The sequence below is a fragment of the Nuphar pumila genome, chromosome 6 (genome assembly GCF_984573655.1).
Source record: "Nuphar pumila chromosome 6, dmNupPumi1.hap1.1, whole genome shotgun sequence".
Classification (NCBI taxonomy): domain Eukaryota; kingdom Viridiplantae; phylum Streptophyta; class Magnoliopsida; order Nymphaeales; family Nymphaeaceae; genus Nuphar; species Nuphar pumila.
This window is the reverse complement of record NC_143254.1, coordinates 18,594,812-18,738,990: the sequence shown is the minus strand read 5'-3', so window position 1 is coordinate 18,738,990 and position 144,179 is coordinate 18,594,812. Positions and strand designations below refer to the sequence as shown.

Below are 144,179 nucleotides of genomic sequence, written 5' to 3'. Positions count from 1 at the left end.
CGTCATTAAACAATAAATCTGTTTTTCCACGCCCACAGGCATCACGAACATTGACATGAAGAATTCAGGGATTGAAGAAAGAACATGTCTGATTAAAGTCAGACGGCCAACAATAGAGAGATAAGACGTCTGTCACGAAAAAAGCTTATTTTTCACTTTTTGAATAGTTGGAGCCCAAGCAGCGGAAGAGAGGCGCTTCACTTGTAACGACAAGCTCAAATACGTCATCGACAACTCAAAGATTGCACAATTAAAAATCCGTTGACTTGCATAATTAAAAATCTGTTGACCCGCTGCAAGCATAGGAGACTGAACATTGAACATAGTAAGAGAGCATTTGCTATTATTTAGGGAAAGCCCAGAAAGAGAAAGAAAGAACATGAGAATAAGCTTGAATCTAAGCATCTGCTGCATGTTTGCTCGCCCAAAAATAATCATATCATCAGCATAAATAAGATTATGGTCCAAAAAATCCGGAATATCTAGAGGATCTATCAGGCGCTTCTCCGTAGCACGCTTGAGCAACACCACGAGACCCTCAGCAATGACATTGAACAACAAAGGCGAGAGAGGGCAGCTTTGCCTTAATCCATGCTCCAATTTGATCTGGCCACCTCAAGTGCCGTTAATCTTAATCATGGCCTGAGCATTAAAAACCAATTCTCTCACCCACCCAAAAAAATGACGATCAATGCCAAAATTGGATAACATTTAAAATAAGAAGGGTCAATGCACATAATCAATGGCTTTATGAAAATCTAATTTAAGAGAAAAATAGGACTGACCACTAAGATGTAAAGAGTGAATGACTTCAGAGGCCAAGATGAATGAATGGTAAATCCTTTTATTGTGGATAAAGGCGAACTAAGAGTTCGAAAAAATTTGGTGAGCCACAACCTTCAACTTATCCGATAAAAGGCACTCATAACAGAAATTGGGCGAAACCTAGAGATATCAGTTGCAGCAGCATTTTTCGAAATTAAAGAAATAATTGTCAAGTGGGTTTGAACAGACAATCTTGTGTTATGATAGAACTCATCAAACATGTTAATAACATCAGGCTTTACACAATACCAAAAAATTCTGAAGAAATCCATATGAAACCCATTAGAACCTGGAGCTTTCCACCCCGACAAACCTTTGATGGCCCTAAAAATCTCATCTTCAGAAAACTTCATTTGCATAATTCTAGCTTGATCTTGCCGAATCAGACCAACAGAAATAGGACCAATGATACCCTTCGATGTAAGTGAAACAGAATATAGATCATTGAAATACTGAGTGACAGCTGAAATAACGTGTTGATTAAGGTACAAAACACTCTCAATGGTGATTGATAGGACGTCATTTCTCCTATGACAATGAGAATCATATGAGTAAAAAAATTTAGTATTACCGTTTCCGACCGCAAGCCATTTCACCCTTACTCGTTGCTTCCATTTAATTTCCTCTTTGACCCCTCCCGTTCTTTAAAAGCGTTAATAACTCAATAGATTTGACCAGCAAACTCTGCAAGTGTGAATCAGATAGAGACTTCTAAGAAATACAATGCCTAAATATCTTGCTCCAAGTAGCTATTTTTTGAAATTTAATCACGTCTAGATTATGGAGCCAAGAGCCAAGATTTGATATCATTAGCTAGAGAAAACACCTTCTCGGATAGCTGCGTTCCAAGAGTCTGGAAAATCCGGCTCTTCCAATCTCGGGAACGAAGATGATGTCAACCAACGTGGATGATTCTATCTCTCTGACGGCCAGCAGTAAGCGTGAGCCCGATCCCTTCAGGTACGCTTCCCTTCCGATCCCCGATCTGCCTCCTCATTTTTTAGGGTTGTTAGGTTCCTCTGTGTTAATCCCTGATGCCCGAAACTGGAATGGGTTTTTCGCCACCAGACGGCGATCGAAAATCTTCGGTTTTAGGGTTTTATGTGAGCAAATGGTGGTTGTCCATTCAGGATTGTAATCGAACAATATTTCACCTTTTTCTCCGTCTTTTTCTGTTTCAAATTGGCGTTGAAATAGTCTGTTGTTTTCATTACTGCGATCGTTTAACGCCGTTGGTTGTCGGAGATGTGGAACGAAAACCAGAATTGGTTGGGTCAGTGGGATCTTTGATCCCATTGTTGGCTTGCACTCTTTGAATGAATTGCGGTGCGGATGTATTGAATTTTCGGGCCAAATGTACTGCCTTAATTGCTAAGAAGAAAGAGAAATCAGTGTATCAGTTTAGCTCCGGCGGTGTCGATAATGGGATTAGGAATTGCCCTCTACTCCACCTTTGAGAGCTTATGCAGTGGTCAGGGATTGTGGCTGAGCTTGGTAAATGGAGATTGATGCAGTTTGGCACCTGAAGTGAAGTTCTCTGTTATAAAGAAAATAAAGTAACTTTTTACTTTCTTTCACCATTAATGCTTTGGATGCTTCGATTTCTAACATGATTTTAAATCATATTGAGGAGGTTTTCTTCAAATTCTACATTGTCATACAACTCTTCCCTCCCCCCGGTGTATCACCTCAAGTATGCTAAAACTTATTAAACCTCTTTCTATTTGATGAAACTAATTTTAAAGCAATACTCAGGGGATTTTTACTTTTTAGTTTCATAGTGTATAACTTGAACTTTTACAAGTTGTTTAGCCACTGATTTATGGCATAATGTTGATTTGACTATTTCTCTATGCACCACTAAGGTTTAGTTACTAATCTCATGATGGAATATGTTCACCCGTTTGTTTTAGGCAAACACCTTTGCAGATTATTCACCTCATTGGGAACTTCTTGAGAATATGGTCAGTTTTCTCCATGTACCAGTATGTATCAGAGAAAGGAGCTTTGGTTATAGTTTTCATCTTCAGTTGTTTGGTTCCATCATCTATAATTTTCCTAGCCATGCAAAAACCTTGGAGGGGGCGTTCTCTTTCTAATTCTCAGGTTAGATATGATTCTACTTTTTGAATCTTGTGCAAAACGACTCCTTGGTTAGGTTTATTTGATATGGCTGGCTATTTCATCTTACTTTTGAAAGGGAAATAGTGTTTCAGGTAGTACCGTCCATAGTAAATGGAGGTATTATGGCATTGTACTTCATCTTGTGGGGGAAGGGCCTAAAGACTTGTGGACCCATCAGGTTTGTCGCATGTCTTGATCTTTCCTAAATATCGATTATTGTTCTCTTGTTACCAATCATGTCCCCTTGGAATGATATATCACCTTTTCATTGCCAGAATAACTTTGAATTCATAGACTGGCCTTGCCAAGATGCTAATTGTAATTATATGGTTCATAATATGTCAAGTTTAATTTACTTTGCCAGCTCTTGGACTTGGTTAAGCCTGTGTATATTACACAAGCGCATCTACTTGCCAAAACATTCCATGTCATGTGGACACAACATGGTAAACTTGAAGGCCACTTTACCACATGGGTGGATGTGGTCGAAGTTGTATTGGATATAGTCAATATTTTGTTAAACTAAATTCAATTCTACCAACATATGTTTGTATATGTGTGGTATGCCTGCATCCTAGTTTTATAAAGTTCCCTTGTAACATAAACATGTGTATGTCCTATCCATCCTATGTCTTTGTGTATCAGGTTTGATTCTGAGATGTGCTGACCAGGGGGATTTAGGTATTTACATTATCCTATGCTGGATGACTAATGGATACTTAAATTCTCAAAGAACCTATAGCAGCTGGTGACAAGCCTAACTTATTTAGAAATAATCAAATATATTTTTTGTGTTAACCTTATTTGGAATACTGGAATAATGCAGGCTTCTATTAAAATATTTTTAGCATGTTGTATATTTATCTTTTTTTTTGGCATGTTATGACAAGAAAAGAGTGTTAAATCTTTGTTGAAATTTCAGTGTTGTAATGGCTGAGTATGATGGTGCCGTGCTTGGAGTATTATCTGCATTTTTTCATGGGAGAAGGGGTCAGCTATGGAAAAAGGTTGGTTACCTCAATCACACAATGTTTTGTTTCTTGCATACATTTTCTGAGGAGAATGACTTTGATTACTTTGAGTACATGAATTGCAATTCATTCCCTAATTTTTTGTACATAAATTGTTGATATTGTTCTTGTTTATGAATTTTCTAATCAAATTAGGATTTAGGGATCATATGAATACCACTCTGGAGAGGCTACTGAAATTTTTGCACAGAAATTAAAGTATTTCCCTAATCAAATGGTTGAACTGTCATATCATTGTTTTCAGGTGGGCGGACTGATTGCAATGGCTGAATGTTTTTACTTTTTGTCAGAGGGATGGGCTACAGCAACATATACTCCTTTCTATACCCTCAAATAATAAATCTTTTTAATTCTGAATGCTGGTTATGGACTCTTCTTATAGGAACAGCTCTATTGTTTGTATTCAACAGTGAGAGGAAGTCCTAGAAGATGCATGTTAAATATGAGTGCTACTTTTTCTATTCTTAAATAATATTTTCTCTCATTCCCTGTAATTTAAATGTTTGTTATAGGTTTTCATACAAAAATAGTTCTACTGCTTGCAACCAACAATGAAAAGAAAGCAAATTTATATGTGAATGCAGTACATACTACATATTTGTAACCATAGTCATAGATATTGGCGATATTTTGAAAATATTGTGATATTAATGTGTTATATTCATCAAATGATATTATAGGTAAAATATCGTGATATTTTGAAAATATCGTGATATTTTGAAAATATCGCCAAATTGATAATATCATGATATTATCACGAGCTATGTCACAGGGATTCGGCTAGTAGGGTGCCACACCCATGTCGACGCGACGCGAGTGCGGTCAACTCACCCAGGGTCATTTTGGTCCAATTTTTCGGACTTAAAATTTTTTTTTTGCCAAGAAATAATTTTTTTTAATATATGTCACAGGGATTCTCCAACTAGGTGCCGCACCCGCACCCGATGCGGTCAACCTGACCCTGGGTGCAGTCAAAGCACCCAGGATCATTTATGTCCAACTTTTGGACTTTTTATATATATATATATATATATATATATATATATATATATATATATATATATATATATATATATATATATATATATATATATATATATATATATATATATATATATATTTGCCGCAACCGCGCACCTGGGTTTTTTGGAAGTGCTGCATCCCCGCACCCGCACCCACACCCACACCCGCACCCGCACCCATGTGACATAGATCACGAGAATATCGTGATATTAGCAATATTTGTTACTGTTTTTACTTATTTTCTACATCTGAAAGGTGTTTTTCTTCTTTATTTTGTATTTTTTACTTATTTCTTTTAGTATATATGAATTTTATTAACTAAACATGATATTTTCTTATTTTTGTTATTATATATATATATATATATATATATATATATATATATATATATATATATATTATGCCCCGAGATTTTCCCAAGATTTTTCCAAGATTTATCACCATACCTATAATATCACGAGAATTAGCCTTGATACCGATATTTGTGACTATGATTGTAACCATACAAGGTTTTCTGTTAATTGAAATAACTTAACCGAAGATAACCTTTCATGGATAGATCTGATTCCAGATTAACAACCAACAAGGAGAAACCTTTGGAGATGAAAGAAATGGCAATCCCCATCACTGCTGGGGTTCTAGCAGGTTTGAGGAGGGTGATTGTACGCCGTGTATCACTCAAGGTTGCTGTTAAAATTTTCCTTGTACTTTGTTTATTTCCAAAACCTTTGATTCTTTTATCTATTCTTTGTGAAGGGTATAAGAGTGATGCTGATGATTAGTTGTTATCATGCCATCAGAATCAGCTCAAAAGAAGGCTTCATTCAATAACAGTCACATCTTCTGCTTGCTTTATCTTTCCATTTGCAATGTGGGAGATGGTATTGGTAAGTTTCAACTTTATAATATGATATTATCTCCCTAAGGGTACATCTGGATGTCCCTAGGTTAAAATATATGAATATTTCAAAATATAATTTTGTAGTTTCTGCTATGAAGATGGTGCAATTTTATTTATAATAATATGGTAGCAACTAATATGCTATATGTATGATAAAGAAAAATAGAGAAAGGGGTAATGAGGAGAAAAAGGGGCCAACTCCTCATTTTCAAGGAAAAAATATCGAGTAAAAGGGGGAGGGGATAATTTCTCACTTCTAAGACTTTCTATACATTCTAGCCTTATATTTTGAATTTTTAAATATTTATAGATAATACAAAGCTTGTCCTTTTAGCATGTTATAACATATTGAAACAAACAACAAGCATGCCAAAACAGAAAAAATAAGGATTACTACGTCAATCACCCAATATTGCAATATAGTGTGTCCAAGCATGCCATAATTATTTGATGATTATTCTTGGTTTGATGACCAACGATATAAGAATTTTTTGGTTCTCTTTGTCCTTTTGGATTTCAATATTGTTGCCTCATTGACGTGGGGCTTTCTGCAGGGCTCAACCTCTGAGAGAAACTGGAAGCCATGGTTTTCATCTTGGGCTTATGTCAGCACAATTCTTTTTGGAATCATCTTAATATTCTATGTTGACAGTATTGCTGAAGATAGGTGTGCAACTGATGCAGAAAATTCAATCAAATACTTTCTTTACTTCCATGTTTAAGACTTTGTTTTTTCGTTATTTGTTGGTCCCAACTGATCCCATGAATTGTTTACTTCGCCGTGAATAATGTTGAGGGCGTATTTAATCTAAATATCATGTAATTGCAACTTAAATATAATGTAACGTTCTATTCAACACACACACACACAAAAAAAAAAAACCAGTTTCACTGCACTTCATATATTTAGCCCATTGATCATGTTTAAAGTTTTCTTTTTTGTTTTTGATAATCAAGCTAGGGACTGGGGTTGGGCAAGAACCCTACTGGTTTGGTTAAACTAAAAACAATAAGCACAGTTATAATTCATGAATATCAAGTAACCAATCAGGAGGCTTGCCTTTCCACAACCAATTGGAACCGACACTCACACATATGGCTAACTGACATGCAATCATCCTACATTTAGGAACACACACAACATGAAATCTAGCAAAACCATGAAGTCTACCTAGAACCAAGAGATCTACCAGGCCCAATCTCCCTTGGCCTTCCATCTGACCTGCATCTAAAGTTTTCTCCCTTACCACATGGATACATCTCTTCACAATATCTCCTGAAATCTGCATGCTTTCGAAGATAATCTGATTCCTGAGATACCACAGCAGCCACATAGTGATTTGAAAGGCCGGCCCCCAGTACCTCATAAATTTTATCCTGCTTATGTTAAATTATGTAATCAAACTTGTAATTTCGTATATATATTTTATATATATAAGGTAATACATATACATATATATAATATATGTATATGTATTTACCAATTATATATATAAAATATATATAGTCATAGTAAGGGTAGTTTAGGAATTTTACACATATTCTTTTTCAAGAATATGTTTTTTTTGTATTTTCTTTTTTCTTTTTCTTTTTGTATTTTTGTTTTTTGCATTTAATGCATTGTACATGCATTGGGAGGGGCCCAACCCACTAGTCGTTGGACCCCTCCAACGGTCACAAATGTGACCGTTGGAGGGGCTCCAACGACTATGTGGAGCCCCTCCCAAGGCCTCCTCCAAGCCCTATTTATATGGGCAGCTCCTCTTGTAAGGGATTTGGGATTATAGCCCAACCTCTTTAGTGTTTATGAAACTTATGAGTGCAAGTGCACATTTGTGATTCGGTGTGTTGTGTTTGTTGTGCACAAGTGTTCTTGGGCGTGTATGTTCACACATTTATTCTTAAGGTTGTTGTGTTATCGACTAAAGTATCTTGTTGAAGATACTTTCACATGGTATCAGAGCCTCGTTGAAGAAGAAGAATTGCGACTCGCCTTCTTTTGCATTCCTCGGGAAGCGTGCCTTCAAGTTTTTTGAAATCAAAGAGGATCATCTTCTTCGAGCAATATTTTAGGAGCTCCTTTTGTCAAGAAAGACGCAAAAAGTAATTAAGGTACATACTATCTCTTGCATTCTTTCCTCTCTAATGGGCGAAAAAGACTCCCATTTCTCTCTTGGGTTTAAGCTTAATGGCTCAAACTATCATGTTTGGGCCGGTAATATGGAAGCCCATATTAAAGGAAAGGGGCTTTGGGGTTACGTTTATGGATCCATACCGGAACCGGAACCCAAAATTACCATTGTTGAAGGAGGTGATATTAAGATTCTTGAAGGGGATGAAAGACAAAAGGCCCTTGAAGAGTATTCTAAGAAACATGATGATTGGGAAATGAAGAACTTCAAGATATTATCTTGGATTTTCTCATCCGTTGAGACCAAGATAAATGCCAACATCATCAAATTTAAAAGGGCTTCCGAAGCTTGGGTATATCTTGAGAAAATGTACACCTCAAGAGATCTATCCCACAAGTACTTTCTTCAAAAGAGGGCTTTGACTCTCCAACAAAATGACATGACCATTCGGGAGTACTTTGCCGAATTATCCTCTATTTGGGACGAGCTCGCAATTCTTGAACCTAAATGGAGTGGTGAGGCTATCGAATTAAGGCACAAACAAGTTGAAGAAGACCGGTTCTTCAATTTTTTAAATGGCCTTAGACCCGAATTTGAACAAGTTCGGTCCTCTCTTCTCTCCGCCTTCACATCCCCCTCACTCGAAGATGTTATCACCAAGCTAAGTGGTGAAGAAACCCGTATGGGGATTGGCAAAAATAACCCTAGCATTCTTGTTACTTCTTCTACTCAAGAAGATGGTGAAATGGCTAATGCCGTGTCAAGACCGAGAAATAACATGAGGACCTATAGACCTCCTCATTTCAAGAATCAAGGTCAAGGAGGAAACGATCGGTATGGCAAAAGAGACTATAGCAAAGTAACTTGCTATCATTGTAAAGAACCCGGACATATCAAACCCTTGTGTCCTAAATGGAAGAAATTGATTGCAACGGCTATGGCATCTCAAGTTGAAGAACGACCCCCTTTATCAAGTGAGTCTCTTTCTCTTCAACAAATCGTGGAAGCCCTACAACCTCTTCTCAAGGGAGGTACTTCCGGAGCCGCTATGTCATCCTCTTCCCCCGGTAAGACATCTTGGCTTTTAGATTCCGGGGCATCCTTTCACATGACCCCTAGTTATTGCACTCTTTCAAATTTTTCTAAAAGTGCTTTTCCATCCTTTGTATCAATCGCGGACGGTACATCTCTTGAGATTAAAGGAATAGGTAATTTTGAAAAACAAGACTTCTTTGTTCCAAAAATTCGTTTTATCCCAAACCTTAACCTAAATCTTCTTTCCGTTTCCCAACTCTCGGACCATGGTTGCGATATAAAATTTTCTTCTAATAAATGTTGGATACAGGATCGCCAGTCCGGGAGATTGATTGGGGAAGGCTCTAGAAGAGGAGACCTCTACTACGTAGATTTTCTTCAAGTTCCCAAGAGTCAATTTTGCAACGTCGTCCAAAACAAAGACATTCATGTATGGCATAAGAGATTGGGTCATCCCAATATTGTTAAAATCTCGTACTTGCCTTTTGTTAAACATCTTTGTAAAAGTGACTTTTTGTGTAATGAATGCATTCTTGGGAAAATGAAATGTTTGCCCTTTCCTCAAAGATCCATGTTTACGACAAAACCATTTGAAATTATCCATTCCGATGTATGGGGACCGGCTCCGGTAATGTCTAAAGGAGGTTTTTCATATTATGTAATCTTTGTGGATGACTATACTAGGTTTTGTTGGATCTATTTCCTTAAACATAAACATGAAGTTTTTTCAACCTTTAAAAATTTTCACATGATGATTTCAAATCAATTCAATGGATCTTTAAAAATTTTTAGGTCTGACTCTGGAGGAGAATACCTCTCAAATGAATTTAAGGGTTATCTTGAAAATTTTGGAATTCTTCACCAAAAATCATGTCCAAAAACCCCTCAACAAAATGGGTTAGCCGAACGAAAACACAGGCACATCATTGAAACAACTAGGACTTTGCTCATTTCTCAAAACATTCCAAAAAATCTTTGGGCTGAGGCAGCTCTTACCTCTGTCTATCTCATAAACCGACTTCCATCGAAAAATTTAAACAAAATTTCTCCCTTTGAAAAACTGTATGATAAGGAACCTGATTATAGCAGGTTAAGGGTCTTTGGGTGTAAGTGTTTTGTTCTTACTGATAAGAATGACAAACTTTCTCCAAAGGCCATTCCTTGTGCCTTTCTTGGCTATTCTGAAACCCAAAAGGGGTTTCGTTGTTATGATATCAAAAGTGATAAGTTGTATGTTTTCAGGAACGTGAGTTTTTTGGAAAATGTTAGTGGATTTGAAAGTTGTGACCCCCATAATGAAAATATGGATTACTCTTTTTTATTTGATTTACTGAATAAGGACGATGATACTAGTGATAATGAGTCAGATCAAGGTAACCCAAATGAACTTGAAACCGAGGAAAACATCTCCTTGTCTCCTTCGTCACATCAACCTATTGAATTACCTAGAGACCCTATCACCTACTCTCATAGAGATCAAAACAACTTTAGGAGTGCTCTTGACAGATATAATGATGCCAGTTCCAGTGCCTCTCATAATGAAGTGATCCCTCGTAGAACTGAGAGAAGTAGAAGGCCTCCTTCTAGGTTCATTTCCTATGACTCTTTCTCACCAAGATATAGAGCCTGCCTTAGTGCCATCCACTCTTATATAGAACCTAGAAATTTTGAAGAAGCACGTAAATGCCCTGAATGGATTAATGCCATGGACAATGAACTTGAGGCTCTGAGAAGAGCCAAAACCTGGGAATTCCAAAATCTTCCTAAAGGCAAGAAAACAATATGGTGCAGATGGGTTTTCAAAGTAAAAACTAAAAGTGATGGATCCCTTGAAAGGTATAAAGCTCGCTTGGTTGCAAAAGGATATAGTCAAGAATATGGTATTGACTATGAAGAAACTTTTGCTCCTGTAGCTCGTATGGTCACTGTTCGATGTCTTATAACCGTTGCCTCTATCAACAAATGGAACATCTATCAAATGGATGTGAAAAATGCCTTTTTAAATGGCGATTTAAGCGAAGAAGTCTACATGGATGCTCCTCCTGGAATGGAGACTCCTAAGGGAAAGGTGCTTCGTCTTCAGAAAGCACTCTATGGCCTAAAACAAGCTCCCAAGGCTTGGTATGATAGATTTAACTCTGTTATGATTGAGAATGGTTTTTCCTCTTGTTTTACTGACACTGCTCTATTTGTTAGAAAATCCAATGCAGGGATTGTTATTTTACTTCTGTATGTTGATGACATGCTCATCACTGGGAGTGATTCTAACGGGGTTAAAAGTATAAAATCTATCTTAAAAGATAAATTTGAAATGTCTGACTTGGGTTTTTTAACTTATTTTTTGGGAATTGAAGTGGCATACTCTCTTCGAGGATATTTCTTATCTCAAACTAAGCTTGCTTCTAAGATCATTGACAGGTCAGGTATTACAGATGAGAAGCTGTGTGAAACTCCTGCGGTAGTAGGAGCAAAGATGAAAATTGATGATGGAGTTCCCCTATTGGATCCTACACCTTACAGACAGCTTGTAGGGTCCCTGATGTATCTGAGTATTACCAGACCAGATATATCCCATGCAGTCCATACTGCAAGTCAATTTCAGCATGCGCCTACATCCGTTCACATGAGTGCCATCTTACGGGTCGTAAGATACATAAAGGGTACTCTAAATAAGGGAGTTTTTCTGTCCTCTTCCTCTGATTTAAAATTGATTGCTTATACTGACTCAGATTGGGGAGGTGACCCAAATAACCGTCACTCCACCACTGGTTTTTGTGTGTTCTTAGGAGACTCACTAATTTCGTGGAGATGCAAGAAGCAACAAAAGGTGTCGCTCTCCTCAACCGAAGCTGAATATCGTGCCATGGCCACTACTACCATGGAGATTGTTTGGATTCACCAACTGCTAGAAGACATGGGGATCAAAATTGAAGGACCCACCAAGCTATGCTGCGACAACAAAAGTGCAATCTACATTGCAAAGAACCACACCTTTCATGAGCGGACAAAACACATCGAAATGGACTGTCACTATGTTCGTGAAGCATATCTCCGAGGAGTTATCGACCTTCCTTATGTCACGTCCGAATATCAGTTGGCCGATTTCTTTACTAAAGCCCTGTGCGCTCCGCGGTTCAACTTCTTTCTTGGCAAACTATCGGTCATCTTGCCCTAAGTTTGAGGGGGGGTGTTAAATTATGTAATCAAACTTGTAATTTTGTATATATATTTTATATATATATAAGGTAATACATATACATATATATAATATATGTATATGTATTTACCAATTATATATATAAAATATATATAGTCATAGTAAGGGTAGTTTAGGAATTTTACACATATTCTTTTTCAAGAATATGTTTTTTTTGTATTTTCTTTTTTCTTTTTCTTTTTGTATTTTTGTTTTTTGCATTTAATGCATTGTACATGCATTGGGAGGGGCCCAACCCACTAGTCGTTGGACCCCTCCAACGGTCACAAATGTGACCGTTGGAGGGGCTCCAACGACTATGTGGAGCCCCTCCCAAGGCCTCCTCCAAGCCCTATTTATATGGGCAGCTCCTCTTGTATTTTCTCAAGGGATTTGGGATTATAGCCCAACCTCTTTAGTGTTTATGAAACTTATGAGTGCAAGTGCATATTTGTGATTCAGTGTGTTGTGTTTGTTGTGCACAAGTGTTCTTGGGTGTGTATGTTCACACATTTATTCTTAAGGTTGTTGTGTTATCGACTAAAGTATCTTGTTGAAGATACTTTTACAGCTTATACCTATAATTGTCCCATTTAAGGAGTTATTTGTCAATACTATGAGATGGGGTATGCGAGTAGCCAAACAAACACATAATACGTTGCCAAATCTTCAAACTAATGTAGCAATTGAAATCATCAGAAGGTTAATGTGAAGAAATCAGAATATTCTTTTTGTAAGGCGAACTTGGATTTTGAATAGAATGCCAGAAATGTATAATCCTCAGCTATTATGAGATTCTGAGTTAGGGTTCACATTTTGAGACTAAAGGAATACATATAAAGTATAAACAATGTTCAATAATAAAAAAAAGAAATGTTAGTGTTATATATATATATATATATATATATATATATATATATATATATATATATATGGGGATTCTGATGTGCTTGTTATCTTCCTGTGATAACTGCTAGTTATTTTAGTTTCATCGATGGATATTCAATCGATGCCTTTTTGTATTTCGGTGCATGCGGTACGTATTATGTGCAAGATTGATGTGGCTTTCATCTGTTTCCAGGTTACACATGGTTGTATCTTCTCCAAGGCATTTAATGGTCTCTGCTGTCTGTATTATCATCATGGCAATTATATACAAAGTGGACTTTTCTCCAGTTGGGTTTCTGGTTTGCTCCATGATTTTGTGTTTTGGTATGTTATCTAATCCTTCTGTGCACTGTCTACCCTTCATTATCTGCTTCTTTTTGGTTTTTATCATTGATGGGCATTGAAGGACTGATCAGAGGATTTCTTCATCAGGTTACTCTTTATAATGACTGGCTGCTCTTTTTCCTTGGGATTTATTTATTTTCTGTTTATTTACTTTGTAATGCTTGTAGGCATTTTTGCCGTCAAATGTTTTCTGCAATAATTTTTGCTTCTATTTTTGTCAATTTTAAATACTACTAGAATCTTAGTTGTTGCAAATAGATTTTGTGAAATGTCTGCATGATTTCATTTTCATTTTACGGTGTCATTGATACTTCAATTGCATCTGGAGAAATTCTCCAGGGATCCAATGATTTTTTTATAGGAATTTTTTCTCCTGATACTTATTTGAGTGTTTGATTACGACTTCGGGGAAATGTAAATGTGGTTCTGCTTTTTTTCTTATGTTAGATTGCCAGTTTTGGTTATGCCATTTCCTTCACCACAAAACTAATATACAATAAGCCCATTCAAATGGGTCAAATTCAGGCTTCCAATCAGAAGGTTTATTTGTTAAATTGCCAGTTGACAAAAGTGACAATGTGAAAAGGTTATGCGGACAATGTTGTAATGAGATATTGCGGAAATATAAAGAGTGCATACAAGCACTTACAACAATGAATAAAAGAGACAATATCACAAGTCCACAAAGGGACAATACAAGCACAAGCCTTTAAGAAGGCAACAATATAAAAAGCCTCTTATTGAGAAGAGAGAAAGCTCTCAAGAATGAAAAATATACAAGGGGATCACCCCTATTTATACACAAGGGAGAGGAGAGAAAGAGAGGCAAAAAGCCTCAAAAGGAGAGCCTAAAAGGGGGCTCCCATGGAGTCGTTGGGAGCCCCCAACGGTCACATTTGTGACCGTTGGGGGCTCCAACGACTCTATGGTTGGAGCCCCTTTTGGCCTTTAAAAAATACAAAAATGAAATTAAAAAAATAAGAAAAGAAAAATACATTTAAACAAAAAAACTGAAAATAGTTGTTTTCTAAAACAACTATGTGAAATTACAAAAATACCCCTATCGGGTATTGATGTAATATACAGTATATATATATATATATATATATATATATTAGATACATTTTAACAAATGTGGATATTGATCTTCATATCTATAAAACATGACCTAGATCTAGAATTAAAATTTTTGTGTGCATGTTGAGAGGACATTAGACTTAGACACGGCTGCCTAGCGAAAATCCAAGGGCATTGTCTGTTGAAAATCTCCAAGCTAAGGAAATTGTATGCGGCCAATACATCTTTCTTGTAACCAAACCAAAATGACTCTACTTGATGATATTTGGTTGAAATCCATTAGAAATGATATGGACCTGGGAGCAACAACCTAGATTTGTAATAAATGATATGGATCCTGATTGAAGCGGGGGTAGTGTTTGATTTTAATGGATCTTAACATAATTGAGTTGTTTGATCACCAGAGAACCAGGTCAGATCCATGGGATCAGCTTTCAATTTCTGAACTAAATGGGCCATTGACTGGTCACTGAATAACCAACTTGCCTTAAAATGTCTCAGTTTAAATTTCCAACATTGGCCATTTCACATTTGCCAATTATTGACTGTGTATCTTTTGTCAAACACTATATTGTATGAGCAGTACCCCATTGCATACCAGCTGAACTTCCAAGATGTCAAGTTAGCCTGATTAATGGCCAGTATTATAGCTCATTCAGTTTGTGGCCACATAAGATGGTGATTTGTGTATTGAAATCAAGCGGAAAGCAAACCATAATGTTCATAAGCACAAGAACAAGTCCTACATAGGACAATACAAATGTCAAAGGCAATACAAAAGCATCTAAGTGCATACAATGACTACAAAGATCCTAAATGTGCACAAACACAAGTTCACAAAGGGACAATACACAAGCCAATCAATATCAAATACATGAGATCATAAGAGGCACCAAAGAGCATACACAAAAGAACACAAAAATATAAAAAATAATAATCTTTATCGAGATAGAATGCTTAAGAAAGCATTACATCTAATGGGACAAGAGGTCCCCATTTATATACAAACAAGAGGGCCAAGAGGACCCATATGGCTGTTGAGAAAGGCTCCAACAACTTGAAATATAGTTGTTGGAGATTTCCAACAACTATATTCACTAAAAGACAAAACTGAATATAGTTGTTGGAGATTCCCAACCCAACAACTATATTGACTAAAAGACAAAACTGCCTTTTACAAAAGTGTAAAGGACAGAATAAAAAAGGTCAGTTCTGCCCCTAAAGGGTAGAGCCTATTACATGTACAAAATTACCATTCTGCCTCTAATGGGCAGAGCCTATTACATGTACAAAATTACCACAATACCCTTAAAGGGTATTACCTATTATAAAGGAAAAAATAATTTAAAATTATATAATATATACATATACACTCATATACGAATAAATACACTTGTATATGAATCAATACATTTTAACAATTTGAGTACATGCAATTGGTGGCATATGTTGAGTTTGGACAAAAATGTAATGTTACTCGGTATATGAAGGTGCTTGTGAAAGGGAGTTCACGGCACGAGTTGGTTTTGGAGTAAAGATGCACTAGGGAAGGTTACGGTTGCTTGCTGTGGGAAGCAAGCAAGGCTGCATGTTGAGATGCAAAGAGAGGGTGAAACATATTCTCGAGGGGCTAAAGCAAAGTTACCAGAAGCTTCTTAGGTATGTGGGAAGCGCGCTTCCTAGAAACTCGCTTCGGAAGAGCGATACTCCTCGCTTCTGAGACTTTATGAGAACCTCGATTCTCCAATGCTTTTTATATGCTTCCCACATGCATGGTCTATGCTAGAGTTACCAGTCGAGGAAGCGGGAGCGGGAAGCGAGGCACTTTCAAAAATTTAGGAAGCGGGGAAGCGTGGGACCACTTAGAAGAAAATTCCGAACCGTCTCGAAAGCGACCTAGGAAGCGAACCGGAAGCAACCTAGGAAGCGAACCGAAAGCGAGGGGGAAGCGTGGGGGGGGGGAGCGTGTTTCCCATAAAAGGGAAGCGCGCTTCCCAAAAAAGGGGGACGCTTCCCCTCATGCTTCGGAAGCGTGACGTTTCGCGCTTCTGAAGCGCGCTTCTCCCTTTACTTAGGCGCTTCCGGTAACTCTGGTCTATGCTTTACATGTATTTTCTCTTACATTTCCACTCATTTTCTATGTACTTTCTCTAAATTGGTAACCATCATTGTTAGATTTTAACAAAAATTTAACTCTTTTACTGAAAAATCATGAAATATAAGAATGATCAATTTTATTTTAGTTTTTATTTGTTTCTTGTTTGATTCCTATTCAATTAACATGTTGCTTCATTTTTTATTCATATTTCGCTTTCAAATTGACACTTCGCTTCCCGCTTCCTATAAATTTTAAAATGCCTCGCTTCTACGTTCCGTATCGTTTCCCGCTTCCGCTTTCTAGTTTGGCAACCTTGGGCTAAAGCAATCGATTGGGACTGGAAAGAAAACCATTTTAATAGTATTGGTTGAAAATTGCAACGAAGTGCTTGTGCTATGAGAGAGTATTGGAGCATGATGGGCTTAAAGACGGCCAAGGGGTAAGGAGGGACATTGTGCTAGAAGAGTGGGCTTTGAGAGCTCCTGGGCACTTCTTTCCGTGAGTTCCCTTTATTTCTTTATCATCTTTTTTCAATGTTTTCCAGGCTTTTCATTGATTTGCCATCTTATGCCATTCAGTAGGTATCTAGAGTTGCATTGTTTCTTGCTTGTATTGACCAAATAGTGCCTTATTGGAGACACACCTCAATGTATATCTTCCTTGCTGCATCCGTGTTGGACAACCAAACCAATTTGGTGTTTTTGAACACTTGATAACATACCCTCAGTTCAGGTCTTTTGAGACCTTTGAGAAATTTTCTCAAATATAATTGCTTTAGAAAAAAGGATTGTCTGTCTAGATTTGATGTCCTTAAGCATAATTCAGTATTTTAAAAGATCTCTAGCTTCAATTGCAGGGTGTTTAGTCATAAACTCTGCAAAGAATGGAAACGTTTCTTTTAGTTTTGGGTGTGAAATGAGGCTGAAGCCACCTGTTTGATCTTAAAGTGTAGCAAAAAATGACAAAAAAGAACAGAACTCATTAAATGATAATCGGTAGGATAGTAATTGGCTCATACAGTGTATGTTGTGTGTTTTATGATACTAATTTTTTTTGTTATAGGTGGATACATTGTGTTGGGCCCTATGATTTACCATGTTGTGCCTATTATATGTTGTGTCCAATTTATAACATTGCAAGATTTCAAAAAGAAAAAGTGATGACTCGATCACTTCTCTTCCAACCTAAGTTTGGAATGAAGCAAACTGATAAAACACAAACTTTATTGAGCACAGAGTTTATCTTTGTGATCTATGTAACATGGACACTTCTAACAGGGCAACACACCCGTGCCGCACCCGCATCGATGCAGGTGCCACACTTGGACACAACTTTTTTGTGTCAGGTGCAGTCAACCACATTGAGGTCCATTTCTGTCCAAAAGGAGATTCGGTTAACCCTAACCAAGTCCAGTTTTATCTATATTATATACATAAATTGTAATGAAACAAACTGAAATACCAAAGGGATCCTAATAAGGACCAACACAAATACAAATGAAGTGCACAATGCACTAATTCATATAAAGATGATACAAAGTGAGAACAATCTCAAGATCATAACACAAACACAACTAACCACTAAGGGCCTACACAATAGCCACTAAAGGCACACACAAGACAATGTAAAAATATAGGATTCACTTAAAAAATACTTAGAAAAGCATTGTATTTACAAGGGGTTTCAACCCCTATTTATAATACAAGAGAGAGTAAAGGGGGCAGCCCAACAGCCATAAAGTACACAACAATAATAAAAATAAAAAAAAATAAAAAAAGATACACAAGCCTCTAATAGGTTGACGCCTATACATGGTGAAATGATTGAAATACCCTTGATGGGTATTTTAGTTTACATAAAATAGAAAATAGTATATATATTAACACTTCTCCTCAAACTTACGGTGTGATCACCCAAAGTTTGCTATGAAGGTTCAGAAAATGAGGTGAAGGCAAAGCCTTAGTGAAGAAGCCAGTCAACTGACATTTCGAAGTTACATAAGGTAATTCAATAGTTCCTCACAAAAATTTTTCTCGGACATAGTGGCAATCCATCTCTATAGGCTTGACACATTCATGAAAGGTGTGATTGCTTGCAATATAGATATACCTCTTATTGTCTCAGTATATCTTCAAAGAACATATCTTTGAGAAAACCCCTCAAATAAATGATTTTCATTATTGTGGTTGTCATGACTAATTCAGTTTTAATGGATGATAGAGAGACCTTCTGATGCTTCTTGCACCTCCAAGATATATGAGATTCACCTAAAAAAATATAAAGACCCGTAGTTGAGATTCTATCATTGGGATTATCTCCCTAATCAACATCAGTATAAGCAATTAACTCTAAAGAAGAGGAAGATAATATAAATAACCCTTTAGTGATAGCATCCTTGATATATCTGACAATTATGAGAACAACACTTATATGCATTGTATTTGGTGCATGCTGAAACTGACTAGCTGAGTAAACCGCATGAGAGATGTTTGGTTTGGTGATGTATAAATTAGTCAAGGATCCAACCAATTGTCGTTATGGAGTTGGATCGTCAAGTAGAGTTCTATCCTCTAATCTTAATTTTGCTTTTACAACTAATACCTAGAAAATACCTTATAAAACCGAGGTTATACATATCAAAATATTTTTTAAGAATATTTTTAATTTCATCAATTCTCTTTTTGTCACTTCCTGTGATTATCATATCATCCACATATAATAAGAGTATGACAATATCAGGTACACTTTTGACAAAAAGAGCACGGTCAGTATAACAAGATTTATAACCCAAGTTTAGCATAACATTGCTAAACCTATCATGGATGGATCTTCCTTTGCAATCACGAACTTTTGGAGCACTTTGACACCACTAATTCATCTAAAGATGATACAAAGTGAAAACAATCTCAAGAACATAACACACAAACACAACTAGCCACTAAGGGTATACACAATAGCCACTAAAGACACACACAACACAATGCAAAAATATAAGATTCACTTAAGAAACACTTAGAAAAGCAAAACATTTACAAGGGGTTTTAACCCCTATTTATAATACAAGAGAGAGTAAAGGGGGCTAGCCCCATTGGGAGCAGCCCAACGTCTAGTTGGGCTGGCCCAACAGCCATAAAGTACACAACAATAATAAAAATAAAAGAAAATAAAAAATTAGAAAAATATACACAAGCCTCTAATAGACTGATGCCTATACATTGATGAAATGACTGAAATACCCTTGATGGGTATTTCAGTTTACATAAAACAGAAAACAATAAAATGGAATATATATATATATATATACATAGATATTTTAACATAAATACATAAATGCACATACACGTGTGTGTATATCCACACACCCCTGTACCCAAGATTTTTGGAATTTCCGTGTTGCACCCTCCACACCCACACATATGTGACAGTTTGTGATTGATGCCATTGATGCATTCCATTTAGATTCTCAACCAATTTAGCAAATTAGTGTTCAGTCTCTATATGCAAGCTAGAAATAATATAAAATTTTGTTGTATTGAAAGGAGTGATGTCTTTGAATTTATGACTTTTATTGGGATTTTAACATTTTGCAAATTTATTGTGATAAAATCATAACAGATTTCTACATATTGCTGATACTTGTGACATGGTTAGTGGTTGTGTGCAAATGTATGTTCCCCTGCTATCTATGTACCAGCATGGTGTTTTTTAACTTTGACTTCAAATAAAATCTCTTTATTTCCAAAAGGAAAATAATAGGGTATAGAATTTTACGCAATTTAAGTTGTCCACTTGATAGAGTTTAAGCTTTTTAAAATCATCTTTTCAACAAGTAGACAAAGTGCCATTAAATTTTGATTTCTACGTGCTCTTTTCTACCCTGTTAACTTTAGTATGGCATTTTAGTGATTTGGCGATCACTCTTTTTTCATTTCCAGGAATTTATGAAGCAACTTCCATAGAACGGATGAGAAAAACTTCCAGTAATTCTCATAGCATAGTTGATGATACATTTGTAAGCCAGTCATCATTGTCGCTTCCTTCATAGCAAGAAGTACATATGCTGCAGTAATAAATTTCTTTTGTGTATTTGTTAAGTATTCTTTTTCCTTTTTTGTTTCAGCTTTGTGCCCAAGTATGTTTAAACAATTGATTTTTGGTAGAATTGAATAGGTTAGCAGGAAAAGAAAAGGGCAAAATTTGTATTATATTGTCGGACATTGAGGTAGATGGCCCTCGATTTTATTGGAAATACCATTATTAACCGCAAGTTAGAAAATATATTATCGTTTTTACATTTTTTTTGGTAATATGATCATTTTTACATAAATGGGCATAATCTAACTAACAAAATCTCATATAAGGAAGGTACTGCGAGGGGATCATGTGATAAACGTAGCCTTCCATACCTATTGGGTTTCATTCAGCAAAAATTGGCATGTAATTAACATCTAAATTAATTGAACGAATTTTTGCTTTGTTTAACTGGAAAAAATTGCCTTACAGATAAATAACATCTAAATATAACTACATCTATCGCGGCTTTCAGTATATTCTTATTTTAGTTTTTGTTTTTAAAAATACCTAACACCTGGCAGTTGGTGTGGGGCCAAGATAAGATGCTGAAGGGGTGCAAACAGCTCGGATTCAGATCGGAACATAACACATCCAAATATGAAATGTAAACAGTAGATTAGAATCCAGATCTTGACTTAATCAGATCTGAGGAGCTAGGTTGAATCTGAAATACACATGGTAATACTGGATCCAGAAAAAATGGATAAAAAACAAGCTATTTGCATGTATAAAATGCAATGGGGTCTGATTTTGATTCAGATCAACTCCATATCCAACTTAAAATGCTGATACTAATCCAACCTGAATCCTATTGAATAGATCTGAATCCGATCTGTATGCACATTTGGATTTTACTTAAAGAATCTATATATAGAAATAACGTCAGACTCATATCGGATATCCGATCACATCCGACCTGTTTGAAGCTGAAGGGTCCGTTAAAAATGAGACAGAAATGGATCAGGTCATGCTTGACCCAACATTGGAATTTGGAAGTGACTTGGAAGAATGGATCCAGTTTCAGGTCTGAACTCAACTCCGATCCCATAGTGAAAGGTCGGCTCTGATTGAAATGCGAGGCCCTGTGGTTCTGGGTTCACTTATTACATGTAAAAACTTCTGATTTTCAAGTGGAAAACAGGAAAAGGTAAAAACTGGATGGATTGACCAGGTTCTAATCCAGATCCAACCATATTAGTTTTTACAATTCCAACTCGTTCCTAACGAATATGCCCGGCATATTTATTCTAAATCCTTGTACCATCCAGAACTTACAATCTTGGTTAGATCCTGTTGGATCTGGGTCAAAACTCTGACCCGTTCGCAACCTTTGCACTCTCCTTGATGTTGAGGTGACCCTACGCATATTTCCATCTCGGTACTTTCCAACTATAAAGATAAAAACGTGATCAATGAAGGCAAAATGTAGTTTCTTTAAAACTTGACATCTTCTAGCTTATTTGAAAAATGGTTATGAACACCAAGTGGATGAAATGAATTTTCTGACAAGTTGGAAGGTCTGGTGTGAAATTGTGATATTTTAAGTGCTTTTCAATGAGAACTAATATATATAATAATTTTAAAAAGTCGTTTAACTTATGGCTATTTAAAACATCTGCCTGACATTTTGATTATTACATTTATCCGTACACCTTTATAATTTATATTTCAAAAACTACACTTGGTCCAAAGTTCATTCGAACCCTCGTTTAGTCAACCAAAACGGCTAAAGGAGACAAGATAAGTCGTTTTCTAAGAAAAAGAAAACAAATCTCATTGTGTCTCAGGCGGCTAATTGAAATGACATTCAGCACTTCAGCTAAAAGTGGGCGGTTGAAATGTAATAGTGCAAATTTGGGGTAACTTTTGTAAATTAACCCAATTAATCGTCACTGGGCTCTTTCTCTCTCTGACGCGAAAAAGAAGCGGAGGGCTCCATCAGTTGTTGTGTGAGAGGACTGTTCTTAACTTCGGCCATGCTATAATTAGACGCAAAAAGAAGTTGAGGACTATTTAGAGAGTTTGGTTATTTGGTGGTTCATATGGATGGTCATAAATGATGCTACTTTTCGGGATCTCTCCATCAACCTTAACCCTTTGACTCATAAGGTCTTGGCTGATGTGTACGATATCTTACGCATATATTTCAAAGACCTGTCTTTACTTTCAACTGTTTGTGGTTCTCGATGAGTTTTCTGTTTTGTGTTCGGGTTTTTCTGTTTTTATGTAAATGGTGTTTTCATGTTTTGGTGTTGTGTTTGTGGAACTCAATGCTTTGTTGAGTTTCACTTTTAAGTAATGTTGATGGCTTTTCAGCTCTTTCTCTCTTCAAAAAGGATACATGATCCCCTATATCATCCCAAATCTTAGTATCCTTTTAAGATTTTATTGATGCAAGTTGTTTTGATCAAATGAGACTCCATATAATGTGATCTGTACCGTTCATTTAGTAAATATCGTCATTTAAATGGCAGAAATCCTACTTGTGTTCAAGACTTTTTTGATGATTCAAAAATTAAGGATTGAAAAACACAATTTTTTATGATTTTAAACTCTTTTTTATTAAAAATATAATTTAAAAGTAAATTATTATTAAATCAATCATTTTAAATCCATTTGATCAAAACAACTTACACCCTAAGATTTAAGTGTATGAAAGCGGGAGATGAAATAGGAGATGAATGGAACTCACATTCCTGTGCTGTTAAAATTTTACAATAACAATAGCATATAAAAAGGACACGAGACAGATGTGAAGTTGGAGTATCCTCTCTCTCTCTCTGATGTCGACGGCGATGTCTCAGGCGGTGCTGCGTCTGCCCTTCCCACCACCACCACCAAATCGGAGTCCCCATCTTCTTATCAACCCCAAGATTGATGTCCACTCACCCCGCTCTCTTCTTCTTCACTCCAACCGCAACGCCTTTTCTTCTTCTGCTCCACCACCACGCTTCCCCTCTCTCCTTCCTCCCCGGAGCATGCTTCCATCATCGGCTTTTCCCGCTGTCAAAGGGTGGTCTCCCCCTCCCCCCCCCCCCCACACACACACACACCCCGCCCTCTCTCTCTCTAACCAATTCTGGTAAGGTTTTTGTTCATATGGGCTGATGTTGGTATCTTCAATTCCTTGGTTCAGGATGAGCAGTTTCTGCGAGGTTGAGCTTAAAGTTCGTGACTATGAGTTGGATCAGTTTGGAGTCATCAACAGTGCGGTTTATGCTAGCTATTGCCAACATGGTTGTTCAGACCCTCTCCTCTCTCTCTCTCTCTCGTGATTTGTTTTTTCTTTTTTAATGTCGGTGTTACCATTTGCAATATTTTGAAATTTTGTTCATCTCAAGGTTATCTCATAGGAAAATAAGTATCTTTGCCTCCATTTCTTTTATATATAACTCTTTTCTCTTCCTGAATTGTTGTACATCTGTATTGAATCCAGGATGATCCTTGCTATTCTCTAGTTGATTAGCTTCTGCCACTGTTCTTTGTGTTATCTGATATGATATGATAGGAGCTGATGTTATCAAGTTGTTATAACTGCTCTTAATTCTTTGCTTTATCATTATCCTAATGTAGCTGGAGACTCTCAAATGGAAGATGGGTTGTTGTGTCCATTGAGGGATATATAAAAGGATGTTCAAGGGGGCATATAAGATATAAGAAAATACGAGGGAAACCTCATCGTGGATGTAGGCTTGATTGCCGAACCACGTATATTCAAGAGTGTTCGGTATGATTTATATTTTTTTTTATTATTTGACATGGTATTAGAGCGGGCAACTTGAGGCCTTGTGTTCTTGCATATGAAATCATGGCAGAAGGAGCATCATCTGGAGACGATAATTCTAGAACTGTTAACAACATGCCACAAGGAGTTACTGCCATGGGATAGGAACTAAATCCAACGTTAAGAATCACTATCGTTCTTCTCAACGGATCAAATTATCTGACCTGGTCTAAAGCAGCGATGTTATTCCTTAGCGGCAAGTCGAAATTGGGCTACATAGACGGTAAATGCTCTCAACCTCCTGTCAGTGATCTTAAGTATGACGAGTGGGTGTCATCAAACCATCTTGTTATGTCTTGGATTTTAAATTCCATTGAACCATCATTGGTTGAAGGTTTTATGTTCCTTGATACTACAAAGAAAATTTGGGATTCATTAAAGAAAATATATGTTGAAAAAATGATATTGCCTGAATTTACCAGTTGCATCAAGACATTTCAAAACTTGAGAAAGGTGATAAACGATTTAGTTTATATCTCAGCACGTTACGTAGGATGTGGGACGAATTGTCCATGCATCGCCCCATAGTAACGGATCCTGAGATCATAAAGAAAATGATAGAAGAAGATAAAATTTTTAAAATCCTTGCGGGGCTTGGATTGGACTATGAAGGATTGCGTAGACAGATTCTCATAGCGCGAACCTTACCTAGTCTTAATTCAGTCTGCTCCATTATTCATCGAGAGGAAACCCGAAGACATGTGATGAGTTGTGAGCTGAAGGTTTCAAGCGAATTAAATGAAAAGATGGCATATGCAGCTACTGGTTCTACAGTAGAAACTATGAAGAAAACCTTTCAAATGACCACCAAAGACGCAGGAAAGCAACATGAAGGTGCTGGTTGCGGGCGTGTTCGGTGTAGCCACTGCAAGAAATTGAGTCACATTAAAGAAAAATATTAGGAAATAGTAGGGCGACCGGTGAGGAATTCACAGGGCGATGCAGCTAAGGGAAACCGGAACATCACCATAGATGACCTGGAATGTCTTTTTCAGAAATTTGGGAAGACCAACGTTGCAATGACTAAACTGGATGAACATGGTGTCGACGGTAAACAAGGTAAGGTTTCTGCCTTTTCCTCGTTTGAAGGTTCTCATAGATGGATAGTGTACAGCGGGGCGTCTGACCACATGACGGGTTGTAAGTCTTGGTTATCTAATTTAAAACCTGCCAACTATGTCACAGGGACTCTTCAACTAGGTGCTGCACCCGCGTCGCACCCGCACCCGATGCGGTCAACCTGACCCTGGGTGCAGTCAACTCCCTCAGGGTCATTTATGTCCAACATTTGGACTTTATATATATAATTTTTTATATTTTTGCCACACCCTCGCAACCAAGTTTTTTGAAAGTGCCACACCCCCGCCCCCGCCCCCACACCCACACCCGCACCCGCACCCGCACCCATGTGACATAGCCCGCCAATAAAGGACCCGTCCGAGTCACCAATGGAGGATTGGTTATTGTTGAATCAATAGGTGAAGTTGTTTTTTTCAAAAACAGAACCTCTCAAGTTTTGTATATCCCTGATTTGCCTGCAAGCCTCTTATTTGTTACAAGGATAACTCAAGAACTTGATTGTGTGGCTGTTTTTCATTCTAATTACATGGTGTTTCAGGAAAAGAGTTCAAAGACTGTGATTGGTAGAGCTACACAATGGAACGGTCTGTATTGGCTGGACGTTGAAGACATATCTTACATATCGTGTAAAGGCATTGATGCTAACCGGCTGTGGCATCAAAGATTGGGGCACCCTGTTGAATTTTTTTTTAAATCTTTATTTCCTGAATTACCAGTTTGTGTTGACTCTTGTGATGCATGTCAATATGGAAAATAGTCTAGATTGCCGTTTTAAATAAGTGATGAACGATCTAGCAATGTTTTTTATTTAGTTCATACTAATGTGTGGGGACCTGTCCCAACTACTTCATATTTGGGATATAAATATTTTTTGTTTTTCATAGATGATTACTCTCGAACTTCATGGATTTACTTTCTCAAACAAAAGAGTGATGTGGTCAAAATGTTTAAGGAGTTCTATTGTATGGTCCAAACTCAGTTCAATGCAAAAATTAAAACTCTTAGATCTGATAATGGAGGAGAGTTTGATAATTTAGAAATAAAAGAATTTATGAGTAAAAATGGGATTTTGCCACATACCACTTGTTTGGGAACTCCTCAGCAAAATGGTGTATCTGAGAGAAAGAATCACCATCTGTTGAATGTAGCTAAAGCTTTGATGTTTCATATGAATGTTCCTCATGTTTTTTGGATAGATGCCACTGCCACCGCATGCTATATTATAAACCGGATACCAAGTTCTTCTTTGAACAATAAAATACCTCTTGAAGTTCTTAAGAATCGAAAACACTCTCTTAATCATCTTCGTGTTTTTGGTTGCAAGTGCTTTATTCATGTTCAAGGGCATATGAGAAACAAGTTTCAGAAAAGAGCCTTAAAATGTGTTTTTTTGGGCTATTCCAATGTTAAAAAATGATATAAATGCTATGATCTAGTTGGTCAACGGATTTATTTCTCACGTGTTGAAAAGGAGCCATATTATTTGAATCATGTTTCTCATATATTTGATGTTGGTCGTCAGGGGGAGTCTGATAGTTTGAAGCCTGTTCTGCCGGCCCTAGATGCTAATGAAGATAATCAAGCTTATAGACAGGCTGAGATACACATGGATACTAATCAAGAAGAGGGTAACACCACGAATGAGGTAACTACTCTCAGACGATCTCAAAGGGAAAGTAGACATTTTGCTCATCTCAAGGATTTCTACCCTTATTGTGCTTCACAATCCACTCAATATCCTATTGAACAAAATGTGATTTTTGAAAATCTGTGTCCTCAATATTTAAACTACCTTATATCTGTCTATGCTTACAAAGAACCAAACACTTTTGAAGAAGCCAATTCTAGCCAAGTTTGGAAAGAGGCTATGAAAGAAGAGTTGAATGCTCTTGAAAAAAATCAGACATGGGAATTTGTTGAACTTTCCTCTGAAAAGAAATTTGTTGGATGTCGTTGGATATATAAAATAAAGTATCATAGTAATGAGAAGATTGACATGTACAAAGACTGTCTTGTTGCCAAAGGATATACCCAAGAAGAAGGGGTAGATGTTACTAAAACTTTTGCTCCAGTTGCAATGATGATTTCTATTCAAATTTTACTTGCCATAGCCAGTAGCAAAAGTTGGCCTACATTTCAATTGGATGTTAAAAATGTTTTCCTGCATGGGGAATTAGAAGAGGAAGTTTTCATGGATCTTCCTCCTGGATATGAAGTTAAGGGAAAACAAAACATTGTGTACAAACTAAAAAAGTCCCTGTCTAGTCTCCACGAGCCTGGTTTGCAAAATTGAGTGAAACCTTGATAGAAATTGGTTTCAAGAGAAGTAGTTCCGATCACTCCTTGTTTGTCATGCACAATAATGAAAAAATTGTGGTTCTAATTGTGTATGTGGACGACATCATAATAACAGGAAATAATGTCAGTCTAATTGAAAAAGTCAAGTCAAAGTTACATGCAAAATTTGAAATTAAAGATCTTGGACGTTTGAGATACTTCTTAACCATAGAAGTGACTCATTCAGATAAAGGTATGTTTTTGTGTCAACAAAAATATGTTTTGGATCTTCTTAAAGATACAGGAATGCTTGGTGCAAAGCCTATGGACACTCTAGTTGAAGTTAACAAAAATGAAGGGAATCTAGAAGGTCAAGTAGAAGACGTCAAGAGCTTTCAGAGACTCATTGGTCGACTCATATATCTTACTGTCACAAGGCTAGATATTACGTTTGGAGTTAATTGCTTGAGTCAACATATGCACAAACCGCGAACTATTCATCTTGAGATGGCTCATCGTATTTTGAGATATTTGAAAAGCGCACCCGGGAAAAGTATTCTTTTGAAAAAAAATAGTTCTCTTGATATAAGTGGATATTCAGATGCAGATTGGGCAGGAGATCCAGTTAATAGAAGATCAACCTCTGGATATTGTACTTTCCTTGGAGAAAATCTAGTTACTTGGTGAAGTAAGAAGCAAAGTGTGGTGGCATGCTCAAGTGCAAAAACATAATACCGAGCAATGGCAACGACAACGACAACTTGTGATCTTATTTGGGTAATAAATATCCTCAAAGACATCGGATTTTGTCATGACAAGCCAATGCAACTCAAATGTGATAATCAAGTTGCAATTCATATTAGTGCCTATCCTGTTTTTCACGAAAGGATTAAACACATAGAGGTCGACTGTCGTTTTATTCACGAAAAAGTTCAGGCAAGTATTATTTCAACACCATTTGTAAGAAGTGAGGAACAACTAGTAGATGTCTTCACTAAAGCTCTTGCTCGTGATCGGTTCCGAAATATTATCACCAAGCTGGGAATAATAGACTTGACCTTCCCAACTTTAGGGGGAGTGTTATCTGATATGATCCGATAGGAGCTAATGTTATCAAGTTGTTGTAACTGCTCTTAATTCTTTGCTTTATCATTATCCTAATGTAGTTGGAGACTCTCAAATGGAAGATGCGTTGTTGTGTCCATTGAGAGATATATAAGGATGTTCTAGAGAGCATATAAGATATAAGAAAATACGAGGGAAACCTCATCGTGGATGTAGGCTTGATTGCCGAACCACGTACATTTGTTCTGTGTGATTTATATATATTTTTTATTATTTGACACTTTGGATGTTCTGATAATCTATGTTGTAGTGTTATATCCCATCTTTTCAAGTAATCATCTGATACCAGAAGCGAGGAAATTTATGGGGCATGCAAAGTGCATGTTGCTATCAGAACCATAATTTATTATCAATTGATGGAAGGAATGAGACGACTTAGGAAATTGTTATTGACGAGAACTAAAATGTACATTTTGATGGAGGTGGCTAAATTTTTTAGCTATTTGTGCAGCTTCTTTCGCGAATGAAGGGATCCATCCATTTCTTTAATTGTCAGGCAATATACATAGCAATATACATATTGACTGCCCTTGCTCTATTTCACATGATATAAAACAGATGCGTGTTTAAAGCGTGTTCTGGCAGATGGTTTGCTGTGCATGTCTAGATGAATCTCACAATAAGATTTTGTTGAAGCACAATTTTTTTCATAGTCGTATGAGCTTGTAGGTAGCCACATTTGTAGGATGAATTTGATGAAGACATTGGAGAGTAATTCCAGTTGGTAGGCTGTGCACTTTATTTCCTTAGCCATTCTACTCTAAGATGAAAAAGCTCTCTCGCGTCCCAATGATATCTGTGAAATGCTATGTCACAAGGACTCGGCTAGCAGGGTGCCACACCCGCGTCGACTTGACTCGATGCGGGTGCGGCACTGGGTGCGGTCAACCCGACCCTGGGTGCGTTGACCACACCCAGGGTCATTTTGGTCCATTTTTTTGTTTTTTTAAATTTTGCCCAATGAAATGGGCTGCGGATGGTTCATTTTTTTTTTTAAATTTGCCCTATGAAATGGGCTGCGGAATTTAAAAAAAAAATTGGGGGGGGGGGGGGGGGCGGGGGGGCGCTGCCCCCCTATAACCCCCCGCCAGGGGCGCCCCCCCGGGACCCGTGCTGGGGGGAACCCCCGGACCCCCCTTATATATATATATTTACATTTTTTCCCCTGCCGCACCCCCGCACCCGGTTTTTTTGGAAGTGCCGAATCCCTGCACCCACACCCCGTACCCATGTGACATAGGTGAAATGTAAATTAACTGTTTGTTATTGATCAAACATGTTCTACTCTATCAATAAACAAGAAATAGCATATGTATGAACATTTTATGGATGACAAGAAAAGGGAAAAGAAAGAGATGAGGCTGGGTTTTGGATTACTCTTTTGAAAGAGTGGAGTCTTATATGAAATTTTTAAATTCTGCCATTGTTCTTGCAAAAAGAGTTTGAAAGGGAACAAACTAAGTGAAGAAGGAAAAAGAAGAATAGGAGAAGAAGGGTGTCGTTGAGAAAAAGAGAGAGTAGGGTATTCCATTGGGCCCCTCCTTTATCCTATACTTTATTTCTTGACCGTTTGGCTCAGCAAAAAGTGGACAAGTATGACTGTGATAAGATGGCGGTCATGTATAAGAGTAACTAAAACCTAGTCAATTGCATATGGATATCAAAATGAACCCCTCTCAACAGTCTCCCTCGAGTCTATGTTGCTATTACCAATCAATCAATCATCCTCAACATGCATTTTAGTTCAAAATATCTTGTTCTATTTACTGCTTTATTAAGTATGTCAGCCAGTTGCTCTTGAGTTCTAACATGAAGATTCAAAAGATTCTTTCTATATTTTCCCTTATAAAGTGACACTCCACACCAATATGTTTTGTTGTAATATGGATGGTTGACGTGTTATCACAGTGTATTTACCTTACATAGGAAAGAGTACCTCCAGACCTATGTCACACAGACTCTTCTAACAGGGCACCACACCTCACTTGGACACAGCTTCCTTTGTGTTAGGTGTCCCCCTCAAGTCGATGTTGCTATTACCAATCAATCAATCATCCTCAACATGCATTTTAGTTCAAAATATCTTGTTCTATTTACTGCTTTATAAAGTATGTCAGCCAGTTGCTCTTGAGTTCTAACATGAAGATTCAAAAGATTCTTTCTATATTTTCCCTTATAAAGTGACACTCCACACCAATATGTTTTGTTGTAATATGGATGGTTATATATATATATATATATATATATATATATATATATATATATATATATATATATATATATATACACCCTCCCTGCACCCCCCACACCCAAGTTTTTTTAAAGTGTCGCATCGCCGCACCCGTACCCGCACCTATGTGACATAGCTCCAGACCCATGTCTATGAGAATAGATCTAGTCCATATTACTTCACATGCTCCAAAAGCTATGACATGATATTCCTGGGTGTCATCTTGTTTCTTGATCCTCGAAGATACAAGATTTCCTTCTATGAATGCACAATAACCTCTGGTAGATTTCATGTCTTCAACTAAACCTGCCTAATCCACGTGTAAAATTTTTCACTTTACTATGACCATTATTGGTACACAAAATATCTTTCCCAAGATTGTTCTTCAAACACCTCAAAACTCTGAACACGATTTGCCTATAGGACTGAGTAGAAGCATTCATGTAACGATTTAACACACGGTATATAATATCTAGTCTAGTACGGGTGAGGTAGATTAATCTTCCTACCAGTGTTGTGAAAAGCATTGAGGCGTAGCGAGGCGCTCCAGCAAAAATTGAGGTGAGGCGTAAAGCATAAGCCGCAATTTTTTTTAAAAACTTTAAAAAAATTATAAAAAATATCTAAATATACAAATAAATAAATAAATGCTTTATTGATGAAGTAACAACCAATAATAAATACAAAATCTCAAATAAGTACTAAAAAATATGAGATTAACATATAAAAGTAACTAAGAAATTGATTACATAACTGGAAAACTAATTATATAATTCAAAAATCTAATGTCCTATAAAGCAACAACCAATAAACAATAGAAAATCTCAAATAAATACAATATGAGATTCACCTATAAAAGTTAAAAAATATGAAATTAACATATAAAAAGTAACTAAGAAACTTAGAAAATCTCAAATAAGTACTAAAAAAATATGAGATTAACCTATAAAAATTAAAAAATATGAGATTAACATATAAAAAGTAACTAAGAAACTAATTAAATATATCTTCTTCTTTCTTTTTTCTTTTTTCTTTCTACTTTCTTCTTCTTCTTCACGCCTCACGATGGCGCCTTGAGGCGTAGAGGGTCTCGCCTCAAGGCGAGGCGAGCCTTTTGTGCCTCAAGGCGCATTTTTAATTACACTGCTTCCTACTATCTCTAATATCTACCTTTGTCTTTATATAATTCTCCATCATGATGGCATAGTTTGGGATTTTCCTCTAGAGGTGTATCAATCGGTTTTCACCTTATGATTATATCTGTTAAATACTTTGAGGAATCACTAACCCCCTTTTAGACCTCAACACCTTAATCTCAAGAAGTATGTCAAGGGTTCCAAGCCTTTATACGAAAACTATGTTCAATTACTTCTTTAATTGAGTATTTTTCTCTATATTATCTCCAATCACTACATTATCTATATAGACTGTACCGCCCCCAAAATCTTAGATTTGTAACTTTTTACGAAAAGTTTGAAAGCTCTGTAATTGATCAATTTTCAGAGTTTAAAATAACAGTTCAGCGGAAAATGGTGTTTTAAATAGCAAGTCAACAGACTTTCGGTGTATTACAGCGCAAACTTTCCTTTGCACAACGGATTTGTACCTCCGTACAAACATTGAAACCATATAAATTCAAAAATGCAGTTTTAATAATTTAGATTTTATGCAAAAGAGCAATTTTCAAGGAAACTCTTATGCAAAATTACAAAAATATCCTCAGGAGCGAAACATTAGGGAAAGAGTCTCATTTTGTCATCGTTTGTCGTACAAACCTAATCATCACCTGTACCCATAAGATGTGTTTGTTTCATGAAAAACTGGTAGGTGCACAAGTATAACAATTTAGAACAAAACTAACACATGCTCTATTTCATACATGATATACAATTCAACATAAGTAAAGTGAACAAGATAACTTTATTTCAATATTAACTGTCCTGAGGGTACGCACATGACAAACGTAGAAACAACTGAGACTGTCTGTAGGTTTGTTATTCCATGTATTTTAGTACCTCGGACAACTAGCTGAGTCTGTTCTTAAGGAGACGACCAATGACTGAGAGAGAATTCCTCAGAGGGCACTTGTTCAAAAGTATGCATTCATACTTCTGCAAATGTCCGTGGGGTCTACTACCTAAGATAATTTTTGGTAGCCCAGTTAACTCTGATGACCGGGGACACTAAGTCATTTGCTCGAGGGGTGGTTGTTAACAACATGTCCATCAAAGTTTTTGTACCATCTCATCCTCTCTCTTGACAGAACCAAAGAAACAAATGGTACGTCAGGTTCTATTTTAACTGACGGCCCATTATACATGCTCTGGTCTTTCAAACCAGCTCGAGCATCTTGCCTGCGAAGGCGAACATCACCGTTTATGTGATTTCAACAATGTGCATTTTGCATGCTTCGAGGATACCATAAACCTCGCATCCAATCTTCGTAATACTAACATGTTATGCATGTGTGATAGTATCACTACGATGAAAGGGGTATCAGTTTCTCAAAAAGAAACCCCAACTTTAATGTATTGAAAGAAACAATGTAATCATTTTAGTTTAAATTTGACATGCTCTGGTCCTTTAAACCAACATGAGTATTATGTAAGTGATTTATAACATTGTGCACTTGCACACTACGAGGCTACTGTAAACCTCTCATTCAATCATCGTAGTACTAACATGCCGCGCATGTCTGATAGTACCGCCACGATGAAAGGGGTATTGGTTTCTCAGAAAGAAACCCCATCTCTATTGTATTGTAAAAGAAATGATGCAACTGTCTTAGTTTAATTTGACATGCTCTGATCTTTTAAACCAACACGAGCATCTTGCCTGTGAAGGCGAAACATCACTATATAAGTGATTTACAACATTGTGCACTTGCACGCTACGAGGTTATCGTAAACCTCCAATTATCGTAGTACTAACATATCCCGCATGTTTGATAGTACCGCTACGATGAGAGGGGTATCGGTTTCTCAAAAAGAAACCACAACTCTATTTATAAAATCTCAATATCCCATACCCTTGGCCGGTGATATTTGAGTCATTTTCGGATATCAAAACAAACGACTGTAAGTAACTCTTAGGGTTATGCAGGGTTGAGGGAAAGACTTGGTTGCGAATGTGCAACCATTACAAGTTTGTTTTTTGCTTTTCGAAACAACAGATATTTCAAATATTTAAATCTTGCATGAAATTCCTTTTTTAAGAGACTAGGCAAGCATGCGCAAATCTGCATCTTTAAGAGTAAGCGTAAGCCCGTGTACATTTTAGCGCGGTGGCAAAGTAATTGACATATGCGAGACTCGATGTGTGAAACCATACATCAAGCTAAATAAATTGCATAAGCGATGCACAAAACCGTACATCAGCTAAATAAATTGCATAATCAATGCACAAAACCGTACATTAGCCAAATAAACTACATAAGCAATGCACGATGTACGAAACTGTATATCGGGCAAATAAACTGCATAAGCAATGCACGATGTACAAAATCATAGATCAGCCAAATAAACTGCATAAGCAATGCACGATGTATGAAATCGTACATCGGCCAAATAAACTGCGTAAGCAATAGCCTGTATACGTAATAGCGCGATGGCAAAGTAAATGATATAAAACGATACTCGATGTGCGAAACCGCATATCGAGCTAAATAAATTGCATACGCAGTGCACGAGGTACAAAACCATACTTCAACTAAATAAATGTGTAGCCTGGGCACGTAATAGTGCGGCGACAAAGTAAATGACATAACGAAAAAAGACAAGGATCGCAAAACTGCGTCCTTGAATTAAAAGTGTATATATATATATATAAATTATATGCTTATTTACTAGTTTTAGGATTGTCCTTTGTGCAACTTTTCCCTACCTCAGAGATTGTCGGATTCGCTAACAATTTCGAGCGTAGGTCTTAAGTGGCCCGTGCCTCGATGCGCGCGTAGAGTCTATTGCACCGATGGGGTGCACTAAAGTATCTGACACTATAAAAATACGAACAAGGAAATTCATTTTCAAATTCAAGCGTTGGTGTCGTATTCACATTGCAGGGGGTTCGGGCTGCCTGGCTGAGTTGGGTCTCGAATCGGGGCGAGTCGCGCTGGAACCCGGGGTTAGCTGGCTCGACTGAGCTCTACTGGCTGCAAGCGGGGAGGGGCCGAGCACCCCTTCTCTGCTAAAAAGAGGAAACAGGGAGGGGTGTCACCCCTCTTCTAAAAAAAAAGAGAGAAAGGGAGCGGGGCGCCCCTCCCTTGTAGCAAAAGGGGAAACAGGGAGGGGTGACGACCCTCCTCTGTAAAAGAAAAAGGAGCAGGGAGGGGGCGATACCCCTTCCCTATTAAAAAAAAGGAAACAGGGAGGGGCGACACCCCTCCTCTGTTAAGAAGAGAAACAACGCCCCTCCCCTCCTCTGTTAAGAAGAGAGAATAGAGAGAGGGTGGGGTAGGAGGATTGGCACCCTCCTGCCGGTGCCACCCTGATGGACCAAAGAGATCAGAGAGGGGGTGAGGCAGGAGGGTCGGCGCCCTCCTACCGGCACCACCCTGGAGAATATATATATATATATATATATGTGTGTGTATATATATATATATAGAGAGAGAGAGAGAGAGAGAGAGAGAGAGAGAGAGACCTGGGGGGCGGTCGGGGTTTTTTCAGTGAGCAAAGGGGGACGGTCGGTGAGTCGGGAGACTCAGGCGAAGTCGAGAGAGGGGAGGGCTTGGGTTCCGTCGGCGACAGTTGGGAGGGAGAGAGGTAGAGACGGGAGTTGGGAGAGAGAGGGAGGTCGAGAGGGTTCAGGGAGGTCGCGGCTTACGCAGGGGGGAAGAGCGCATGGGGAGAGGGAGTGTCGGGGAGAGAGAAAGAGCTCAGGGGGTCTGCGTTCTTTTTGTAAAAGAAAACCCCTTGCGGGGGGGTTTAAATAAGAACACGGGGGGCAAAATGGATCCGGATTCAGGTTGGATCCAGTTCAGTTCCAACCTGGATCCGAAGTATATATATATATATATATATATATATATTTAAATAGTCGGGTTTTGCGTAGTCAATGGCAGTAGTGATGAGCTTGCCCTTTTAACGAAAAAAGTATTATCAAGTGCACTTTTTTGGAATCTGAATTCTATTATTGACCTACGGAATTTCTTGAATCGTGCTCTAGTTGATTGTTCTATTTGCAGATAGCCTTTTTAAGTTTGTACATAGTGTTTTTTCCCCATCTCTTATACTATTCCTGGTGGGAGTGCAATATACACTTCTTATTATAGATCTTCATGTAAAAATGCATTCTTAACATCGAACTAACACAAATTGAGTTCAACTTAGCAACTATTGCAAATATTTCTTGATAATCAATGCCATATATCTAAGTATATCTTTCTGCCACCAACTTGGTCCTGTACCTTTTAATAGAGCCATTAGGTTTAAACTTCACGGAATACATCCACTTGCTTCCAATCACTTTTTTTCCTAGAGGAAGTGCTACAAAATCTCATGTCTAATTCCTCTTCAAAGCATCCATTTCACTAAGCATGGTCTCCTTTAATATATGAATTTTAAGGATCTCTTCTACACTTAGGAATGATAATTGAATCATAGTTTGCAACAAAGTCTTGATAGGATTGAGAGGTAGCGTTCTAGGAAATAAAGTGACTGTCTTCTGCCCTTTTGAAGAGCTATAGGAAGATCAAGATCATCTTCTTGATGAGTGGTAACATTTGATCCTTGAACTGGTGGCTCTTTCAAGGTCCTTGAGCCTAGAGTTTCTTTAATTCTAGACATTGGGAGCTTGAAGATACTTCGTTCACCTTTGCAATATGTTCAAGTAACCTCAGGTAGAGGGTTGACACAAGTGGGTAATGGAATGTCAAGGGAAACCCTAAGTAAGCAAAGTATAGAAACTTCATTACAAACTTCATTCTACAACTGTCCCTTACTTTCGTCGTTGGTACTATAATATGGGATATCTTCAAAGAAAGTCACATCCATGAAAATAATTTTTTTTCTAGTAATTGGGGCCATTACATTTATATCCATTTTGACAAGGAGAATATCCAATAAAATTGCATTTTCTCTCTTTAGGATCTAACTTATCCCTATATATGGAGGGCATATGCACAAAGCAAACACATCTAGATCACTTTAAGAGTATGATAGAAAAGAGGTTCCTGAGGTTTTAATATGCTGATAAGGGACTTTTCACCTAGGTTATCTGCAGACATCTGATTTATGAGGTAAGCAGCAGTGAGGACTCCTTCTGGCCAATATCCCTTAAGCACATTCATCTCAAACATTAGAGCTCTAGTTACTTCTAGAAGGTGTTTATTTTTCCTTTCTGCAACCTCATTTTGTTGGGGTATATTAGGGAAAGTGGTTTGTGTTAAATTATGTAATCAAACTTGTAATTTCGTATATATATTTTATATATATAAGGTAATACATATACATATATATAATATATGTATATGTATTTACCAATTATATATATAAAATATATATAGTCATAGTAAGGGTAGTTTAGGAATTTTACACATATTCTTTTTCAAGAATATGTTTTTTTTGTATTTTCTTTTTTCTTTTTCTTTTTGTATTTTTGTTTTTTGCATTTAATGCATTGTACATGCATTGGGAGGGGCCCAACCCACTAGTCGTTGGACCCCTCCAACGGTCACAAATGTGACCGTTGGAGGGGCTCCAACGACTATGTGGAGCCCCTCCCAAGGCCTCCTCCAAGCCCTATTTATATGGGCAGCTCCTCTTGTATTTTCTCAAGGGATTTGGGATTATAGCCCAACCTCTTTAGTGTTTATGAAACTTATGGGTGCAAGTGCACATTTGTGATTCGGTGTGTTGTGTTTGTTGTGCACAAGTGTTCTTGGGTGTGTATGTTCACACATTTATTCTTAAGGTTGTTGTGTTATCGACTAAAGTATCTTGTTGAAGATACTTTCACATGGTATCAGAGCCTCGTTGAAGAAGAAGAATTGCGACTCGCCTTCTTTTGCATTCCTCGGGAAGCGTGCCTTCAAGTTTTTTGAAATCAAAGAGGATCATCTTCTTCGAGCAATATTTTAGGAGCTCCTTTTGTCAAGAAAGACGCAAAAAGTAATTAAGGTACATACTATCTCTTGCATTCTTTCCTCTCTAATGGGCGAAAAAGACTCCCATTTCTCTCTTGGGTTTAAGCTTAATGGCTCAAACTATCATGTTTGGGCCGGTAATATGGAAGCCCATATTAAAGGAAAGGGGCTTTGGGGTTACGTTTATGGATCCATACCGGAACCGGAACCCAAAATTACCATTGTTGAAGGAGGTGATATTAAGATTCTTGAAGGGGATGAAAGACAAAAGGCCCTTGAAGAGTATTCTAAGAAACATGATGATTGGGAAATGAAGAACTTCAAGATATTATCTTGGATTTTCTCATCCGTTGAGACCAAGATAAATGCCAACATCATCAAATTTAAAAGGGCTTCCGAAGCTTGGGTATATCTTGAGAAAATGTACACCTCAAGAGATCTATCCCACAAGTACTTTCTTCAAAAGAGGGCTTTGACTCTCCAACAAAATGACATGACCATTCGGGAGTACTTTGCCGAATTATCCTCTATTTGGGACGAGCTCGCAATTCTTGAACCTAAATGGAGTGGTGAGGCTATCGAATTAAGGCACAAACAAGTTGAAGAAGACCGGTTCTTCAATTTTTTAAATGGCCTTAGACCCGAATTTGAACAAGTTCGGTCCTCTCTTCTCTCCGCCTTCACATCCCCCTCACTCGAAGATGTTATCACCAAGCTAAGTGGTGAAGAAACCCGTATGGGGATTGGCAAAAATAACCCTAGCATTCTTGTTACTTCTTCTACTCAAGAAGATGGTGAAATGGCTAATGCCGTGTCAAGACCGAGAAATAACATGAGGACCTATAGACCTCCTCATTTCAAGAATCAAGGTCAAGGAGGAAACGATCGGTATGGCAAAAGAGACTATAGCAAAGTAACTTGCTATCATTGTAAAGAACCCGGACATATCAAACCCTTGTGTCCTAAATGGAAGAAATTGATTGCAACGGCTATGGCATCTCAAGTTGAAGAACGACCCCCTTTATCAAGTGAGTCTCTTTCTCTTCAACAAATCGTGGAAGCCCTACAACCTCTTCTCAAGGGAGGTACTTCCGGAGCCGCTATGTCATCCTCTTCCCCCGGTAAGACATCTTGGCTTTTAGATTCCGGGGCATCCTTTCACATGACCCCTAGTTATTGCACTCTTTCAAATTTTTCTAAAAGTGCTTTTCCATCCTTTGTATCAATCGCGGACGGTACATCTCTTGAGATTAAAGGAATAGGTAATTTTGAAAAACAAGACTTCTTTGTTCCAAAAATTCGTTTTATCCCAAACCTTAACCTAAATCTTCTTTCCGTTTCCCAACTCTCGGACCATGGTTGCGATATAAAATTTTCTTCTAATAAATGTTGGATACAGGATCGCCAGTCCGGGAGATTGATTGGGGAAGGCTCTAGAAGAGGAGACCTCTACTACGTAGATTTTCTTCAAGTTCCCAAGAGTCAATTTTGCAACGTCGTCCAAAACAAAGACATTCATGTATGGCATAAGAGATTGGGTCATCCCAATATTGTTAAAATCTCGTACTTGCCTTTTGTTAAACATCTTTGTAAAAGTGACTTTTTGTGTAATGAATGCATTCTTGGGAAAATGAAATGTTTGCCCTTTCCTCAAAGATCCATGTTTACGACAAAACCATTTGAAATTGTCCATTCCGATGTATGGGGACCGGCTCCGGTAATGTCTAAAGGAGGTTTTTCATATTATGTAATCTTTGTGGATGACTATACTAGGTTTTGTTGGATCTATTTCCTTAAACATAAACATGAAGTTTTTTCAACCTTTAAAAATTTTCACATGATGATTTCAAATCAATTCAATGGATCTTTAAAAATTTTTAGGTCTGACTCTGGAGGAGAATACCTCTCAAATGAATTTAAGGGTTATCTTGAAAATTTTGGAATTCTTCACCAAAAATCATGTCCAAAAACCCCTCAACAAAATGGGTTAGCCGAACGAAAACACAGGCACATCATTGAAACAACTAGGACTTTGCTCATTTCTCAAAACATTCCAAAAAATCTTTGGGCTGAGGCAGCTCTTACCTCTGTCTATCTCATAAACCAACTTCCATCGAAAAATTTAAACAAAATTTCTCCCTTTGAAAAACTGTATGATAAGGAACCTGATTATAGCAGGTTAAGGGTCTTTGGGTGTAAGTGTTTTGTTCTTACTGATAAGAATGACAAACTTTCTCCAAAGGCCATTCCTTGTGCCTTTCTTGGCTATTCTGAAACCCAAAAGGGGTTTCGTTGTTATGATATCAAAAGTGATAAGTTGTATGTTTCCAGGAACGTGAGTTTTTTGGAAAATGTTAGTGGATTTGAAAGTTGTGACCCCCATAATGAAAATATGGATTACTCTTTTTTATTTGATTTACTGAATAAGGACGATGATACTAGTGATAATGAGTCAGATCAAGGTAACCCAAATGAACTTGAAACCGAGGAAAACATCTCCTTGTCTCCTTCGTCACATCAACCTATTGAATTACCTAGAGACCCTATCACCTACTCTCATAGAGATCAAAACAACTTTAGGAGTGCTCTTGACAGATATAATGATGCCAGTTCCAGTGCCTCTCATAATGAAGTGATCCCTCGTAGAACTGAGAGAAGTAGAAGGCCTCCTTCTAGGTTCATTTCCTATGACTCTTTCTCACCAAGATATAGAGCCTGCCTTAGTGCCATCCACTCTTATATAGAACCTAGAAATTTTGAAGAAGCACGTAAATGCCCTGAATGGATTAATGCCATGGACAATGAACTTGAGGCTCTGAGAAGAGCCAAAACCTGGGAATTCCAAAATCTTCCTAAAGGCAAGAAAACAATATGGTGCAGATGGGTTTTCAAAGTAAAAACTAAAAGTGATGGATCCCTTGAAAGGTATAAAGCTCGCTTGGTTGCAAAAGGATATAGTCAAGAATATGGTATTGACTATGAAGAAACTTTTGCTCCTGTAGCTCGTATGGTCACTGTTCGATGTCTTATAACCGTTGCCTCTATCAACAAATGGAACATCTATCAAATGGATGTGAAAAATGCCTTTTTAAATGGCGATTTAAGCGAAGTCTACATGGATGCTCCTCCTGGAATGGAGACTCCTAAGGGAAAGGTGCTTCGTCTTCAGAAAGCACTCTATGGCCTAAAACAAGCTCCCAAGGCTTGGTATGATAGATTTAACTCTGTTATGATTGAGAATGGTTTTTCCTCTTGTTTTACTGACACTGCTCTATTTGTTAGAAAATCCAATGCAGGGATTGTTATTTTACTTCTGTATGTTGATGACATGCTCATCACTGGGAGTGATTCTAACGGGGTTAAAAGTATAAAATCTATCTTAAAAGATAAATTTGAAATGTCTGACTTGGGTTTTTTAACTTATTTTTTGGGAATTGAAGTGGCATACTCTCTTCGAGGATATTTCTTATCTCAAACTAAGCTTGCTTCTGAGATCATTGACAGGTCAGGTATTACAGATGAGAAGCTGTGTGAAACTCCTGCGGTAGTAGGAGCAAAGATGAAAATTGATGATGGAGTTCCCCTATTGGATCCTACACCTTACAGACAGCTTGTAGGGTCCCTGATGTATCTGAGTATTACCAGACCAGATATATCCCATGCAGTCCATACTGCAAGTCAATTTCAGCATGCGTCTACATCCGTTCACATGAGTGCCATCTTACGGGTCGTAAGATACATAAAGGGTACTCTAAATAAGGGAGTTTTTCTGTCCTCTTCCTCTGATTTAAAATTGATTGCTTATACTGACTCAGATTGGGGAGGTGACCCAAATAACCGTCACTCCACCACTGGTTTTTGTGTGTTCTTAGGAGACTCACTAATTTCGTGGAGATGCAAGAAGCAACAAAAGGTGTCGCTCTCCTCAACTGAAGCTGAATATCGTGCCATGGCCACTACTACCATGGAGATTGTTTGGATTCACCAACTGCTAGAAGACATGGGGATCAAAATTGAAGGACCCACCAAGCTATGCTGCGACAACAAAAGTGCAATCTACATTGCAAAGAACCACACCTTTCATGAGCGGACAAAACACATCGAAATGGACTGTCACTATGTTCGTGAAGCATATCTCCGAGGAGTTATCGACCTTCCTTATGTCACGTCCGAATATCAGTTGGCCGATTTCTTTACTAAAGCCCTGTGCGCTCCGCGGTTCAACTTCCTTCTTGGCAAACTATCGGTCATCTTGCCCTAAGTTTGAGGGGGGGTGTTAAATTATGTAATCAAACTTGTAATTTCGTATATATATTTTATATATATAAGGTAATACATATACATATATATAATATATGTATATGTATTTACCAATTATATATATAAAATATATATAGTCATAGTAAGGGTAGTTTAGGAATTTTACACATATTCTTTTTCAAGAATATGTTTTTTTTGTATTTTCTTTTTTCTTTTTCTTTTTGTATTTTTGTTTTTTGCATTTAATGCATTGTACATGCATTGGGAGGGGCCCAACCCACTAGTCGTTGGACCCCTCCAACGGTCACAAATGTGACCGTTGGAGGGGCTCCAACGACTATGTGGAGCCCCTCCCAAGGCCTCCTCCAAGCCCTATTTATATGGGCAGCTCCTCTTGTATTTTCTCAAGGGATTTGGGATTATAGCCCAACCTCTTTAGTGTTTATGAAACTTATGGGTGCAAGTGCACATTTGTGATTCGGTGTGTTGTGTTTGTTGTGCACAAGTGTTCTTGGGTGTGTATGTTCACACATTTATTCTTAAGGTTGTTGTGTTATCGACTAAAGTATCTTGTTGAAGATACTTTCACAGTTTGAGTATCAATACTATGCTCTCGAGGACAACTCTAAACCGTTTGGGATGTATATTCTATCTCATTATTGGATTTTAATATTTTTAAGGAAGTATGATTCTCTACCATTTTATGATAGATAGGCAAAATAGAAGACACTTTATCTCTAGATTTTAACATGAAAGCCGTAGTAAATTTTGTATAATCATTAATAAAGGAAACATAATATCTATATCCAAAACCAAAAACCATAGGGTCTGGTCCCCATACATTGGATTAATCTAATTCCAGTGGAGATGAGCACTTAGCAGCTTGACTCAAAGGATATGATGTTATACATTGTTTGGCCTTTTGACAAGTCTCACAATGGATGGCATGACTATATTCAGGCTTGAAAATTTCTGGAAACAAAATCCACAAATTTCAAATGCCCATTTTAAGTGCAGAAGCAAAAGTAACTCGGACTTGAATAAATCTAAGTTTCTACTGTACATCATTCAACAAGGAGTTATCAGGGTATACAACTCTCTCTCCTTAAGTCTACAACCAAAGATTCTTCTCGGCCTCAAGTTACAATGTTAGTGAGAAGTTAACATCCTTGGTAACAGAGTTTACAAATATAAGGTCAATAAGAAATTTTGGAGTGTGTAACACAGAAGGAAGAGGGAAGCATATCGTGCGAAGTGTCCCTTTTCCCAGGATTGGAGATATAGATCCATCGACCAACCTTAGGTTTCTAATATGTATAAATGCATCATAAATAGTAAACAAGGATCTCATACTAATCATATGATCAGTGACACCAGAATATATGATCCATCCACTAGAAGCAAACTGAGCAAAAACATCGATACCTTGTTGAGCATGATCGGTAGAGGATGGTGTAGTTGACTCCTTCAACTGATCAACTCCTTTCATTTCAAGTTCCTCTATTTTTTTCCTTAGCTGCTCTAACTCTTCCTCTTTGCATCCTTGATGGGTCTAAGGGAGTTTATAGAACCATACGTTGGAGTTTCTCTACCCGCAGTTCTTCCTGCTACATCCCAATACTGGTCTCTGGTATGTCTTTTCTTCCCACAATAGGTACATCTCAACTTATTTTTCTCATCTATGATCATATGATTTGTATGACGTCCACACACTAATACCATCTCTTTCTCTTCCCCTCTTTCCAAACACATTAGGAGAGATATGATCACTAAGAAAAGCAGATTTTTCCTCGATTGACTCATTAATAGTAGCTAAGCTCATTGGATCCTCTTCTCTTTGAAGAAGAGCATACAAAATCCCAAGAACGGTAGCTCATCTCTTCCCATAATACTCTATTTTACATGCTCATACTCACTATCTAGTATCTAGGCACAGGAACTCAAATACCTTCTTTTCTTCTACTTCTTTCTGATACTCCTTCACACATTATATGCATTTCATGCATTGAGAACACTTTCCTTAAGCTAATGACTTAGCTCCTTCCACAATGTTCGAAGTTCAATATAGTATTCACCCAAGGGTTGTCCTTGTTTGCACTACTCACCTTGTCCATGAGGTCACAATTCTTAGCTACATTAGTATTTTTTAATAGGCATCAGACACAGCATCCCACACTTTATTGGTGGTCTTACAATTCACAAAAGTTTTACTAATTGATGGCTCTATGGATTGAAGTATCCATGCCATGACAAGGCAATTATCGCATTCCCAATCCAGATAGCTAGATTCATTTTTATTGAGTTTCTGCATGTTTCCATTGATATACCAAACTTCTTTTGGGCTACAATTGAAATCCTAACTGATTGGGACCATTCCTCATAATTTTTTCATCAAACTTGATATTTGTTTTAGACTTGAAAACTTGAAATTTCACTTGTAGTTATCCCTCATCCACTAGGGCATTTAACGCCACTTGACCCATCACTTGCAAGGGTCAATGGCTTTTCTTTGGAAGCATCCATCCACTTCTTTTAGCGAGCCCTCTTAAAATTAGCTTGACACGTCAATGAGAAATAAAAGTCTCATACACAAACAACAAGAATTCTTTAAGTAATAGGCAGCGGATACACTCAACCCAAGCACCTATACAACTCCTCATTGCTGCCAACAACCCTAGCCATGCATAAAACATTTCCAAACATGGATACCAGTTCAAAACCCATGACTTTACTCATGTTCACAAGCATCTTAGATAAAAATTACATGAATCCAAACCACAATTTTGGCCTTAATTTCTCATGCAACTCAGAGGAGCTAAAATTCCCAAATCCATATGGGGAGGGCAAGAAATTTAAGGGAAAATTGTATCTCCTTCAACTCACATCATCAAATTCTGCAAAATGTTGAAAAAGTTCCTAAATACCTTCTTGATCAAACCCTAAACCCAAAGTGAGAGCAACATCCATTTGGTCTCGTTTGATTTCTTTGAGGGATGTCACCTGGCACTCCAACTGTAACGCTCTGGATTTCCAAAATAACCCTTTGTGTAAATTTTATGGATTTCTTTTTTTCTCTTTGCAGTAGAATTTAGAAAAGATTTTAGCGAAAATAGACGATAATTAGTTGTCAGTTTTAGAAGATGCCAGGTAAGTCACAGGTATGTGGTAAATCACTTATTATCCACCAAGATATTTTAGTTAAGCAAACCAAAATGAGTTATTTATTATAAACAGTACTGTTTAGTAAAACAATACTAGGTATTAGGTATTGGATAACCAACTCTAGCACAATGACTCTTATGAGTATTATTTTTATATAGTAGTTTATATAGACATGCATAATCAAGAATCACTTTTGATCGATTGCTCAGACATATTTAGCCGCAATGAGCACAGACTCAACAAGGCACAACAATTACTCTAGTGCAGCGGCCCTTACGAGCACGATGCCCTTGAAGGCGAAAGTGAAATGAGCCATCCTGACTGGGTTCTAATAATGAGGGCATCATTATGCCATCCATGCTAGCTTAGGTGAGTATTTTGCCAAAAATTTTGGCAGCATCTCTCCTATTTAACAGAGAAAATGCTATATTCCTTTTTAGCTCGAAGAGCACCTTATCAGAAATTTCGGCAACATCTATTTTGTTTATCAAAGAAAATGCTACCTTTGTTTTTGGATAGATGTGCATCGTTGTGCTTATGTTGTATCTCTCGTGGTTTATTAGAAACCTAGGCCTTACGCTAGTAACTTAGATATTTGCATAAATACGGTTTTGCGCAAATACGAAACCTTTTTAATAGGAGTTTTTTTGCCAAATAATGTTTTGAACGTGTCAAGTCTTTTGAATCACTTTGAACGATAGGAATCAATCATCATTTGTATGCTTATTACAACACGATTATATTTATTAAAAGTAGGAGCATGTGCATATAACAACACAACGACAAAGTAAATAGCATAAAGCAGGTGCCTATGCACATAATAGTGTGATGACAAAGTAAATCGCGTAAAGCAAAGCCCGATGAATGAAACCACGCATCGGGCTAAGTAAAGTGCATAAAGTAGGGTCCGGTGAATGAAGCCATACATCGGGCTAAGTAAAGTGTGTAAGCAGGGGCTCGATAAATGAAATAACGTATTGGGCTAAGTCAAGTGCGTAAAGCGAATGTATATATATTTATATATATACTAAATAGGGAAGTAGTCGCAAGGATACACGCCTGCATATTGAAGTAAGCTTTATGTGGCCTAGAGGGCATAAACCAAGGATTAAGATCCTATGACACGTAATTCACCATATATATCGAGAAATAGTCGTAAGGACACATGCATGAACACCGAAGCAAGCTTGCGGTGGCCTAGAGGGCGTGAACTAAAGATTAGAAACCGATATTGTTTTAAAAAGGTGTACGGTAAGAAAAATCTCACCGTACATGATAGTTATTTTAAAAAATATAACTTGAAATAGAGAGCGACGCGCAAACCTACCAAAGATCCAGCAGAAGTGACTCAGCGCAAGCGTAAAGGCTCTCGTAGGTCTTGGCCGACACGTCTTTACATTCAGTATGGTTATAACCAAGTGTGTCTTGTGTAGAGCTCGTCAACGCGAAGAAACGAAGATATATAAGACAAAAATGGATCAAACCTAGCTTAGGTTCAAGCCTACCTGAAGTGAGCTTTGTTCAGGTCAAATGGGCTGGACATAGTCAAGAAAGAGATAGAGAAAGTCAAGCTGTAAAGGTCAAGTGATCTTAACTCAAATGGGCGTGACACAGGCTAAGACTAAAAAATAAAAAAGAGAGAAAAGCTAACCTGGTAGGCCAAGTAGGCTTCACCAAGCGGGCTTAGTTTAGGTCAGGCAGGTCTAAGCTCACCTCATGTGAGTTTGATGCAGGTCAAGTGGGCTTGACCTAGGCTTGAACCAAGAGAGAGAAAGAGGGAAGAGAAGAAAAAGAAAGCTAGAGAAAGAAGAGAGAGAAGGGAGCGACATTTTTATCTAAAAGGGGTCTTCTCTTATTTATAAGCCAAAATGTAGATCTTGGACGTGGGTAAGGTTGGATCTGACCTAGATTATCCGATCCAGATCCAAACTTAAGGAGAAAGTAATAAAATGACACATATATTCTTATGGGGCTCACTAGATATTGTAATGAGATATTGCGGAAATATAAAGAGTGCTTATAAGCACTTACAACAATGAATAAAGGAGACAATATCACAAGTCCACTAAGGGACAATACAAGCACAAGCCTTTAAGAAGGCAACAATATAAAAAGCCTCTTATTGAAAAGAGAGAGAGCTCTCTAGAATGAAAAATATACAAGGGGTTCACCCCTATTTATACAAGAGGGAGAGGAGAGAAAGGAAGGCCAAAGGCCTCAAAAGGAGAGCCCAAAAGGGGGCTCCCATGGAGTCGTTGGGAGCCCCCAACGGTCACATTTGTGACCGTTGGAGGCTCCAACGACTCTATGGTTGGAGCCCTTTTTGGTCCTTAAAAAATACAAGTTATTTCAAACAATCATTTTTCTTCCTCTATTGTAGTTTCCTTGTTTCCCAAAATGAAGAGGTTTATAGGTTCTTACATTGTTACCTGATTTTGATACGGCAAGTACTTCATCAACATGTTTACTCATGCCAAGCCTTGTCTCCTCTTGAGTGATTTCGGCAATAGCATCCTCAATAAGAGGAAAAATAGATCTATGGAGAAGTGAGGATCTCACTTGCTCAAATTCGGGACGTAGCCCAAAAAGAAATTGAAACAATCGTTCTTGTTCCATTTGTTTTTGTCTTAAGTCAATATCTTTCATAGAAACCCATTTTGGCTCTAAAAGAGTCAATTCATCCCATAGTGGGTTTAGGGCACTATAATAGTATTGAATGCTAGAATCACCTTGTTTGGTGGTTCTAATCTTTTCTGGCAAGAAATATGCTCTTGCAAGATCCTTTTGGGTATACATACCCTTCATAAAGGGACCAAGCCTCATTGGCTCTACGAAATTTAGCTATATTAGCACATACCTTAAGCTCAACATTGTTCATAAACCACGCAAGGATTTTCGCGTGATTGTTTTCCCAATCTTCCACTTCTTTTTGATGATTTTCAATGGACTTGAGGCGAGCATCTCCTTGAAGAGCCTTTTCTTGACCTCCTTCGTCCTTCGTGAGCATAAGCTTAGGTTCCAAAACGGTACCCATGACAAAACCCCAAGGTTTCTTTCATTTGAGATTATTTTCCATTGCCGATGCCCACATCATGTAATTCTTTCCATTGAGCTTGAAGGATAGGTCAATCTTTGCCTCCATGATGTTTCCAAGAAGTGAGAAGAGATCCACAAAATATGAAATACACTAAACACACCTTTCTTTCAAGAATCGAGTGGCTCTGATACCATGTAATGAGATATTGCAGAAATATAAAGAGTGCTTATAAGCACTTACAACAATGAATAAAGGAGACAATATCACAAGTCCACTAAGGGACAATACAAGCACAAGCCTTTAAGAAGGCAACAATATAAAAAGCCTCTTATTGAAAAGAGAGAGAGCTCTCTAGAATGAAAAATATACAAGGGGTTCACCCCTATTTATACAAGAGGGAGAGGAGAGAAAGGAAGGCCAAAGGCCTCAAAAGGAGAGCCCAAAAGGGGGCTCCCATGGAGTCGTTGGGAGCCCCCAACGGTCACATTTGTGACCGTTGGGGGCTCCAACGACTCTATGGTTGGAGCCTCTTTTGGTCCTTAAAAAATACAAAAAGAATTGTAAAAAAATAAAAAATAAAATTAAATTTTTAACAAAACTCGAAAATAGTTGTTTTCTAAAACAACTATGTGAAATTACAAAAATACCCCTATCGGGTATTGATGTAATATATATATATATATATATATATATATATATATATATATATATATATATATATATATATATATATATATATATATATATATGAGGTACATTTTAACAAATATTTCTATAGGATATTTATGTGGGGCCCACAAGATATTTTGTGAGATATATATGTGGGGTCCACATGATATTTTTGTTAAAATGTATCTCTCTTTATGTAAATATTTACATATATATATAAAGAGAGATACATATACATATATACATCACGTATATATGTATATGTATCTATCTATATATATATATATGTAAATATATATGTTTCTTTTTTCTTGTAAAACCCGAAAGGGTATTTTAGTCATTTCTCTCCATTTTGCGCATATTCATAATTATGAATATGCTGTAATTCTTTTTCCTTTTTTTACTTTTCTTCTTTTCTTTTTTTCTTTTCCTTTTTTGTCTTTTTTTTTTCTTTATTTCTTTGTTGACTCAAAGTCAACCTTGGAGGGCTCAACACTAGCTGTTAAGCCTCTCCAACGGTTAGAATTCTAACCGTTGGAGGGGCTCCAACAGCTAGTGGAGCCCCTCCAAGGCTCCTTTTCCCTCTTATAAATAGGGGAGTTCCCCCTTTGTAAACTTCACTTCTTGGAGCTTTTGTTCTCCATTCTTCTCAATAAAATTCTTTATATTTTGTATACCTTTGTGCATTTGAGTTTCATTATTGTACCTTTGTGTACATTTGTTTTAAGTGTTCTTGTGCATTTGTGCACATTGGTGGTGTTGTGCTTATCGCACACTTTATCTCATTTTTGAGATATTTTCACATGGTATCAAAGCTAGGCTTAAAGGAAAAGAAGATCGTGCTTTTTTCCCTCTTCGTTGGAGTACCTCGTAAAGCGTGCCATTAAGTTGTGGTGGTTGGAGTGAAGATTCGGCTCTTCATCCTATATTTTAGAAGCTTCCTACATCAAGAAGGGACTCATTTCGCATTGTGGTACGCATTTATTTCTCTTTGTATCATCTCTAATGGGCGAAAAGGATTCTCACTTCTCTCTTGGCTTCAAATTGAATGGAACGAATTATCATGTATGGGCCGGGAATATGGAGGCCCATATAAAAGGAAATGGTCTTTGGGGATATGTTCAAGGAACTATTCTCGAACCCGAACAAAAAATTACTACCCTTGAGAGAGGGGAGATCAAGGTTCTTGAGGGAGAAGAAAGAGAAAAGGCTTTTGAAGATTACAATAAGAAGCATGAAGAATGGGAAATGAAAAATTACAAAATACTCTCATGGTTCTTCTCTTCGGTTGAGACCAAAATTAATGCCAACATTCTAAAGTTCAAAAAGGCATATCAAGTATGGGAATATCTTGAAAGAATGTATACTTCAAGAGATTTGTCCCATAAATACTATCTCCAAAAGAAGGCTTTAACTCTTCAACAAGGAGAAATGTCCGTTAGAGAGTATTTCACCGAGTTATCCACTATTTGGGATGAACTTGCCCTCCAAGAACCTAAATGGAGTGGTGAGGCTATTGAATTGAGAGCCAAACAATTAGAAGATGATCATTTCTTTAACTTTTTAAATGGGCTTAGACCCGAGTTTGAACAAACTAGATCCTCTCTTTTGTCTTCTTTCTCTTCTCCTCCATTGGAAGATGTACTTACCAAATTAAGTGGAGAAGAAACTAGATTGGGAATGAATAAAACCAATCTAAGTGTGTTGGTCGTTCCCTCTAAAGATGAGGATGAGGGTGCTTATGCCGTCTCATGACCGGGGAATAATGTTAAAACCTATAAACCCCCTCATTTTAACAAAAATCAAGGAGGAAGAGAAAATGGTGGGCATTATGGAAGAAGAGATTATAGTAAGATCATATGCCATTTTTGCAAAGAACCGGGTCACATTAAATCGGTATGCCCTAAATGGAATAAGATGGTGGCTATGTCTACTACTTTTCAATCTACCAAGGAGGAAGGTCCATCAACTTACAACCATGCTACTTTGGCTCTCAATCAAATCATGGAAGCTCTTCAACCACTCCTCAAGGGATCTGTTTCCGGAGCCGCCATGACCACCTTCTCTCCTCCCGGTAAGACTCTTTGGCTCTTAGACTCGGGTGCATCCTTTCATATGACTCCAAATGTTTTTGCACTTTCTAAATACTCAAAAAATTTGTCACCTTCTTTTGTCTCTACCGCGGATGGGGCTTCTCTTGAAATAAAAGGAATTGGTGATTTTGAAAGACAAGGTTTTTCTATTCCTAAAGTTAGATTTATACCAAAACTAAATTTAAATTTGCTTTCCGTCTCTCAACTATCGGATCATGGGTGTGATATCAAATTCTCATCAAATAAATGTTGGATACAGGATCGCCGGTCCGGGAAGTTGATTGGGGAAGGCTCTAGGAAGGGAGATCTTTATCTCATGGAATTTCTTCAAATTCCAAAAACCTCTTTTTGTAATGTTGCCCAACATAAGGATATAAATGTTTGGCATAAACGCCTTGGGCATCCAAATATTGTCAACCTTTCGTATTTACATTTTGCTAAAACCTTATGTAAAGACAATTTCAATTGTAATGATTGTATTCTTGGTAAAATGAGAAGCTCACCTTTTGGACAAAGAACTATGTTTTCAACTAAGCCTTTCGAAATTGTGCATTCGGATGTTTGGGGACCGGCACCCGTTGTGTCTAAGGGAGGATTTTCGTATTATGTTATTTATGTGGATGATTTCTCAAGGTATAGTTGGATATACTTCCTCAAACATAAACATGAGGTTTTCTCTACTTTTAAGGTTTTTCACAAGTTAATACAAAATCAATTCAATAGTAAATTACAAATTCTTAGAACCGATTCCGGGAGAGAATATCTCTCAAATGATTTCAAAAGTTATATTGAAAATAATGGGATTGTTCATCAAAGGTCTTGTCCTAAAACTCCCCAACAAAATGGGTTGGCCGAATGAAAACATAGACAAATAATTGAAACTACAAAAACTTTGCTAATTTATCAAAAAATTCCAAAAAGATTTTGGGCCGAAGCAGCTCTTGCATCGGTTTATCTCATCAACCGACTTCCATCCAAAAACTTGAATCAAATATCTCCATATGAAATCTTGTATAAAAAAGAACCCGATTACAATAGGTTAAGAATTTTTGGTTGTAAATGTTTTGTTCTCATCGATAAGAATGATAAATTATCTCCCAAAGCTATTCCTTGTGCGTTTTTAGGATATTCGGAAACCTAAAAAGGTTTTAGGTGTTATGATATTAAGAATGATAAACTATATGTTTCAAGAAATGTAACCTTTTTAGAAAACATAAGTGGTTTTGAAGAACACAAAACCCATGAAGATAATGCCGATTATTCTTTTTTGTTTGAACTATTATCTAGAAATGAAGATTTTTTTAGCGATGATGAATTAAATGAGAATGGGGATATAAGTGAAAGTATTCCTCAAACCATTCATGATGAAGAAGAAATGATAAATGAACCAATTACCTATACTCATAGAGATAAAAACACTTTTAGAAGTGCAATAGAGAAATATAGTGACCTTAGTGAATCTTCCAACGACTCTCGAAGAACTGAAAGATCTAGGAAAAATCCTTCTAGATTTATATCCTATGAGTCTTTTTCTCCAAAGCATAGGGCATGTCTTAGTGCCATTCACTCATATCAAAAACCTAGAAATTTTAAAGAAGCTAAGGAAATGATAGAATGGAGGGATGCCATGGACAACGAACTTAGAGCCCTCAACAAAGCCAAAACATGGGTTTTTCAATGTCTTCCAGAAGGAAAGAAAACAATAGGATGTAGATGAGTTTTTAAAGTCAAAACCAAGAGTGATGGCACTCTCGAAAGATATAAAGCCCGTCTTGTCGCAAAAGGATATAGTCAAGAATACGTCATCGATTACGAAGAAACCTTTGCTCCTGTTGCACGAATGGTTACTGTAAGGTGTTTGATCACCATTGCATCTATTAAAAAATGGAATATTTACCAAATGGATGTTAAAAATGCATTTCTAAATGGGGACCTTAATGAAGAAGTTTACATGGATGCTCCCCCTGGTATGAACGTACTAAAGGGGAAAGTCCTTCGTTTGCAAAAAGCGCTTTATGGTTTAAAACAAGCCCCTAAGGCTTGGTATGATCGATTTAATGATGTGATGGTTCAAAATGGTTTTTCCTCATGCTACACTGACACTACTCTGTTCGTCAAAAAGTCTGATGCAGGAATTGTGATTTTACTGTTGTATGTTGATGATATGTTGATAACAGGTAGTGACATAAAGGGCATCAGAAACATTAAAACCACTTTAAAAGAAAGGTTTGAAATGTCAGACCTGGGGTATCTGACTTACTTTCTTGGTATCGAGGTAGCCTACTCTCATAGAGGCTATTTTTTGTCTCAAACTAAACTTGCCTGTGAGATTCTTGACAGATCAGGTATTACTGATGATAAAATCTGTGAGACCCCAGAAATTGTGGGATCAAAAATGAAGATCGATGATGGGAAACCTTTGGAGGATCCTACCCCCTATCGGCAACTTGTGGCTACCCCCTACCGGCAACTTGTGGGATCTCTAATGTATCTTAGCATCACAAGACCAGACATCTCTCATGCCGTGCATACTGCAAGCCAATTTCAGCATGCTCCTACATTCGTTCATATGAGTGTCGTTCTCCGAGTTGTCAGATACATAAAGGGAACTTTAAACAAGGGAGTTTTCCTTTCCTCATCTTCTGAGTTAAATTTGATTGCATATACTGACTTTGATTGGGGAGGTGACCCAAATAATCGTCACTCCACTACAGGCTTTTGCATTTTTTTAGGTGAATCCCTGATCTCATGGAGATGTAAGAAACAACAGAAGGTGTCTCTATCATCCACCGAAGCAGAATATCGTGCCATGGCGTCTACAACTATGGAGATTGTCTGGATTCATCAGTTGCTGCAAGACATGGGGATTCCAATTCAAGAACCCACAAAGTTATGTTGTGATAATAAGAGTGCAATCTATATTGCTAAGAACCACACGTTTCATGAGCGGACAAAGCATATTGAGATGGACTGTCATTATGTCCGTGAGGCATATCTACAAAAAGTCATCGATCTTCCTTATGTGACGTCCGAATATCAGTTGGCAGATTTCTTCACCAAGGCGCTTTGCTCTCCAAGATTCAACTTTCTCCTTAGCAAACTTTCGGTCATTGTGCCCTAAGTTTGAGGGAGGGTGTTAAAATGTATCTCTCTTTATGTAAATATTTACATATATATATATAAAGAGAGATACATATACATATATACATCACGTATATATGTATATGTATCTATCTATATATATATATATGTAAATATATATGTTTCTTTTTTCTTGTAAAACCCGAAAGGGTATTTTAGTCATTTCTCTCCATTTTGCGCATATTCATAATTATGAATATGCTGTAATTCTTTTTCCTTTTTTTACTTTTCTTTTTTTCTTTTTTTCTTTTCCTTTTTTTGTCTTTTTTTTTCTTTATTTCTTTGTTGACTCAAAGTCAACCTTGGAGGGCTCAACATGAGCCTCTCCAACGGTTAGAACTCCAACAGCTAGTGAAGCCCCTCCAAGGCTCCTTTTCCCTCTTATAAATAGGGGAGTTCCCCCTTTGTAAACTTCACTTCTTGGAGCTTTTGTTCTCCATTCTTCTCAATAAAATTCTTTATATTTTGTATGCCTTTGTGCATTTGAGTTTCTTTATTGTACCTTTGTGTACATTTGTTCTAAGTGTTCTTGTGCATTTGTGCACATTGGTGGTGTTGTGCTTATCGCACACTTTATCTCATTTTTGAGATATTTTCACAATTTTTGTGGGGCCTGCACATTTTCGAGGTTTTGCCGATATTTTTTACAAATAAAAGTGAGTACACCATTCTCTTCGTCTTAACGAGATGAAACAAATTGCCTCTGTGAAATTTTTTCATTTTGCCAAATGAGTGCGCTATGGTTCCCTAAATGTTTTGAGCATATATTCCTGAGGATACGTGTCTTAAGTATAATTGGCTATGCAAAATCCCTTTGTTTCGCATTCCAGGTCAATACAATAAAATTACGTAAAAATACCTCTTATTTTTATTCACAAGTTTACTGAAAAATTGTGGATCTTACACCTACCTTGAGTTGTTTGTTCAATGCTCAAGCTCTGATACCATCTTAAACTATGTCACTTCTACTTGCAATATGATTTAGAAGGGAAGGAACTAAAGAAGTAAAGAAGGAAGAAGAAGAATAGGAGAAGGGAGACATTGAGAATAAGAGAGTAAAACCTATTGGGACCCTCCTTTCTTGTATACTTCATTTTTTTTATCTTTGGCTCCAGAAAAGGTGGACAAGTAAAAGGGTCCTCATGTACAAGTATAAAGTCAAACAGTTAAAAGTAACTAAAATGTAGTCAATTAGTTCTGGACATCAAATATACCCCTTTCAACAGTATTACAGCTTCAGTAAATCTCCTTTTGGAGAAAGAGCTGTTTATCTCTTTGTACATGTATGGTGTACGGGCATGAAACCGGGTTTTAGGAAACCCTATGGTTGACCCTAGCATTTGTATATTATGGTGATGTTTTACAGTTTCAATAGATCTCCTTTTACAGTTAAGAGGTACAAAAATGTATCTCTGCTAAATTACATATACTATTTTCCTTAAACTAAAGCAAACCACTATTTTCATGCTTTTAGCAAATGTCCTTTTGCTAAGGATTATTATGAGGATGATGATGATATCTTTGTACTTTAAATTTGGATAGTCGTTTATGCACATGGAAGCACCAACTTTTTTTGTATATGCACGTGTGTGCTCGCTAAGATTTTCTTTTGGAACACTTGGTGTATAATCATATAATTGAGTCGTTTGTATGATGCATTTCAATTTTGTTGCACCAGTTCTAATGTTTTGGATTTCCTGATCTCTGATATATTCTATTAGTTTCAATATTTAACAGGTCGCCATGAACTCTTTGAAAGAATGGTCCTGAGTGTAGATGCAATTGCTCGCACTGGTGAAGCTTTGGCACTGTCAGAGTTGTCTCTCAAATTCTTTGCTCCTCTAAAGGTCTGGTTACACTTGACATAGTGTGTATATTTGTTCTATAAGATTCCCAAGAAATCCTATAGTCTATAGATGGCCGTCCTAGTTCTGAAAAATAACTTGAGTGTATATTGCTGGCAGCCAGAGTGGTGAGAGGTTTGTTCTGAAAGTTAGGGTGTCTGGTTACTCAGCTGATCGCTTATTCTTTGAACACTTCATCTACAAGTTGCCAAATAAAGAGGTAAGTGTTATTACTTTGTATTAACTATTATGTTTAGAATGACAGATCTTAGTCAAGAGATGTCTTCCTATCCCATTCTTGCTATTTCAAAAGAGAAGCAAAACTGATTTATGGCTCTCACTGATGCTTGCTTCTTTTCATTGTAGCTGATTTTGGAAGCCAAAGCTACTGCTGTCTGGCTTGACAAAAACTATCGCCCTGTTCGTCTTCCACCAGAACTCAAATCAAATCTTGTTCTGTTCTTACGAGCTGATGAGTTTAATTGAAGTTGATGGCCCAGCTTATTGTGGACCGTGACTCAAAACAGTCGAGCACTTAAGCATTTCTTAGGAGCTTGTTGACATGATTTTTCATTTCTGGTGGGAAGACCAGTGCATGTTAGCATCTGCTCCTATTGAATATGACAATCTTTCTAAGTTTTGGCTGCAATTGGATCAACTATATTTCATTCTCCATATTATTTACCCACGATCATGGTAAAGTTTAATAATTTTACTCTGTTGATGTACGCAGGCACTCCTGGATTTTTAGCTAAATAAATTTTTGTGGTCTTTGTTAAGATCTTATTCCTGATACCATATGTAAGAATGAAACTTTTCTTTGTAGTACCAACAACAGTTTGAATCACAGGTGTGTAGTGTTGTTACTTTAGGCGGCATTTGATTGTATATTTATGATCATCAGATTGTGCAGAACGTGCAGTTGCTCTTCAGTGCAATCCAATTTTCAAGATGCTGAATTCGTCACAGCTTGCTAGTCCATTAATTTTTCAGGTTTCAAAGAAAATAGTCGAATTTCTTCAGAAGCACAAAAGGCCTTGCAGATCCCATGTCTCCTCTCTGCTTAAACAATGATAAAATGGAATGTTCAACTAGACATAATCAGGTCTTTGTAAAACCTGTAAATAGCTGGAGATTGTGCTTTTATTGTTTATACAGTATATAGTGGAGATAGGTCATTGATAGCTTAATGGTAAGATTTGTAGACAGTTTGAAACAATGAACAATTAAAATATGTTAGTGTGATAGGTAGTCTTATGTATTGCACAAGGCTTGATATAATCTATGCAATGTCACCACATGGCCAACAGGGTGGTTGTGAAGGTCTCGGATCAAACCCCATTAGCATACAGGTGTGCTAGTTGCTTTCAGAGGTGGGTCATGTGAGGCAAGGTGGTTGTGGGGCCTTACTCAGGGTTTTTCAGCCCTTGGTAAGGGTTTCTCATGAAATAAAAAAAAAATATAGCACATGCAATGAGTAAGGCGTGCATGTCTATTGATAATCTTTGATATCAATACTGGTATTTGAATGTTGTGCACAAGATGTTTAGATATCTTAAGCATATTTTATACTATGTGATTTACTACACTGAATTTCTTGCTATAATTAAGGGTATAATGATAAAAGTTAAAATACTGAATTTGAAGATTCTAAATTAACTAGTGGTTGGGTTTTCACCCTTTGTGATAGAGCGTTTGCATGAGTATAAAAAACATACCTTTATAACTCACTTTACAATAAAATTTGAGTTATTGTTTTGGCATATGCTTTTAGAGAAGCTAAGTGACTTAAAAATATGTTATTGAATATTTCATTAAATGAAAGCCAATACATGTTATTTCAATATTTTGTGATCAACTATATATAAAACAAACAATTTGAAATATAATAATAAGTCTAAACACATTAGTGTGAGACAATTTTATCAAACAAATAATTGATAACAATGCTATATCGTTGAAGTTTGTGAGGTCATGTCAAACGAAAAGCCTTTCCAGAGACGTTATAGTTAAATTATCGATAGGAATGAGAATTAAGTCAAACTAATACATGTATTGAGTTGTACGCCCCTTCATCAATTTGCTTTATTTCACTTGTCTAAAAAAGTTTTAAAAGAAATGAATAGAATTTTTTAGGTGTTTTCTTTGGAACGGATCGGGACCATCAAAATTGCTCGGTAATTGGAAGTTGGTTATGAGTCTTTTGGAATAAGGTGGGCTCATATCTGAAGGCACTCCACTCTTAATATCATGCTTTTATGTCATTGGTGGTGGTGCTTAGTAACGGAGGCCTCACCTTGGACCAATTTCATAAAGATCAAATATAGATTAGAAGCCCCCCCTACAACGTCTAGGAATCCCACATGGAAGGACTTGCAGGCGTGAAAAGGTTTTGTTAAAGCTTATAAGAACTTTTTTGCAGGGACTGATTATTGACCGGTCATCTAGTGGAACTAAATGGGTGGTAGATTTTCTGTGGCCTGCTATTTGGTGTGCATCGAAGATGGAATATTGTAGACAAACAATTTTTTTTTTTTAGGGTTCTCAACCAACATTTGTGTTTGCCCTGAAGGAAAGTAAATGCTATGACTTGATGAAATTGAGATGGTTGTTCACACTCAAGAGGATTAGGGTGTGAACTTTAGAAAAAAAAGGAAATTCTTAGAAGATGCACCAAACATGTCGGAGCACACTCAAATACGTTTTTTATCATAAAAGGGAGAATAGCCTGTATTTCAAAAGGTTAGGCGTTTTTCTGTCTTTTTAACCAAAATTCAGTTTTTCCATATTTTGACCCACAAACTAACATCCTTAATCATTTCTGATCAAATGAGAGGTTTTTAGCTTTCCACCAAGCTAAGAATCACTTCAATCTAATATCAGAGTGAAAATTTATAACCAAAAAAGTTTTGGTTTTGAAAATAACTTGTTTAGAAAAGCCCACTTTGAGGGCAATTTTGATATTTTAAATAGCTAAATTTGATGACACGCCCAAAATACTGATCATGGAGGATGTTGGCTTTCAAATTCACTAAACCGTTCATCAAATGGACCACTAAATCTCAAGAACATTTTTCTAAATTATGTTCAGAATATATTTAGTCAATTTGGATCTGACCCACTCCAAATTTAGAACCAAAATGATCCTCGGTAGATGGGACATGTCTCGTCTACCACGATCATTTGAATTTGGATTACCCAATCCAATTGATCATTGGTAGATGGGTGAGATCTAATTGGATTTGAGCCTAGAACAAGATCTGTTTCATTCAACTTAGATCTAATCTGATTGACTGACCCAATCCAATTGATTGATTGTTGGTAGATGGCCCATCTACCGAAAGATCTTGCACCATAAGAGCACTCAGGACACCTATAATACCCCTAATTCGGTTCATTTTCAACACACTTGTACTTAAAGGAGAATTGGGAGTGTACCTTCTTCCTTGCCTTCCGTTCACTTTGGAGAGCTTCCCTTGAGATAATTTTCCTATCCTCTCTAGGATAGATAGCTTTCTTGGGTAGCTAGCTGTCTAGTCTAACTTTTTCACTTGGTTGGTCACGAAGCTCAGGAATTAGGGAGAGTGTCAAGCATTTTGTTAGCCTAAGATAACTCCCTTAGGATTTTCTGATGTTTTTGTGGGAAAATACTAAGTAACTACTCTTGTATAGTTTAGGAATTTGTTTTCCTAGCTTTGTAGAGTAGCTTTTCCTATGGGGAGTGCCATTTCCCAATGAGAAACCCTGTTCAGAATAGGAATACTCCGTTCATTTTTAGCTAAATTTTCATTGTCAATATTTGTTAATTGTCAGTTCCTCTTTTTTGCCTATTTTTGAGGCTTGATGAGTTCCACCACCAAGGCTCTCTCTCTCTAAGGTACCATAGAAACTTTGTTGAAAAACCAAGAAAAGTGATTCCTAGAAAAAGTCTCAAGATCAGGTTATCTCTATCACTTGGGGAAGATCGTCGGATCTCATACCAGCGGAATTCGCATATTTTCTAAAATCGGTGTGGAATTTTCTAAAAAATAATATTTTGTAAAATCTTTGCTTGTAGATTTTTTTTATGATAAAGCTGAGGTTGGTCAGAACCTTACTTGTTCATTGCAAATAAAAGGACATTACATCTAAGAATGAAAAAAAATCTCTTGGAAACCGGTTTGGAGGTTTGTATTAAGATATATGGTTATACAAAAGAAAAATGAGAACAATAATTTTTTTAATGCAGTGGCTCAAGTATCACTAGCATATATATATATATATATATATATATATATATATATATATATATATATATATATATATACAACTCTCCAGATAAGGTATAAGGTTGTTATGATATATCTTCAACTATTTGCTAGGATATCACTATAAGGATTATCGTGATCTCAAATTATTTGGGTTATCTGGACTGTAACAAACAGCGAGATCATCACTCTAACATGCTCTCCTTCAATTGGAGCATGGGGATTGATGATGCCCAACTTGCACTTGAGTTGAAAAAACTGATCTCATCCCAATGGCTTGGTAAACATATTTGCACAATGTAAATTTGTTGGAACAAATTGAGTTTTAATCGAGCCATTCTGAATTTTTTCTCTTATAACATGACAGGCAATCTCTATGTGTTTAGTATATTCGTGGAACACCGGATTTGCTTCAATATGCAATGCTGCCTGATTGTCACACATCATCAACATAGGTTGAGGAGGCTTGATTCCTAAGTCAGTCAAGAAATATTTCAACCATGCTAACTCACAACTAGCAAGCGCCATTGATCTGTACTCTGCTTCAACTGACGATCTTGATATTGTTGTCTATTTCTTTGTTTTCTAAGATATTGAACTATTTTCTAACATTGTGTAATAACCTAAGGCAGATCTTCGATTTTCTGAGCATGATGCCCAATTCGAATCACAAAAAGCAGTCAATTGAAGTTTGCTATCAGATGACAACAGTATGCCTTGGCCTGGCGCAGACTTGAGATATCGTAAGAACATCTATACGACATCAAGATGTGGCCTCCTTGGTGTATGAATAAATTGGCTTAAAATATTGATACAATAAGCTATGTCAGGCCTTGTAATGGTGAGGAATATCAATCGACCCACTAGTCTTCGATAATGACTCGAATCATTCAATGGATCTCCTTCCTCTGAATTAAGTTTTATATGTTGTTCCATAGAAAAATCTAACGGCTTGGCCCCTAAGTACTCCTGATCTCCAATAATGTCCAATGTGTATTTATACTGTGATAAGAAAATGCTCTTACTAGATCTTTCAACTTCGATTCTCAAGAAAATTTAAGTATTTCTAGATCCTTAATGTAAAAAGCATTATTTAGAAGTACCTTTAGTTGACTGATTGTTGAGATGACATCTTCAGCAATGATGATATTGTTAATATATACGAAAATAAATATACATCCATGCTTTTTGAAGTAAGAAAATAATGAATAATCTGCCCTAGATTGAGTAAAGTCAAACTCTTTAAAAAAACTTAAAAATTTTGCAAATCAATTTCGAGATGATTGTTTGAGGCCATAGAGGGATTTATTGAGCTGACAAACTCGTTGTTCCCCCTGTCGGCGAAAACCAAAAGGTAGTGTCATATAAATTTATTCGTCAAGATCGCCATGTAAAAATGCATTGTTGACATCAAATTGATGGAGAGCCCAATTTTTTACGGTGGCTACAACCAAGAGGCACCAAACAGTAACGAGCTTTGCTATAGGAGCAAATGTTTCATAGTACTCAAGACCTTCAATCTGTTTGGAAAAGGAAGACATGACTGTTTAGTAAAAGGACAAATTGATCATATTCCATCAAACTTACGAGAATTCAATTTATTAGAATTAATGAGATACTAAAAACGAGAATTTGAAATATGCCCAAGGCGATAATGCCAAAGGTGAGCAGAGCTAAAATTAGAAAGAGCAACTCCACTCTGGATTTCAATCATATAAAGTCCATTTGCATTTTAGCCACTCCAGTAGTCTGCTTCAAGTGACAGTCCTGAAAAATACAAGATTCATTAGTGAAAAGAACATCACATTGTAAATCTTGGGTCAATTTGCTAACAAATATCAAATTGTATTTAAAACTAGGGACACATAAGACATCAATGTGGCATATTTATGAATTTATACTTGCACAACCAATGTGAGTGACTGTAACAGATAGTCCAGTGGGTAATCCTATTGGTGGGCAAACGATGGATTATAGAGAGTATAATAAATCTAGACTATAAATTATGTGGATAGAAGCCTCAATGTTTATTATCCAATAAGAAGAGTAAGAAAGAAAGGCTACAGTTTTACCTGCTAATTTGGCTTGAGGTTCCAGTTTACTATGTGATATAAGAATTATGAGATATTTATATTATTTGGGTGTGATCTGAGGTAGAATAACCACCTCACTTAACTTAATCGAATTCACCCTTGCACTTGTGTTGCTTGAATTGGGGTAACCATGAAGTTGATAGCATTTAGCTTTGATGTGACCCAACTTACCGCAATGGTCACACTTGGGTCTTGAGCGATTTGAACGTGATCTTGGTTGAGAAAATCATGGATTCTCGTCTTTATCGTCCTTATGCTCAATAGTGACAGCCAACATGTTGTGTTGATTGGATAAAGAAGGAAGAACTAACATCTCTCTTTACCTTTCTTTCTGAATGATGAGGGCATATGCTTTCGAGATGGAAGGAATTGGTTTAATTAATAAAATATGACTTCGGATAGAGCTATAACTATCATTAAGCTCCATTAAAAATTGTAGTAGACAGTTTCTTTGCTACATGTCTTGGACTGTTATTATTACTCCACAAGAGCAATTAGAATATGAGACATATAAAACTAACACATCCCATATTTCTTTAAGTTTTGTATAGTAAACGGCGATGAACGAATGATGTTTGTGATGGATTATATCAAATTGAATTTGATAAATGCGTGGTGCATTTGATTAAGAGAATCACTCATGAAACTCATTTCAAACATCAAATGCAGTTTCAAAATATATAACATTTGAAGACAGGTCCTTATGAATCAAGTTCAAGATCCATGAAATAACTATGTCATTACATCTTTGCCATCCAACAAATGAGGTAGAGTGAATATTTGGTTTTGAAATTGTTCCATCAATGAAACCAAGCTTGTTCTTGGCACTTAGAGCCATACACATAGCCCATTTCCATGTAGAATAATTATCTCTGGTTAAAACTTGGGATACCAGCATCATAATTGAGTTGTCAGAGTGATTAATGATAGACTTCATTGACGAATCCCCTTCGGTATTGGTGGATTTCATAGTTTCTACAACCATGAGTGTCGCAAAATGATTTAGACGGCAAAGAGATATGCGCAGATTGGGAATGTGCAGTCTGTGAAATTGATCTAGATTGAAGCAGTAGATCAACTAGAAGGACGGTAGGAGTTGGTCAACAACAGGATGGTCCTGTGGTCCTGATCCGCCAGGGCTACCCAATCGGACTGAGACGTAGAAAATCGGAGCCTGCGAAAATGACTATGTTTGTGAGAGCAGGGAGTGTGCTTATAGCGGCAACGATCTGATGATGATAATAGCAGAGGCTGAGCGGCAACGATCTGATGACAATGATAGCATAGGCTGAGCGTCTGATGAAGAGGACCGAACCGAGCTTGATCTTGATCTAGAAGAGTGCAGACGCTGAAGGGTAGCAAAAAAAAAAACCTAAGTCGATCAGGATAACACATGCTCTAATACCATATTAAGATATATGGTTATACAAAGAACAAACTAAGAACATTTTTTTATTTTATTTTTTTGATGTGGTGGCTCATATATATATATATATATATATATATATATATATATATATATATACACACACGACTCTCAAGATAAGGTATACGATTGTTATGATATATCTTCAACTATTAGCTGGGATATCATGATAGGCTTATCATGATAAGGATTATCGTGATCTTAAATTGTTTGCGTTATCTGGACTATAACAAACAGCGAGATCATTGCTCTAACAATTTGTCTTTCTACATTGTATCTAGACTGGTGGAAGACAATTTGTCCAATGTAATAACTATGTGGTTACAAGATTTGGAAACTCTTAGCACTAAGACACAATCAAAATGAAATAAGTGATCCATGATAACCTTATCTACCTGTTCGAAACCTCCATGCCCTTCTAGTTGTTGATTAGTGACAGACACATCTACAAATGTCATGGCTTCTTAAGGATGCACTATGGAGCAAGGGTCCTTCGATTTGCCTAGGTGTTACTTAGTGGAAGGATAAATACTGAAGATCAATTTCAAAAGATGGATGCAAATATCATGTATCACAGTCGAGTATTCTTCTACATAATCATATGTAGAAAACATGTCTGTGAAGTCATAACACAGAAATAAGCTACTTCATTTGGAGGTGTCATGCTAGTGTCTATGTGGGCTCGCCCAAACTTTAGAGTCACATATCTCGAGAATCTCTAAACCAAGATCAAAATCTAACTGACACATTCATATGTGGAGAAGACTCAGATGTGGTCATTTCGGTGAAATACAAAGTCTGCGTTCGAAAACTTTATTTGGAACAAAAACATTGTATTTCCAAAGAATATTAAGGTTTTTCCTATTGGTAGGGGGTTAGCGCCCATAACACCTATATAAGAGACCTTTCTCTTGACTTACATTGGTGCACCACCGTACGATCCGCATTGAACAACCCATATATCTCGTGAGTAGCATATTACAGTACACAGAGGTGCTCATGAGTATGCAAATTCTCCATGAGCATCTCAGGCATGCACGAGGCTCGCTCTTGTCACCCGCCTTAATGCCCAACCTTGCACCCTTTCGAGGGGCGTGATGGGTGCATGCCGAGCAATGATTATTCCTCTCAGCTAAGGAGTTTCACTACATCATAGTAACAACTGACTTAGGTTGGGGACCGAAAGGTTTTCTTCATCATAGCGAAGGGTTTTTTGTGGGGCACACGTTGCGTTTTGCGAGGCTCGAAAGCCTTAAAAATCAATATGCCTCTCGTTCGGTGCATTTCAGGTACTCAATGCTTACTCTAATGTTCAAGATGCTTATTCGAATGTGTAGCTGGCTCTACGACCCTTGATTGCTTGTGCACTCGTCACAGGTAGGTGACACACCCGTCTCTCATTAGCTTGGACGCTTATATGTCAAAGGCTTTGGCATTGCTGTAACTTGTTCAACTCTATTGCTTTGGACAATTTTGTTGTGCTAAGTGTGCATGAGATATGCACTGCTTCAATTCGCTTTTGTTGCTCTCAGCTCTAAAGCAAGCTGCACGACCCGAACAACCCATTAAGTTTTCTCTCTTTGTGAGTCAAGAAGACGCAGAGAAAAAACTCATCGTTCAACTTATGAGTTTCACTTGAACCGTGTGTTACGTCCCTTTGGTCCATTCTTTCATCACCGTGAGAGAACGGTGAGAGAAGGATTTTCATTTCTCATGTGCAAGCAATGGTGATGAAATGGATCGGTGAGATTCAAAAAACACACTTGTGATTATTTTACTTCACATGAGATTCAGTTGACTACCTTGTCATTTGGAATCCCATATGATTTCAAATCACATATATGCAATATTTAATTGTGCGGAAATGATAAATTATCATTTGGCCAATCCAGTCAGTAAAAAATAAAGATATAAAAATCCAAGATGGTGAAGGTCTCTCCCTCCACTGGGAGAGGAAGTGAATTGGGATGAGGTGCAATGTGATTGTACACTTTAAGTGTACTGCTGCACCTCATCACGCACCATATGATGTTGGGCCGCACAACTGAGAGGCTGTCGCTGTGTCCCAAAGATGATGGGTGATTAAATGCAGCACACAAAAAGTGTGCAATCACATTGCACCTGATCCTCCCTCAGACTAAGCAGGGCATTCTACGATGGTTCTACCAAAATGTGGATCAGGAAAGGGCTATTTCTAACGGTACCGTCAGAGGATTCCTCTCCTATGTCGTTCATGTATGGTGATGAATGACATCAAACAGCCACAGATTCTGCTTTTGTTTCAGTCATCCATTCATTCTTTCTGGTCACAGGCCCACAGCTGCTGTTCATTACAGGTATGAATGACTAAAAAATTTCGTGTGGCCTGTCAAAGCCATGAGCAGTTCGTCCATAGTCGTTGGATGCCGTTCATCGCTAGGAATTAACGGCATCCAAAGAATCAAAAACCGTGTCATGACCTGAACCCATTGTACCAAACCAGATGCGCTAGGTGGGGCTGGCACTGACCCCCCAGTTGGGCAAGCAAACAACAAATGAAAGGCTGCGATGAAGCATCAACCGATTGGTGACGTGACTGAACCCAGAGGAACGGCACTCAAGTAGCAATTTGGACTTGCAGGTCGGTGCAGCGAATGACTATCCTCTGCACGACAACAGTGCCTCGTCCGTGCACAAATATTTTAACATATATCATGAATGATGATGAAGCCCAGCGTTTCTTCTGCTCCTTCCTCTACTACCGTAATCCTTTCTCTTAGTCCCGCCAAAAGATGGCCTTCCTTTCTGCTTCATCCTCCTCTTCTTCTTCCCTTCGCATGCTATCATCCAAGGTAACTGCTCATATTTCACCACCGTTTCTTTTCCTTTTTTTCTTTAAAATTATGGCTTCTTATGGATAATATTGAGTATTTTGGTTTTTCTTTGTCGGGCTTTCAGTATTTTGGTTGTTTTCCTTTTATTAAGGTTCTTTTAACACACACACACACAGTGAAAATTCGAAGTCTCTAGTGGGTTGTGTAAAGCAGGCTGTTGCTAGATTTTTGTTGTTTGGCGAAATGAATTGGGTGATGTAGAAAATGAAAAGATATTGCTGGTGAATTTGTTGGTCAAGAAGGAATCTTGGCTTCTGAGATAATGTACCGAGTACAGGAGTGACCACATTGATTTGTGCAATCGAGAAATGAATAGGAGATTATGTGCAGAAAATGGATTTTCGTAATCTTTAGTTGTAAGCGTGATAGCAGATCTAACTGAGTTTATTGGTAATATATTGCCAAGATTTGCAAGGCAGGGACTGCGTGAGAAAAGAAATGAAATATCTTCTTATTTCCTCCTTTCAATCCCACTGATTGTTCCATGTCTGAAGATATTTGGTATGGTGACTGCTGTTTATATGAAATAGCTACTGCGGTCATGAGATATGGTGGCGGTAGCCATGATGAGTACCAACTATTGAATAGAGTTGGTGATAATGTTGATTTAGGTGTTTGTGATACCCAACTGCATTCAATGTATGATATGGTTGGTGAGAGTAACTGTTGATAAACTTCTGAATTATGATTCTCTTTTAATATTAGAATAAGTGGTGCTTTCACCAAGTCTTTTATGGAAGTTCGTTTCACCATCTAATCTTTGTCAACTGCACACAGCTGTTGGTCAAAATCTTTAAATAAAAGTGTCATGATAAACCGTGGGAAAGTGGGCTGTGTTGAGGGTTGTGATAGTGAAGAGAATACATAAATCTACATTACTATGTTATTAGTAATGAACAAAGGGTTAGGCCAGTTTACATCGTAACATTAATTTCAAATCATGCTGATTGATAGTGTGCACGCATGTCATCATGCTGATTGATAGTGTGCACGCATAGACATGTACAAGATCATATTTAGTTCTATTTTTCCATTGAATGTTGTTCAAGGATATTGATTAGGCTCTCCTTTGGGCTACACTCAGTTTAACTCAGTTGATTGTTTGCTAGATTCCAGTTTATCGCAATTTAGTAGCAATTTTCAGTTTGTAACCTATTTTCTCTTGTTATGATAATAATGAACATCTCTTTTGTCATTATCTTCGTCATCCTAACCCATGTTTTGATTTAGTTTCTTTTTGTTTCTGTGTTTTCTACTGCTTTCGTTTTCATGTTTTTTTAATGCTATTTTCTCAATCACCTCTGGATTGTGCTGGCAAGGGGGACCTCAATGGTTTTAACATCTGGACGCCAGCCAATGCAGTTGGTGGGTGGGTTTCCCTTGGACTATCCAAAAAAAATCTCTGGATTGTGCTGATGCTATTAAGATAACATTTTTTTCTGTTGTTTGGTCATAGTATAAATAAATTTTCTGCCCCTTTTATTCTTCCAATCATGAAAACTTTCATTTATCCTTTTCTTTGGAGAGATGGGAGTATTCTCTAATCCTTGGGGTCATTTTTTTCTTTCTATGTGAAAATTAATAAAAGGAGGAATCCGTCGTCTATTTTTCAATTTCCACTGTTTCATGGTGGGCAGTTATTTTGCATTATGGAAAATGGGGTTTTATAAATGTGTGGGGCTTTTTAATTAAGGCTATGTTTGGGAGCCTTGTGTTAAAATGTAAAACTGTACATATATGTATATATAATAATATTATATTATTATATATATATATATAAATACATTTTTAATTTCTTTCTTTTCTGTATTTTTTTTCCTTTATTTTTATTTTTTGTCTTTATGTCATCTAGTTCAGTTTGAACTAGAATGACTGTTGCTAGTCAAGTCCTGTCCAGACTTGACTAGCAATAGAGCTGTTGGACTGACACATTCCAACAGCTCTAAATAGAGCTGTTGGACTGTGCCCAACAGCTCTATTGAGCCCTCTTTCAGCTGTGTATATAAAGGGGTGCAACCCCTCTTGTATTTTACTCCAATGCTTCTTAAGCAATTGGTTTTTCATATCAATAAAGAATACATTTTTATTTTTATTTTGTTTCCAGTTATACCCTTTTTAAGGGTTATTCTTTAGTGTCATTCTTGACACTTGCGCTTGTTAATCAAAGCTCGTGTTTCGAAGATCCCCATTTCATTTCATGGTATCAGAGCCGCGGAAGTACTAAATCTTGAGGAAAAGCTGCCTCGGTTTCCGTGCCCGTTTGCAAAAGTGTTCGCCACTTGAAGAGAAGTGTTTTATCACTTCATTGGAGAAGATTTCACATCTTGTTGTATTGTTTTTTTTTTCTTTCTCATTTTCCTTCTTGTTTCTCTTCTATCCCTATTCTTTCTCTCCTTGTAATCGATGGATGACAATGATAAAGTCACCATCATGCCTATGAAATTAAGCGATACGAACTATGTAACATGGGCTTCAATCATGAAGCACCATATATGGGGAAAAGGCTTATGGGGGATTGTGGATGGTTCCGATTCAGAACCTAAGCTATCTCTTACTAAAAAGGAGGGAGATAAAGACGTCCCTCTATCAGAAGAAGAGAAAATCAAGGCTATTGCCTCATACGAGAAGAAATGGAAAGAATGGAGAATATCTCATGCGAAGATAATGTCATGGCTTATCAATAGCGTTGACATTAAAAAATGCTCAAGTCTTGCCAAATTTGATCATGCCGATAAGGCATGGGAATACCTTAAGAATATGTATTCCCTTAAAGATATTGCACACGTGTGCAACCTCCAAGAAAAAGTTTGAATGATGACACAAGGAGACAAAACTATTCGTGAATATTACAATGGGTTGTCCGAACTTTTGGAAGAACTTTCCCTTTTAGAACCAAAGTGGCATTGTGCCGAAGACATCGAGCTTCGTCAGAAACAACTCGATGTTGAACATTTTTACCAGTTTATCACTGGATTAAGGCCGGAATTTGAAACCACTAAATCGGCCCTACTTCACCGGGGAAAAATTCCTTCTATTGTTGAAACTATTGAAGAGTTAACAATGGAAGAAAATCGTCTCCGGAAAGGTTCTTTAAAAATTGAAGATGATTCCGTTTTAGCCGTGTCTAGACCAGGGAATCATGTTCGATCATATAGGCCTCCTCACTTTAACCGACAAAATGGTGACTATGATAAGAAGAAAGTTATTTGTCATCACTGTCATGAACCGGGACACTACAGGCCACAATGTCCCAAACTTAAGGAGCTGAGAGAAAAAAGAGCTACAATTGCTGGATCGGAGCCTAAAGATCAGGATGCACCAGTTTCCCTGGCCCAACTAATGGAGATCCTTCAACCTCTCATCAAAGGTGCCTCTTCCTCATCTGAAGCTTCAACCGGCGCAGCAGCCTCATCTTTTTCTGATTTAGGTAAAATTTCTTGGCTTCTTGACTCTGGTGCATCTTTTCATATGACCCCAAATAATCAAAGTCTATCCAAATGTGTTAAAAATAAAACAAGTGTGTCAAAGGTCTTTACTGCTGATGGGACTTCTCTTGAAATAGAAGGAATAGGAGATTTTGAAAAAATTTATAAAACAAAAAATTTTTTTATTCCAGAAATTAGACATGTTCCCAAATTAAATTTAAATCTTTTATCTGTATCTCAAATTTCTGATTATGGGTGTAATATTTCTTTTTCTTCTCATGGTTGTTGGGTACAGGATCGCCAGTCAGGCAAGCTGATTGGGGAAGGCCATAGAGAAGGAGGACTCTATTACATGGATTTTTTGGAAATGCCGAAAAAAGCTTTTTGTTATAATATTCAAAAAATAGAGTTGGAACTGTGGCATAAGAGACTTGGTCACCCACATGTAGCCAAAATCCAACATTTTCCAAATCTAGGGAATTTTTGTAACTCTGAATCATTTGATTGTAAAGATTGTATTCTCGGCAAAATGAAAAGATTATCATTTCAGAACAGAACCTTTTTCTCTTCAAGACCACTTGAATTAATACACTCGGATGTTTGGGGTCCTGCACCAGTAATTTCTAAAGGAGGATTTGTTTACTATGTTATTTTTGTCGATGATTTCTCCCGACATACGTGGATGTACTTTCTCAAACATAAGTCTGAAGTATTTTCATACTTTCAAACTTTTCATAATATGGTTAAAAACAAATTTCAAAATGATATTACTATTTTTCGCACAGATTCAGGGGGAGAGTTTTTATCCACAGATTTTCAAAATTATCTTAAATTGCATGGCATCACACACCAAAGATCTTGTCCTTATACACCTCAACAAAATGGACTGGCAGAACGAAAACATCGCCATATTATAGAAACCACTAGAACTTTATTAATAGCAAATCAAGTCCCTAAAGACTTTTGGGCAGAAGCTGCCTTAACTGCCACCTATCTCATTAATAGGATGCCATCTTCTTCGTTACAAAATATCACTCCCATTGAAAAACTTATGAACATTTCTCCAGACTACTCTAGATTAAGAATATTTGGGTGCAAATGTTTCATATTTACTGACAAAAATGATAAACTTTCCCCTCGTGCGATTCCTTGTGCCTTTTTAGGATATGCTGAAAACCAGAAAGGTTATAGATGTTTTGACTTCAAAAATAATAAACTATATGTGTCTAGAAATGTTTCCTTTCTTGAAAAGGAGAGCTTCTTTGATTTTAGAAAATTAAAAGACGTCACTGAGTACTCCTTTTTGCTAGATCTAACATCAACATCTGATGAATATGACCTTGATTGTAACTTTGATGATGATCCAAGAATTATTGATCTTAATGTTGAAAATGAAGAAGTTCATAGAGATACTAGTATTCAATATTCCAGGCGACAAGAGTCTAATACTCCATGTGCACTTGAGAAATATTCTAACATTCCAACTAGACAATCATCCCGAATCTCGAGGCCTCCAGAAAAGTTTGTATCATACGAGTCTTTCTCACCCACATATAGGGCAGTTATTGCATTAATTCACTCATATGAAGAACCATCCACATATTTTCAAGCAAAAAATGATATCAAATGGATAGAAGCCATGAAAGTTGAATTAGATGCACTTGAAAAGGCTTCTACATGGAATATTCAAGATCTTCCTCCAGGGAAGAAAACTATAGGATGTCGATGGGTTTATAAAATTAAAACCAAGAGTGATGGTACTCTTGAAAGATATAAAGCCCGTTTAGTAGCCAAAGGTTATGCCCAAGAATATGGGATTGATTATGAAGAAACCTTTGCTCCGGTGGCTCGTATGACTACTGTCCGAACCTTAATTGCCTTAGCTTCTATCAAAAAATGGTCTATTTTTCAAATGGATGTCAAAAATGCTTTTTTAAATGGAAAGCTAGTTGAAGAAGTATATATGGAACCCCCTTCTGGTCTAAGTATTCCTAAGGGTAAAGTCCTTCGCTTAGAAAAAGCTCTTTATGGACTTAAACAAGCACCAAAAGCTTGGTATGATAGGTTTAGTCGTGTTATGATTGATATTGGTTTTCAATTCTGTTTAACTGACACTGCTTTGTTTATTAAGAATTCTGATGCAGGGATCATTGTGCTTCTTCTCTATGTGGATGATATGATCATCACCGGAAGCGATAAACAGGGAGTTGAAACAATCAAAACACTTCTTAAATCTCATTTTGAAATGACTGATTTGGGCTTGTTGAGATATTTTTTAGGCATTGAAGTTGCTTATTCTCCTAGAGGATATTTATTATCTCAGACTAAATTTGCTTTTGATATTGTTTTCAGGTCTGGTATTACTGATGATAAGAAAGTTGACACTCCAGAAGTTGTTAATGTTAAAATGAAGATTGATGATGGAGAACTTCTTGCAGACCCTACTCCTTACAGACAGCTTGTCGGGGCACTTTCCTATCTATCCATTACCAGACCAGATATAGCACATGCTGTTCATACAGCAAGTCAATTTCAACATGCTCCTACTTCTGTTCATATGGGAGCAGTCATGCGTATTATCAGATACATCAAGTCCTCTCTTTCACGAGGACTTTTCTTATCTTCCTCCTCTTCTCTTGATTTAATTGCATATACTGATGCTGATTGGGGAGGTGATCCCAATAACAGACACTCAACCACTGGCTTTTGTGTCTTTTTAGGGGAATCATTAATCTCGTGGAGGTGTAAAAAGCAGCAGAAGGTATCTCTCTCATCCACCGAAGCTGAATACAGAGCCATGGCAACCACGACCATGAAAGTAGTTTGGCTCCGACGACTGCTTGCTGACATGGGAGTTGAAGCAACAAAGGCTTCACAAATGTGTTGTGACAACAAAAGTGTGATCTATATTGCCAGTAACAGAACATTCCACGAACGCACCAAACACATCGAAATGGATTGTCACTACGTCAGAGAGGAATATCTACACGGGATAATTGATCTGCCATATGTCACTTCAGAATATCAGTTAGCAGACCTCTTTACAAAGCCTCTCGCTGCTCCCCGATTTCACTTTCTCTTAGACAAACTTTCGCTCATTGTACCGTAAGTTTGAGGGGGAGTGTTAAAATGTAAAACTGTACATATATGTATATATAATAATATTATATTATTATATATATATATATAAATACATTTTTAATTTCTTTCTTTTCTGTATTTTTTTTCCTTTATTTTTATTTTTTGTCTTTATGTCATCTAGTTCAGTTTGAACTAGAATGACTGTTGCTAGTCAAGTCCTGTCCAGACTTGACTAGCAATAGAGCTGTTGGACTGACACATTCCAACAGCTCTAAATAGAGCTGTTGGACTGTGCCCAACAGCTCTATTGAGCCCTCTTTCAGCTGTGTATATAAAGGGGTGCAGCCCCTCTTGTATTTTACTCCAATGCTTCTTAAGCAATTGGTTTTTCATATCAATAAAGAATACATTTTTATTTTTATTTTGTTTCCAGTTATACCCTTTTTAAGGGTTATTCTTTAGTGTCATTCTTGACACTTGCGCTTGTTAATCAAAGCTCGTGTTTCGAAGATCCCCATTTCATTTCACCTTGCATTGATGTGGAAACATCCTCCTGTGAATGGTGTTGAAATGTGGTGTTGGGGCTGCCAACTCCATTCCAATGCAGTGTTTTGGCTACACTGCTGCTTCCAAACAGAAGAGACAATGAGATCACTGGCTGAAACCACAACTCACCTCTGATTCAAGGCTCCTGAACAGAGCCTAAGTGAAAATGCTAATACTTCACTTTATGTGGGATTACATGAATGGTTTGTAATATGAATGATGTGAAATCTGTTTAAATCATGATTAACTACATTATGGCATGCAGAATTTCAGACTTGACATGGGAGATCAATTTTTTCTTGATTTGCTTCTGATAGGTGGATTTTTTGATGCATGTGTGATCACAAAAAGATAAACTAGTAATTTGTACAAAATTACTGGAAAATGCTATAGCAGAAAATATTTATATGATTTGAAGTGAGGTTAAATTGTTACAATTTCCTTGCAGATTAGGCTTTTGCATCCAACTAAACCAAATAATTCATTCTGTGATGCGGAAATAAAATTCTTCCTTGCTCTAAGCTCTTCAGAGCCTCGTTACTCCAATCAGCGTGTTCCTAAAGTAGGGAGAGAATTACAAAAGGAGAAAAGATTTCTAGGGGATTCAAGGTTTTTTCTTTTCCAAACTGAAGTAGGAAGATTTGGTTCTCCAAGAAAAAATCTGTGTTTCTGCTTCAGGTAATTGTTTCCCCACGGTTGCCATTTTCTCTGTGTTATTTGGTTGAAGAATATCATTATAATTGTGATTAACCTTACCATGAATATCCTATATTTAGTTCCTAGCAATTTAATCTTGCAAATTAATGTGGAAAATATATGCTAGGAATAACTGCCAGCAATCTTTTTCTTCACAAATTTATCTTTGCAACTGATGCCATTACCAGTGAATGTGCTATATGATGATCATATGAATGTGTTATTTCTATCTGTATTGAGTTTCACTATGTTCATCTATATCTGGCATTGTCATGTTCACATTTTTCAGATGCAGGATCAATTATAATAACTATTCTGACTGCAAGTTTAATTTTGAATTGAAACTGAACTTTAAAGATGGCGTTATACCATTTTCTATAATGTGAATAACCTAAAAGAACTAAAAAATCTTGTACATATTGATGCATAATTTGATCATATTCTACATGTCATGCTTAACTAGTGAAGTAAGTTCTTTGCGTATCTGTAATATGACTGGTACTAGAAATGCATGTTATATGCTAAACTAAGTAATCCTAATCTTGTAAATTCATGGCCTGTGTTGTTTGCTATATCACATAGGTGCGGGTACGAGTGCAGATGAGGCGATGCGGCACTTTAAAAAAACTTGGGTGAGGTGGTGCGGGAAGGGTATGTATATATATATATATATATGTATATATATATATATATATATAAAAATTTTAACAGTTTTAAGTTAATATTAAGTATGTGTGTGTGCATTTATGTATTTATATATATAATATAGATAAAAATAGACTTGATTAGGGTTAACTGAATCTACTTTTGGATAGAAACGAACTTGGTTGACTTCACCTACACAAAAGAAGCTGTTTCCAAGCGTCGCACCTGCCTAGCTGCGGGTGCAGTGCCCTGTTAGAAGAGTCTGTGTTGCATATAACTGGACCAGGATTCAACCAAAAGAGAGCCAAATGCTGATTAATGAGTAAGAATATATGGGGCAGCCCAGTTTTAGAAATTTCCTTTCAGCATCACGTTCCTTAGGTTAAACAGGATTAAGTCCTGACTCCACCTGAACTTGGTCTCTGGTTGCCAGAGCATTGTTCTGGAAGAGCACCGCAGATAGGAGTTCAGTTGGCTGGCGGTGGACTTTCAGCCACCCTAATATCCCGCAGATGAGAGTTCAGCCAGCCGGCAGTGGGCATTCAGCAACCCTATATATATATATATATATATATATGTGTGTGTGTGTGTGTGTGTGTGTGTGCCAAAACCATCCAAAATGCCATTCTTTGTGTGCTCCTTTACAAGCTACAAATCTGCGAAACTGCTCAAAATAATTTGTGATGTTTCAGGTTTATCTTTGCAAAATGATAAAATAGGAGCAACTTAGAAATATGATAGGTTTTTTTCAAGATGTGAAATGCTTTTTTGGTGAATATTGCACTTGGGTTTTTGCTGGTATTGTGGATCATCCCCCTGCTTGTATTTGTTTATTTGTTTTTTCGATTAATTGGCATTTGGTGCATGGTTTTGGCGTATGCACACACACACACACACACACACACACACACACACACACACACACACAGAGAGAGAGAGAGAGAGAGAGAGAGAGAGAGAGGTTCACTGCTTAAGGCGGCTGCGCCGGTGTTGCTCTTCCAGCATACCACTACACAACAAATATTGAGACAAAGTTCAGGCTGAGTGCTGTCATCAAACCCGGTTTAAGGGAATGGAAGAATCTGGAGAAGATGAGAAGGGAAAAACAGTAATTTTATCAAGCATAACTACTGTTTTACTATCGTTAAACGCTTGAGTGAGATGAGGCGCCTGTTTGAGAAATTATTTCCTTACTCAGGCACCATTTTGTAAAAATCTCAAAAGTTTACCAGGTGTTTGTAATTAGGTCAAAAGCTAGATGGGTATTTGTAAATTTTTCTTTATTTTCTTTTATGATCTTGATCATTTATTTTATATTTACTTATATGCATTTTCATTTAAACTTCATCATTAATTAGATTGCATTTCAATTTTCAACTTATATTTGTTATAGATGTTTTTAATCATACTGATTTAGGATTGTTGTTCAAGAATTGCGCTTAAAATGATAAGGCTTTATTTATTTAGATTAAGAATTTTGAATGTACATAATCATATGGACATTTTACATAGATCAACATCTATTGGTTATGCTTTGGGTATCTAATCTGTCTTTTGATATTCATTCTTTTACAGTAATGGCCTCTGGTGACAATCAAATTAAGATCCAACAGTGTTTAAAATTTGTTGGCGAAAACACGTTTTGATCTTATCAAAAAGGCCGTAGATGTTCATAACACCCATACAGAGATGCACATATCAATGCATATGATGTTAAAAATTCAGGACCCTGTTTTAGAATTTACTGAAATGTATACATCTTTGCAGGGCTTGCAAATTCTCAAATTGCCTTTGGAGTTTTTACTGTTGGAACTGCTGCTGTTCTTCCATTATATGCTCTCATGGTTCTAGCTCCCAAGGCTGATCTGGTATATTATATATCTCTCAAGATTAGAAGAAAAAATATGCCTCAAGAAAATATATTGGTTGTCATCAGTATTCTTGTTGCACTTTAACTTGTCTATTTTGAATCAGAAAATATTTTGGTAAAAAATAATCAAAACAAAACCATTCCAAGAGGGAGGAAACCCCTGGCCATTCTTAGTGGGAATTTCAGCTTTATGGTTTTATGATCAAAGTTTTGAGATTTTGAACCATAAGAAGGCTAATCCAGGTCAGTAATTGCTGGATGAGCTGAAGTTTTGTTGACATGGTGCTTCACTGGGTCAAATTCATACTTTTATTTTCATATCAATGACAGAAAGACTATTACCAACTGTTCGACAAAGTGCTTGAATGCGGTACCTTCTTGTGCAAGTCTATCATTGCATAAAGACCTGTTTTTCCAATTGGTGAATATTTTAGACTTTTTGGAATATTTAGTTTTTCCTGATTTTAGATTTCACATTTTTGTAATTTTTAGTTTTTTGCTTGTAAAGCATGCGCCTACACACTTTGAAGCTTATGCCTTGCTTTAATGGACGCTAATACTTCACTTTGCTTAGTTGCTTTTCACAACATTGCACAGTTTGCACTATCCTCAACAGTTGGTTCTCTCTTTCCTCTCTGCTCTGAATTGTCAAAATGTTGCCATATAAGCTGTTTAATGCTAGATTTTTCCTTGTGCACCTGACAGCTGTCCCATGAATAGGATGCTCTCTCCTTAAGAACATAAAAAAGTAGGAACTTTTGATGAAGTAAATATGTGATAAAATGGCTTGACGCCAAGAGTTGTATATGATAATTTCCTAGGCACTTTTAAAATCAAGTCCACAAGGCAGCAGTTTCTAGTGGTGTCTTCTAACTAGGTGATATTAAAGGTTTATAAAGATGCAGTTGCATAGCTTGTTTGTATCTGTAATATAATCATGTTAATAGTTCAAATTTTCTGCTATATATTTTTTCTTTTTGGCAAGTCCAAGGTAAGCTGGTAATTTTTTTCCACAGGATATCCTAGTGCATATAAGACTATTTTCCTAGTGTTTCACACATGTAGCTGGCACTTTAATGTCAAAACTCACTTGTAACACGAAAAGTCGTGAAATAAAATTTCTTATTTACTGCACATGCCACATTTTCTAAAAGTTACTCTAATCCATGGCTGAAAGTGGTTCCACCAAGGGAAAACATATTATCAGAATTTTAGGTTGCAACTCAATTCCTAGTTCAATGGGCTTCTCACTACTCTTGCAACAACTACGCCTTCATCCCAAAACAATTGGGGTCGGCGATATGAACCAACAAAGAAAATCATTCTGGGTCTTCCACATGAATCCTTCTCCTCCAATCATTTCTATCCAATGCCATGTCCTCGGTGAGGTTCAAAGCATTCATATCCTTTCCTATCATCTCCATCTAAGTCTTCCTAGGCCTACCCAGACCTCTTTTAACTAATATATTTTCCCATTTCTCCATCCTTCTAACTGGAGCATCATTAGGCCTTCGCCGAATATGTCCAAACCACCGTAAACGATTCTCTCTCATCTTATTTTCAATGGGTGCAACGCCTACCTTCTTACGTATTTCCTCATTCCGAATCTTATCTTTTATTGTATTTCCACACATCCATCTAAGCATACGCATCTCAGCTACACTCATTTTTTGAATATGATGTCTCTTGGCAGCCCAACATTCAGTACCATATAGTAAAGCAGGCCTAATAGTCGTCCTATAAAACTTTCCCTTCAACCGCAATGGCATTCTACGATCGTACAACACTCCAGTTGCACTTTTTCATTTCATCCACCCAACCTTTATCCTATGATTTACATCTCCATCAATTTCTCCATACTTTTGAATGATAGATCCCAAATATTTGAAACAATCATCCACCGGTATTTCTTGCTCACCAAGCTTCACTACACTCCCATCACTACTTTGTTGCTTACTAAACCGACATTCCATATATTCTGTCTTACTCTTACTCAACTTAAAACCTCTTGCTTCCAATGTCTCTCTCCATAATTCTAACTTAGCATTAACCCCAGCTCTAGACTTATCAATCAAAACAATATCATCAGCAAACAACATACACCACTACTCTTGAATTCTCAATAATAAAGGTGCACTGAAATCCTTCTTGAAATGGATTCTTTAGCCTCAAGGCAAACACACATCTTTAAGTTCCTCAAGTGAAGCAAGGCTTTCACTGAATTCAATGTGACTGATACTACTCGACAGTTAAATGAGTGGTTAGGCCCATTGCTGCTGCTTGACTTGGACATCTGCAATCAACTTGAATTTGGATTCAGGCATTTGACTTATAACGACCTGCAGCTGTATTAAACGTATTAAATGGTTATTTCTTGCATCAATATTAACAAGAAATATTTTTTTTTTTCAATTATGATTCTCATATTGCAGAGGCACCAGAAGTTTGATCAATGTGAAGCTTATACTATTTTTCAGTTTCCATAGCTCAGACAGTAACATGGTTCCATGTTCATTACTAGTGTCATCAGTGTGTTTTTCACATGTTTTGCATGATATAAAACTTGTATACAGCAACATTGGAAGTTTTGTTTTGGAAAATTGTCTTTTTTATGTTAATGGGTTTATCCATTTACTTCCTGATCGCAGACCAAGAGATCAATGGAAAGCAACATTCCCTACATCTTGTTTGGAGCTCTTTATGCATTTCTTCTTTACCTTTCTTGGACATCTGACACTATACGGCTGATGTTTTCTAGTAAATACTGGTTGCCGGAGGTGTGTGCCTTCGTTCTCTCAGCTGAACTCAACTTATTGCCTTCACGCCTCTCTTTTCATTCTTTAATGCTTTTGGTACTCTATAGCTGTCTAGTATAGCACAGATGTTCAAGAACGAGATGACCTTAGCTTCTGCATGGATTCACTTATTAGCTGTTGATCTCTTTGCTGCAAGGTTTTTACTTCCATCTGTTGTATTTCATACTTGGCGAATATTAAAACTTGTTCACATAGAATTTGGAAGAAGTGCAATGTCTTCTTAGTAGTACTGCTGGTTTTATTTTAATTGCTTGTGGCTGTCAGGCAGGTATTTCTTGATGGGCAGAAGCACGAGATTGAGACCCGGCATTCAATATCATTATGCTTGCTCTTCTGTCCTATTGGGATTATGTCTCATGCAATTACAAAAGCAATCACCAAAGGGAGATTGTGATGCAAAATGAGAGATGTATAATTGGAACTGTTGGCTTGCTTATTGAGCATTCTTATGTTAATGACAAATATGTCAATGATAATTTAAGATCACTTGGGTTACTGTAATTACCCTATCAATGAAAGTCTCTCTCTCTCTCTCTCTCTCTCTCTCTCTCTCTCTCTCTCTCTCTCTCTCTCTCTCCCTCTCTCTCTCTCTCTCTCTCTACTTTTTTCATTAGAATATGAAAAGCAAATTTTATGAATGATAACATAATCAGAGTCCTTTATTCTTCATTATACATAAGGTACTATACATATTTCTTCCTGAAGCTCAATACCAAATTTCAGTTTGACTTGCTCTTTAACAAACGTTATGAGTGCAAGCATGTCGTTAGAAGTTGAATTTTCGAAATTGATGAAGAAATTGGCATGCATCTCTGAAACCTTTGCACCTCCAATACTGTAACCTTTCAATCCTGCCTTTTCAATCATTTCCCCTGCAGACATTGCAAACCCAGCAGGGTTACGAAACACTGATCCAGCACTTCTCTCAGACCATGGCTGTGAATTTTTTCGCCTGTAAAGTAAGCCACTGGATGTTATATCATTTGCCTCCAAGAAGATGACCAACATATGTTCCATGCCTCGAGTTTTGTAGATTTTTCATGTTACCTGCTTAAGTATTCTTCATGTATTTTCCTTGATGTAGAGGAAGGTGTCAAGTGAAAAGTGACCGCCACAATTGCAGCCAAGTCTTGCATTTCTTGGAACAGCGAGTGGCGATAATCAAACTCCAGTTCGCTTCGTTCAATCAATCTGCTTTTTCCACCAACTGAAACAATCTCAACACTCTCAATCACATCACCAGTTTCCTGTGATGACAACCATTGGCAAAAACGCAGTCAGTCTGTTAACTACATATAGTAGATGTGAATCTGTAAGGCTGATCTCCATTTGCCTGTCATGAGAAATAATTGAAGTTCAAAACTTGTTACATTAAATTATCAGTCAACACTTCTCAAGTTAATATATGCATTAGAACACAGGCAAGACCTGGCCATGAGCTCCTGCATTCATGAAAGTGGCTCCACCAACAGTGCCAGGAATACCACATGCAAACTCAAGCCCAGCAAGTCCCTCCACCGAGCACTGCATCCCAAGTTTGTTAAAAGGATAACCACTACTAACTCTGTAAGTTCCGCGTTCGATCCTCTCTAGGAATTCGATTTTATTCAGCATGATGCAACCATCAAAGCCTCGATCATCGAACAGACAGTTCGAGCCTTTGCCCACAATGAAGAATCGTATGGACCGATCAACACAGTGCCTGCATTTGGAAATCCATATACAAACGCAAAACACTCTTACCAAATCCTCAGTTTTACTGCATGTGAGGAGAGCAAAATTACAATAGAAAGAACTGAGAACTCTAGAATTTGAACCTGATTGCAGCAACAAGCTGGGTCTGATTGTAGAACTCCATGAAATACTTGGCTGGTCCACCAATTCGCAATGTCGATAGTTCGCCAAGAAGTTTGCCATGGGCGAACTTCACGTGTTGGTCATGGTTCCTATCCTGGGAGAGTTTAGCAGTAACCGCAGTCTTTACTTCTCTGCAAACTCTGCTGGCACTGTTAATGGGAGTTTTTGGTAGGTTGAAGAGAGAAGTAGGAGAGGATGTGTATCCATGCATAGGGTGGTTTGAGGTGGAAAAAGGCAAGGGAATAGACAGAGCTGAAGCACTTAACATACTAGATATGTGATTACTGATTCACGCCAAACTAGGTGAACTAGAATACCACCAAACTGAAGTGAGGAAAAAGGAAGCATGTGGGAATAGATGATCGTTACCACGTTGGCAATGTGTTGGGGTTGAGCAGCAGGTTTACTGATCCAGGCCTTGCAACAGTGGAGGTAGAATGCCCCACTACTAAAGGAAAATGGACAAAACAGCAGGAAGCACAAGATGGGGCTGTTCGAATAAAGGGTGTCTGAAGTTTCTCTTATTTTTGTTTTCACCAAGCAAAAATTTTATAGCCAAGTTTTTTCTGAGAAAAAGTTTGCCCAGCAAAGTGTTTGAGAGAATGCCTCAATGAAGTTTGGTTGGGTGCAGGTATACATTATACTGTAGCCACAGTGCAAACAAGCGAGCAGTCCATTGGGAGGTTTGTCTACAACCGGCGTGTTTAACAAACTGGGTCTGACTTTAAAGGTTGCAATTGTTCCACCCAGGTTGGCCTAACTGGGCAAGATCTGGTCAGGCTGGAGATCAAGGCCCAAACAGGTCTACAAAAACTTGGCTTCTACTGAGCACATGGCCTTGGGAATGAGCCTGGTTTGCTTCGCCTACCAGGCTAACGCAGTCCGTTTGCCCACTGATTGCTATAACTGAAGCGTTCTTCTTGCTTTGTGCGGGCAATTCCACGTCTAAGCCCGTTTGAGCTATATTGTGTCACATGGACACAGCCAAAAAAGGACATGGTACACGTTTTTTTTGGGTACGATTTTCCATTTAACAGCAGTAGTATTATAGAGGGAGATGACACGCTGTTCTGTCATACAGAAGTTTTGATCTATGCATTAGGGAAACAATCAGTTGTGGAGTTTGCACATCTAGAACATAGATGACCTTGTCATCTGTATCCTACATTACTTCTTATAAAATATATGATTTTATTATGTTTATATTTGTGCACTTCATGAGGACCACAAAAAGGTGTGAATATACATTTAAGTGAGGGTTACAAAAAGTAGAGGATGTTCACTCGATATCCGATGACTTTAGTATAAAATATTCGAGTTTACTAAGGTATTTGTGAAGTTACCATCGTAAGAAGGTTTACATAACTTGTTTTTTTGCACGCTTCGTGAAGACCGTAAAAAATAGGTATGAAGATACATTCAAGCGACGGTTAAAGAAAAGAGAAAGAAGGTTTGCACAGTTTTTCACAATTTTAGTATAAAATATGTGATTTTAGTAAGGTATTTACGATTTTATGATTAACAAAAAAGACCACATAAATAGCATAATTTTTTTTTTGCGCTTCTTGACGATCACAAAAAAATATGTGTGAATATATATTTAAGTGAGGTTTTGCCTTAGCGAATGGGCCTAATGATATATTACACAAACTTTGTGAGGTTTGCTTGTGCAAAGCGTGGGCAGATTTCATAAATTTTATGGCATTTGAGAAAGCAGTCATTTTTTTTTTAAATGTCACTTCATTCTTTCTGCCAAGTTTTTTATGCCATTGACTTGGAAATTTCTTTTTGAAAGCAGATCCAGGCCAATTGGGTGCCCCTACATTCAGGGGCTCACCTTCCCCAGGACAGTGATCAGCAGGGTCCTAGGGTTCACCTTTAAAATGGTGGGTGATAAGGTGCACCAGCACATTTAAAGTGTGCCATCACATTGCACCTGATCTCAAATTCCTCTTTCCTAAGGCCTATTTTGTTTACATAATGAGGAAGAAAATGCCTTTGCTATGAACTATAAGCCTATGGAAAAACAAGCATGCCCCATTTGAGGTCCAGGTTTCTCTGTAAGAAAATGATTCCCACAAGAGGCCTATGAAAAAACTTGTCATAGGAACAACTTTATTCGCCTAGGAACCAACCAAATGAACTCAATCACGATCCTTGTTTTACCTCTGTCTAGATGCACTCTCTGACTTGGTTGCAGTATTGAAATTATATGAAAAGAGGTGCAAACTATAAGGGTTGTGCAATGTTCTTGCACACTTTAAATGTGCTGCTTTAAATTGGCTTTAATACCGTCTATAGACTCTAAACAAGGTGGGCTCAACTCAAGACCTCCATAAGTCCAAAGCTTATGCCAAGTCTTCCACCTAAGTAATCCAACCGCGGGTCCAGTTCACAAAGTCTACGCTCACTAGCTAGCCACCCAATAGTTCTTTTAGACAGAGAAAGCTGGGGGCTAGTCTGACCTCTACCAGTTATACAACCATATATCATTGGGATTCAAACTTGCAACGTCCCAACGCAAAGTGACGAGCACTAACTACTCCTGCCAAACAAGCGGAGCCCCCCCCCCCCCCGTTGGTGGGCCATACAATAGTTATCAAAACTTCATAAAAAATTTCCTTTCAGTAAAGTGAACTTTGAAAAGAAAAGGAGAAATGCCATTTTTTTAAAATACAAGAAAAAAACTTTTTTCTTGTTTACTTGGTTGTAGGTCTTGTTTAAACATCCAAGTGATGCGATGTCAAGACTTTGGTTTACACAAGCCTATCGTATAAAGTCCCAGCACTTGGACGTTTACACAAGCCCTCCAACCAGCAAAAAAAACATAAGAAAATAAAAAGTTTTTTCTTTTATAAATGAACCGGACCAACCGGGCCATTGACTCACCCCTACATGGGTATATGGCTTGTTGTATCACTGGAATGAGTTTGCCTAACCCCAGCTTGCTTATAAAAAAAAATCATAAATAAATAAATTGTTTTTTAAACCACAATAAATCATGCCAAAAAAATAGTTAAAAAAGACTAATATGAACCCAAATTTATTGGATTCCTTAATTAGGTCATCTTTAACAGTATATTCGAATAGTTCCTCCACAGTTACTAGATTTTGAAAGAAAATGTTCATACATGCATACAGTATGTTTTAGTTGATTGAAAATGTAATCTTGTAGAAAATACTAGTTTTTTTTTAACTTTTTTTCTAACCTTTAAGAAAAATGTCTTTGAATCATGTGTTTGATGGGGAAGCGGATCAGGTCATGCTGAACATGAGCGTTTTTGCTCATGCTGACATCGTGGCCGTCTGTTTGCATTTTGGATGAATGCCAGGTGGTTTTGTTTGACTTTTGAGCATTTTAAAATGCAAATCGGATGGCCACGATGTCAGCATGAGCAAAAACGCTCATGTTCAGCATGATCTGATCCGCTTCCGTTTGATGGGAAGGGCAACAATGAGAGCCAACAAGCAAATGACACGTGTTGAACGATGGATGAATGATTCCCTGAGCCGCAGCGAACCACCACATACATAGACAAGGAGGTGAGTCAGCAGAACCAGGGTGGACACATTCTGAGTCATCAGCCCAATCCACATCTCTTCCCAAGAGCGTCTCGTCCTCACTACGTGGCACTCTCTCACTTCTACCCTCCAACCCAAGCCCTCCCATCTTCCTTCTCCATGATCATCTATAGCCATACATTAAAGAGGTACCCTCCCCTCCCTCCCAACTCTCTCTCTCTCTCTCTCTCTCTCTCTCTCTCATTATGGAAATGCCATTTTCTACAGTAGGAAGCATTGAGATAAACCGAGCAGAAAGCCACCCATTTGTAGCAAAGCTTTTGCAGGTGCTGGGAATGGTTGAAACAACAGGTCTGTGGAGGCTCTTCTTCTTGCCGTAGCTGCCACCCTCGCCAGCATTCTCAACACCCACAAACTCGCCGGCTTCCTCCCACGGCTAAAAGACACAACTTCTGCGGAAGAAGTGCATTGCTGTTTGGGCAATGCCTCGGAGACCGACGAAGCCGGTATCTCCTTTGATAGTATGTTGGCGGAGGACGAGAGGGTGTCCGATCGCGAGACGCCGACGACAGCTCCTCACAGAGCCGATGAGTCGGATTCAGACAGGAAAACAAAGGGGAAGGTGTGGTTGAAAGAAGAAGAGTGGCCGGAGGGTGCTGGCAGTGAGAGCTGGGGTATCTTCAATGGTGAGGTTGTGAAGTTGTGGCCTCAAGGTGCCCGTTTCAGAGGTGGCGACCGTACAACCATCAAATCTCTTCTCACAAATAACTGTCACACAAGGCCGGCAGTGGTTGTCACCGGGAGCGGCGACATTGGGGTGTGTGACCCACGTGTAGGCTGTCAATTTCGGGTGATGTCAACTGGTAGGCACGGCCCTCGAAAATCAGCTACGGAGATGAAGTACGGTGGGATGGAAGAGATTTTGATCAGATACGGTGGCCGTGAAGTCGAGTCAATTTGCGATTTGAGGATGCTTGGCCGAAATTGTGATGGAAAATTCATGTCAAGGAGGCGCAGCAGCAGTTTATGGTGGGAGGATGATGCATTGATCATCCCCAATGAATGTGAGAGCAAGGAAGATGAGTTCCAGCTTGTAGGCTATGGGGATTGGTTGAAATATTCCGACTGGAGTAGGTCCCTGGAAGCCATGAATTCCAGATCAATGGTCTTCCGGTGCCTTGATGCTGTTAGGTCAATATCTTCCGGTTTAAGAAATTGACCAACATTGGTCCCATTGTTAAGCATGCTTGTTTTCATATAAAACTCATTCACATGTTTCACCATAGATTTTACTTGCATCCATCCTTAGATTGGATGTTGATGTACCGTCTCATGTTGTTGAATGCAGATAGAATAATTTGATTTGCATGTTTGTAAAAACAAAGAAAAACTTGCATCAATTGTGGAGTTTTTTTTTATGGCGAGGAACCCTTGCTGAAGCAAAGGGAAAACATTGGGTGTGAACCACTGATTGTGGAGTATTATTAGATCACATTTTTACTATTAGTGCACAAAATGATTGTACTATTACCTATTTTCTTTTCCAATGTGGAGAAGAAATCATCGGTTTCTTAGGTTGTCAAGAGCTGCAACATTGACCATGTTCTATTATGGCGCCTTCTGTGTAAAACTGCACCGATACTTCCTGAAGACGTGTGAACACTTTGAACATGTTTGCATGTCGTGTGATTTTGAATAATATGATTGTAATTCACAATCATCATAGAAAAGTACACATTGCGATTGTCAGTTGTGATTTGTTTTTTTAGGTCACAAGGTTGACTACTACTTTTCCATGTATGATAAAGCAAACAAGTCCTGTAAGTATTAGCCTGGGATGGCAGTGGACCAGGGCGGGGGACAAGGTCTCCACCCCCGCCCCATCTCAAGATCCTGCCCTTCATCCCCACCTTCATTAGCGCACGGATTTTGATTTTAACTTCCATCCCCACCTTCATTAATTAGCCCATGGATTTTGATTTTAACTTCCATCCCCGGTGGCGGAGCCCCATTTTCCCTCGTTTCATTGTCATCCTTAAAGAAGGATTGGAGACGGGGTGGGAGAAAGCGTAAGTCCATCCCTGCCTCCATCTCTGTGTGGATTTTGATTTTAACCTCCATCCCCAGTCCAAACGGTGCAAGGCAGAGCGGGGCTAATTTTTTCCGGGTCCACTGCCATCCCCCTACTAGGCCCGAACAGTATATTCGTACTTCCTCTCTGCCCATATAAAAAGCTTTTGAAAATTCATTTAGAGGCCAACCTTTTGCTTATAATTCAAAAAACGAGTCACTTTTCTTAAATTTCAGATATGGGGCAAAGTTTTCATAACAAATAGACATTTATCATATTGGAAAACATGATTCCTTTTGGTTTCATGTGTTCCTAAAAAAAAATGAAAAATACTCATTCATCCTGATAAAAATAGAAAAAGTAAACTTTTTTTAAGGGAATGAATCGTTTTTATCGACAATGAAATTATGACAGTTAACATGAGAGAGGGGCTGACGAGGTGTCAACCAGAAAAAGTTGGGATTTGTAAAGAGGAGCAGTACAAGTTGCTCTCAGAAAATACACTGGTAACCAATGTGTGTACATCACCTAAGATACGTTCCAGGATCGATCTCATAACAACACTTTCTGAAAATACGGTTGTTTCTCTCGATCCAGATCACCCACCATGCTGAACAAATCCAAATGCACATTACTAGCAACCATCACTTGTTAGTAGGGGTGTCAACGAGTCGGGTTTGGTTCAGACTCAGGTGAAACTAGACTTGGACCAGATTTTCAGGTATGGTATTGGGTCTATGGAGCTTCCCATCATATTTCTCAAGATTTGAACTCCTTGTCTCTACACTCTACTTCAGAAGAAAAAGATTTATTCAAAATTGGTGATGGATCAGGTTTGCAGATTAAACATATTGGTTCTATTTCTGTTTTAAGGATGTCTTACATGTTTCTTTATTACTAGAAAGTTGCTTTTAGTCAACAAATTTACCCGTGAGCCATATCTTGCACCATGCTCTTCAAATATGAGAGCCAAATCGAGCCGATTGATGTGTTCTGACGGGCCTGAGTTAAGTTTTATCACTTAGGTAAGCTAAGTTAGGTTTAGGATTAAGACAAAAAAGTCAATTTAGGTAACATGGTGGGCTGGTTTTAACAAGGTTCGGTATAAAATCTAGTAAGCCCAAACGGTGTGACAGAAACATCCCAAAAATTAGTAGATGATTTTGAATACCTTAATGAATGTACGTGAACAATTTCATGATCAGGAGATTGGTATTTTGATAATTAAAAGTAAAAAAAAGTTGCAGGTCAAGATTGGGTTTTCTGTAAGCTCAATTGGGTTTAGGTAAAATATAACTTGAAGCTTATATTTGAAATTTGGGGCAAAAGGTTGGACCCTAAATGAAAATTTCCCAAAAGCTGGTTTCAAACTCGAGATGTCTTTTCTTGCAAGAACCAATATTTGCAGAGAACAAAACCTTTATTGACAATCTTACATGATTGAACAAATCATTCAAAGTCCAATGCCTGGGAATTGTGGTCCAACCCAAAAATTGATATTACTATATTGGATGTTGATGGTTTGCATTCCACAAAGCATATAATGAGTAAAATTCCATGGTAGTAAGGAATATTGTTTGGTGGAGAAAAGAACAAGTTTATATAGCTTTCTATTATTTTAATGCAATGTTTGGATCCAACCAGAAAATTGTAGACTTTCTGGGGTTTCCAACTTTTTTACTAAATAAATTTATTTTTGGTACACCGACAGTCTAGATTACGGCTTCTACTGGTAGTATGAAACTTGAAAATCAAGAAAGTTTGAAATTTTGAATTGCTTCCACATGCAGCCAAACAATCATCAATACATTACAGAACTTGTAAACATCCTAGAAGGAGCTTACTACTTTGTGAGGTGGATATTGAGCTACATATTCGAACAAGGAAAACGAGCTGCTCATGTGAAAATTTTGCTTTGGATGTCACTGTTGCGGTACCTTACATGATTTTGGACCTTCCATGGCGTGTGAAAACAAAGGCATGCCTCTGTTTTGATAATATGGGGCATGTGACCATGAGAGTCCCCGTTGCAATATCAGCAGGCCCGTGTTACAAGTGAGGGGGCTTTATAGCCCTTACAGAAGGTGGTCCCCAGCTGGGCGCACAAAAAAGGCAAAGACAAAGCCAGGTGACCTAGCCCTGCCACCCTGCAGGGCAGTACCTGGGGCGCACTAGCGTGCGCCCACTACCCCGTAACCGAAAAGCTACCCTACGGTCTGCTTGCCGCAGGGAGATAAGACAAAAAGAGAACATGGCCTCTTGCCACGTCTGGCGCCACCTGGACACGCATTCTGCGGATCTATCTATGGAGCTAGGACCACCCAATGGAATAGAATAGATCCAACACGCATATAGTTGATCATTTGAAGCTATGTCACAGTGACACCATTTAGAGTGCGTGTCATGGATAACATGAATCTGATACTCTATGACATGCTGACACATGGGTGACATATTCACTTCTTTTAATAGACAATAATGGTGAGGGTGCTATGGTTAACTAGCAACTATGTTTACTGTCATTCACCTGAATCACAGATATTGCTCTATATATTTAGTCGCCGTACATGTAGCCTTTAGTTTCTTTGCATCTTTACCATTATAAGGGACAAAGTATAATATTCGATCCAATGCATTTTAATATTGATTATCAAGTTGGTTCGACCTGCTTTTGATGCCCACTGATCATGTTTTCTTGTCGACTTCAGTGTAACAAATGAATTGAAAACTTAGTTGATGAAATATCGATCTCAAGTGCTCGTTTGGATGATAAATGGCAAAACCAAGGCTTTTATAAACCCAGGTTTTGATTAGAGTTTAAGTTTTTGATAAACCAAGTTTACAAAAACCTAATTTTTTGTGTGCCTGGATGACAAAACTGATTCTTGGGATGTTTTTCAAGAATTTTTTGGTCGTCCTGCAACTAAAAAAAGAAGAAGCAAAGTTGGTACCATCCACATAAAAAGGCACCATTTCAGTTATTTTCTAAATAGTAGCTAAAACATTAAAAAAATTATCAAAAATTACAATCACTTTGACAAATTTCTCCGGGAGACCCACTGACCAGAAAATGGCTATGACCACATCATACACAGAACACAGAACGGTACTTTTTGATTGATTTTTAAATACTAACTGGGTAAAATAAGCCTCACGGTGATTGGTTAGAAAAATGACTAATGAAAGTGGACGATATACATGATCTCCCCCAAATGACTAATGAAAATGGATGATATACATGATCTCCAAATGACTAATGAAAATGGATGATATACATGATCACCCCCTCCCTCTGATAAAACCACGTCTGATGAATGGCATAATACGGTAGAGAAGCAGAAGGTGTTTACAAATCTGGGTTTTGGACAAAAAGTAGATCTGTAAGACTTCGACTAAAAAACAGGGTGTTGCTTGAACTGTAAGACTTCGACTAAAAAACAGGGTGTTGATTTCAAGCAAGCCTGCCAACTTGAGCCTTAGCTTGTGGTGGCCTACTTTACTTTTTCTCTTCTTCATGTGACCAGCAAGGTGAACTTTTTCACGTGACTTTTGAGAGAGAGAGGGAGGGTTCAAAATTTTAATTAGGTAAATATATCAGCCGCTAAATTCCATCATAATGATTGATATCATACCTCACGATATTCTTTATAGTACATTTTTGTAGCCAGGGATTATACATGAGAAAACAGTACCTTCGAACAGGGGTTTTATTTCTTCTTCTTTTCTTCAATGGCTTTCTCAAGAACCACAGGCGCTGCTGGAATACTGAACCACCACTCTCTGAGTCTCCTCATCCACCTCTCGGTACTAGCTCTTCTCGGAGGAGAATTTCTTGTAAAGATCTCCAGAATCAACAATAAGACTATGAACTTTACGGGAACAACAGCCAGAAAGAGTGCAACAGCGATCAATGCCAATATCACCCTGTTTGTTGCCTGAAGATTGCATGCGTAGAAGAAAAATGCCCAATTTAAGAAACATACCCCAACCAAATAAAGCAGTTGTTTTTGCACGGGCGCGCACACACACACACACATGATCACTGAAATATGTGAACCACCAACAGTGTGAACTTCATGTGAACTGGGCATTTCTAATACCCTTTTTCGCAATCCTCCCAACCAATGTTGTGAAAAGCATTGAGGCGTAGCGAAGCGCTCCACCAAAAACTGAGGCGAGGCGTAAGCCTCAAATTTTTTATTTGAAAAATAAAAAAATACTTTAAAAATATCCAAAAATACAAATAAATAAAAAAATGCTTTTATTGATAAAGCAACAACCAATAAGATAGAAAATCTCAAATAAATACCGAAAAAATTATTATACATAATTACTTTTTCCTAACATATAATTATATAAAAAATTATTGGTTTTTATTTTCTAAATGAGTTCTACCAGAAAAACTACACAGGATATTCATTACCCTAATTATCTTCTCTACCATCAATGCTCAGTTTGGTTTTAGACTTACCAACCTAACATCCTATGGACTAGGGGTGCAAATGGATCTGATACTGTCAAATATCCAATCCAAGTCTGGCATATTATTTTCACATTTGAATCATTCAGATTGGACTCTTATTCACTTAGCATACAGCTCCACTGCTGATGACCATCCATCTCAATGTATGTCAGAAAGACACGTCATCAACACGAAGATGCATGAGCAGGTTCGACTCGTAAGTTTGAAAATGTTTTGAAAAATAAGATATGAGGACACAATTTTTTTAAGTTTTTAATTAATAAAAAACTATTTTTTGCTATTTTAATGTTAAAAATGCATTTTATTAAAATAGACCTTTAAATAATAATAAATAATGCATTTTAATGTTTTGAAAATGTATTTTTGTTATTTTTTTGTCATTTATGCCTTAGACATGTGCCTCAAGGCGAGGCACGCTTTTTGCTTCTTGAGGCGCGATTTTAACACTGCTCCCAACAGATGTGTTTTGCAAGGACCATTTGCTACACATAGACTTTTGAATCATGTTTCGTAATCAGATGATCCAAGAGCTGATTCTTACGAAATCAAGCATGAAGATCACATCCATACGGTCAGAGAAAAAGAAAAGGCCCATAAAATTCTTGGTTAACATGAAATTTCACATATCTCTAGTTTACACAGTTGAGTTACTATATATATATATATATATATATATATATATATATATATATATATATATATAGAGAGAGAGAGAGAGAGAGAGAGAGAGAGAGACCTGAGGAAGTGCAGAAAAAAGCAATGCTCGTGACTTCAGGAGGATAACATTTCCATCCTGAATTAGCTCCTCAAATTGAGAAATCGCATTCTGCACAGCAAGAAGTTGCTCCACGGTGTTCTTTGATGGTGGAGCAGTCACTTTGATCTCAATGACTGGCTTCCTGTTGGAGAAAATCCTTGTAAGAAGCATGAAGATTGCAATGAAGAGCAGCAAAAGAATGAAGCTGCGCAAAATCCACCCCCTACAAAAGATCATTTATCAACGTAAACTTCCTGATCCTCTAAAGAAAGGAGAAATGTTGTACAAAAGAAAAATAAAAGACCAGTAACAACACAGGAAACGTTCACTAATAAATTTGTATGCACAGCACAAACATAAAGGAAAATTGTAAGCTGGAGGTCATATGCATTAGGTGCACAATATACTTCCTGAAATTATCATCATTGGGTGTGTGCCCTATTTTCAGTAGATAGGGTACACACAGACATCCTTTAGAATTACAACCTATATTTTTAGTGATTTAAAACTCCAGTTGTGAATTCATCATTTTGAGTAACCATTGATGTGACAAAAGGGCTTTTCCTGCTAAGCTAGGTTCTTCAAGTTGCAAAAAATGCAGTTGATCCTCATGGAGAGTGAACTATAAGTTTGAGATTGCTTGCACAGCACTACACGGAAAACCACTCTGAGAAATGGTGATATAAGAGAGAAATGATGCAGAAATTATGCACCCAAATATTTTTTTTCCTTTTAATAGCCAATGCCGGGTTTGGCAGAACCCGAACAGGTTTACGAGTAACAAAAGATTTACTCGAAGTACAACAACGAAAGCAAGAAACAGGAAGGGGACAAAAGATTAGTCCCTGCAGTCAGACTCCTAAAAGTCTGGAGGAGATTTTCTAAAGTATTTTTAAAAGTTTATGTTGAATACACAGGAACCGAGGGAGAGAGAAAGAGAGAGAGAGAGAGACTAATTTTCCATACTTTAGGGCTACTCTCCTCTAGTTTAAATAGAGGAAGTTTGTCTCAAGAGGAAATTACATATGGGTCCCTTGTTATGAATGAAATATCAAAAAGACACTTTTAAGAATAAAAAAGAATTTAGTTGATTAATCTTAACACTCCCTCTCAAGCTGGAGCATAGATATCGATCATGCTTAGCTTGTCACAACAATGGGAGAAACTAGGCCTCGCAAGGGCCTTGGTAAAGACATCAGCAACTTGATCTTCGGAAGATACATGATCTGTGCAAATATAACCAGCCTGAACCAAGTCACGTACATAGTGACAGTCAACTTCAATATGTTTAGTCCTTTCATGAAAAACTGGGTTGTTGGCAATATATGTAGCAGCCCTATTGTCACACACCATCAACATAGGTAGGGATACTTTCACCTGAAGTTCGGTCAAAACTGATTTTACCCACATGATCGCAGTTGCGGTCTGAGCCATAGCTCGGTATTCTGATTCAGCACTCGACCTGACTACAACAGTTTGTTTCTTACTCCTCCAGGTAATGAGATTTCATCCCACAAAAACACAGAATTCATTTGTTGACTTTCTATCTTCGATAGATCCTACATAATCTGCGTCAGTGTAAGCAACAACGTCCAAGGAAGGATTTTGTTTAAACAACAGTCATTTACCAGGAGATGACTTTAAGTACCTGAGAACCATCATAGTTGCATCCCAGTGAACTTTGGTAGGTTTATCCATGAATTGACTAATTTTACTCACGGCTAATGAAATGTCAGGTCTAGTAACAGTCACATATAACTTACCCACCAAGGATCTAAAATCGGTACTATCCACATATTCAGACTTCTCATCGAACATATGAGTTTTGGGATCCATTGGAATGTTAGCTGGCTTCGCTCCTAGCATTCCAGTCTCTTTTAATAAGTCCATCACATACTTTCTTTGTGACAAAACTAAGCCCTCTTTGTTTCTTGCAGCCTCAATACCCCAAAAATATCGAAGGGAACCAAGATCTTTAATAACAAAATGTTTCTGAAGATGATCCTTTGTTGTAGAAATATCTTGGGCACCGCTTCCTGTTAATATGATATCATCGATATATACCACCTTAACCACAATTCCAGAACTAGTTTTCTTGATAAACAAGGAGTGATCTGAGGCTGACCTGACAAATCCAAAATCCGACATTACCTCAAATAATTTTTGAAACCATGCTCGAGGACTCTGCTTCAGGCCATAAATAGCCTTCTTCAACACTTTCTGACACTCCCCCTAAACCTCAAAGCCTGGGGGTTGTTGCATATAGACTGTTTCATGTAAATCCCCATATAAAAAGACATTCATGACATCCAACTGAGACAAGGGCCATCCATAGTGCACTGCAACAGAGAGAACGAGACGAATAGTGCCAAGACGAGCGACTGGGGAAAAAGTTTCAAAAAAGTCAACACCTTAAGTCTGAGTATAGCCTTTTGCAACCAATCGGGCTTTGTATCTTTCAATTGATCCATCCGAGTTATATTTAATGGTATATACCCATTTGCAGCCAACAATATCTGCATCAGTAGGAGGATCAACCAAGTCCCAAGTGCCCCTAGAGCATAGGGCATCCATCTCATCCTGCATAGCCTGCATCCATTTGGGGTCGAATAGAGCCTGACTGTGATGAAGCGGAACAGAGGAGGCAGACAAAGCCGAGATAAAATTCTTCATAGATGCTCCAAGATTAACTTCAGAAACAAACTGAGAAATGGGATGAAGGGTGCATTGTCTTTTCCCTTTGCACAGAGCAATAGGAAGATCATCATCAAGAGCAGAAACTTCAGTATGCTCAGAGATGCTTACCTCAGGAGAAGGAGATAATGGGGGCATGGAGGTAGGTCGTAACCTGTGAGTATACACTATAGGAGGGTTTCTGTAGCGAGACTCACCAGAGGATGGAGCCAAAGGCTGTGGAGTGAACGACTCTAAAGGAAAATGAGGAATTGGCAGAGGAAAGACATCACCATGACTCTCCTGTAACCTTGGAGTAGTACTCGAGAAATATGGATTAGACTCAAAGACGGTAACATCCGCACTGACATACTCTTTATGGGATATAGGGTCATAGCAACGATATCCTTTTTTATTCTTAGGATACCCAAGGAAAACACATTTAATAGACTGTGAAGCAAGTTTATCTCGTTTAGGACACAGCTTATGCACAAAGCACACACATCCAAAAACTTTAGGGAGGATAAGAAAGAGAGGAACCTCTAGATGGAGAATTTGGATTGGGATTTGGTCTTCTACAGAACTTGAAGGCATGCGGTTTATAAGAAAATCAGCAGTCAAAACTGCATCTCCCCAGTATGACGCAGGCATATTGGATTGAATCATTAGGCACCGAGCGACATTGAAAATTTGTCTATGTTTCCTCTCAGCCACACCATTTTGTTGGGATGTATGAGGACATGTAAATTGAGGTTGAATCCCTTTAGCGGAATAGAATTGAAGCAAGTCTTTGGATTTGAACTCAAGAGCATTATCAGTGCGAACAATTCTAACACACGTCAAATTGAGTTTTTATTTCAGCAATCAAAGATTTAAGAATGACAGGGCCTTGAGACCGATCTTTTAACAGGAACACCCACGATAACCTTGAGAAGTCATCAACAATGACCAAATAATAATGACACCGAGTCCTACTAGGAATCCTACTCGGACCCCATACATCGACATGAAGAAGATCAAACAATCTTTGACTCGATGGACTTTGACTAGAGAAAAAGAAGCTTCGACAATGTTTTTTCAATTGACATGTTTCACATTGAAAAGAAACTGAGGGAGGTATATGAGGAATGACTCAACGAAGTTTTGGCACTGGAAGATGACCCAGACGATGATGCCACAATAAAGGACTTGAGGAAGAAGTAACAGCAGAATAGACAGAACCCACTGGTTGATGTAGATAATACACACCACCTTCCTCGTAGCCGCCACCGATCCTCTTCCCCGTCAGCAAGTCCTGAAAAGTGCAACTCATAGGATAAAAAATTACCCTACAATTCAGCTCTTTTGTCATTCGACTGACAGATAATAGATTATGTGGAAAAGAAGGAGCATGAAGAACATTTGACAATTGAAGGGTAAGGGAAATAGACATGTTTCCCTGCCCTACAATTGGGGAAGAGCTGCCATCAGCAAGGACTACCCTTTTTAAATCTGAGACAGGTTTTAACTTTAAAAAGTTACACGAATTTCCACACAAGTGTCTGGATGCTCCTGAATCAATGATCCACCTACCACCTTGGCCAGAAAGGCCATCACCTGCTGAGCCTGCAACCTCTGCAACAAAAGGCTTCGAAGTGGATGAACATAAGGCAGGGAGCTCATCATATTCAACCCTGCTAAGAGTTATAGAGTCATTGGAATAATTTTTACCTGATTTAGCCCCTTGAGCCATAAGATAAAATGATGGGCTTGATTTAAAAACTCAGGTACAACCACACGCACACACAATTTGCTGAAAATCCAGATCTGATTCACAACCAGCTATAAAGCCGACTATATTTGGTTTTAATTTCACAGATAAACTCTGAGATTTACGTCCACCGACTGTAACACAACGACTATTCAGATCCAATCTAGCATATCCACCTTAACAAGAAACTGCTATAGGTTGCATATCACAACTACGGCAGGTAGCATACCACGACACCACCAGAGACAGCACTAAAGATCTGCTTCACACTTCGCAGATCAACGACAGTTAATGGCCTTTACAAAAACACCTTGAAGTCTCTGCACAGCTTCCTTCCAGACTTGACGTCAAACCTAATTCCAGATCAACGTATTCACACGACTTCAACCTTCACGCGATCTCCTTTTTCGGTCTTCAAACAATTTCCATATCTGGCAGTAGACGACTTCAACTACAACAGAAAGAATATCAGATCTGAATACGATCTGATTTTGAGAAATCTAACTTCGACAGAAAATATCATATTTGAATCTTTAAACAAAAAAAAAAAACGACGATAGAGGATTCACGGCAACCTAAACATACGATTAGATCCAAAGGAGTATGCAGGTCCACGACTTATATAAGAAACCCTATAAATTTTTTATCTCGACAACCAGAACATTAAAAGGAATGGCGATATAAGTCGATCTGTGATCAGATCTGAATCAGCCAGGACCTAAAATAAAGACCATAGGCAGATCCAAAAACACATGATGATATAAGCTTCACAATAGTAATCTAATCGCAGGTATTCAACAGTGATTTATCACTAATTTTAGACCTGATCAGCGACTGCAATGATTCAACAGTATCCAAAAAAATTTTATTCTACCCCAAAATAATATCAATTTGATCTAACCAATCCAGATGATGTCTTTAGATCTAAAATATCTTCTTATGCTTCACGATAATCAAACATGATCTACGATCTGCATCAGCTGCTCCACGATCAGCAACACAACGACTTCAGGATCCACGAGCAGTTCACGATCCACACATCTGATCCTTCTTCACGATCTACAACCACCACCAGCAACGTCTTCAAGCCACAAGCACACGGTTTTAGAAGCTTCTCCACAATCAGCGACTACAACATCTTCAGAATCCACGAGCAGTTCACGATTCAATATATCTGATCCTCCTTCACGATCTGTGATCAGCAACATGATCATCGTGATCGTCATCAGCATCGTCATCCCAGAAGGGAGACCTGCTCTGATACCATGTTGAATATGCAGGAACCGAGGCAGAGAGAGAGGGAGAGAGAGAGGTCGGTAGATAGGGAGAGAGAGAGAGAGAAAAAAAAACTAATTTTCCATACTTTAGGGCTACTCTCTAGTTTAAATAGATGAAGTTAGTCTCAAGAGGAAATTACATATGGGTCCCTTATTATGAATGAAATATCAAAAAGACACTTTTAAGAATAAAAAAGAATTCAGTTGACTAATCTTAACAGTTTACAAGTCTAAAATTTTGGAGCATTACAGGCAAAGCCTGGTATGTCTGATGTGAGCAGTATTGGATCTCAGGCTAGTATGCCTTCTATGTCGAGCTCAACTGATATTGTGAGCAACACTGACCAACAATTGTTAGAGTATATACAATAGCAGATTTAGCTCCTCGCTCAGTCTACCATTGCCTCCTCTACTTCTGGTCCTTCCTCTAGTACTGCTTAAGCAGGTATTCTTGGTAGTTCCTATAGTTGGTTGATAGTCTCAAGAGCATCTTGTTATATGACAAACCATGAGTCTATTCTAACCAATTGTCATCCCCGTAGTGGTATTTTTCGCACTGTAGATGGATTTTCGATGTCAATTTCTAAAATTGGTATTGTCTTCTACTTCTTTTCTTGAGAGTAAGCTTAATATCTCACAAGTTAATCATGTTCCTTATTTGGCCACGAATCTCATTTTTGTCAGTCAAATAACTAAGCTCAATTGTAATGTCATCCTTTCTCCTGTTGACTATGTTGTGCAAGATTAGCTATCAGGGAGAAGAATTGGATTTGGCCATAGAAAGGGTGATCTGTATCATCTTAAATGGTTAGACACGAGCAAACAAAGGAGATGTAAAATTGGCGTGAGTGTAGATAGTTTGGATGAGTCCTTTTTGTGATACCAGAGACATATATTCAACTTTAAGTTGCAATACTTAGTCACTTCTGATAGTCTAGGAGGGTCAAAATTTGTAGTTTCGACTCATATGTAAGATTGTGAGATTTATAGGTTGGCTAAGAGTCATGTCTTGCCTTTTGGGGGTTAGTGAGAGAGAAACTTAGAGTCTATTTGAACTTATGCATTCAGATGGATCGGGCCCATCCCCTATTTTGTCTAAAGGGGGCTCATCTTACTGTCACATTCATAGATGATTGTATAAGATTTATATGGATTTATTTTATGAGAAATATAAGTGAACTTTTTGAGATATTCAGGAAATTTTGTGCAATGGTTGAAAATCAATTTTCTACTAAAATCAAAACTCTTTCTACTGACCCTAAAGGAGAATATATTAGTAGCATGATTGAGTCTTTTATAGGATAAGGGGATTGAACATCAGAAGACATGTCCCTTCACTCCTGAGCAGAATGGCATAGCTAAAAGAAAAAATAGTCATATCTTGGAAACTACTAAGGCCTTGTTTTGGTGGAAATGTACCTAGAGAGTACTGAGCAGATGCAGTTTATATGGCAATTTATCAGATCAATTGCATGCCATCAACAACCCTTAAAGGTATATCCTCATTCCAAAAACTATATGAGATTGTGCCTAATTATAGCTTGATGAAAGTATTTGGGTACACTTGTTTTGTATTGTTACTTAATAGATACAGGGATAATCTTTCTCCCTGCTCAAAATGTTGTTTCTTAGGCTTTCCTGATAGCAAAAAGGGATATAAGTGTTACGACCCAATGGAGAAGCAAGTTTGGATATCTAGACATGTTTTTCATGAAGACAAGCCTTACTTTAACCAAGATACTATTAAGTGTCGTGAATTCAGTCAAGGTTCAGTTTGGGTCTGATCCAGACCCGAACTAAGATTTGTGTGTTTAACGTGTTTACTGGGGAGACATGTGTTATTCTATGTTTTATTGTAGGACAGATATGTCCATGATAAAATTACTTGTAACCTAATAGTTAAATATGATGTATCAGGTCACGCACGATTGATGAAAGCGTGAACCTTTGCAGCCCAAAACCTCTCTGTGTCTCCTTCCTCTACTTCAACGTTTTCTTCTTCTGTTACATTTTCTTCTTATTTTCTCTTCATTGCAGATCAGCACAGGTCATAACTCAAGTTCTAACATGATATCAGAGCAAGGTTGGGTCTAGGGCTCGGTATTGCTTCCAAAAAGGCATGAACAAAGAGATCTTTTGATTTCAGTCAGGAAAACATCCTTCCCTCACTATTTCTTCTATGTTATAGTATTTTCTCAAAACAAAACAAAAAATACGATCTCTTCTCCTTGCCGTCATCTCTTCTTGAAAAAGTTTTCGTGTTTCCATCTGAAAGACTGAAACACGTCTTTTTCTTAATATTTGTTCACAAGTTTCTAAAATCTATCGTATTTCCATCTTGAGTCATTTTCTTGAATCGGTACCTTCTTAAATCGTGGCCCATCTTCTCTCATCTTGATTTCTTAAATCATGTCCCACCTTCTGAAATTGTTATCATATTCCAAGAAAAAAAAACTTTTTTTTATTCTAGATTTTGTTCTCTGGTTCTCTCATCTCAAAACTGATTCTTAATCAGTCTGAAAGCATCTTTTATCGTGATTTTGGTATCACATTTTTTTCTTTTGCCGATTAACACTAATCGAACACAGCATGTTCAGGTGACTTGATTCCTGCATATTGTATTGATTATTTGAATTTTCACGTGATCCAAAATTTGTTACAACCGATTCACTTTTGGACTGTTTTTAAACAGTCACATTATTTCCAAATTTGATTAACTATTCAATTGTTCCTTAGAGTATTTTTCACCTTATATTCAAGTATTTCATAACCATGGATCCTTCTTTAAACCAGTCTGGTTTGTCATTAAACTTCCTTAATCAACTTGTCTCTGAGAAATTAAATAATTCCAATTTCCTGACTTGGAAGAGACAAATAGTTCCTTTTATCAGGAGCCAAGATCTCTTTGGTCATCTGGATGGATCAATTTCAGCCCCACCAGAGTTCATCGCAAAGGAGAAAACAGACACGCTAGGTGTTGCATCTACTAAGCTTGTTCAAAGCTTGGATTATGTCTCTTGGATGAGAAAAGACTAGGCATTAATTGCCTATATTACATCTACCTTGTCTCAGGAAGTACTAGTTGCTATTCCCGATGACTGTACAACGATGGAATTGTAGAACCAATTGACACAGACATATTCTCAGATATCTGAAGCCAGAGTTTTGTTTCTCAAGCGTGAATTTCAGCTTCTCAAGAAAGGCAGTCTATCTATTATGGACTATTTGAATAAGGTGAAGACTATTACATATCAACTTGCCATTATTGGATGTGAAGTGTCGGACAAGGATAAAGTACAACAGACATTGAATGGTTTGGGCCCAGATTTTCATGTATTGGTGACATCATTGCTATGCTTGCACATGCTTCCCACGTTTGAGGACCTTCAGGCAAAACTCCTTCAATACGAAATGTGGTTGAAACACATTGCTGAAGATTTTGGTGCTCAATCTGATTCCCAAGATGTTTTAGCTACTGGGTTCTCCTTCGATCGTGGTCGTGGAGGAAATAGCTTCAGAGGAGGAAGAGGTTGTGGTAGATTTGTAGGTCCAGGTTTGCTTCCCACACCCAATATGCCGTTCAACTCTAATGCGAAGAATCAAAATCAAAGAGATGTCCCGACATGCTACCTGTGCAATAAAAAGGGACATATTAAAGCAAATTGCTGGTTTAATCCTCAAAATAAAGGAAAGTTGCAAAACACTGAAAGCAAAAAGGAAGATAATGTTACCAAAACTGATGGGGAGGTAAAACAACTTTTGTTGGCAGCATTGTCTGAGTTGCATTTGAAGCAGAATGATCAAGGATTATGGTATGTTGATTCAGGAGCAGCGACCCATGTTACGGAGGATGTTGGTAAGCTCTCGAGCTTTGTTCCTTTGGTAAAAATAGTATTGTTACTGGAGATAGATCTCACCATCATATTTCTCACGTTGGTAATGCAATCATTCCTTTGTCCACATCATCTCTCAATTTGTCAAATGTCATTCATGCTCCTAACATAAAAAACATTATTTCTGAGTCTAAACTTGTTGATGATACACATTCTTATGTTGAATTCACTCCATCTTCTGTGTATGTCAAGGATCTTCAAATGAGGGAGACATTCGCTGAAGGGGAGCGAAAAAGAAATATGTACATCTTCAAGAAAGATCCACTTGCACATACAAGTTCCGTCTTGAAGCCCTTATTGAAGTTCAAGTCTTTTCAGTCTGAATTATCTGTCTGGTCTTGAGTCTGTTTTTAGCCTTTATAAATGTAATAAGCCAAGTCTTTGGCATGATCGTCTTGGTCACTGCAGTCATTCTTTTCTTGAGAAACTTGTATCAAGTAAATTAATTCCTAAATCAAGTTTAACCCCTAAGGAAAACAATAAAAAGTGCTCCAGTTGTCAAATGCGCAAGAGTCATGTTCTTCCTTTTGATTCTATACATAAAAGAGCTTCAAGACCTTTTGAAATTGTTTATTCTGATGTTTGGGGTCATGCACCCTTCTGTTATTCTTCTGGCAGTAGATATCATCTCATCTTTATTGACAGTTATTCTCGTTATACTTGGATATTCTTTATGAAGCACAAGTCTGAAACTTTTCACATATTTCGTAACTTTCATGCCTTTGTTCAAAACTATTTCTCTACCAATATTATGCATTTTCACTGTGATGGAGGTGGTGAGTATACATCAAAGGATTTTATTGATTTTCTCCAAAGTAATGGAATAAAGCGTAGAGTGTCTTGTCCACATACGCCACAACAAAATGGGATTACTGAAAGAAAGCATAGGCATATTGTTGAAACGGCCATGAGCATAATGCATGATAGCAATCTTCCCATTGGTTTGTGGACAGAGGCATTTCATTCTGCAGTCTATATTATAAATTGTTTGCCCATGACAGTTTTACAAAATAGTACACCATATTTTTTTCTTTTCGGCATTCAGCCTGATTATGATGCCCTGCATGTATTTGGATGCACTTGCTATGTTCATATTGATGATTCTCTCAGAAATAAATTTCAACCAAAGACTTTCAAGTGTAGATTCGTGGGATATGCCGATGATTATAAAGGGTATCGGTGTTATGATCCTATGACTAAACGTGTTAAAATCTCCAGGAATGTTGTGTTTGATGAGAATAATTTTGGAAATGCATCTTTTGATACCTGTCGAAGAATTCCCAGAGAAGTTTATCATCCATGGATGAATGCAGAATTATTTGCAAGTGTTTATAGTGATTGTTCATCTCAGTGCACTCAGAAAACACAGTCGGCTGACCGAAATGACATTGACTCAAATCAAGCATGCTTACCTCAATCTGATGATCAGGTCAGTGGAGCTTCATATGCTGAAGGAGGGACAGACCCACAATCTCATCAAATTGATAAATTCAAAGGGTATGTGTATGTGCGAAGAGAAAAAGGCGCTCCTCCTGTTTCTCACCTTGAACCTGACACTTATGTGCCTGCTAGAAACTTGAGGAGTTCAAATAGAATCAGACATCCTATTGACAGGTGGGTCAGTTACAATAATTTTTCTATGGATCTTCAACTCTTTTTATCTTAGGTTGATAAGCATGATGAACCCGTGAAATCAAACAAATGGATTGAGGCCATGAATGGAGAAGTGAAAGCCCTTCATGAATGTCAGACGTGGGAAATTGTTTTCAGACCTCCTAACAAAAATGTTGTTGATTCCAAGTGGGTTTATAAAATTGAATACAAACCCGATGGCACCATAGAACGATATAAAGCAAGACTTGTTGCAAAGGGGTTTACACACGAATATGGCCAGGATTATGATGAAACCTTTAGTCCCGTGGTTAAAATGAGGACAATAAGAATTATATTGTCTTTAGCTGTCAAACATGAATGGACATTGAGTTAGTTGTCAAAAATGCATTCCTTCATGGAGACTTGAAGGAAGAAGTTTACATGGAACAACCTCCAAGATATGCTGAGAGAGACCCAAGCACACATGTATGCAGACTAAAAAGAGCCATATATGGTTTAAAGCAGGCCTCACGCTCGTGGTTTGAAAGTTTCTCCTTAGAAATACAGAAACGTGGGTTCTGTCGATCTCTCTTGGATCACTCATTGTTTATATTCAAGGGTAAAGGCATCACCACCTTGTTGTTGATATACGGTGATGACATTATTATCACAGGAAACTCGATGAACCACATTGAAGAAATAAAGAGACTCTTAAGTCAAAGGTTTAAGATGAAAGACTTGGGAGGTTTGCGTTATTTCCTTGGAGTCGAGGTAGACATGGAGGAGGGTTACCTGACACTGACACAACATAAATACACACTAGATTTATTGAAGAAATTCGATATGCAAGATTGCAAACCTTTGTCTACACTGAGTGTCTTACATCAAAAGCTTAGTTCACTGGATGGAGATTTGTACCCAGATCCTACAAGATATCAAGTACTAAAGCTGAATACCGATCAATGGTTGTTGCAACTGCTGAAGCTACCTGGACAAGGCATTTGTTGAATGAATTAGAGGAACGGATCTCAAAATCTATCTTATTGTGTGACAACCAAAGTGCCATCAAAATATTTTTAATCCTATTTTCCACAATAAGACAAAACATATTGAGATAGATCAACACTTCATTCGACAGAAGGTTGCAGACAAAGAGAATGAGCCTCATTTCATCCCTACGAAAGACCAGGTGGCAGATTTATTTACAAAGGGTTTGACGAAAAGCAGATTTTGGTTCTTGAAGAACAAGTTGCCCATGGTACAGGACCATACACAACTTGAGGGAGGCTATTAAGTGTCGTGAATTCAGTCTGGATTCGGTTTGGGTCTGATCCAGACCCGAACTAAGATTTGCGTGTTTGACGTGTTTACTGGGGACACACATGTTATTCTATGTTTTGTTGTAGGACAGATATGTCCATAATAAAACAAAATATGATGTAGATATTGTTTCTAGATCAGGTTAAAGTGGAAGAAGTAGGAAATATAAAGGGCAATTCTGATCCCCTTTTAGTTGATCCTGAGTACGTGGGCTTGGAATCTCCTTCCACATCTTCCTCTCCTCCTTAGGTACGTCGTAGTACTAGAGTCTCAGTCCTTCATACTCGTTTTGTATCCTATGAGTCATTTATTCCTTAGCATCGTACCTTTTTAGCTTTAATCTACTCCTATGTTGACCCTAGTTCTTATGCAAAAGTTGCTTATAAAGAAGTGGTTGTGAGCAATGGCCAAGGAGCTAAAGGCCCTTGAAAGAATGCATGCTTAGGATCTTATGCATATTCCATCAAGCAAAACTGTAGTTGGATGCAAGTGGGTGTACAAGACAAAGACTAAAGTAGATAAGTCAATCGAAAGATAAGGCTAGATTCGTTGCAAACCGGTATAGCCAGCAATTCGAAATTGACTTTGTAGAGACTTTTGCACTTGTTGCTCATATGACCACCATTAGGACCTTGCTTGTTGTTGTTGCGATAAGGTAGTTGGATGTAAAAAATGCATTCCTAAATGGAGACTTAGATGAGGAGGTGTATATGGAGTTGCCGCAGGGATATGCAAACATTTAAAGTAGAGTTTGCAAGTTAAGGAAAGCCTTATATGGGCTCAAGCAAGCACCCAGAGCTTGGTTTAAAAAATTCAGCTCATCTGTGAAATTGCTTGGTTTAAAAAATTCAGCTCATTTGTGAAATTGCTTGGTTTTGAAAAAAGTTATCATGATCTTTCTTTGTTTGTATCCTCTTCTGCTCATGGAAAGTGCATCTTGCTTTTGTATGTTGATGATATGATCATCATAGGAGATGATATGAGAAAAATAGTTGATACCAAGAAGAGACTGGATGCCATTTTTTAAATGAAGAAATTGAGGCATCTAAAGTACTTTCTTGGTTTAGAGGTTGCACATTCCAAGAGAGAGCTTCTATTGTCACAACATAAGTTAATTAATCTTGTGATAAAAGCTAAACTCAAATGATTCCAAGAAAGTCTCGAGTTCAATGGAAGCAAATGCTAAACTTAGAGCCACTGATGGTGAAAAGCTTGAGGATCCAATGATTTACAGGCAACTTGTGAGAAGTTTGAATTATTTAACCATGACCAGGCTTGACATTACTTATGCAGTTCATGTTATTAGTCAATTTATGAGTTCTACTTCAGTCCATTTTGTTGAAGTGCTTAGAATCATCCAGTTTATACGACACACCATGCACTTCAGAATGTTCTTATCATCATCTTCCACAGAACTTAGATCCTTTTGTGACTCAAATTTTTAGGGTTCTAGTAGAGATCGTATTTCAACTACTGGATTTTGTGTCTTTATTAGAAGCTTTTTGATTTCTTGTAAAAGCAAGAAGTAGCAACGGGTTGCTTTGTCTATTAAATAGGCAAAATATAGAGCTATGACACAAATGACCATTGAGATCAATTGGATAAGATAGCTTTTAGAAGAATTTGGTGTTGCAATATGTGGAAGAACGTCCTTATATTGTGACAATATGAGTACAATCTATATTGGAAAGAATCCAGAGTTTCATGAATGGACAAAACATATTGAGATAGATTGTCATTTTACTAGGAGGATGGAGTTGTATCCTTAGAGCATGTGAGCTCAAAAGAGCATACAGCAGATATTTTTACCAAGAGTCTCACTCCTTTGCATTTTCAGACATTTCCATCCAAACTTTGGATGATTCTGTTTGCATCATTTCAAGTTTGAGGGGAAGTGTTAAAATATGAAAACCACTCTTTATTGTACATATGATTCTTTATGAGGGTAAATCTGTATTTTTTTCTTTTTTTGTATTATACTTATTTTATAAGGGCTTTTTAGTCTTTGCATCTGTAGGGTTTGGGGTTTGACCCTTTTTATTGTTGTATCTTCTAATTTCTCATTGAATGAATCTTTTGTAGTCCTTTTTGTGTTTCACTTGATGATTTCTATCTTGAATCTCTGATAACATATAAACAACTTGGATATTAGAATGAATTGAAAGAATAAAGATTTTTTTACCATATACATTTACTGCAAGAAAAAGATAAAAATGAGATACTCCAACTAGATTGTCATATGGATATTGATGACCATTGCAACAAACATTTATGAATGTAGGAGTATATAGCCAGAAGAAAAACTCAGAAGGGTCATTTAAATATACTGCTGCACTCTTAAAAGCATGCATGTTAAGCAAAGAAAAATAGGAGGAAACATTGCAATTGTGGAAACACAGACCTCCAAATAACATATGCAACTATAGTGCAGAATAAACTAGACTTTAAGGGATCATTCCAAGAAGCAACAAAAAGAAGACGATTCCCCAGCTCTGTGAAAGGAAAAAGTAATTCCTGCAGCAATTAAACATGAAGAAAATCAGTTCCTACAGAATCTAATATAATTAAGGAGATCAAACAAGTCATTTCTACATTTTATCCCACATTTTAAGACATCTATGTTATACATAAACATGGAAAGCACCAAAAATCAGCAGTATGGTACTATAATTTATATGAAACAAATTTTAGAAGTCATTTGGTTGTTTTGTAAACTTATAAACTAAAAGCAAGTACAAGGAGATAACTTTCCACTGAGATTGGGGGCTAATTTCACCACTTTGTGCAGATTTGCTTAGCATTAGAGAAAACCCTAAATGAGAGAGCAGAAGGAGAAATGAATGTCAAAAGCTTCACTAAAGAGAAATGGGAGAATACAACCTTATATGGAGGACATCCCTCCTATTCCACTAGAAGACAAAAACAGTTAACTCTACACTACTAGATGAAATACAAAATACCCCTATAAAGAATATAATGTACACACACATACATAGAGGGGATAGCACACAAAATATAGTACACATCGTACATGAGTCACTCAACACTCCCTCAAACTTGAGATAATACAAGAGGAATCATCCCAAGTTTAGAAAGAAATGTGATAAAGTGCAACGAAGAAAGACTCTTGGTGAACATGTCTGCAATTAGATCCTTAGAGCCAATATGCTCAAGAAAAATGACTCCATCTTCATGGGCCAACTTGTAAAGTGACAATCTATCTCAATATGTTTGGTTCTTTCATGAAATTATGGATTCTTTGCAATATGAATGACACTCATATTGTTACAATATAAAGAGGTCCAACCATCAATAGGAACTCCCAACTTTCCCAATAGCCACCTTATCCAAATAATCTCAATTGTAACTTATGTCATTGGTATGTATTTAACTTCAGCTGTAGATAATGCAACTCTTTGTTGCTTCTTACTTTTCCATGAGATTAGGGAACTTTCAAGAAAATGCAAAAACCAGTAGTAGAGAAACAATCGTGAATTGAGCTTCCAAAATCGCCATCATAAAAGTCTCTCATATATGTGGAAGAGGATGATGAAAAAAACATCCCATAGTGCATGGTCGCCCTCACATATCTGATAATCCGAAGTACTGCAGCAAGATGTGTAATGAAATGAAAACAAAAACGAACAAGTGTTTCTTATGGACTTGAGAGAACACAACCAACCAAGAAGAACACATCAATCCACACCACCCACACAAGGGTCAAATAAAGGTTTTTGTATTACATAAAATGCTCAAAAGGCATTAAGGTTTACAAGGGCTTGAAGCCCTATTTATAACAATCAAAGGGAATAGGGAGCAGCCCAACTAGCTGTTGGGCTTCTCCCAACGGTCACATTTGTGACCGTCGGGAGCAGCTCTAACAACTAGTTGGAGCTGTCCCAATCAAGGTTTACAAAAAGTAAACATTACAAAAAAGATAAAAACTAATAATAAACAGTCAGCCCCTAACGGGATGACTACTATTACAAGGTAAAATGACCGGAATACGTATTCCGATTTACATATATATGGACATACACACATATCTATATAAAATATATATATATATATATATATATATATATTACAAGTTTATCTTAACACTTCCCCTCAAACTCACGATGTAACAACCGAGAGTTTGCCAAGTAGGAAGTGAAATCTAGGTGACGAGAGCGCTTTAGTGAAGAAATCTGCCATTTAATACTCAAATGGAACATAAGGCAACGTAATGGTCTTCAGAAATTCTTCACGAACGTAGTATCAATCAATTTCAATGTGTTTGGTCTTTTCATGAAATGTATGATTGCTTGTAATGTATATTGCGTTCTTATATGATTTGGGGGTTCTGCAATGTGAACTCCCAAATCTTCTAATAATTGTCTCAACCATGCTAACTCAGATGTAGTTGCCATGGCACAATGCTCTCCTTCAGTGAAAGAGAGAGACACTTTCTGTTGCTTCTCACATCTCCATGAAATTAGAGAATCATCTAAAAAAATACATGAACCAGGTTGAGCATCTATTATTCATGTCCCCTCCCTAGTCATAATCAAAATATACAATAACTTCTAACGAGGAAGAAGATAAAAGAAATAACCCATAATTAATAGAATTTCTAATATATCTAATAATTCTCATTACAACACTCATATGTACTGTAGTGAGAGCATGCTTAAATTGACTAACAAAATGAATATCATGAGAAATATCAGGGCGAGTAATAGAGACATAAGACAAAGCTCCAATCATTTGTCTATACGGAGTTGGATCCCTCAGAGGTTCTCCATCATCTTTCTTCATCTTTGCATTTATGACTTCTGTAGTATCAACTCATTTTTCATCTGAGAGTCCTAACAATTCGATGATCTCTGCTGCATACTTAGTTTGCGATAACAAATAACCACGAGGTGAGTAAGTCACTTTTATTTCAAGAAAATACCGTAAAAAATCAAGATATGTCATAACAAAGTTATCTTTGAGAACATTTTTTATATGACTAACTCCTGTGATAATCATATAATCAACGTAGAAAAGTAATATCATCATTCCTGTATTAGAAGACTTAACAAATAATGCAGTGTCAGTATAATAAGATTTAAAGTGAAGTTGTGTCATCATACTACTGAATTGATCATACCAAGCCTTGGGGGCTTGCTTTAGACCATACAATGTGATCATGTATAATTTGTATTCATATTATATACACTTTATGTGCATGATTAATTGTGAAAAGAGATTAATAGCCCTTGTTTATTGACTTTTGGCAGGGCATTACTTAGTTTTCAAAAAGAGAAAAATTGCACAAAGTAAACCCACTTGAGTGGTTTTTGGAAATTTGATGTTCTTCTAACAGTCTTTTTGAAAATAGTTTTTGAAAATGAGTGTCTTTTGAATTTATTAAAAATTGGTAGAGTTTTTAGAAAATTTTCTTAAAAGCACTAACCCTAATTTTCCTTTTAAATAATAGAGATTTAGAGGAGGCTGGCGTCTCCTCTTGGGATTCACGCCAACCTCTCTCTCTCTCTCTCTTCTCCTTTCTTTTTCCCATATTCTTCTTCTTTTCTTCCCCTTTCCTCACTGGCTGCCTCTTCTTCTCCTCTCATCGGAGGGCGTCATGCGTGCGATCTCGGAGGAAGCCATTCTTTTCTAACCACTCCGTCAGAGGCGACTTCAGGTACATCTCTTCTCCCCCTTCTCGTTTCAGATTATTGCAAATAGTTAGTCTCTTTGATTGATGCAATCTAGTTTACTATTTTGCTGAAAAAAACATAGTTTTTTTTCTTATCAAGTTTTTGTTTAAGCATAGATTAGTTTTTTTTTGTTCAATAGAAAATAAAAAAAATATCAGGTCATTAAAAGTTCTTTTTTAGATCGGTTGATCTGATCTTCCGATCAGATCTGATCTTTTCTTTACCAAAGATCTGATCAGCTAATCGGGTGCAACACCAGCCTAGATCCAATCTGCATATAAGATCTGCCAGTGCAGATCCGATCAGCAGACTGGATTAGGCCAGCCTGAGTTGCTGAACCCTGATTCTGTCCAAAGCAGGTTGAGTTGTATACAAGTTTGTTTTAAAAAGGCTGATCAGTCCAGACTTGATCTGCAGCGATCCGATCTAGGTCTGACTAGCTGCAGGCCGAGCAATTTATTGCTGGACCTGACCAGCTGCAGCCAAGCAGGTTCCAATTGGATCTATCTTCAGATCTGATCAGAACCCAGCCTTACCAGCTGAGTTTGCTAGATCAGGCCAAATTGATCTAGACTTAGCGAAATCGGGTCTGCCAGATCTGATTGGGCTGAGTGGTCCATATTTCTCTGATATGCAGATTGGAGCTGCTATTGGTCTGCCTACGGTTCTTGATTTATTCAAGTTATTCCAGCAGATTTAATCTGTTCGGCCAATATCATCTGATAAATCATTATTTTCTCAGATCTGTCCACGTCGGCAGATCTGATCTGAATCGTATTACTCAGAGATATCGACCTGCTATAGTCGGCCATTAATGTTTTGCAATTTTTTTGTTCGGCCTTACCAATTCAGCCCAGCAGCAGAATCAAATCTGCTTGCTGTTTTTGGCCTGCTGCTAGCAGCACTCGACATATTCTGATCAGCTGCCAGCAGCGCAGACCCGCTTTGGGTCAAGCTTGGCTAGTGCCAAAACTGTACAGCAGTCAATCTGCACTTCTGTTGGCCTGCTGAACTGCATTTAAAATCAAACCAGATCAAATCTGGTTGGTCTCAGTATGTGTGTCAGTTTTATACATAACCGACCTGCGGCTTGAAATTGGTTCAAAACGAAAGGTCTGATTGATTTTGTTTTCTATTTGTGAACTGTTCCTCTTAGTTAATTTCTTTTCTTCTTTTTGGTTTAAATTAGTACTTTATTGCATGTTAGTTTAGAAGTTGATTTCTTTAGGGAGTAAATATAAGTAGATTCTTGCATTTTTTTAGATTTAATTTTTTTTTTTGAAAACTAACAGTAGTTGTATTAGGGATTCCAGTTGGTGCGTGTGATGTTTTTTTGTGTCCTTTGCAGGTAGGTTCACAGGTGTTTAAGGAAGTGTCATCGCCAGGGTCGTGCCCTTGCGAAGCAAGAACGCTAGTCCGCGAAAGAAAAGACCCCTGCAAATTTTTGTTTTGCTTTTTTTCTTTTTTTTTTGGCCTCTGGCCATTTAATTTGATTGTAATAATTTTTTATTTTTGCTCGGACTCTTATAATAGGGCAGAACACTTTGTTTGTTTTTAAGGCAATAAAGTTTTGTTATTGTGTAGAGTACGAAGGTTTTTAAACATGTTTCCTGTGTTCGACTCAGACTTCACCACTAGTATGAACCGAAAATTTAAGATTTGATACACGGTTTACATAAACAATTTTCACTGAAAAATATCTTTAAAAATACTTCCAAGAAAAGTTACATCAAATTTTTGGCACCGTTGCCGGGGAACAACGATTTAGAACTCAGTACTCACTTTATTGTCTTTTTTGCGTATATTTAGGATTGTTAGTTTGCTTTTACACTTTATTAGAAATGTTTAGTTTAATTTCCTATTGATATTTAGGACTACCTAGTTTGCTTTTGTTTATTATTTAGGATTGCTAGAACCACGCTGAGTACAATACATAGAGTCCGTTCACTTTTCCTGCACGACCCACCTATTAGGGTACCCTCTTAGGTGACTATGCATGTAATTTGCTTTGAAGTTATATATCTGCATTGAATGGTGTTTGTTTATTCTAAGTTTTATTTTGCTTTGCCTGCTTTCGTGGTGTGGTTTGATCGCATTGACATGCTAGATTAAGTAGAAAATCAAATCCTTAGAACGGTTGCTACACCGGTCTCTACACAAGGTATATGCAAGGGCGACACTCGCAAGACCCTGAGCTCATTGAATCTCTAGAGGACCCAGAGTTCATCCTCAGGTGAGCCCGTAGATCCGACCACATAGCTGAAGATCAACAGATCGCCTGTCCCCTAAGAGAGTATTTCATCCCTAAAGAATATACTTCTACCTCCTGCATCGCGAGACCTGATATAGGAGCGAATCAGTTTGAGATTAAGGTCAACATCATTCAAATGCTTCTATCATTTTATGGCCTTTATAATGAGGACTTTTATCATCATCTCGATGAATTTTTGAAGATTTTTTCCACTGTGCGGATCAATAACTTTGGAGATGACGCTTTAAAGTTCTCTCTCTTTATGTTCTCCCTAAAGGACAAAGTGAAACACTGGCTAAAGTCCTTAGATACGGTAAGGATTATCAGTTGGAACAGTTGCAAAAAGAATTTTTGAAAAAAAAAAAATTCATTGGCAAGACAAACCAATATCAAAAGACTATAACCAGTTTCCTTCAAATTGAGGGAGAACAGTTTCATGAGACATGGGATAGGCTCAAAGACCTACTCAAGAAGTGCCCCCACCACCAAGTGCCCAAATGGCAGTTGGTGCAGTATTTTTACGAAGGCCTGATTGAGAAAGACATGTAAATGGTTGATTCTTCGTGTGGAAGCACGTTCATGATCAAAAGCGAAGACGGGGCATGGGCCCTATTCGAAACATTGAGTGAAAACTCTATGCACCATGCCTTGTTTTCGAGATTTAATAGGATCACCTCTGCTCCTAGTGGTCCTAAAAAGGGAGGGATTTTTGAAGTTGGGTCCAATCAAGAACTGCAAATCAAAGTGGACCAGTTGGCCAGAAAAATGGACCAATTGTTAGCTGGCCCAACTTCAATAAATTAAGTGAGTAAAGTGTGTGAGTTATGTGATAGCCCTGCACACTACATAACTGATTGTCCGACATCACCTCATTATCCTGAGTTTATTCAGGAGCAGGTGAATGTTGCCCAAAGTTTCGCCAGACCGTCACATGATCCTTATGCACCCACTTATAATTTATGTTAGCAAAACCACCCCAACTTTGCGTGGAGAAATCCACAAGACCCACCCCCTATGCCTTCTTAGACAATAGGCCAGACCGAGTAACTTCCAACAAAGTTACCTCAGGCCCACATTCCCACAGGCTCATCCCTAGTTTAGCCATCCTTCTCTCCAGGAACCCATAGTGAGCCAATCTTTTCAGGAAAAACTCTTCGAGGCATTTTCTGATATAAAAGCCAACCTCAACTCCCACACACAGTCAATAGTGAAACTAAAGACTCAGATGAGACAGTTGGTTGAGGCCTTGAGCAGGCGCAACGAGGGAAGCCTTTCTAGTCAGCCTGTTGTCAACCCGAGGGGTAAGAAACCCTATGTCATCTGTCCTGCACATAACAGAGTCTCATCAAGAGCAGGCTAACTCTATTATGATCCTTCGGAGGGAGAAAAAAATCCACCCAGTTCAGGAGAAGACTGAAGAACCCAAGGAAAAGACTAAAGACCAGTTGAGTTCTCCTGCCAGGCCCAAGGAAAGTGGCCAGGGCCCACGGCCTGCGCCTTCTCTTTCTTATATACCTAGAGACTCCTTTCCTCAGGCCAAAAATGCAAGAAATGCTTGAGACATTCAAACATGTTCACATAAATCTTTCCCTGTTAGATGTCATCCAACAAGTGCCTGCATATACAAAGTTTCTTAAAGAACTTTGCACGAAAAAAAAAATCAAGATCTTTGCCTAAGAAGATCTTTCTAACAGAGCAAGTGAGTTCAGTGTTTCGGCACCAAGCTCCACCTAAACTTAAGGATCCTAGGGCACCAATTTCTTCGTAAGACGCTCCCACGGATGTCGCCTTTTTTTCTTCTCTTCCTTTAAACTTGGGACAAAATGGCCTAATGTGGCCCAGTTCTCCACAATTATGACAAGTCAATATAGTTCTTTTTTTGTTGTCATCATATCTAGGCTTCCCATTATAAGGTTTTGAAAGTTGTGGTGGTTTGTAAACATTCATATTGGCTACCGGTCTTGAGACAACCAACACATTATCCTTTGTCTCCTTAAGTTCGGACATAGATTTAAGTCTTGTCTCCTTCATGCATACTTGAGTTAAAACTTCATGTAAGGCAAAAAAGAAATTCCTATGGATAATATTCACCAAAAGTTGTTCAAATTCGGGTCTAAGACCTCTAAAAAATTAAAACAATTATTCCCCATGCTTGTATTTTTTCTATTCTTGAGCATCATTTGGAGTCTCCCATCTATGTTCAAGTTTAACCAATTGATCCCAAAGCCTCTTGAGGGTACTATAGTATTTCCTCACGGTCTTATTGCATCGTTTGCAATTATGCACATTATCTTTGAGATCCCATTTGTGTGCCACATCTTTTTGGGTATATGTTTGTTTAACATATTCTTAAGCCTTATCGGCTCTTTCAAATTCAAGAATATCGGAGCAAGGATCCTCATGCATACTACCCATAAAGAGGGAAAGAACCTTCGCATCACCTATTTCCTACTCTTTATAGGTTTTTTTGTAATCAATCATAGCCTTTTATTTTTAAATCTCCTTAAGGCTTTCTTCCTTTGATCCACCATCAGCTCCAATACCCAAATTTATGAGTATTGGTTATAGTTTCAATGTGGATCTATCAACAAAATGCCATAAGTCTTTACCCATAAAGATTCTTTTCACCGCGGCAGACCACATATTGTAGTTTTTTCTATTAAATTTGATGGGAACCATTGTTACAATTTCTTTGTCGGCCATATTGGAGATAAGAATGAGAAGAAAGAAGAGGAGAAGAAACAAGGAAAATGCGTTGAAGAAGTTTGATGGTGCGCTTCTCGAGGCAACAAACCAATACTCCACCAATCCCACGAGTCTCTTCTTCAAGCTTTTGCTCAAGAGCACCAAAAGCTCAAATACCATGTAACGAAACAAGTGCATAAATACAATTCCAAAAAGTGGCCACAAAGGTGCACAAACAGAAGAACACAAGCCTCTAATGGGCCAAATATGAAGAGCTACTAAGGTCTAACACAAACTCTCAAAAGAGAGCAATAGCACAAGTAAAATAATAAGGATTTATTGGAATATGCTTTGTAACAAACATGAATGATATAACAGAGGGTCAACTGTTGGGCCATGCCCAATCGCTAGATTTCTAGCCGTTGGGGCTGGTCCAACAGCTAGTTGGACCAGCTCCCAATCATCTGTCAGCTGTTACATCAAAATAAAAAGGAAAAGAAAAAAGAAAAAAAACTGAAAATAGGAAAACTCGTCCCTCCCTTGTGGACTGACACCTATTACAACAAGAAATAACTGAATACCCTTGATACTTGATAGGTATTTCAGTTTACATACATAGCGAACTGTATATATATATATATATATATATATGTATGTATATATATATGTATATATATATATATAATACAAATGGCATATACACAATACATTTTAATACCGCCTAGGCCAACTAGTCCCCGCCTAGGCTGTCTGGGTGCTGACTAGTCCCTGTGTAGGCTCAAATTTGTCTTTTTTTTATTATTTATATATATAATATTATATTACATGTTTTTCCATATATATATTTATATACAAACTGTATTTTTTTAGATGTATATCTACTCTTTTTCTTCAGATATATAAATATATGTGCTATGTTCCTTTCAAATATATGTATGTGTGTGTGCATGTATAGATTACAAATATATATTCTTATAAATTTTGTATTTTCTTAATCCTTTTTTTAGAGTTCCAACTAGTCCCGCCTAGACCCTGACTAGCGCTTTTAACTACATAAGGTAATGATAGCCCAACAAACTAACCTTCATTACAGCCAATTTGGTGTCGATCCCCTCGACCTTTGCTCCATCAACAGTTGCTTGTGCATGTTCCAGCTTTTTATAGCTACTTCTAGATTGAACAACAGCTCTTTCCAAGGGAGTCATATCTCCAACAACAATTTCACCAACTGGAAGCCCTGCTTCACTTACACCAGTTGACTCCTGACCGAATAGGGCTCCTAAGTGAGGAAGCGTGGAAAGAGCAGAGACTGAATACATACTGCTTTCATTTGATTTATTACTTGCCTTATCAAAGTCCTGTGTCACCAAAGAATTGGCAAGTTCTTCTAGAATCATGTCACCTCCTGGAAGCTGATCAGAAAGATTGAACATCAGAAGATTTTCACAGTGAGAAGGCAGAGCACGGTTGATGTCCTCTATTGCCCTTATGCGCAATATACCCAAAACAGCCTTGGAAAGAATCTCATCACGCCCGACTCCCTTAATTTGGAACTTTCGGATAAATTTGTGAACAAGTAAGATTTCTCGAATAATAGACAACCAATAGTCCCGACGCAAATGACCTGTCAGTTCTGGAAACTCCATGATTACCGGTTCTGATCTACAAAACAATTTCCAAGAAACAATTTTCAGCATAAAGTCTAAGCCCGCAAAAGGACAATTCTAGCATGACCATAGTACAAAGCAATTTTCAGATGACCACCAAACTTTTCGTTCTAATTAAATATCTACCAAAGCTTTCTCAATTTTCAAATACACAAACTTTTAACCTAGAATAAGAAAACAAATTCACGAGTTAAACTTCCATTAAACTTTTATGGCCAAATAACTAATTTATCCTTACAAAATTAACTAATTCTTATTTTAGTGCTAACTTCACTCAACCTTATGTTGACTTCTTTGTCTCAAACAATAAAGCTGAAAAAAAGCTTTGTCTTACTTTAGTGATCTTTGTCAGATGGCAACAATGAACATTTGGTATGTTAAAAATAAATTCAGAATAAGGGAAGAATTTTACAGATAAATCTATAGGATGACAGGTTATTTTAACTCCATAATCAACATTAACCCAGAGTCACTTGAAATTTCTGAAAACTACGGTTTGTATATCAATTAAGATAAAAAGTTTGGTGGGCATTTGGAAACATCCTTATATAAAAGACCAACAAAATGAAACATGCCCAATTGTAATATGTTGCAATTTTGCAACTTACAAAGACATTGAACTATACAGAACTGCCTTGTCAAATAGTCGTGATCCCCAAGGCCCAGTCAACTCAGGCTTCACAACCTGCTTTAATTCCTCTGATAAGTCATATTTCTTTGCCTTGTCATAGGAGACAACCCGGAGTGATTCAAAATAAAGTGCATAATCTGTTAAAATTAACCTGCCTGCATTTTAAAAAACTAATGGATATGATGGCATGTAATTTAAGAGAACTGAAATATTCTATTAAGCAACACAAAAGAGATTATTATAGACATTAATTAGAAATAGGTACTCAGTTAAACTTGAACTTTGCCTGGCCAAGTAGAAGCACCGACACGTTGGAGTACTGGTTGTGTGGTGACTGTGCCATCAATTTCAAGGATCCTTTCGCTCTTAGCTGACCGTGGAGTAGAAATGAGAGATGAATCCGACTGGTTTGTCATTGCTTTAATTGCCCTGTAAAGGTGAGATGAGTTTCCACATTTGAAACCAATTCTCAACATCATCTAAAAGAATTGATTAAAATTTTTTGAACAAATAAAACCACAACAAATTAGCCACCAAACACGTATTAACACATTAAACTCAAAACAAATTCATCTCGTGTACGTCTTATTATAACAATGTACTCGAAAGAACTTCGGCATATAACTGCATTTTTGTCATCTACCACGCATTTAGGTGCATATTTATGCATATTGATTTAACAAGGATCCATTAAGAAATGAATCCAAAACCTCCTGGAGTAATCTACGCATGTTATCATAGCATTGGGAAATTTGAAATCAGCTTTGCATTTCTATTTTATCTGAGACTGCTCACACTTATCATCCACACTTGGACTCGGATATGCAGTCATCAACACCACCATCATATACTGCTCATGTGAAATAATCTGGCTGATAACACTTCCTTCTGCATCTGCACCATAAAGGAAGAACCATCAGTCTCTTACATGCAGCTTAGTGGCCACTGGTCCCTCACATATTCCTCTACAGCCTACTTGTCAATACTATATTCTCTATTCCTCTCAACAGACCATAGCTTCCTCTTGTGCAGATATTTTAGGAAACTATTTTTGGTTTTCGCCAGGGTTAAGTATGAAGTTACATTCAAGGAATATCATCACTCAAAACCATCATGCAATCAACACACTGAAAGCTTAGAACATGAGAGTAAAGCAGAAGATGTTGACATGAGAGGAACCCTACAAAAGGTTGTTGAAAATCTTGACGCAGAAGTGTCATGGCTCATCAGTTATCATCCCAAATCATGGCTCATCAGTTATCAGCCCAATACTTTAGTGACAATCCTTTGCCCAATTTTGTTGCCGTAAACTTTTTCAAATCATCAAGCACCATCATCCAACATTTCCATATACACAGAAACTTTATCCACTTCTTGTTCACAAGCCACTTCCATGGCTGTTCTACAAGCCATACTAATCCATAGTTTATCTTTCACGAACCCACTGCCATTTTTCCAGCAGTGCACAATTTATCAGGCCAATGTTTTTTAGCGCCCAGGCCTCCCAGGTTCACTGGGGAAGTGACCAGTTCTCAAGTTACCACACATTCAGCCTTACTATTTGATACCGATCATTTTTTGACCCATATCCAAAATGTCCACAAGATCCAATTGGAACTGTGTCCAAAATACCCAGATCCATTGGTTGACCAGCTGGCCCTTGTGGGGCCCGCTCTAAGGGACGACTTCCTCTATTTTTGGTGTTTGGAAGGCTGTGCAGCCTGGTTTAAAGAAGGCCTAAGAAAGGAAGATGGTGGCTTGGCTAAGTATGGTCAAGTCAAGGAGGTGTTTAGTTGAAATGATAAGTAGGTGTTACCTAATTCTAGCAAAGGTTTTATCTCTATTTAGCTCTCAATTTAAGTTGAACCTTGTAACTTGTGAGGGCTGTAAATAGCCACTCTTGTGCCTATATATAGGCCATGTATTCCCCTTTGAAAAAGAAGAAATGAAAATATGAATTGAGTTTGGACTCTCTTTCTCTCTCTATTGGCCCCTAAGCCCTCTTTCATGTCTCTCTCTGCTGCTCTAAGGCTCTAAGCCTTTAGAGTCTAGACCTCTAGTAGGTCTCCCCAACAAGAGGACTTAGGCTGCTTCCCAAGTCCTAGTTTGTGTGACCTACCGCAAGCAACCGGCGGCTCAGACTCACCCTTGGAGAATCCAACCTCCACTCGAACCCCCCAGCCTGTAGCCCAGTAGTAGACGTCCCTACTAAGCCTACCTGCACCCTAGTAAGTTCAACCAGCCCTGACCCTAAGACAAACTTACTCTTGAACTGTCTTGGCCACATTTATTTTACTGTGAACTACAGTCCGACTTACAGACAGACATTATATCTCCCTAACCCTAACAAGTTTAGGACTTAAATTTGAACCACAGATTTCCCAACATGTCCCTATCCTACCCTGCAAAAATCAGAATTTATCTCCACTCCAGTCGGGAGATTTGATTTTTCTAGTGCAGCCTGTCAGAGTCAAAACACAATCCTATCTTGTCCAGAACCCAAACCCTGGCCTGTATCTCCTGAACCTAGTATAGTTCGGTCCTGAAATTTTGATAGGACCTTCCCTCACATGTCTAGAATCTTGACCTAAAATTTTAAATTTTTCTGTGCAGCCATTTGTGAGAAATAAATTTTCTCCCAAGCTCCATCAAAATCCAACAGAACCAAACCTTGTTTTGATTGTGTTAGCCTACCTAACCTACTCGACCGAACCCAATCTAACCTAGGCCCACCAGGAACACAACAATTGATATCAGAGTGAACCTGAGCAAACCCTATGCCACCTAAGCAAGGCCAAGGCCAACCACCAACAATGAATCCTAAGTTCAAAAAGTTTGGTGGGAGAATCAACACCAAAATTGGTGGTGTTCGCATGGCTGATTTTGAAGCCAACCTTCAACAAACCCTCGACTTGATGCAACAACAAGTGGGTGTGTGAGCTGCCCAACTGTAGCTACAATCCAATAACGAAGGTGGTGGATTCCTCGAGGTGAAGCGTGACGAAAGGAAGGACAAGCAAGGATCCAATCCCGATGGATGTGCAGGAATGAATCAGATTCTCATAGATGGGAATCTAGATGCAGTCCTTGATGTCCCTGCTGATGCACACCCTGCAGCTGGCATGTGCCACCTCCACCTGCAGCCGACAATGGAGGTCCCAACCACCCTTCCTGTGGACTTCGTAACTCCACAAAAAGAAGCAAAAATCCCGAGTTCCGAAGTTGCAGTAGCTCGTGCGCACCTTGGCAAAAGGGATGATAAAAGTCTAGTGTTCCATAGTCCGAAAGGGGAGCTGGCTGAGTCGTTTCCTTCGAAGGGTGACGAGTTGAGGGTTCAGTTAGGACCTTATTTCCTTCACTCAAACAAACCAGCATTAGGTGAAGTTCACCTTGTTGAGGAGTTTTTCGCGAATGGCAACAAAGATAGACAAATTAGGAAATGTAAATTTTGTAATTTGCAAATTATAAAAATGGATGACGTATGTGTCAACTCCCCGTTTGACCCAGGGGGAGAGCTTTCTCACATGAAATCCCTATATAGTGAAGACTTCAAAATGATGTACATGGTTAGTCTTCATCGGGTACCTTCTCAAAGTGCAGCCACAACATGTGAGAAGATCACCAAAAGCGCAAGCTGTTGTGGCTGTGCACAACAACAAGGCCACTTTGTTATGTCAAATAGTAGGACATAGACGGAGTTGTTGTCTCTGTTAATGATGAAGCTACAACATCATGGTTCCCTTGGTAGTTGTAAGGCCTCAGCTACTGAGCGTGGAAGGCGGTTGATAGATAGGCGTGCACATCCCTATTGCTGCGTATTCTGCTGGTACGAAAGTGATGTGAATGACAGATCCTGTTTTCATTGTTCAAGCATGCACATGATGGAAAGTCTTGTAGATAAAAGAGGGTTGCAAATCATGCCCTTCGCAGTGGCAGCATAGACCCATACTTAGAGTGCCCTGCATCAACCGTGAGTATCGACAACTTAAGCCCCATGAGCATGTATCAACATTGGAAAAACAGAATTTTATCCCTTCAAAAATCAAGCAAGAGTAGGCAATCTTATTGCAGCTGCTACTTTGGTTCAAAAAATCGTTGAGGTGGGTGAATCCTTCCCCGTGTGGCCGTTGTAGGAAGTGGGCAAATATGAGCATTGCTCATATTTGTCAAAGCCTTGGTGAAGACTCTCTTGGGTTCGTATTTGATTGGATCTTCTTCTTCTTCTTTACAGGAAGCTTCTTAGAAAGGTGGGAAGCCCGCTTCCCGAAAACTCGCTTCAGAAGCATGATACTCCTCGCTACCAAAATTTGATGGGAATCTCGATTCTCCCAAGCTTTCCGCACGCTTCATCTATTCTTATTATATGTTTTCTCACTCTACTTTTCATGTTTTTTATGTGTTTTCTCTCATGCTTCTCGCTGACTTCTTCCATGTGCTTTCTCTAAATTAGCAGTCATCATTTTTAGATTTTGTTAAAAATTTAATTCTTACACTAAAAAATCATGAAATTTAAGAATAGACACTTATTTTAGTTTTTATTTGTGTTCCATTTCTATTCCCATTCAATTCTTATATTGTTTTTTTTATTCCTCGATTCCCACTTCCTTTCCGCTTTCTGTATCGTTTCCCACTTTTGCTTCCTAGTCTGACAACCTTGGTTTAAATTTCTGATAATGTTTTTTCACAAAAAATCTTGATTATTTTTTAATATCATAAGTTAGAACTAAGTTTTGGTTTCATGAGCGCTAATTGTGGAATTTGATGGATATGGTTTATTAGTTGATTGTAATGTCTGAAGCACAATTTTATCACTCCTAAACTATGTCACATGTATAGCAAGTATGACAACTTGAGGACCGGAAGCTTCTTAGATAGGTGGGAAGCCCGCTTCTCGAAAACCCACTTCGGAAGCGCGATACTCGCTTCCGAAACTTGATGGGAATCTCGATACTCCCATGCTTTCTACATGCTTCATTTATTCTTATTATATGTTTTCTCACTCTACTTTTCATATTTTTATGTGTTTTCTCTCACACTTCTCACTGACTTCTTCCATGTGCTTTCTCTAAATTAGCAGTCATCATTTTTAGATTTTGTTAAAAATTTAATTCTTACACTAAAAAATCATGAAATTTAAGAATAAACACTTATTTTAGTTTTTATTTGCATTCCATTTGTATTCTCATTCAATTCTTATATTGTTTTTTTTATTCCTCGCTTCCCGCTTCCTATATATTTTAAAATGCATCGCTTCTCGCTTCTCGCTTCTGCTTCCGCTTCCGCTTCCTGTATCGTTTCCCTGCTTCCTAGTCTGACAACCTTGGTTTAAATCTCTGATAATATTTTTTCACAGAAAATCTTGATTATTTTTTAATATCACAAGTTAGAACTATGTTTTGGTTTCATGAGCGCTAATTGTGGAATTTGATGGATATGGCTTATTAGTTGATTGTAATGTCTGAAGCACAATTTTATCACTCCTAAACTATGTCACATGTATAGCAGGTATGACAACAACTTGAGGACCAATCGGAAAATTGGACCTACATTTGGTTGTAGTCTGGGGTCGATTAAATTGTGCCAAGTTGACTAATCAGACCAGGATCAGAGCGGACCTAATTCTGATTCATAACACCTAGGTCTGTGCCAGGTATTACAAATTGCATGCCACATACGAGAGAGAGAGAGAGAGTATGTGTGTTGTCCTGAGGCATGCTACCAAGAGGTGTGAAGAGAAGACTGGCAAAGCCGGTGTAGGTGAGCGGTCAATCAGTGCCCAAACCCCCCCTTTTATGCTTTTCCAAAAGTGATGGGCAATTTTAGTTTCAGTCAGAATTGAGTGAGTCTAAAATTTGATCAACATGGTCAGATGTGGATTGACCACATTTGATATTGCTTGCCTGGAGTCCTGCCATCTTAGGTGCCACACCCGTATCCACACCAGAGTTGCCAGTCGAGGAAGCGGGAGCGGGAAGCGGAAGCGGGAAGCGAGGCAGTTCTACAATTTTAGGAAGCGGGAAGCGCGGGACGACTTAGGAGCGAACCGGAAAGCATCTCGGAAGCGACCTAGGAAGCGTCTCGGAAGCGACCTAGGAAGCGTCTCGGAAGTGACCTAGGAAGCGAACCAGAAGCGAAGAAGGAAGCGACATAGGATTCGAATGAGAAGCGAAAGGGAAGCATGTATATTTTCATTAAGTTGCAGGTCTGAAGAAGGAACTCGTGTTAATCCAATTAATTGTGTACAACAGCTCCTCCACATATCTTCCTAACACCAAAATGCATGCCAACATCCAAAATTAACTCATTAGGAAAAAAGACAAAACTCCTTATAATTTATTCTTGTATATTTTGTTGACAAACCTCTACCCACATACTAGGATATTTTAGACTAAAGGAACAGGAGTAACGAAGACATTAACACAACCAACATGATCCAAATTCCCTAGGCTACATTATTTCCTAGTTAGACATTTCTCCTGGTTAATTGATTAAAACAAGATTGCAAGTGACACTGCAGACCCAACAAGATAATGAAGAATGGAAAAAACACTGCACCTAAGCAAGCCCAATCTTAGCTCAACTGAGTACACACAATAGTGTGGGGTCGCCCAATTAACTAGTAACCCCCCAAATCCCAAATGCACTTCATATCTATTAACCATACTCACAAAAATATCTCGAGATTTTTTAAGCCACGTTGTTTTAGCTCAAGATCTTCATAAACAAATACAATCCCCCCACAAAAAACGAGACATTTTGAACATATCATGGTTTTTGTTGCAATATCATTAACATGATATCTACATTTTTATATTTTAATGCTTTTATTGTGTTTTCTCATACATTTTCAAGTTTTAAATGTACATTGATTCCCCCCCCCCACACACACAAAAACAAAAAACAAATTTCTTCAATTTATTGCAATATTTTCGTTCATCGTCGAGAAAATACCAATAACAAGATTTACAACTTTGCTATTAACCAAGCGTCGCAGCTAGCAAAGTGACTCCCTGTGAGCGATTGATGCAGAAATCCTGCTTCGCTGATACGAATCGATCGATGTCACCAAGACATCTTAAAAATTCACGTATCTAACGCACATTGACAGCATCGCCAACGTGCCGGCTGAAACCCAATCAAACCCATCAGTTTCTTTCCATTCATTTCCAACCAAGCACGCATCGAGCTCGATCGAGACTCGATAGCAAATCAAACAGCAACAACGGAGGGACGAGAAATGACATAGGAGAGAGAATCGAGAAAAGAGAGCGTACCTGAATAGAGACATCGTCGGACGTCGGTGGAGGAGGTCGTCGGTCGCCGGTCGCCGGTCGTCGGACGTCGGTGGAGGAGGTCGTCGGACGTGAATGGAAGAGGAGGTCGTCGGTCGTTGGACGTCAATGAAGGAGGTCGTCGGTCGTTGGACGTCAATGAAGGAGGTCATCGATCGTCGGATGTCAATGGAGGAGGAGCTCGCCGGTGGCCGAAAATGAGAGAGAGAGTCGGATGAAAAAAACAAATACCCTAAGTTTCTTTTTTTTTATCTTTATGATTTTTTTGAAAATATCCATTTTGCCCTTATTCAAAAACGATTTTCTTTAAATTTTTTGTTTTTCACGTGTTAATTTTTTTTTTAAAAAGGGCAAACTTGACATTTTAAAAAATGTGTCCCCCTTTAAAGGAGTACGCGTAGCCCTTTAAAGGGGGGACGCTTAAAGGGGAGTGTGCTTCCCTTTAAAGGGGGACGCGTACCCTTTTATAGGGGGATGCGCTTCCCTTTAAATGGGGACGCGTACCCCTTTAAAGGGGGACACGCTTCCTATATTTTTCATGCGCTTCCCCATGTGTTTCGGAAGCGCCGCGTTTCGCGCTTCCGAAGCGCGTCTCGGGGAAGCACGCTTCCCCTAGTACATGTGCGTTTCCGGTAACTCTGATCCACACCCATGTTGCACCACATCAACACACATGTGCCGACCTCTTAGAAGTACGTAAATCCTAAATATAATGATTCAACATCCTATATGTTTTTTTGGTAGTTACCAGTAAATTGCTAAAAGTTATCTTTTTTATGTCATAACATTTCTGGCACTGTACACAAGATTTTTCTTTGCACATACAATATGATGTTTACTACTTTTATATATATATATATATATAACCAAAATTAACAAATTCTCAGAAGTCACTGGGTTGACCCAGGTGAGTCAATACAGAACAATGAGCAGCAAATCACTAGGTCTTCAAACTACATCAAAACATGGTAAGGAAATTGGAGGCATCAAATATTAGAAGCAATTGAAAAAAGAAAAAGGGAACCATTATCACATTACATTGTTTATAAGCACATAGAAAGATGGAGCTAACCTGTCCAGGCCCCCAAGGTACTTATCGTAGATGGAGAAAGTCAGACGACCCCCAACAGAACTAGTAAGTACATCAAAAAGATCATGACATGTAATTACATCTGCAATAGTGGGTATGGCTGGAGAAATTCGACAAAAAGCCTCTTTCCCAACACTATTATCAGTATCAACCTGGCACAAGAAATATGTACAAACAACTTAGGAAAATAACAAAAGGACTTATCGCCACAACAGGAATATCAGTATCCAGCAAATAATTCATGATCGAGATAAGGCATTCAAATATATAAATCATAGAAAAGCACTTCAGTCAATATTCATTTTCCAACTTTGCAATAACATACATTAGTTCCCCTTGGAGTTCTTTTTTTCCTTTAAAGGGAATGTACTGGTTCCAAAAAAAAACAGATCAAGAACTTTACTTTTTTCCCACAGATAATATATGAAAAACTTACATTAACCAAAGGTTGGATGGTGGATTGTGGGAATTCCCACGAAAGCATCATATCATAAGTTAGTCGTCGAAAGTTTTTATCACTGAGATGCCCTTTTTCTTGAGTAACCAGAGCAAGAACCTGGAAACAGCAATACTCCAAGAAGTTCCTTCCAAATCGTAATGGATGTTTAATAGAGTCCGAAGCCTCCGAATCGAAGTTTCTACGAAGCTCATCCATGGGTATGTCAAGAATTCTGCATTGAATCAATAGTTTAAAGCAAAATTAAGCACATGGACTTACGTAGGACAAAACAAACCCTAATCTCAACAACTGATCCTTGTCAAAGTATCTCCTTGATATAGGTTATAAATCAGGATGAACTATGACTTTCAACCAATTAATTTTTAATAATCACTATCTTGACATATATCAGATATGAACTTCCAATGATATTAAATGAAGATAACATTTCAAACCACCTTAAATTTCAAACCAAGAGAAAAGTCATTTAACATATCCTGCAGCAACAAACTAACCATGATTTGATCCTCTTGTACTTAAGCTATTCTGTAGCTGAGATTCCAAAATACTTAAATGTTATGTATGAATCAATTAAGAAAACAAACATGACTAAATGGCAGAGGCGCTTGAATAACCTTTGCAGGGCCTGCAAATCATATAACTTCCTGCTAGCATAAATTTATGCATGCTAGTATCTGAAAAATAGGCAGGGTTTTGAGTTGTGATTACCTAAGGCCAATAGAAATTTACATATCCAACTCATATTGGAATTTTTAAACTTAGTACCAATTATATTTCCTTTTCTGTTCATTTGATAACATTAAACATTGCAGGAAATAAGCACCCAAGAATCTGACTTCGACATGAATAGAGCAGACCCTGTTCTGATTATTTTGTTGTTCTGAGATGAAAGTGTCTAAGTTCTTGAGACATTTTAAGCAAGGAGATATTTGAGCCTATATTGGACTTAGTAGACGATGGCTTCTCCTGAGTATCAGTACTGTATTTTAATTTATTGGAGAAACAAAATATTTTTAATAATGTGAGCAATGACTACCTTCTTCAAAAATTAGACTGCAGCCATTGCACACGTAAATTTATAGTGAATGCTTTCAAAAGGAGATTCCCTTCATGATTCTTTTCAAGCATCAAAGAGTAAACTAAAACAAGCTCTTTGGATGGTAAAGACCAATGTTGTATGTATACGGTATGATACGTATCTGCTTAGAATATCGATACGTACGCACTCGTATTGTGATACGAGTGTGTATCATAGCTGTATCGTATGTATTGTACGATACATGCCGGTATCGTACAATATTGTACGATACGGAGTGTATCATACGATATAGGGTCAGCACTCTTAAAAAATGGCAAAATCATAATTTTTCAGTTTTGGGTTTTAAAGACCTCTTAACTCCGCCTGTGTATAATTGTTTAGTTATACACTGCCGGTCCCAAGTCCGGATAAAGGAGGAGGGTTGCGGTAGGCCTGTGACAGCCAGCATAAAAACTTAGTCATACCCTATGAAAATGAACCAATATGAGAATTTCGTTGGGGCGTTCCCTACTGAGCGACGCGCTGTACTCTCTAGGCCCGGAGGCAGTGATAAATGGGCAAGGGTTGCTAGGTCGTCGCCCAGAAGCGACGCGTCACACCGGCGCCCCGGTGTGGTGTCAAATAGGCAAGGGTTCCCTCACTTTGTTGGACGGGTGGGGGTAAAGAAGTTAGTCCAAGACCATAAAATTAGGTTAGCCACTTGGAACATAGGGTCTTTAACTGGTAAGTTGGTAGAGTTAGTAGATGTTATGTGTAGGAGAAAGGTTGATATTTTATGTCTACAAGAGACCAAATGGGTAGGTGAGAAAGCGAAAGTGATAGAACCTTGGGGATATAAGATTTGGTATACAGGAATAAATAAGAATAGGAATGGAGTAGGGATTGTTATGAGTCGTCAGTTTATAGATAATGTAGTTGAGGTCCGTAGGAAGGGTGATAGAATTTTACTTATTAAATTAGTATTAGGTACGGATATTATTAATATTATTAGTGTTTATGCACCTCAAGTAGGTTTAGATGATTCCATTAAGCATCAATTTTGGGAAGATTTAAATGGAGTAGTACAAGGGATATCTTATGGAGAAAAGCTTTTCATCGGCGGTACCTTAATGGACATGTAGGCATTAGTAGGGATGGATTTGAGAGTATCCATGGAGGCTATGGTATAGGAGAAAGAAATGAAAGTGGAGAAAGGATTTTAGATTTTTGTTTGTCCTATGATATGATCTTAGCAAACACTTGGTTTAGGAAGAGGGAGTCTCACCTAGTAACATTTAAAAGTGGGATTAATACGAGTCAGATAGATTTTTTCCTACTTAGAAAGAGAGATAGAGGTTGTTGCATCGATTGTAAGGTTATACCGGGAGAAAGTGTAGCTACACAACATAGAGTCTTAATTTTAGATCTTAGAATTAGACAATGCCGCAAAAGGGATAGACATAGGATAGATCCTAGAATTAAGTGGTGGGCACTGAAAGGAGCTAAACAAGGAATGTTTGTAGAGCAGGTAGTTAAGGAAGATGATTGGTGTCTCGCGGAGGATTCAGAATCAATGTGGAATAAGATAGCGGGTGGCATGAGAAAAGTGGCTAAGGAGGTATTGGGTGAGTCTAAAGGCGGTGCACCACTAGGTAAGGATACATCATGGTGGAACGAGGATGTCAAATTAGCTATTAAGGTTAAAAGAGAGTGTTATAGAGATCTAAGTAAGAGTCGTGATAATGAGAATTTGGAGAAGTATATGATAGCAAAGAAGGAAGCTAAAAAAGTAGTTCGAAACGCGAGGGCTAAGGTATATAAGGAGGTTTATGATAAGTTGGATACCAAAGAAGGCGAGAAGGATATTTATAGGCTTGTAAAGATGAGAGATAGGAAATCGAGGGATTTGGGTATGGTTAGATGTATCAAAGATGAAACGCAAAGGGTTTTAGTTAAAGATGAGGAGATTAAGGAGAGATGGAAAGATTATTTTGATAAGCTATTTAATGATAGTCATGCTCAAGATCTTGGAGACTTCTCCATTCCTTTTCATGAGATAAATCGTGACTTCATGCGCAAGATTCAAAAGAAAGAAATTGCAGAGGCTTTGAAGAAAATGAAATCAAGAAGGGCAGTTGGCCCAGATGGTATACCTATCGAGGCTTGAAAATGCTTGGGAGAGAAAGGTTTAGAATGGTTGACAAATCTTTTTAACTTGATTTGGCGAACAAATAAGATGCCTAATGAGTGGAGGAAGAGTACTTTGGTGCCTTTATATAAGAATAAGGGTGATATACAAGATTGCACAAACTATCGTGGTATAAAACTCATGAGTCATACTATGAAACTTTGGGAGAGGGTGATTGAGTCTAGGTTGAAGAAGGTTGTCATGATATCGGAGAATCAATTTGGTTTTATGCCTGAAAGATCAACTATGGAAGCTATACATCTTCTTAGACAACTTATTGAAAGATATAGAGAGAGGAACAAAGATTTGCATATGGTTTTTATTGATTTAGAGAAGGCATACGATAGAGTACCTAGGGACGTTCTCTGGTGGACAATGATGAAGAAAGGTGTTTCTCTCAAGTACATTAGTATAATTAAAGATATGTATGAAGGAGTAGTAACCAATGTCCGCACTTGTGGAGGGGTGACAACCAATTTTCCGATAACGGTTGGGTTACATCAAGGATCTGCTTTAAGCCCTTTCCTATTTGCGATAGTGATGGATGAGCTTACGAGATCAATTCAAGAAAATGTACTGTGGTGTATGTTGTTTGCTGATGATATTGTTTTGATTGATGAGTCTAGAGCTGGGGTTAATGCTAAGTTAGAATTATGGAGACAGACATTAGAAGCTAGAGGTTTTAAGTTGAGTAAGAGTAAGACTCAATATATGGAATGTCGGTTTAGTAAGCAACGAAGTAGTGATGGGAGTGTAGTGAAGCTTGGTGAGCAAGAAATACCGGTGAATGATTATTTCAAATATTTGGGATCCATCATTCAAAAGTATGGAGAAATTGATGGAGATGTAAATCATAGGATAAAGGTTGGGTGGATGAAATGGAAAAGTGCAACTGGAGTGTTGTGCGATCGTAGAATGCCATTGCGGTTGAGGGGAAAGTTTTATAGGACGACTATTAGACCCGCTTTACTATATGGTACGGAATGTTGGGCTGCCAAGAGACATCATATTCAAAAAATGAGTGTAGCTGAGATGCGGATGCTTAGATGGATGTGTGGAAATACAATAAAAGATAAGATTCGGAACGAGGAGATACGTAAGAAGGTAGGTGTTGCACCCATTGAAAATAAGATGCGAGAGAATCGTTTACGATGGTTTGGACATATTCGGCGAAGGCCTAATGATGCTCCAGTTAGAAGGTTGGAGAAATGGGAAAATATATTAGTTAAAAGAGGTCGGGGTAGGCCTAGGAAGACTTGGATGGAGATGATAGGAAAGGATATGAATGCTTTGAACCTCTCCGAGGACATGGCATTGGATAGGAATGATTGGAGGAAAATGATTCATGTGGAAGACCCAAAATGAATTTCTTTTTTGGTTCATATCGCTGACCCCAATTGTTTTGGGATGAAGGCGTAGTTGTTGTTGTTGTTGTTTGTTGTTGTTGGGTTTTAAAGACCTCTTGAGGGCCGACTCCCTCATTTGTGTAGAAGTCATTAGAGAGGTATCCATGCACCCCAGGACTCGTGAGAGCAATTTGGGGGCCGATCTGTGAGCAAACTAGAGGGCTTTTATGGTTTGCTAAAAAGGCACTCAAATAATGAGTGGAAACCGATTGAAAATCGAGTGCAACTATTGCCATAATATTTTTTTTTATGTAATATAAAAGTATAAGTCTTGTGGCATGTTCTTAATTGCAAGATATTTAATATTTTGCATTTTTCTTGTGAGATATGCATGCAATATTATCTATGATTCAATATTAGTTGATGTTTGATGATGTCTTATGCAGCTCATAGAGACATAAATGCTTCATATGTGATTTTGTGGTTGTATTTTGTGAAATTTACCATTGTTTCATGTGATATGATTTTTTTAGAGTTTTTGTTAATTTTTCTGATTTTATTTTTATTTTCTTGGATTTTTGGAAAAATTTTATTAAAAATTTACAATACGATACTATATGGTCTTAATTTAGGCCCGATTGATACGGGTACGATACTTACAACCTTGGTAAAGACTCTGTTGTTTTACCAGAAAAGTTGCAAAGAATTCAGAGGTTATTACTGAATTGCCATGTCACAAAATTCTGATTGAAAAATTCATGTTTCTTATTGCATCACTGACTGCACATTCAGAATCTAAATTATTTTTTGTTTCATTTCTCTTCTTTCTTGTTTCTCTAGTAGAAAATGTTGATTTATAGTAGGAAGCATATGTGTTGCATATCTGTACAGATTTTGGCATCAATAATGAGATGTTGCTCCCTCTTAGGCCAACCAAAATCACATCCTTCCTAGGTTGTGGGTTCTAGTTTTAGCTTTATATAGGAATGAATGGGGAAATAGAACTTAGGCAAACAACCTCAATTAAAGGAACAAGGCAGATCGTGATGAAGCCTAAGTAGTCTTGCTCAGATCCTGTGGATCCTCCAAAAAGAGCATATTAAGATGATTATTTTACCAAATCATGGACAGGATGATACAAATTTGAACTTTGACATGGATTACTATATACATATAAAGGACATACTCAATCTTTGTATCATGAATACTTTATGCGGCACACTCAATCCTGTATGTGACAATTGGATATCAGAAAGAACAGTTTTTCAGCAAACATAGTGGGTGACAAAATGGCTTGGAAATGTTTCCACTATAAATCTTACTTTTGGACCTTTGTAAGCTCTGTCCAATGTCCTAATGAAGCAACCATTAGCTTTTGTGATAAAGTCTTCATAAATTCTCCAAGATATTAGTTTTTTCAACACCTTTTAAATATAAATTCCACTAAAAAATGATACAGAATCAGAAACGAAATAATGCTCCACTAATCAGATACTAATTTTACCCAATGACAATGATCAACCCAAGAGATACAACATCATAATGCATAAACTACAAAATCTATTTGCTAAGGTACAACATCCCAAATTTATCACCCAAAGATGTTCAACTATTTTCCACTCACAATGTACAATCACTGTCATAAGGAGTTCAGCTTTCCATGTTTAATTCTAGCCAAACTCATCAACTTAATGTTACACTATGAGTTCCTTCTCTGCTTAAGTGCCCCCTCAATATCTAGAAGTTGAGCAATCTTCCTGTAGACAATCTGCAATTTTTGACATACCAGCTTGATTGATTTCTTGAAAATATCTAGAAAGGTATGGCAACATTGTGCTGTTAATGTTGAATTTTATACTATTTCCTACTCGATGCATGCAGTCAAAAAATTTCCTCCCTTAGAATTTACTTTTCTAGAAGAAAGGATCTGGTGAATGATAGATTTCATGCAAAAGCATGCGAAAAAATATTCCTGTGTTATTGTATCCTTGTGAAGCGGGCAAAGAATCATTTCCTCATTTATTACTAACTCAGTCATGCAATCTGCAAGAAAAATCTACATCCATCGGAAACACGAAAATGAAAACAGCAGAATCAAGTGAAAAGCATCGCAAAACAAGCACAAATTTATTCCCGTCGCAAATTACCGATGCATTCAATGCATATTTCAATGGGAAGAAAATAGCTTCCTTGAATTCCAAACTAAACAACAGAATTCAAAGCAGAATCAACTGTAATTGAGATCTAAGACGGAAAACAAATTACTTCGAGCAGCGCCCCACGACGGAATTAGAAATGAGGGAGAGCTCCAAGAACCATTTGCGGCGTCCCGAAGGAGACCTGCCCATTTCTTCCTGCACCTGATCATCTGAACTCTTACCACCCAGAACCCATTTGAAGGACCCTTCCCTCACAAACCCCTCCCACACGTTTCTGGTCCTATCCATCATCTTGATACAACAACAGAACAACCGCGATCAACTAAAATTCCCCAATTCTCATCTCCATTCCTACTACCAACACCACCCAAGGATCACCAAATTTTCAGATACCCTTTCTCCCCAAGAACCCAAATTCACCAACCAATAATTAAAAACCCATCCAAACACCAATCAATTCTTACACCATCTAAGCCAACAAGCAAAACCCAGATTTCTATATCTACACACTAATATGATATCCTTCAGATTGGGGAAGACGCTAAAACAGAAAAAAAGAAAAGTGAATTCAAGAAATAAAGCTAAGAATAAAAGAAGACCACTACTTTCTCTTTTCTTCAATAAATAAATAAAATAAATATATATAGAGAGAGAGGAGCCGGGGGGGGGGGGGGGGGGGGGAGGTGGGTAGTTGTCTTATCTTACAGGCGGTGGAATTTATGGAAATTGGTTGACAAACGGTAAGAGTCAAGTGGCAAAGACAAAAGGGAAGAAGTGTTTTGCGGCTGACACAGTGAATTGCAACGCGTTTTGGATAACAGGGCAAACTGCGTTATCGGTTGGAATCAGGCTTCGAGGGTGCAACCCGCCGTGCCAAGTAGATTTTCACTGTCGTGACGGGACGTGTTGGTGGTCGGTAGTTTTCACAATCGGGACGGCTCACCTTCCCAACTACGTCATATGCGTAATTACTGACTACTGTAGTACCGAAATTTTTCATATTTTCTTTTCATAGAACGATCATACTGTGCAAAAATGACATGTTTTTCAAAATATCATTATAATTTTAAAAATCTTCTTTATGTCAACTTTTTTATAATCATTTTACCTTTAGTTCACGCAATATATCAACAGGCTCAAGTATCACAAACTGTCACTAAAAAGTAAATTCATATATTTTTTTTATGTAACCAAAACTATGAATTTTTTATAACTGAAACTTTTCAAAAACTTTACAAATATTTTGTTAAATTTGCATATATAACATGAAGTTTGCATAACTAAATTTGTAAACTTCTTGTAACTGAAACTTGTCGAAGTTTCACAAATATTCCACTAAATGCCCATATATACTACAAATTTCACATAATCAAATATGTTAACTTTGTATAACAGAAACATGTCATAACTTCACAAATATTACACTAAATTTACATATATAGTATGAAGTTCACATAACCAAATTTGCAAACTAACTGAAAATGGCATAGTTTTGCAAATATTTTACTAAATTTGCATATATAGTACAAAGTTCGCGTAGAATCATGCATATCTCATTTAAGTAATTGATCAAGGAGACTTGCAAATATGGGGTGATCTGCATAAATTTTTGGTATATGAATTTTCTTACATTTGTATTTTTGTTAAATCATATATAAAGTCATTTTTTTCATTTTTTTTGTTAGTTTTTTTAAAAAAACCTAACCCTTTTCTCTGTAGAACCCACAATATTTTTTATCTCCTCTTGCGGTGATTCTCATGAATTTTTTTTGTTACATTACGACAAGGTTGTGATATCTTTTGCATCAACTTTTCCAATTAGGCTGAAAGGTGAGTTTTAAAAAAATAATATATATATATATATATATATATATATATATATATATATATATTTTTATTCTAAACAGTTTTCTTTTTTTGTATATATGAGCATTTAATAACCTCATGTGTATTTGTATTTGGTTGTTGTTGTTGATGTTTTTTGTATGTTTTTCTATATTTTATTTAATATTTATTACCGGATTTACCATTTAGGGTTTACTATGTTTAGGGTTTTTCATATATATATATATATATATATATTGGTTTGTGTTGTAGATGATTTATGTTTGTTTGTCTTTTAGTCAATATTCACTATTTTCATGTTAGTGTAATGTGGCTAGGTTTACTGTGCACAAGCATTGAATATGGGTAATTGGTTTTCATAGTGATTGTTGTAGGTAGTTATGTTAATTGAATGTATGAAATATATATGGATACTTTTTTTTTCACATGTTATTTTCATTAGATGAATGATATATTGTATGGTTGGTGTAGAAAGTTAATGATGGTCTTCGAAAGGGTTAAAATATATTATCATAATACTGGTCACCTTACTTGAAAATCTATAATGGTCTAACAACAACTATAAAGAAATTATAGCTTTAAAGTCTCATAAAATCAGAGATATGAAAGAGTCAATGATCTTTCAATATAGTTGTTCTTTGAATATAGATAGACATGTTGAACGATGCTTATGTAGAATCAATGTTCTTTAATGGTACAACAACAACAACAACAACTACACCTTCATCCCAAAACAATTGGGGTCGGCGATATGAACCAAAAAAGAAAATCATTCTGGGTCCTCCACATGAATCCTTCTCCTCCAATCATTTTTATCCAATGCCATGTCCTTGGTGAGGTTCAAAGCATTCATATCCTTTCCTATCATCTCCGTCCAAGTCTTCTTAGGCCTACCTCGACCTCTTTTGACTAATATATTTTTTCATTTGTCCATCCTTCTAACTGGAGCATCATTAGGCTTTCACCAAATATGTCCAAACCACCGCAAACGATTTTCTCTCATCTTATTTTCAATGGATGCATCGCCTACCTTCTTACGTATCTCCTCGTTTTGAATCTTATCTTTTATTGTATTTCCACACATCCATCGAAGCATACGCATCTCAGCTACACTCATTTTTTGAATATGATGTCTCTTGGCAGCCCAACATTCTGTACCATATAATAAAGTGGGCCTAATTATCGTCCTATAAAACTTTCCCTTCAACCGCAATGGCATTTTACGATCGCACAATACTCCAATTGTACTTTTCCATTTCATCCACCCAACCTTTATCCTATGATTTACATATCCACCAATTTCTCCATCATTTCGAATGATAGATCCCAAATATTTGAAACAGTCATCCACCGATATTTCTTACCAATATTCTTTAATGGTAATATTTATTTAATTACTCGCAAAGATAAAGAAGTTGTTGCTTGTGAAGTTAAACAAGAAACAATTAATGAATGAAATGATGAGAATCCTGTGAAAATTGTGCATCTATCTTAGACACCGTCTATTGAGCTGAGTCCTTTGACAAACATCCAAGTATCCTAAATAGTGAATGATATTGATGTCCCAAACAAGGGCATGTAATTGCCTAAACTGATTAGGAATATAGATGTTCGACATGCAGTCTATAAAGAACTTTCATGAACAATTGATGTTGTACAAGTTTAGAGAATCACTGTAGAGAATGTGAAACCACATGAGCAAATCAGTGTCAATGATCTCCATCGTAATAATGTGAATGACATCCAACCTTTCAAGACAAATAACAAAGCTAAGTACAAGTTATTGGATCTTTATCATCGTCGATCTAGTCTTCAAGTTTGGAGAGGAAAATTGTGTCGTAATCCTTCATTGTTCTTGAGATGATTCTACTAACTACGTGAGAACAATAAGGTGGTTGCTAAACAAACCCAAATTATTGGATTATTCAGCTAGCCATTTGATGCTCAACTTCATTATATTGTAAAACCAAATATTACTCCTCGTGATGTCCTTTGTTTGCATAATCACAACATCCTCCTTCTGGTCTACGTCTTCATAGAGGCATCATATTACCAATAGAACAAAGTTTCATTCATGGTTAGTTTTATATCGTATTATTTATAAAAATATAAAAAATTATTTCAAGAATACTTACATGTGCCTTGATCAACACACACAACTTTGCAACGCATTTGGTTCCTCCCATGTGAGGAGCCAATGATCTTCAATCATTCCCTTCCTCTTCGTTATGTAGCCGACTCCACATTGCAATATATGTAAATTTGAGGAGATAATCATGTCTTAGGAGCCTTAGAATGTATATGCGCTCTAATATCCAAACCTGTAACAATCAATAAAAGGATTAATATAAATTAATACAAGTATAGTACATCATTAATATTAAATAATGTTTGAGTATAAATAAAAAAATTAGGTATAATAAAGGAATAAATACCTCTAACAACACCAACATGCCAAAGATATTAAGTCTTTCATGTCTCACGCTACTTAAACTTGCATATAAGTGTGCAAGTGTAGCGGCTCTCCATGCATATTCATTGATGTGATCTAGGCCATGCAATAGTTCCAAGTGCGATCTATGAATCGTCTTTCCACCAGTGTTGATGAATAAGTATGTGCCACAAAAGGTAGAGCAAAAATTCTCTCACAATATTGTTCACCCTATGATCGCCCTTCTTTCCAAAACACGGTAGCTTCCCCTTAATTCTTCTCTCCTTGTTGGGATCATAGTGGCTCTTTAACCTAATAACTTGAGCCTTCACTTTTGATTGCATCCTCCTTCACTTTAAAATAAGAAGACTCAAGCGCTTGAAATCTTTTCACCGATGTATATTCGTTAGCTCTCCATGACACTTAAATCAAGTGATTTATGCCACGTTCTCCAACATATTGGTCATCTTAGTATTTTTAAACTGAAATATGTTGATTGACGAATTTTAGAACTTCACAACGGACTCTAGGAGACTGTGACTAATGTTACATGGTGTGATCTCCAAGAATTTTCAAAACTGTGTCTGATTCAACCACTCTTTCACTTCCTCTATCAGTTTTAAGAATCACTCATGTGCTTGAAACTAGTAAAATCAATGCATGCAACTTGTTAGATCCAACTAGTCAAATATCACATATTAATTATTGAATATAAGACTCAATCTCAAATCACAATCATATATGATAAATTAATTATTGAATTACTATGTTAAGAGAGATTGTCTTATAAACATGCTTATACATACACAAGTATAACATTTTAAAAAGTGAATTGGAAGATTCAATCTAGTTATCCTAAAAACATGATTCACACATACATAAACTAATCAATCAATTATAATATTTAAATTAATTATCTTAAAAATATGCTTCAAACATTCATGATAAATTAATCAATGAATTACAATACTCAACATAGTGATCTTATAAGCATGCTTACATACACACATACACAAATATAACATTTTAAATATTGAATTGCAATATTCAATCTACTTATCCTAAAAACATGCTTGAGATTTAGTTCATTTGAAAAACAAACTTAAATATTTAATCATCTAGTTTTAGTGTGATATGAGCTGTGAATATTCTATCCAAAAAACACATATCATAAAAAATACTCAATGCAATCTATGTTTTTCACTGACTAAACTATGATAAATACATCTATGTGTTCATATTAAGCAAAAACACAAGCAACTATGATCTTTTGTAGAGTCCTAATGAAAGTAGGTCTTAATGAATTATGTATGAAAAAATGTCTTGTACATTCAATCACATTTAGAAGAAAATGGGTTTTGGATCATGTGAATATGACTTGAAAGCAGGTTTTCTCAAGAGCTATTAGCAAATTTCATGACTCAAAAAATTATGCTTTTTACATTTGAATTAAAAGTATGATTTAGGGTGTGATCTTTACGTAACAAAACCTTGTAATTTTGGTCGACATAACTTGCCCCATGACTTTGAGCTAGATAGCACAATCAGGTTATTATCATGGTAAAAAATAATCCTATAAATAGAGTTTATCTAACTTTAACTAAGCTTAAAGTTCTTAGCTATTTGAAATAATCAAAACACCCTTAAAAGCAATGACCTTTCTAAAAATATTATAGTTACTTTTAAGCATATTGTAAATATTTTGTTTTACAAGAAAACAAAAGTCAGACATATTTTTCAAAACATAATGAGGTATACTTTAGTAATTTGAATTTAAAAAGTAAAACTGACCTTTTTTATCTAAAAAAAAATATATAATTTTAAAAATGCCATTGCTTTTAAGAGTATTTTTAAATTTTAATCAATTAAATGCTGATAATATTATCATAACTAGTTTAATGCTGGATAAGCCCATATATATATATATATATACATGAGTCACTATAATATGAGAACTGAAAATATGAGAACTAATGTGTGAACCATGATTTTCATGTTATTTTTGTTCTTTTCCCTTGAATCTAACTGTACGTATGTAATCTACATGCTTGGTTTTATAAGAACCTGCCCTTGAATCATCCTATTTTGATGCATAAACAAGATTTTTTTAAGGCTTTAAAATCAATGACTCATAATCATCATAAATATTCAAGCATTCAAAAAGCACTTTTTTTTTCATAAAAAATACATGATCCAACAATTGATTCCTAGCAAATAAACCATGCCAAGCAGATCCACATAGTTGGATTTATAAAAAAAATGTTAGAAATGCCCATATTTCTAGTTCTCATATTCTAGCGATTATATATATATATTCTCTCTCTCTCTCTCTCTCTCTCTATATATATATATATATATATATATATATATATATATATGTGTGTGTGTGTGTGTGGGGGGGGGGGGGTTCTATGGTGGTACACACAAGATTTACAAAGAGCTAAGCTTCAAATGCAAAATCTAACATTTGGATCATGTTTAGTATGTTCTATTTGTTATTTCTGTGTTAAAATTTACTGAAACATATTGTTGTATGCCATTTCAAAACCACTCGTATTTTCATAAATTATGATCTGCTGAATTCCACTGCCTTATAAATTGAATCTCATATGTATAAGACATGATAAAACCTTTTAATATAGTAAATGCACCATGCTAAACATATCTCTACAATTAGATCTACCATTTGACAACGAGATCCATAAAAACAATGGTGTGTACCACCATATGGTATCATGGAATAAAACCACCATATATTTTCTGCACACACACACACACACACACACACACACACACACACACACATATATATATATATATATATATTTGCATTAAAAATTTTGTTATAAAGAAATAAATTATAAAGATCATGTTAAACACAAATTTGTGAAGAACAATTTTAGGCATCAATCATTAATGAATATTAAGTAACAAGAACTAAAACGCACATAAACATTGATAATTTTTCAATAAAAATGTATGTAAATGCAAAATAAAAAATAAAAAACATTAGAAAGAAAGGTGTTAGGGACACGGATGTCACACAAGTTTAATCATGTACATAAAATACCATGCGGGTTGTTTTGCCACCCCTATGTACTACCCAGTGAGAAGGGAGACTTTTTTTTCCCTTATGTTAAGTCAGTAAATTGGCTTGGAAGAAAGTTACATATAGATTTGGCAGATGGAGAACTCCAAGCCAGGACATGGAAAAAGAACTTCGGCTGTGGGGGCCTGGAATGGGTTAAAAAATAAGATTGTTTAACGATGTTGGTTAGTTTCTTTTCAAATAATCATACGGACTCTATGGTATGTCAGGAACAGAACTATATTTCAAATAATCAAATCAGAGGCCCAATTGCATGGGGGTGGCAATGAAGAGGAGAGGGATATGTATGGAGGAGAGAAGGGAATGAGTGAGGGAGAGAGGGAGAGAGAGAGAGAGGGAAATGTGATAAAGAAGGGGGATGGGGGTTCTCCTTAGGTGGAGTCATAAGAAGCCAAAGGAGACCAATCTCACCAAAGAGGAACGCCAAAGGAATTATTTATTGATTAGATAAAAAGTAACAACCAAATACTTGGGTTACTGTAATGATACTGGAACTCCAAAGTTTTTACTTGGGTTAATCAAATTCTTCGGATCATGAATTAATGTTTGGTTTAATTTGGGTTAACAATAACTCATATTTTAAATTTACCATTTTACTCTTATAACTCATGAGATGAATTATTAATTTACCCCTATTCTAAAAGTTTGATCAAAGTTTGACCTTAGGGCTGTCAACAAAACATATTTAATGTAAAAAAGTTAATTGATGCCACGATACTCAAATTCTTGACCTCCCAAATATAAAACAAAACACTACCCACTAAACTACATGACCAATCATTAGCAACTTTTAGATTTTTTTTTATATAATCATGTTTAAATTCTAACAAACCAATCTAGGGTTGTCAAGAAGTCGGGTTTGTATCATGTACCCAACCCAACTGAACTCAAATTCTTGGGTATGGGGATCAAAAGCACCAACCCAAAAAATATTCGAGCCGACCCGAACCCGACCTAAGCAATATGCTGCCCTAGTTTGGGATAATTTTTTTTAGGTACCCGACCTAACCCGAGTATTATATATATATATATATATAATAAAAATATTTTTATAAAGTTATTCATGTTTGAGTTGGGATTCCATTTTTGTGACCCAACAAAACTTAGACCCAAAAATTTATTATTTAGTTGGGTTTGGGTATACCTTGATAGATTGGGTATCTGACTGGTTGATGACCCTAAAGCCAATCAACATGACAATGACCCATCACAATGATAGCACAACCAAGTTCATGTTTGGAAACTTGAAACTTCATGTATACCAAACATGAACCCAGTTATGCTATAAGTGGGTTAGGTCATTATTGGATTTATTGGCTTGTTGGAATTTAAACATGGTTATATAAAAAAAAATCTTAAAATTTTGAATAAATGTTTAATTGGTGTAATGGTTAGTGCTTTTGTTTTATATTGGGGAAGTCAAGATTTCGGATATCATTTACATTAAATACATTTTGTTGGCCGTCTTACGGTTAAACTTTGTTCAGACTTTTAAAAAAGGGGTAAATTAGTAATTCGTTTCATGAGTTATAATGATAAAATAGTAAATTTAAAACATAACGGTTAACCCAAGAACAATCCAACTTTGAATTTGCAAACTTTCAAACTTTTTGTGTGTGCATGAATTAAACCCAAAAGTTTGCTGGGTATTTGATTTTTTTAACGATAATTTTTAATAGTAATTTTGTTATTTTAATAAGATTGAATTCATCTAATGTTAAATATAATTAGTTTAATGTCATATATATATATATATATATATATATATATATATATATATATATATATATATATATATATATATGAGTAGTGCTATGGTGCTCCAAGAGTACCTACTCCCTAGTACTAGAAATCATGGTTATAGGTTGTATCTTCTCAATTAAACCTTATGGATGTACTCAACATAGTTTGTGATGGAAAATCATGCTTTGGATCATGTTTTTTACATAAAAGTATTAAGTCATAAAAATTTGATGCATTGTGAGTTGTTGATTTTTAAAGGTCATAAAAAACAAACATATATGCTATAATCACAATCCAAAACTTGTTTGATACTAAATAATGCTTATTAGATCATATCTATAGTGTCTGATCAACTAGAAAAGTTTAAGAAATTTGAAAATCTAAGGCTTATATTAGGCGGGAGTAGGTACTCCGGGAGCACCCTATCATTACTATATATATATATATATATATATATATATATATATATATATATATATATATATATATATATATATATATATATATATATATATATATATATAGAAAGAGAGAGAGAGAGAGCATTTGGTAATGGTGACATGAGGTACACATGCCTCATTTTTCATTTTTTATTTTTTTAGTTGTTCTACATGTAACTAACTTTAGAAATGTGATTTACATGTTTTACTTGGTGGAAATGGGCTCTTGACTAGTTCGATTACGCCATGTAGGCATGCTTTTATAAGGTTTCCAAAATCAATTGCTATCATGTGTGATATATTCTCGGGTCATAAGTCATGTTTTTTGGTTAAAAAAAATTGATTAAAATGTCAGTTCATACTGTATATTTGGAAAATGCTGAACACTTCTACAAATTCCGATTGGTTTAAAATACTAACCTGCGTCTATAATTTTCAGAGTTGCTTATACGTAATGCCACCATTACTAAATGTTTTCCCCATAAACCAAAGAATGAATCATTCCTTATGGTACTCTTGAGTTGCAGCCCATTAGGGCTCCACCCATTTGGTAGGGGAGACTCCTGAATGTCATGAAGTTGACAGGATGCCTCCAGTTCAACACTCCATCCTTTGTTGTAAGGCTTAAGCTGGATGTAGTCCTTAGTGGGCAAGAGAGACTTGGGGTTTATGCCAATGAACCTGG

The 144,179-nt window shown here is 37.2% G+C and overlaps 6 protein-coding genes across 9 annotated transcripts; 4 read left to right on the top strand and 2 right to left on the bottom strand.

The window, feature by feature from the left end:
• Positions 1 to 1,619: 1,619 nt before the first annotated feature.
• Positions 1,620 to 4,326, top strand: LOC149834189 (uncharacterized). Its single transcript, XM_090011272.1, has 5 exons — positions 1,620 to 1,785; positions 2,739 to 2,931; positions 3,042 to 3,127; positions 3,872 to 3,956; positions 4,225 to 4,326. The coding sequence occupies exons 1-5, from the start codon at positions 1,715 to 1,717 to the stop codon at positions 4,315 to 4,317; spliced, it is 528 nt and encodes a 175-aa protein (XP_089867398.1). The 5' UTR covers positions 1,620 to 1,714; the 3' UTR covers positions 4,318 to 4,326.
• Positions 4,327 to 5,607: 1,281 nt separating this feature from the next.
• On the top strand, positions 5,608 to 20,761 carry LOC149834188 (uncharacterized). The gene is made up of 5 exons (XM_090011273.1): positions 5,608 to 5,686; positions 5,760 to 5,890; positions 6,459 to 6,571; positions 13,349 to 13,479; positions 20,611 to 20,761. The coding sequence occupies exons 2-5, from the start codon at positions 5,873 to 5,875 to the stop codon at positions 20,718 to 20,720; spliced, it is 372 nt and encodes a 123-aa protein (XP_089867399.1). The 5' UTR covers positions 5,608 to 5,686; positions 5,760 to 5,872; the 3' UTR covers positions 20,721 to 20,761.
• Positions 20,762 to 23,515: 2,754 nt separating this feature from the next.
• On the top strand, positions 23,516 to 57,833 carry LOC149834187 (acyl-acyl carrier protein thioesterase TE3, chloroplastic-like). Of its 3 annotated transcripts, none has more exons than XR_016432513.1 (6): positions 23,516 to 23,762; positions 23,886 to 23,986; positions 56,429 to 56,538; positions 56,660 to 56,755; positions 56,902 to 57,231; positions 57,440 to 57,833. XR_016432513.1 is itself a non-coding variant. In XM_090010008.1 (5 exons), the coding sequence occupies exons 1-5, from the start codon at positions 23,533 to 23,535 to the stop codon at positions 57,019 to 57,021; spliced, it is 657 nt and encodes a 218-aa protein (XP_089866134.1). In that variant the 5' UTR covers positions 23,516 to 23,532; the 3' UTR covers positions 57,022 to 57,413. The 3 variants fall into 3 exon arrangements, 1 of the variants encoding a protein (XP_089866134.1); XR_016432512.1 differs by having other exon boundaries at positions 56,902 to 57,336; XM_090010008.1 differs by lacking the exon at positions 57,440 to 57,833 and having other exon boundaries at positions 56,902 to 57,413.
• Positions 57,834 to 67,658: 9,825 nt separating this feature from the next.
• Positions 67,659 to 80,647, top strand: LOC149834186 (protein ABA DEFICIENT 4, chloroplastic-like). The gene is made up of 5 exons (XM_090009301.1): positions 67,659 to 67,833; positions 77,335 to 77,435; positions 80,086 to 80,214; positions 80,301 to 80,389; positions 80,518 to 80,647. The coding sequence occupies exons 1-5, from the start codon at positions 67,659 to 67,661 to the stop codon at positions 80,645 to 80,647; spliced, it is 624 nt and encodes a 207-aa protein (XP_089865427.1).
• A 275-nt stretch (positions 80,648 to 80,922) lies between these two features.
• On the bottom strand, positions 80,923 to 85,780 carry LOC149834185 (uncharacterized). The gene is made up of 6 exons (XM_090009300.1): positions 85,642 to 85,780; positions 82,480 to 82,555; positions 82,071 to 82,259; positions 81,682 to 81,955; positions 81,301 to 81,500; positions 80,923 to 81,205 (listed from the first exon to the last, which is right to left on the bottom strand). Exons 1-6 carry the CDS (start codon positions 85,778 to 85,780, stop codon positions 80,923 to 80,925), a joined length of 1,161 nt encoding a protein of 386 aa, XP_089865426.1.
• A 5,490-nt stretch (positions 85,781 to 91,270) lies between these two features.
• On the bottom strand, positions 91,271 to 134,547 carry LOC149834184 (uncharacterized). Of its 2 annotated transcripts, none has more exons than XM_090011269.1 (9): positions 134,033 to 134,547; positions 127,192 to 127,426; positions 126,738 to 126,907; positions 118,660 to 118,802; positions 118,351 to 118,528; positions 117,158 to 117,737; positions 107,851 to 107,963; positions 92,923 to 93,166; positions 91,271 to 91,638 (listed from the first exon to the last, which is right to left on the bottom strand). In XM_090011269.1, the coding sequence occupies exons 1-9, from the start codon at positions 134,215 to 134,217 to the stop codon at positions 91,411 to 91,413; spliced, it is 2,076 nt and encodes a 691-aa protein (XP_089867395.1). In that variant the 5' UTR covers positions 134,218 to 134,547; the 3' UTR covers positions 91,271 to 91,410. The 2 variants fall into 2 exon arrangements, with proteins under 2 accessions (XP_089867395.1, XP_089867397.1); XM_090011271.1 differs by having other exon boundaries at positions 92,923 to 93,085.
• Between the last annotated feature and the right edge of the window lie 9,632 nt (positions 134,548 to 144,179).

Excerpts from the sequence above, each read along its gene's own strand:
- LOC149834186 (XM_090009301.1), top strand. The coding sequence starts at position 67,659 with ATGTCTGAAGATATTTGGTATGGTGACTGCTGTTTATATGAAATAGCT. Across the intron at positions 67,834-77,334 it reads GTATGATATGGTTGGTGAGA|GGCTTGCAAATTCTCAAATT; the intron begins GTAACTGTTGAT and ends ACATCTTTGCAG. Across the intron at positions 80,215-80,300 it reads GTAAATACTGGTTGCCGGAG|CTGTCTAGTATAGCACAGAT; the intron begins GTGTGTGCCTTC and ends GGTACTCTATAG.
- LOC149834184 (XM_090011269.1), bottom strand. The coding sequence starts at position 134,217 with ATGATGGATAGGACCAGAAACGTGTGGGAGGGGTTTGTGAGGGAAGGG. Across the intron at positions 127,427-134,032 it reads GTCGTGGGGCGCTGCTCGAA|AATTCTTGACATACCCATGG; the intron begins GTAATTTGTTTT and ends GATTCAATGCAG. Across the intron at positions 118,529-118,659 it reads CGGTGCTTCTACTTGGCCAG|GCAGGTTAATTTTAACAGAT; the intron begins GCAAAGTTCAAG and ends TTTAAAATGCAG.
- LOC149834187 (XM_090010008.1), top strand. The coding sequence starts at position 23,533 with ATGTCGACGGCGATGTCTCAGGCGGTGCTGCGTCTGCCCTTCCCACCA. Across the intron at positions 56,539-56,659 it reads AATTCTTTGCTCCTCTAAAG|AGTGGTGAGAGGTTTGTTCT; the intron begins GTCTGGTTACAC and ends GCTGGCAGCCAG. Across the intron at positions 56,756-56,901 it reads ACAAGTTGCCAAATAAAGAG|CTGATTTTGGAAGCCAAAGC; the intron begins GTAAGTGTTATT and ends TTTTCATTGTAG.
- LOC149834189 (XM_090011272.1), top strand. The coding sequence starts at position 1,715 with ATGATGTCAACCAACGTGGATGATTCTATCTCTCTGACGGCCAGCAGT. Across the intron at positions 2,932-3,041 it reads GTTCTCTTTCTAATTCTCAG|GTAGTACCGTCCATAGTAAA; the intron begins GTTAGATATGAT and ends ATAGTGTTTCAG. Across the intron at positions 3,957-4,224 it reads GGGGTCAGCTATGGAAAAAG|GTGGGCGGACTGATTGCAAT; the intron begins GTTGGTTACCTC and ends CATTGTTTTCAG.
- LOC149834188 (XM_090011273.1), top strand. Across the intron at positions 6,572-13,348 it reads GACAGTATTGCTGAAGATAG|GTTACACATGGTTGTATCTT; the intron begins GTGTGCAACTGA and ends ATCTGTTTCCAG. Across the intron at positions 13,480-20,610 it reads CTCCATGATTTTGTGTTTTG|GAATTTATGAAGCAACTTCC; the intron begins GTATGTTATCTA and ends TTTCATTTCCAG.
- LOC149834185 (XM_090009300.1), bottom strand. The coding sequence starts at position 85,780 with ATGGGAGGGCTTGGGTTGGAGGGTAGAAGTGAGAGAGTGCCACGTAGT. Across the intron at positions 81,956-82,070 it reads CAGCTTGTTGCTGCAATCAG|GCACTGTGTTGATCGGTCCA; the intron begins GTTCAAATTCTA and ends TTCCAAATGCAG. Across the intron at positions 81,501-81,681 it reads ATGCAGGAGCTCATGGCCAG|GAAACTGGTGATGTGATTGA; the intron begins GTCTTGCCTGTG and ends TTGTCATCACAG.